The sequence below is a fragment of the Rousettus aegyptiacus genome, unplaced genomic scaffold, assembly GCF_014176215.1.
Source record: "Rousettus aegyptiacus isolate mRouAeg1 unplaced genomic scaffold, mRouAeg1.p scaffold_m13_p_5, whole genome shotgun sequence".
NCBI lineage: Eukaryota > Metazoa > Chordata > Mammalia > Chiroptera > Pteropodidae > Rousettus > Rousettus aegyptiacus.
Window position 1 is genome coordinate 12,485,012 of NW_023416308.1, and position 111,617 is coordinate 12,596,628.

Sequence of the window (111,617 nt, forward strand, 5' to 3'; positions counted from 1 at the left end):
AAGGCGGGGCCGGAGGAGGAGGCTTGGAACGAGGGCCATGGAAAGGCCCAAGGCTGTGAGCATGACCAGGCTGGCTGGGCCAGGGGCCTGTCCAGGGCAGACTAGCAGAGGGTGGAATGAGAAAGAACAGAAGGGTACAGGAAGGAGGCCAGAGGCAGGAACCAGTTTGGTAGACTAGAAGAGGAAGTTGTACCCTTGTGATCGTGAATGCAAATACTTCTTGGGGATAAGTAAACAGGCCAACCACTTCTGGGAAGTTCCACCCTGGCATGGCCCTAACTTCAGCAGTGCCTTCCCAGTGCCAGGGCCCCTCTCATGAAGGTCCCCCCTTGGCTACCAGCAAGAGAAGCCAGCAGTCTGCCCAGCAGTTGTGGCAGCCCATCTCCCAGCTTTAAAGGCACAGACCCTAGGGCTGGAGACACACACCCCAGCTGGGCTGAGTTCATGAACAGGCACATCAAACTCTTTTATCACCTTCCCCCTTCCTCATAACTGCTCCTTGCCCCCAAATTCCCACCTGTGAAGAGCAACACCTGGACAACACCCCCACTCCTGGATGTCACAGATCTCTACCCATCCTCATCTATATACCACTCGGAGTAGTCTTTCTAATCTCACATCTAGCTATCTCCTACTGTCTTCAGGACAAGGACTGTCCCTGGCCTCATCTCACTCAGACCCAGTCCCCTGCATGTGTGCCATCACAGCCACCTCATAGTCGATGGCAAGATCTAGTGTTGAAGGCAGGGCCCATATCTGTCCCAGCCACCACCACACTGCTATCAGGAGACTGAGCAGTATGAGTGCAGTGAATGATCACTGATATGCCTGGTGAATACCAAGAAGAGGAAGCTGTGGGTTCCCCAGGCACCCACAGAGGACTGACCACCAAACAGGCAAATTCTGGGAGCCTAGAGCTCAAGCTGACCAATTCTGGCCATGATGGCTTCCTGGAGGTCAAAGTGTAAGGATTTTGTAGGAAGAAAGGGATGAGCGACAAGCCAAGTGAAAGCATGAATGCAGGGCCTGCAAGCCTGCCAAGTTGGTGAGCCTGGACTGCTGAAGCCCAGAGGCAGGTGGTGGGAGGCACAGCCACAAGGCTGAAATGGCAGGGCCAGGCTACTTCCTACCTCCCAGGATCGCTTCACAGCTCTCAGCTTTTTCAACCCCACCCAATGCCCTGGGAGTATTACAGACCCTTCCCTCCCGCACCCTGCAGACCAGAGGTCTTTCCATAAAGCTGTGGCTGTGTCTTGGTGGCTCTGGATGGGGAAGATAGTACCAGCAAGCTTGGGACACATTGAAGATTGGTGTGTGTGTGTGTGACATTTCTGGTACTCTCCTTCCCAGAAACCTCTAAAGTCTACAGGAACTAGTACCCTGGCCTACACGGTGGTAGGAGAGACAGGAAGTGCTAGGTCCCTACTCTGAGCCCATGTTCTCACACCTCATCCTCAGGAAAAGGGAAGATGACACTGGAGAATGTGGCCATCCTGTCCCATTGGAAGTGACTCACTAGGGTCAACACTGGGAATGCCACCCTGAAGTGCAAGTGCACAACGTCACACTGGGGTTACGGAGTGCAGGCATGTTTCCTCAGGAGTACCCAGGCCCCATGAGATGGCGAGAAAGGGCCCATCCCCTACCCCTTTATCTCATGAAGTAGCACACACTGCCCCTGTGCTCCCTTCCCATTCATGACAGGGTGCCGGCTGCAGCAGGCTCTAGGCAAAGCACTAGGAGACAGAGAGAAGATCCAGCTGTCTCCATGTTCTGCCCAGCCAACGGGGAGAGGGCAGTCTTAGGAAGTCACAGACTGTCTGCAGGTAGAAGCTCAGCTGTGCAGAGAAGTTGGTGACCCCTATCCAGAACTCACCTGGAGAAACCTGTAGGGCATGCACCCCCCCTACTCCCACCACATACTCAGATCCAGGAGGTGGAGAGGAACCTACTGTGACTGCACCTACCTCCCCAGGCTATGGGGCTCTTTTCCTGAACTTCAGGCTGGGCTTTACTTGGAGCAGAGCGATTGCTAAGTGTCAGAGAAGAGCTCCTCACCAGAAAAGGTGCTTGAGCAGGTCAGGTGCCCACTGGGGTGGGTTTCCAGGTGACACCCTTCTAGCCTGGGGGGTTTACTATGCTCTTCCCTGCAAGGTGAGCTCTTGGCCTCCCATTGCCACTCAGCAGCTCTGACCCTGGTTCCCACACCAGAGCTGTGCCCACAGCAGCTCTCACCCTGGAATGGAACCCAGCACTTCCCAGAGCTACAGCCTTGGACAGGATGTGAAAGGAAGTGAGGCTATGGCCACAGGAAAAATTCACACCTTTTGTAAGATGATTTATTTCATTTATCAACAACATGGGGTCAGAAAAGCCCAGCTGTAGGGGATTTTCTTATCACTAGAACCAGTCTCAGGCATCTCTGTGCATCTCTGCTACCTTTCCGGCCCTTGGGAGTTCATATTCGCTCAAGACCCTGGCTGCTTGGTAGGTAGGCAAGGGGCTCACCCCATTCCCTCCCTACCCACGGAGGGGGCTCACTGTGCCTCAGCCCCCTCACCTGGGTGCCAGTCCCAGATCCCTTTGGAGAAAGGCACCTTCTCAGCCCAGCAGGGACCAGAACCAGGGAGCAGGGAGGCCAAGACCACGGGTGACAGCACACCCTGTCTGAGCTGAGGAGCAGGCTTGGCAAACCTCTTCGGAGGACCAGAGCCCTCCCGACCACTTCCCTCTGCAGTGTGATTCACAGTCACAGATCTGGTGTTTAAGAAGGGTAGTGGGAGCCAGCCAGCAGGGAAGAGAGGGGAGGATGGGGTGAAGGGGGGGGGTGGGTATGTGACAGGAGGAAGGGCCTCAATGCCCTGGGGTAAAGTACTCTGGCCAGGGCTGCCCTCTGAGCTCCCGCCACTGTCCCCTTCCCTCTGACACCAGTCACAGATCTCTAGTCCTCGCTAGAATTGTCGAACTCCTCCCAGTCAGACACACTCATCACCTCAGAGGCAAAGTCTGGATCCGCTTGGCTGCGATCGGGGGTCCCTCGGGGCGGTTCGAGGAGCAAGGAGCGAGGCAGGGTGAGCACACAGGCAGCCAGGCCCGAGATGGAGTTGTCCAGCTGGGGCCCCTCCTCCCAGCAGTCCTTCTCCACATCGTAGATGTGCACGTAGCCAGTGCGGCTGCCACGGTTGTGTGAGCGGCCACCCAGCACATAGATCCTGTTGTCCAGCACAGCAATACCGGGTTCACCATGCCCCGCCGGGAGCGGGCAAACAGACGACCACTGCCCAGATATGCAGCTGTAGCAGGCCACCTGCAAAGTCAAGGCTGGAGTAAAGCCAGCTGGACGGGGCTGCCAGCCTGCCCTAGGCCAGCTGGGCAGGGCAGCACTCTTGGCCAGGCCCTAGATTCACACCAAGGGTAGGGATGCAGTGAGGATGTGGGCTAGCTCTGCCCCCTGGAGGAAGGGCTCAGGGCCAGGCTGATGCTCTTCCCCATTGCCGGGGCCCTTAGCCAGCTTGTGGCCTCCAGGCATGTGGGCGTCATCCAGTTAGCATGCAGTTGTTTTCCATGGGGTACTGGTTCTCTCCCCTCCACGAGACTGAAGCTGACTGAGGACGTGAACACCATATAATGTCTTTACCTCCCCCACAGCAGCCCATACCAGGGGCGGGGAGGGGAGGATGCAAATAAAATGTGATGACTAATGATGACCATCGATGTTCTCATCTTCAAAATTACGACAGAAACAACTACGTGGGAAAATGTTCAATCTACTAGTAACCCCAGAAATGCAAAATAAATGCTCAGGAACAAATTTTCGACTGTTAATCAGCAGCCACTGGGGGAAGAAAAGCAATAAAACCCAATGCTGGTGAAGGTGCAGTAAAACTATACTGATGTGCATTTGTCCAACAAGCCAGGAAAGCAGTTTGTATTAAGAGCCATACAAATCTTACCTTTCTGACTTAATATATCAGCTCTGGTTCTCCAGCTGTGGTAGGCAGAGTACTGGCCCTCCAAAGAAGGCCATGCTCTCTCTAATCTAAAACTTCTGTTTTTTTGACATGCCAAAAGGGACTTTGCAGACATGAATAAGGAAGGGTATGGACATCGAGGTGGGGAAGTTATCCTGGATTTACCCGATGGACCCATCTAATTGCACAAACCCTTGAAAACAGAAGGAAAGGTCTGACAGGAGAGATGAGAAGTGAGGACAACCTGTTGTTGTAGGCTTTGAAGATGAAGTGGCCCTGTACCAAGGAATGTGGAGGCGTCTAGAAGCTGAGAAGGGCCTTTAGCCAATAGTCAGCAAGGAAATGGGGGCCTCACTGCTACTACCACAAAGAACTGAATTCTGCCAATACCCTGAGTGAGCAAGGGCATGGATTCTACCCTAGGGCCTCTATAAAGGAGAGATGCCTTGACTATGGATGTTAGCCTGGTAAGACCCAAGCTGGACTTAGGACCTACAGAACTGTAATACACTTATGTTGTTTTAAGTTTTTAAATCTGTGGTAATTTGTCACGGCAGCAAGAGGACACTAACACACTAGAGCCTAGTGGGTCACATCACTGAGGGGCCTGTTAAAAAACAGAGTGAATTTGGTGGGTCTAGGATGGGGTCCTGAGAATCTGCATTTCTAATGAGTTCTAATGTGATTCGAATGCTGTTGGTTCAAGGACCATCTCTGAAAACCACTGCTATAGTCTAGGGAAATAATCCAAAATAACTGAAAAATTCTATAAAGCAAATATTACTTATTGTATTTGGAATAGTTAAAACTTAGACTAATCCAAATGACACACCAGTCTGACAGAATTCTTCACAGCCACCAAAGTGGGGGTTGGGCATGCCTATGGGGATCAAACATTAACTGGAAAACAACCACGATGAACTTCAGCCAGAAGTAAAATGGGATGCTCTTTAACTACAATTAAGTGGAAACCATACATAGGTAGAAAGGACTAAAAATAGGCACAGAGCTGGATTATGAGTGTTTTTCCTCACCTCTCTCCCTTACTTAAAGGTTCTGCAATGTGGTTATATTAACTTTATAATTAAAGTTTTTAATAATCAAAACAAGTGAAACTAGTCTGTATAATAGGACAATGGTGGAAAGATGTCATTAGACATTTGTCCAAACCCACAGGATGTACACCACCAGGAGTGAACCCTAAGGTAAATGAGGGACTCTGGGAGATTATGGTGTGTCACTGCAGGTTCATCGGTTCTAGCAAACGTTTCACTCTGGGATGTTGACAGTGGGGGAGGCTGTGCATGTGTGGAGATGGGAGCATAGGGGAAATCTCTGTACTTTTTGTTCAATTTGGCTGTGAATCTAAAACTGTTCTGAAAAATAAAATAAAATTTTTTAAAGGGTACACTTTACAATTAGTTTTTCATCTGTAAGAACTGAAAGGAACAGGAATATTATTGTATGTCAGCAGCCTGGCCCCACTCACCTGGTGCACATCCCTCCTGTAGCCAGCATCGTTGTTGCTGCCCCCAATCACATACAGCTTGTCCAGGAGGGTGGCCATGCCATGCCAGGCCCGCCGCACGGGTCCGTCAGCCAGAGTGTGCCAGGTGTTGCTGTCCGGCTCATAGCAGTGCGTCTCCTTTAGGTAGTCCTCTCCTCTGCGGCCACAGGTAACATACATCTTCCCCTCCAGCGTGGCCCCTGCGTGGGCATACACCTGCATAGGCCACCGAAAAACAGGGGCAAGAGGGCAGTGGCTTCACCAACTTCCTCCTCACATTCCGATGAGAACGGTCCCTCGATGTTTATGGGAACTACTGTCCTGTCATCCACCTGAGCTCTTCCTAATGGGGGATGATTCTACAGACCCAGAGATAACTCTGAGCTCCTACAGGGAAGAATGAAATGTCTTTTCCTTGCCCCTAACTAAAGGAGACATCTGCATGGGGAAACTCAAAAGTAAAGCATCATTTTCAGAGTCACAGGAGAAGGGACAGCACTTTTGGGAACCACTGACCTACCCTCAGTCACCACCACCTCTCCCTCACTCCCAATGGTCGGCCAATCCTCCAGGCCCGCTGAACCCACTTTTACAATATTTGTTTGGAAATATCTGATATGGTGAAGAAGAAAGTGAGATACAAAATCAAACACTGAGAACGATCTTTAGTTATGGATTCATGGAGAAGAAAATACGCCATCCTGCTTTTGATCTCGGTCCTCAACCTTACACATGCTTTCCACTGCACCTCAGTAGGAGATCACCTTGATGCCCAGCCAGCCCCACCACAGGTACCCCTAACACTGGTCCCTGCTGCCTCAAGAACCTCTTATCTCATATGCGCTCACTCACACCCGCCCTGTACAAGGCCCTCCTGCTGTGCCCATGGACTCCGAGGCAGGACGTGGTGTGTTTTTCAGGAGAGGACCCCATGAGTAGTATTAGTGTTGTCGCTATTTTTTATTTTAGCTATTTTGAGAAGCGGTTTTCTCACTGTGGCCTTAATTTGCATTTCTCTCATGGCTAATGATGTTGAATATCTCATGTGCTTGTTTGCTACCTGTATCCTTCTCAATTAAACGTCTCATGTCTTTTGCCTTATTTCTAATGGGTCTATTTGTGTGTGTTTTACTGATGAGTTTTTAACTCTTTTTTTTTATAAAACTTTTTTTTAGAAAAGTGTTTTTATTGAAACGATAGAAAATAACATGAAAAATCAGCTTAAGCATGAAATAAGAGAAACAAAATTGCCAAAAGGAAACAATTAGTCAAGGTGAACCTTAATAATCCCATAACTTAATGGAACTCTAGTTCTATGCATTTAATAGTGTAGGGGTAGCATGGACATTTTGATGATTTTGCAAAGAGAACATCTAATTTTAGAATATGCTTATTTCAGTAGTGTCTCTACTTCATGGTTTGTTATTAGGAACTTGATATAATTTCTTAGATATTTAGGTTATAAAGTTTTATACTCATTTTATTTCCAGGAATTTTTGATTCTTTTGTTAAATATATCTAAACCAGAATTCTCAACCAGGAGTGAATTCGATCCCACGGACATTTGGAGATATCGAGAGACATTTTTGGTTGTCACAGATAGGGGAATTACCTGCCATTGGCATTTAGTGAAAACGGAATAAGGATGCTGCTAAACATTCAACAATACACAGAGAAGCCCCACAAAACAAAAATTATCTTGTCCTGAATATCAATTGTGTCTTTTTGAGGAATACTGATCTAAACCATAACAGTTAAACTCTGTAATTGGTTAATTTTTCAAGTTTTTTATAAAGAAAAATGCTCTAAATATTTCATAGTTCATAAATTATCTATCACTGTGTAACAACAGCCCAAAATAGTAGCTTAAAAAACGGCATCATTAATTTGGTTCATGAATTCAGCACTTGAGAGGGCTCAGCTGGTCAGTTCTCGCCTGACTTGGGTCTCCCATGCAGTAGCAGTCTGGCAGCAGGAATGAGGTTCTCTTGAAGACTTTATCACTTGCATAGCTGGTACTTGTTTTGGAAAGACTGAACCAGCTAGTGTCAGAACAGATGGTGGCTGCCTGGAAAATTCTTCTCCTATATGTGGTTTATATGGTTTCTCCACCTGATAGCCTCCTGGTAGCTTTTTTTTTTTTTTTTTTTTTTCCATGGTGGCTAATGGTCCTCCAGAGATATTCCAAAAAGGACTGACAGAAATCACACAAAATTTATCTGAGGTTACACAATGTGCTTTGTGCTACCTTCTATTTTACAAGGTAGTCACAATGTTCTGTCCAGGTTCAAGGAGTATGAACACTAATCCCACTTCTTAAACTGATGAGTGTCAAAGAACTTGCAAACAGTTCACCTTCTTGACACAAAGTATTTACACTTTTTTTCACATGAAAAAACACTCAGTCCCTCCTAAGATCCCAAAATGTTTCATATATTGGAGCATCAGGCTCAGGTCCAAGTTTCAGAAATCTTGATGTCTAAATAAGGTCCATGTACACCTGCAGCTATTTGTGTGTAGTTCTCCCAGTACAGCTCCTTTATTAGTTTCTCTGTCTGAGGCTCATTCAAGCATGTAACAGCAGCTCAGAACCTGGGACACTGGTGGTGGGTCAGAGGCTCGCGCAGGATTCATAATGAGAAAGTCTGCATTACCTGGCTCCAGAACAAGGGCTCTGATGGGTTTTGAGAATTCTCTACATGTTAGATACCAGTCCTTTGTCAGATATATGGTTTGCAAATATTTCTCCCTCTTTTCGGCTTATCTTTTCATCTTAACAGGGTCTTTCATAGAGCAAAAGTTTGCAATTTTGATTAAGTCTAATTTATCCGTTTTTCTTTTTATGGCTCATTCTTTGAGGATCAAGTCAAATTACTCATTGCCTTACCCTAGATTCTAAAGATTTTCTCTACTTTTCCCCTAAAAGTTCTATAGTTTTACATTTAAGTCTGTGAACCATTATCAGTAAATTTTTGTGTAAGGTGTGAGACTTGGGTTAATGTTCATTTTTTTGTCCATCAATGTTCAATTGTTCCAGTATCATTTCTTGAAAGATAACCTTTTCTCAATTGCTTTTGTGCCTTTGTCAAAAATCAGTTGGATGCATGTAAGGTTAAAAAAAATCACTTGGGCATATTTGTGTAGGTCTACTTCTGGATTTTCCATTGTCTCATTGATCTAGTGTCTCTCCCTCCACCACAGTGGTGATTACTGTAGCTCTGTAGTAAGTCTTAAAATCATGGCAGACTGATTTTTCCCACTTTACTCTTTTTCAGGTATATACTCTGGTCTGCATGCAAGATGGGGGCATATTTATAGAAGGGAAAGGAAGTTAAGGGAAGAGTAAGTTAGAACCATGGAGCTTTATTATAAAGCTTTTCCTGTAGGGTTCACATGATTATGTAGAGAGAACTTCTTTAAGTCCTATCTCCTCCCAGAGAGCATCCCAAATGAATACGTATGCTTAAAGCTCCAGTGGATTTTTGTGTTTATCTCGTGTCCTGGAATCTTGCTGAACTCCTGTATTTGTACTAGGATTTTTTGGTAGGATTAGATTCCTTTAGGTTTTGGGCAATTTATTATCTTAGGGTCAGTTTTGTTTCTTCTTTTTCAATTTACATGCATTTATTTTCTTTTCTTGCCTTATTTCATTGGCTAGAACTTCCAGGACTATGTTAAGAGTGGTGAGAACAGACATCTTTGCCCTGTTCCCTTTCTTAGGAGATAGCATTCAAATCAGTCTTTCACTATTCGGTCTAATGTTAGTAGTAGGAATTTTACAGATGCTCTTCATTGAGATGAGGATATTTATCTTATTTTTTATTCTTATTTTTTGAGAATTTTATCATGAATGATATTACCAAATTTTTTTTTTTTGCATTGACTGATATAAGATTTCAATATGGTGAATTACACTGATTGAATTTCAAATATGGAACCAGTCTCCCATCTCTGTAATCAACCCCCTTTGGTAATGATGTGGTGGTTTGTTTTGTTTTTTAATCTTATTTGCTAATATTTTATTAAGGATATTCCTGTGTGTGTTTATAAAAGATCTGTCCCTTTTTTGAAACTATCTTTGTCTGGGTTTGGTATCAAGGTAATATTAACTTCATAAGATGAACTGGGAAGTATTCTCTCCTCGATTTTCTGGGGGAAAATCACATAGAATTGGTGTTAACTTTTCTTTAAATGTTTGATAGAATTCTCCAGTGAAATCATCTGGGCCTGGACATTCCTTAAAAGGTATAGAGCTATTCAAATTATCTAGTTTGTATTGAATGAGTTGTGGAGGTTGCATTCTTTGAGGAATTGGTCCATTTCATCTAAGTTGTCAAATTTCCACATATAGAGTTGTTCGTAGTATTCCCTTACTATCCTTTTGATGTCTGCAGGGTTGCAGGAATGCCCAATTTCATTCCCGCTATTTTAAATTGTGTCTCCTCCTTTTTCTTGGTCAGTCTTGCTAGGAGTTTGTTAATTTTAATGATCTTGTGAAAAAACCAGTTCTTTGATGATTTTCTCTATTGTTTATCTGCTTTTAATTACACTGATTTCTGCTCTTTATTATTTCTTTTCTTCTGCTTGATTTGGGTATATTTTGTTCTTTTTCTAGGTTCTTGAGGTAGGAGCTCAGATTACTGACTTGAGATTTTTTTCCCCCTAATGTATGCTACAGAATTTCCTGGCAGCACCACCTTAGCTAGAGGCAACAAATTTTGACCTGGAGATTCAGAAGTGTGTTGCTTATTAGTTTTCAACAAGATAGTCAGTTTACCTACAAACTATGCCTTGAATCCATCCGTCTCCTCCCTTCTCCAACAACCCTCTACGCTAGCATGAGCCATTGTGCCTCTGCCTGGACCACACAATGGTCCAGGAACCATTGTCCTTGCTTCTGCTCCTCTAAACCTTGTTCTTTTCCTAAACACTCTTCATTCCTCCCCTTTCTCAGAATAAACTGTGGTGTCCCCTCCTGGCCCAGAAGGTCCTTTCTCTCGAAATAGCTGCATGCATGTCTTCTCTTAGGCCTTGGTCTGATGTCTCCTCAGATGGGCTTTCCCCAGTGTATCTAAATTCATCCTGCCACAGCCCCCTCCCTGGGCACTGTGTTTAGCTCAACTCCCTCTTAATTTCTTTCATTGCATTTATCACAATTGGCCATTACTTTATTGATTTGTTTAGTGGTTTAATGGTCTCTCCTACTAGGCTGTAAATACCATGGGAGAACATTTCTTGTCACCACTGTACTCCCAGATCTTGGTACAGGGTAGGTACTTTAATAGTTGCTGAATAAATGAATCTATGAAAAAAGGAAAATTGGCAGTTAGGGAGAAATTGGCTGAAAGCTAAGGCTGCCCCTCCGTGGCCACACTCGGGAACTGCAGTTCCCTAGACAAAGAACCCTCCCCTACATACCTGCCAGAAGACCCTCTCACTCCCACTCACACCTCACACTCTAACAGAACAGGAATTCAGTTCATCCTCACCCACTAGGTCTCAAGGGCCCCTAATCTTTCCCGTGCAAAACCCGCTCCTTACTCCAGGATGTGGGGTAGGGAGTATCCCTCCGAAGGGGCCTTCTTTCCCCACAGAAGATGAGGAGCATGGAGCTGGCCAGCCTTCTCTACCTGGGAGGAACTACGGTGGGAGACCCTAGCCCTGGAGAGTAACACAACCTATCAAGGAGGCCCAGGCCCTTGAAGTCAAAGTCTAAGGCCCTGGGGGACTGGGAAAGGGTGAGAGATAAAGAGGCTAGGTGTGGAAAGAGGTTCAGAAAGGCAGGAGTTCCTGCCAAGGTCCTAGAGCTAACAGAGCAGAGCCCCACACATGTTCCCTGTGCCACACTGTCTCTGGAGTGCTCAGGGATCCCCAAAGGTGTAGAATGGGTGCTCTGAAAATGACGATGCCAGTACTAGCAGGGTGCAAACACTCCTCTCAGAGGCTGGGACCTGTAATGTGGGGGAGATCAGCTAGGCCTCTTCCTTGCCCTGGGATCTCATGTCTGATTTGGCCAGGGTCCAACTACCCCAAAACTGGAGGGTCCAACTACCCCAAAACAAAAAGGAAGCACCTCTCTAAAGCATCGCATTTGCACAATGAACATAATTTTAAACATCTTCAAATTGAAACAAACCAAAGTACTGTGCAGGAGGCATTTTTTAAAAAAACATGAAAAACACATATTCCAAAGTGTTTTGAAGGCCCTGCCCTCCTGGCAGGAGAGAAGTCTGAGGCTTCTGGAACCTCATCTCTCCTGTTTAACATCTTTGGACACATCCTAGCTCAGCTCAGTTGTGCTAAGGGACTGATGAGAAGGTTTCTGTCTACATTTAAATTTCAGGGTTAAAGCAGCTTCCCAGGGCCAAGCTGAAAAGACCAATAGGGCGTTAAAATTCTGGGAATGGGGTCTGGATGCTTAATAAGCCCCTCCCCCAGGAAGATGGCAGAACCTCAGGGATCTCCAGAGGGACACAGACTCTGCTCACTGGGCCTGATTCCCTGGCCTGGCCCTCTGCTTAATCTGCACACCCCAGGGAAGGAAAGCAGGTGGGAGAAGGCCCTTCTTGGAAGGGCTTCCTTACCTCCCTCTTGAGTGGGGCCACGTAGGCCCAAGAGTTGGTGGCGGGGTCGTAGCGCTCCACAGCATTCAGGTCATTGTGGTAGTCACGGCCCGCCACCGCGTAGATGTACCCGCCCACGACACACACACACAGGTCGGCGTGCTCCTGCTGCAGGGACTGGATCTGAAACCAGCGGTTGTGCCGCGGGTCATACCTTTTGAGGGGACATGAGGACAGCACATCACTGACAGGAGAGAGCACCTCCTGCTCTGCCCATGTGCCCTAAACCCTCTCGCAGCTGCCTCCACACACCCACACATGCCTACTCACAGCCATGGCAGCAGGCTGCTGCTTACCTAAGCACAGGTATGTCCCCAGCATACAGCCTAGGAGGTGTGGCCAGAAGCCTCCTGGGTTTCTCCCCATGATACAGGTCCCTTCCAGGAGTAATCTCTCAGGTAGTTTCTAGCCCACACTACTGTCCACCCCAGGCTGCCCAAGGGCAGCTCCTACAGCCATCTCCATCTCACCTATCCCCACGGTCCCTCATAGTCCCCATAGCCCTGCCCCCATTCAGAATGGCCACAAATTATGGACAGGCACAACAGCCAACTCCAACACACACATGATTTGCTCAAGCCTACCATGAGTACAGTGGCCACATGTGCTTGTCACAGCTCACCCCTTCGTCCCTTTGTGCACCTCATGCTTTCCCAACCTCCTCTCCACACCTCAAGGTCTCCCTCTGTGAGGGAGTGGGAGTGCTATCTACTTCACTGGACTGTGGGCACCATGAGGGCAGGTTCTTCTGGGATTCCAGGTATTCCCATGGGACTGCTGGGGTCTTCCCAGGCTGGAGGAGCACAGGACAGTAGGCGCAGGGAGGAGAGGAAAGTCATTCTCTGCTGAGCTGCTGCTAAGCCCCAGTGCCACGAGCTCAGTAACTTGTTACCACGGCTTGCTCTCCTGACGTTGGGACTACCTTCACGACCCTTTCACAGCAGATGCAGCTGTGCCCAAGTCACAGCCCTACCCTTGCCTTCCTTCTCTATCAACCTTTATAAACAAAGTCTAGTCCCCAGGCAGCAGCTTTATCCTGTAGAGCCCAGCCCCTCCAATCCCCCACCACTCACCCCTGCTGCCTTCAAAGGGCTTCACATTCTCAGTCTAAGTGATCTCGGCCACTCCAGGAAGACCAAATATATAATCCCTCTTTTCTCTTGCACTTTGGACCCACACTGCGAACACCTCCTAGCCATCTCCAGCTGGCTGCTCACTTCTCTTAAATGGAATCCTGTGCTCCCTCTGTCCGTTGAGCCAATTTCACCAGCTAAGCGCCTATCCATACTCCAAAATCCTAACACTGTAGCCCAGCACCCCAGGCCCTTTGCAGCCCAAGTCCACATCCACCTTTTCACATTCACAGCCTGACCCAGGATTGCCGCACTTGGTGGGGGTCTTCCACTGCCTCTATCCCTTCTCCCCATGCCCTAGGCTTGGTGCTCTGCAGGGTCCATGTGGGGCAGAGAGGTAGGTGTACTATTTGGGTGAACAGAGGAGATCACAGAGCCTCAAGGGACCAGTGCCCCATAAGCCTGAGGCCCAAAGCCCATTATTTCCCAGACCTGCATCTTGCCTTTTCCCCTGGGCATCCATCCACCTAAACACCTGCATTTGAGCTCCTTATTCAACAGCCTTGCTCAAAAGCCAACACACATGTATAGCTTCTTTCATATAAGTGTTTTTATTTCTCCACAGGAAGACCAACTCCAAAGAGGACAAGTCAAATTTCAAGTGGTTCAGGAGAGAGTGAATAAAGTTTTCTTTGGCCTGTGCCATACACTGGTTGATGAAGAGATCAGATGCATCCTTTGCTCCAAAGCACAAGTTAGACACATTCTGTAGCGACTTCCTACCCATGCCATTTGGACATATCCTGCCAGCTAGGAATTCCAGTAACCAGGCTGCTCCAGGAGTTGGGGCCAAAAGAAGAGAAAACACGCACCTGGGTCACACACAGATGCAGGCCTGAATCCTGGCTCTGCCCATGTGGCTGGGTGTATTGGGCATCAGTTTTACTCTTGGCATTCACCCAGTTTCCGCACCTGTCCAATGGGCTGATGTCACCTGCCTAGAAAAGCTATCATGAAGGATCATGAAGAACAACACACATAAGAAGGATCCTTGCTAATCTGAGGGAAGTTTGTAAAAGACTGAGGTTTATGTTTGTATTCCTAGACTTCAGTGTAGCACCTGGCTCAGGGTAGACCATGCGCTGTCTACTGAATGAATTAACAAAGGAGTAAGATCACCTGTGGTGAAACCATTCCTTCACTCTACAAATATTCACTGGCCACCCAACATGGATCAGACATGGTGCTCAGTGCTAGAGATCCAGAGGGAAACTCAAGACAAGGGCCTCCCTGCTTTCTACTGTAGAACAGGAAACAGGCTCAAGAGAACAAAGTAAACAAGTGCTAAGTATAATGCAGGTACCATGAAGGAAAATAAGTAAGGTAAGGAAAGAGTGATCCACCTGGCAGTGGGGCCTGGGGTGAGCAAAACTCTCTTACAGAGACCAAGAAGGGCCACTTGATAGTATTTGAGACATGAATGACCGAAGGCACAGCCAGGTGAAGGTCAGACAGCTGTAGACAAGTGGCCCAGCCAGTCCAGGAGGCAGCACTGAGAGGCCCTGTCAGCTGGCTGGGATGGCGCTTCCTATCGCCTTTCCTGTGCACGAAACTCATTCATGTACATGTCTCTTCTCCCTATTTTGAGTCAAGCACAAATCAGAATCTTCTACCAGGGTGAGATGAGACCCTCCAGACGATTCCACTTACTTTCTGCAGGTCTCATGACCTCACAGCTTCCTAGGCAGTGGCCACTTGGGTTTGTGGTTTCAGATTCAAAGACACACACACACACACAGACACATACACCATACATTAATAAGTTAGGGATAACCAGTTTTGGTGATTTCTTATCTCCCCACTGGGTCCTGTATCCCACATTTCCTCTTTATAAGATTAATTTTCCACTTTGTCAGAATAAATCCCCAATATTCTTTTTCTAATAAAAATAAGCTTTATTATTGCATATAAGGATATAAACAATTTTAGTTACGTTAGTGCAAATTTTGGATCATCCTACTAAAAACTCAGAAGTGAAATCTCGAGTTGGTACAAATATGTTCTGGGGTTCTTGTTAAATTTAGTAGACTTTTTCTTCTGTATTTCCATGACTTAAGCATTCCCATGACCATTAATAAAGTCTATTACGATTAAAACATTTTTTGAAATAATATTAATAGTCACGGAAATGCCTAACGAGAAAAACAAATTATTTTGAGTCAGGGCACATGGCAACATGGAACCAGCTACTACCAGCTAAGTCGTACAGTCAGTATTCAGTAGCCCACAGAGCTGTAGTTTTGGAAAAGGTGCAAAAGCAATGTGGATAACACAGATGCAGTCAAAGAAAGAAAAGAGAAACAGTGGTTACCTTGGAGGCAAATACAATTTGCTCCAAGAGGGGCACCTTTATTACAGTTTTTTGTACCAGTGCTTTAAGATATAACCTGGTTATATAACCAGGTAAGTCCGTAGCTCCTTAAAATGCAAACCCTAATTTACTACAAAATCTAGTTTTCTTATATTCTGAGAGACTATGGATTCTGAGGCTGGTGAACTATGGAGGGAGAAAGAGAAGAGAATCAAATTCTTAGATCACTGAAATTAAGACCCATCTGGCAGATTTAAGAGTTCACTGAGAGATTAAGGAAACTTTCACTCTGTAGAGATGACAGACCCCAGGGCCCTCTTTGCCACCTCACCAGAGGCTCTGAACTCAAGTCCCTTAGTAGTGCCTGGCTCTGCCAGGCAGGTCTCACAATCCGACCTGCCACAGTGATCCAACCTCTTGATAGGAGTTTGAGGCTTGGTTCTCAATCACAGGAGCTGATATTAGCATTTTCCAGGGTCCAGCTTGGATCTCATAGCACATGTTCAAGAAAGAGAAATTTAGACCAGTCTTGAGTGAAACTTCATGTAACAGGACAGACTTTGTGCTGACAGCATCCCCAACTGTCACAGTGTGGCCTCCCTGAAGCACACAGCTGCCTCACCATGTGTTGAGGATTAGGGACCACAATAGCTGGAGATGTCTGCTTTGCAGGTATGTGGATACTCAACAGGGAAGTGTGACCTTGGTCTTCCAACTGCGAGACTGGGTTACCGAAAAAAAAGCTTCAAGGCCTGAACTTGGTGCTATCGCACCCACCATGGACAACATTTGGTATTAATGAAAGTATTGTTTCTACCTTTCAGAACTCACCTGTGTTCCTATTGGACTACAACATGCTGCTAAGCTTTGGGTCTCACTGATTTAACAAAGGTTATCACTTCTTGGGGCCAGATCAGAGGTGGCTGAGGAACGGCTGTATCCTCCTCGGTCCTGGTCACCCTGCTTGCTTCCAAGAAGCATGGCCAAGCCAGACTCCGTCCCAGAAGATGAAAACATAGGTATAAACCTGCTCAGCACCTAGCTCACAGATGCCAAAAGTAGTTGGCAACCTCTGTCTCTCTCTGCAGTGTCAAATTCAGCTTGTCAAGGGTGAAAACTTCCCAAGGGCACCAAATCTCAAGAAATCAAAGTATAGTGGAGGGGGCCCTGGAAATCTAATAGTAGCTGAGGACATGGGAATTTGCCCTACTTCCCTTGCTCTATGTACGGAAATGGATTTGTGAGATCCCAACCTCATAGACTAACAGAGCTGAGGCCTCTATAGACTATGGCAGCCCATAAAACCCCTCTCAGAAAACTGCCTCCTCCAGGGACCTCGTGCCCAGCACATGGCTGATGACAGAGCAGGCTGGCGGGAGGCAGGTATGTGGCAATGAGGCACAGAGATGCCTGTTGGCCTTTGCTGCTCCCCTGGACTGAGGATTGCACTCAACAGAACAGTAGCAACAGGAAATGGTCTTCTACCATAGGCTTGTGGTCAGAAGAACAAAAGCAGACAAGCAAAGGGAAGCTGAGATAAGACATGTCAAAGCCCAAGAGGGCACGATGAAAGGGGCAGCTGCCCTGTGCTCCCAGCTCCTAGGTCCCCTCCTTCTGAGGCCCAACTGCCCTTTCTGCCACCAGCTCCCCTCTCCTGTGCTCAGCCAAAAGTACTGTCACAACCCAGCTCCTCGCCAATAAGAAAGATAACAGGGGTGATCCAGGGTGAGCGGGTTTCTGAGAAGGGGAAGTAGACAAGAATGAAACAAAGCATTCAGAGTTCCCTTTTCCTTATCTCACTGCCCTCTGCATTCTCTGAATTAAGCTGGACTTTATTTCACAAACAGAGCTACACCTGACAAGCCACAAGTTTAATTTAAAAAGCCGATTGCCTTGGCCCGTGATGGTGTGCCCGTGCAGAACACACTCCCTGACCAGCCCTCTGAGCCCACGACTCCTACACGACAGCATCACCAGCAGACTGAGGCAAGGCCAGCGACCCTTTCTTACCTCCAGCATCGGGACTCAGCGCGGAACCCCTGGACATTGTTGTCCCCTCCGATCAGGTACACAAAGTTGTTGAGCACCGCAATGCCCTGGTTGGACATGCGGGGGGCCAGGGAAGCAGTGAAGTGCTTCCACTCTCCCAGCAGGGGATTCAGGTACTTGGCCTGGTCGCTGAGGACAGTGGATGGCGTGGAATGAATGCCCCCGAAGCCCACGACACACTGGAAGTCCGACCGCAGCTCCGTCTGTGGGCTCTGCAGGCTGGGCTGCAGACTCTCGTTTCTGTGGTACATGAGAGCACTGGCTACTGTGTCCCTCAGTGGGCTGGGGTCCAGCTTGTCATGCAGCCGCTGGAGGACCTCAGCTTCCATTAGGGGAAATCGCACCGTCTCAAGGAGCTTGGGGGGCTCATTCAGTGAGATCTGGTCGGCCTGCACCTGCTCCAGGGTATAATGGTAGAGCAGGGCACCCTCGTACACCTCATTCTCGCAGGAGACCTCCAGGCGGTTGCTGCTGAGGAGGGAGTAGACCTTCTCCAGGGGAAGCTGCCGGTACTTGTCAGTCCTCGAGAAGGCCACAAAGTTTTTGAGGATGTAGGTATCTAGCTGCTCTGTTAGACGGCTCAAGTCAAACAGCTCTGCCAGTCGGTAGACATCAAGGATGTTCTCCTCGTCCACCCAGGACATGAGGAAATCACAACAGAAATGGATGATTTCTGGGATCTACGAAGAGAACAAGACCCATTCAAGAGAACAAGACTCATTAGCTTTGGAAACGGCGTAGAAGACAGTGTCGGCTGATATGTGGCTTATGTGTCTATCCTCTGTAGCGGGTTCACCCCAACCAACCCCAACCTTTCCAGGTGTGGAGGCTGGTGTGGCTGCTTCCTCGACACTGGAGATAATTGTGGCTCACTGCAAACGGACTGGGTTTAAATCCCAGCTCAGAAGCAATCTGAGGAATGCTCTTAACCTCTCTGAGCCTCAGTTTCCTTATCTATAAAGTAGAGAAGCATAATTACAAAAGATGTCATGCATAGAAACTTCCCAGCTGAGTGGGCCCTTGATACGTGTCAGTCGTCTTTTAGATAAAAAGTACTGGATCTCCAGAGAAGCTAGAAGCAGCACAATGGCCACCATATCATGTCCCTGGTTGGGAATGTACCAAGGACCTCAGGACCTTCCTCCACCTCCCGCTCAATTCCTTATTCCTGTCACAACCCCCACAACTGAAGGGCCAGCCAAAGCTTTGGGGCCAGGGAGCCCACCTTGTCCCATAAAGACCCCAACCCACCCATGTACTAAGAACCACCAAAAGAGCAAACCACTTGCCCAGCACCATCCTGGGAACCTGACTCAGAGCTCTTGAAAAACTGGAACCTATCCTACCTGGGCAGAGGACAACACAGTGAGGGGGCTCCCAGGTAGCCTGCACCTCCCCCTTCCCAACCGTGCAGAAGAACAGGGCGGGTAGAAGGAGAGTAAGAGAGAGGACCGCACTTAGGTGGGAGCTCAGAACTGGGCCACAGGTTTAAAGGGCACTTTATGATTAGATAACCAAAGCATGACAGATAAAGGAGACAGAGATTAAAGGCTCTAGGGAAAGCTGCCTAGGTACTGCTAAATTCTCCAGAAAAAACAGGATTTTGGAATTTCTCTAAAAACAGGAATACCTAACTTATCCAATGTCATCAATAGATTGACTAGTGCACATACTATAATTCTGCTGGCATCTAAAGTTTATTAATAAACATTTGAAATATTTTTATTTTTATTTTGTCTAACTTAAGACATTTAGTGCTTGCCAAGTGATATGTTAAGGGCCGAATGGAAACCTGAAAAGTGCCAGGCATGTGTTTCCCCACATGGAATGTTCCCAGAGTGTTTTGATAGGTTCAAAAGTCTTCACTTGACCATCTGTTTTCTCTCTTAGCCCTCGCTTCTGCTATGTTTTTTTCTTCCTGAAACACCACTACCAATTTGTCATGGGCAGGACATCTAGGACCAGGTTCTGGGTAGAAGGTGAGAGCAAAGAGCCCAGAGTGGGTATGAAAAGCAGTTCCTGAAGAACCCAAGCCTCCTGCACAAGGACCATGTTGCCTTCTCCTTCCCATCCTCGTTGTCAGAGCAGCAAGCCCTCTGCTGGGTACATTCTCACAGAGGAATCTCCCGGGCCCACCATGCAGGAGCACCCTACGAGGCTCAGGAGAGGGAACTCATTTGCTGGGGGTGACTTGGGGAGAATCTCACTGGAATTCAAACCCAGGTCCATGAGGCGTCTGATCCTAAGCTGGTGCAGAGCACAGCACATGGGGGCAAGCCCCCCACAGCCAGTGGTTACACTAACAAACATGGTCAGGTGGGCCTATGGACTCGGAACTGTTATGCCAAGTAAAACTTGCTTTAAAGGCATCACTGCACAGAAGCCCACTATATTAAAAACAAAACAAATCTAGGCTGCTTGAGGTAAAGTGGGAGCTCCCTCTCCCATGCAGCACCCCCTAAAAGGCCTTGGAGACACAAGATGCTAAGGAGCACTGGCCAAACCTCTGCCATGAGTGACCCAGGGAGATGGCAGGTCTCTGAGCTGATGAGTGGGAGAGGGAAAGCAGTGTTTGGAAAGATGGTTTGGTGTCGGTGTGCATAATGGAGTCAGAGAAGAAAGACAAAAGGGACCAGCTGGGAAGTATAAATAGAGAGGTGGTGGCCAAGATAAAGGTGAGGACATGGAAACAGAGCACAGAAATAGCTACAGGTAACTTTTACAAGGATGACTTATCCAAACCTGGACACATGGAATGAAGATGAAACAGCTCAAGGAAACACGGAGGCTCTGGCAAAATGGTTGTGAGACATGGACCAGGGGAGTGGGGATAGGAGCATTCAGTAAGGAGGACGAGACGCCACTGATGGTGAGCCCCTGGGTGAAGAACTGGAGGCAACTGAATATGGAAGTTAAGAGTTGTAAGAACTGGATGAGGGTTCCCCATGTAACAATGACCAGAATGTGGGGATAGAAGAGATCTCTGAATAAAAGGCAGAGGGAACGTCTTCTGTCATAAAGGCTGCCCTGGCTCAACTCCATCTACCCATCATGTACAGCTAGACGAACCCCAATGGAGCCAACCCAACAAGCAGGGGAGGAGCGCCTCCCACGCATCCCTCTGTGGTTCATGGCACAGGGAGCTGCCATGGCCAGGCCACGCAAGGTGGGGCCTTCAGATATCCCTGAACAGGTTGGTTCTCCTATGACTTGAATTTTTTCTGATTGCCCCAAATGTGCTCTAACCTGAAAAAAGGTCAGGATAATGAACTCAGTATAGCATTTAGTTTCACTCTTAAGAAATGTGAGAAGCCCCTTCTGCTGGTGAAGGCCAGGCCTGAGGGGCGCCTAGAGTGGGAGTTCTGAAACCTGGCTACCAGATATGGAATCCGGGGGCTTGAGAGGTGAAATGATGAGTTATCCAAGGCACAGAGCTAATTAAGTAGCAGAGCTAGGATTAGAATTTAGGTTTCCTGCCTCTCAAATTTCTGATCAGGACTATTAAAATAAGTCTGCGGAAGCAAACTCCCAGTGACTTCTTAAAGCAAATCATTGCACTCCCAGTTGTGGTAAATTTAAATTCTGGAGTGAATTATCAAGGGGTCCTGGCTTGCCTGGATGGCTACAGGAATACAGCCTTGGAGAAAACGGAATATGTAAATAGAAAACTAAAGAAGAACGAGGATGCATTTATTCGAAGAAACAGTGTGCTGTACATATGCGCCCAGAAGAGAAGGACGTGCAGACAAGAGTACAGTATTTTTCATACTTAGCGATTTTTCACTGCCATGGAAGATAAATGTATAAAATTGTGGATTTAATTGCATTCTTTCATATTTAAGTTTCAATCATTTTCCTTTACTTCTTTGTGAGTGTGCAAAATACAAAAAGAATAAAAAATAAAAATGTGGGAACAGATGTCTCTCAAGCCCAATCAGGCTGTCCGACAGATCATGTGCAGGCCCAGCCTGAGTAACTGCCCCAACACCACCAAGAGTCACTACAGTCTTCTAAAATATAAGTCACACTGTCAAAGCCTCAAAAATTTTTTGAATTCTATAGAAAAACAAGTATTTAAAGTTCAATCACAAAGGTGAGAGCAGTTTCAGAGCTTGATGAGACCAAGTAGAGAGGATGGGCAGAAAGTACCTGGGCAGTAACAGGTGGGGGAGCTCAGCTTCACCAGGCACCAGCACACACAGAACATCATACATGTGGCTTCACTGCTTGCTCACATGTGGGCTCTTTTCAATACCAGTGAGACCCAGGCAGAGGGGAAGGAACTGGGAGAGGAGCAGATGGCAAAGGCAGAGGAGGAACCTGGGCCTGAAGGCCTTCGGAGCAGGCCTTGAGCACCCAGAGCTGGCTCAGCCACGCACCATCAGAGAGTGTGCACCTGGCTTGTCTCCCTTAACTGCCTGGTGTCCTTACCTGCCTCACCCACCCTCACACCACTGCCCAGTGGGCACCCAAGGAAACCCTGCCTGGGTACAGGTCTGCCTTGCTCCAACAAAGCAAGACTCACCTGAAGCTGGCAGGCAGCGACCAGTGTCTCCTGGACATTGCTCAGGCTGAGTTCCAGCTCGGAGGTGTATATGAAATGCAGGATTTGGCACATGGCATTGTAGGACACACCGTGGATGAGGACCTCTTCCTGCTCCATCTCCTTCAAGCCCCCAGCAAACATTCCTCTGAAAAGTGAAGATACAGACAGAGGAGTTATACTAATCAAGACAGCAGCCCAGGTTGCAAGGAGCAGGCTGACCCCGCACCAGTGTGCAACAGGATATTGGCTTGTTCTGAGCACTGAGTCATCCCACAAAAGGTACCCACAAGCTCCTGGCCAAGTTTGGGTAGCCACCCTAGGAATTATCCTGTCTCCTATTTTATGTGCAACGGGGAGTCACATGTGAGCCTCCTGAGGGCATGGAACATGTCTGACTTGCTTTCTGCTGCATTCACTAGTATGCTTCTTACATCACAGCAGCAGCCCAGAGTGTTATGAAAGAATAATGAATGGGAAACAGTAAGTCATTCTGTCCAACATATATTTACTGAACACCTACTAAATTCCAGGTACCATTCAAAGAGCGAAAGTAACAGTTAAGTGGCAAGATTCCTTTATACACAGAGGACAACAAACAGCAAAGAAACAAGGTATTTCAGACTGTGGAAGTGTGAGGAAGGAACTCAACAGGGCATCTGATTGAGGAGAGAGTGGATGGGAGAGCAGAGTGGGTGGAGTATGAGGGCAGGGATGGCCCATTCAGAGGAACTAAGATGAGACTAGGCAGCACCTTACCAGCCATTCCAGGTGGGACAGCATTCCAGGTGGTCAGTATCCAAGGCCCAGGCAAGGATAAGCTTGGTATGCAAGGCAACCAGGGCAAGGAGGAACTGAGCTGGAAGTGAGATAAGGCTGGGTCCTGCTACCCCGAGGACAGGGTAGTCTGAAGTGAAATCTAAGCATGGTGAGAAGCTGTCTGGGAATATTATGCAGGAGGGTGGCATGAGCTGACTGACTCAGGTGCTTGTTGGCCAGAATGGAGGAGCTAGAAAGAGGCAGAAAGGTTCCTCCAGGCCTGGAGAGGGCCACATGGCTGGAGAGCTGTAGTTGAGAGAACATGCTCACCAAGTGATTCTTGCAAAGCCTGGGAGGAATCGGGGCCCTTGGAAGGAAAGGGTCATGGTGCAGCAGCTGGGCAGTCAGGGACTTGAGAGGAACGGGGTCAAAGAGGGCAGTGAGAGTCCCATCAAGGTGTCATCAGTATGAGACACCCGAGGCATCCCAATGGAGAGTTAATTAGATGTTCAGAGGGAAAAGGCTGGTGGTCAGGAGAGCTATCAGGGCTAAAATATGACAGTGTTATACGGAGATGAATAGCTATTTTTATAGTTTATTTTTCAACTAGGTTAATATACATATTCAGTACGAAACTTAAAATATGCGCAAGGGTGAAAGCCTCTTCCTCCTCTACTGCCAGCCATCTGTTCTCCTCTTCAGGGCAGCACTATCACCAGAGGCGGTCCGCATATCTGCACTGTGTTGACTTAAAACACCCTGCGAATGAATGCTCCATTATCAGTATACTTAGTGCTGCCCCTCTCCCTGTAAAGGCTGTTGTAATTGATTTAACCTGCTCCTGTTGGGGTTATTCTAATCTCCCATTATTTCACCCAATGGATGGCCCTAACCCCATGACTTTTTGCTTACATTCCTACCAGGATTAATTCCTACCAAAGCAACTGCTGGGACAAAGGCTTTATATACAGTTATACTTTGACAGTACTGTCCACATGTTATTAACCTTATAAGGGAGAAAATTTATAACCACAAGGACAGATAATCTTATCAAATGTTTAAGAGCCATTTCCATATTATTTTCTGTATAGTCCAGATTCCTTGCCCATTTTCTATTAGACTCTGTCTTGTCAATTTGTAGCAACATTTTTTGGATGAGTTGAATTTCTTTTTCTCTACCTCAAATCTTTTCATTATATGATGCTTTCTGCCATGAAGAAGTTTGAGTGTTTGAATGCAAGTTTATAATTTCTTTGCCTGTGAGGTTTGTATCAAACTTAGAAAGGCTTTCTACTTCTGGAATTATATTTAAAAAACATTTCCCCATGTTTTCCTTTAGTTTTTTTCATTCAATCTTTCACATTTAAAATGGCTGATCCACCTGAAATTTATTTTGGTACAAGGTGTGAAGCAAGGGTTCAACTTTATTTTTCCAGATGGTATCCCCATTGTCACCCCCCCACCTGGGATGTCATCTTTATCACACACGAAGTTCCGGATGGGTTTGTGTGTTTCCAAACTCCCTATCCTTTTCCAATACTCTGTCTGTTTCCATGTACCAGAAGCACAGTTTCAATCATTATAGCTTTGTAATATGTATCAACATAGAGTAGGACCAGTCTTTCATTATACCTTGTTCCACAATTTCCTGGCCACTACCTGCTTTTTTAAATTTGAACTTTAAATAAGTTTGTATAATCCTTCCCAATAAACCTTCTTGGTATTTTTATTGGGAACATGCCAAATATCTAGACTGATGTGGAGAAAGCCAGCATCCCTGTAATGGATACAGTAGGCTTGTCTCTGTCAAGCCAGCCTCTGGGTCTCTAGAGGTCTTGCAAGTCATCCCCCACACACCTGTCACATGTATGTTACATTTATTCCTAGATATTTTACTTCACACACAGCCCCTTGGGGTGCTCTCCTGTGTGCCAAGGTATTCTGACTCACTCTTTAGGGCAATCTGACAAGCTCTGAACTTTCCAGGACTGTGTTACTGTGTACCCTGGCACCTCTAGGACCACACTCACAGCAGACAGGACAGCAAAGCTAGGGCACTGACTCCCCCATTCCAGCAAGGTGTGAGTACTTAGATTAATTCAGGTATATTTTATCACTTTAAGGATCCATGCAATGAGTGAACCTTGACTGGATCCTGAATGGAGGGGGGAGGGAAGAGATATAAGGCATTTGGGGGACAATTAAGAAATTTTTAATATGGACTCAATATCAGATTAAATTATGGAATGATTATAGATTTTCTTAGATATATAATGGTATTATAGATATGTCAGAGAAAGTCATTATTCTTAAGAAGCACACTGAAATATTTCAAGAAAAACTGTCATATCTGTGACTTACTCTGAAGTAAATATGGAAAATGTTAACAACTCATCAATCTAGGTGAAGGGTACAGCTGTTCATGTACCTATCTTTCAACTTCTCGGTAGGAGTGACATCTTTCAAAATGAGTTAGGGAGGAAAAAAGAGGCTGAAAGAAAAATAAAATACATATCCGTTCCTTTTTAGTTGTTTTTATCTAATTATGGATGTTTAATCCTTTATCACAGTCTTACCACTTTTCTGTTAACTCTTAAATTAAATAAAAATAAAAACTTAAAAGAGAAAGAAAAATTTAAAAGACGTTCACACCTCATACCCAGTAGGACAATCACTATCAAAAATAAATAAGTAAGTGTTGGTAAGGATGTGGCAAAATTTGGAACCCTTGTGCACTGTTGGTGGAAACGTAAAATAGCACAGCTACTGTGGAAAACAGTATGGCAGTTCCTCAAAAAACTAAATACAGAATTACCACACTATCCAGCAATTTCACTTCTGGGTATATATCTAAAAGAACTGAAAGCAGCTTTCAAAGAGATACTTGCACACTCATGTTCCTAAGAGCATTATTCACAACAGCTAACAGGTAGAAACAATCCACGTGTCCACTGACAGGTGAATGGTTACATAAAACACGGCTTATATACACAATGGAATATTACTCAGCCTTATAAAGGAAGGAAATTCCAACACATGCTTCAATGTGAATCTTGAAAACATTATGCTAACAGCCAGTTACAAAAGGGCAAATATGATTCCACTTATAAGAGCTTCCTTGAGTCATCGAATTAATAGAAACAGCAAGAATGGTGATTACCTGGGACTGGGAGGAGAAGGGAATGGGGAGTTATTGTTTAATGGAGACAGAGTTTTAGTTTTGCAAGATGAAAAAGTTCTGAAGATTGGATACACAACAGTGTGAATATATTTTCCTTATTTTTTTTATTTTATTTTTTACACCTACAGCACCTGGTTTTCCTAGGTGGTCTCCCATCTAAGTACTAATCAGGCCCGACCCTGCTTAGCTTCTAAGATTAGACAGGATCAGGCTTGTTCAGGGTAGCATGGTCGTAGACTGTGAATATATTTTAACATTACTGAGCTGTACACTTAAAAATAGTTAGGACGGTAACTTTCATGTTTTCTAAATCACGATTCCAAAAAAAAAAAAAAAAAAGAATGTTCACCAAGTACCCAATATCAGGGGACCGAACAAATAAGTGGAAGACACAAACACAGAACAAACACTCTGTAACACAAAGAGAATGAGGGCCACCTCGACAGCCAAGATGTCACAAGATGCCAGTGAGCTGCCTCTGATGTATGGTGGGAGGTACATTTCCTGTGCCGGCTTGTTTAGGCCCCCATTCCTCTTTCAAACCCTTGAGGCCAGGTGTGTTTCAGAATTCAGGTTTCAGCTGGAGAAACACTGTACCTGTGCCATACAGAAAGTCACGCTGCTGTAGGGTCTAGGTCAGTACCTCATATCCAAACATCTTAATATTTCCAAAGAAAAATATATAATGACTCACACCAAGGAGGATAAAAAAATTATTATCCTCTTATCAATTCAGGGAGTTTTGAGTTTAATTAATTTGTGCCAAAGTTTTATATATAAACACACACACACACGCACACACACACACACACGCACACATGTAAAGCCTCAAAAAAAATGGTGATGTAGACCACAGCTTTCACGTTTTCCCACAAAAATCAACAACTAGACAGCCTATCCACAAACAAAAACAGCTCTGGGAGACCTATAGAATACACTTATGAAGTTCAGCAACAAACAACAAAAACATCCAATTTCAGAGTTTTTGAGGTTTCAGAATTATGGACTTGTATTTGCAAAACAGTATATGAATGAATAGCAACGTTTAAAAATAGTTGCCATGGTGGCAGGGTGGGCAGGGGTAATGTGTCACTTCACTATTTTCCCACCTATTCAAAAGCATTTCAGCTGTGGGAATGGACGCTGAATATTATCATGTGCCCACTCACTGTGTCTGCAGATGGCTGTTATATGCTAGGTCACCTCTGATTAATGCCTTGCATCGTAAGAAAGATTCTCTAACATGAAACTGGCTTTCATTTCAGAACAAAGCCGTCCTGGGCCAGGTTCTGCTGCTCTGCAGTGACATCAGGCTCAGTGGAACTCTGAGTGCCCAGGTCTCACTGAAGATTTCACACTGTCATTCATAGACCAGCTGTACTTTTCTTTCTGTGTCTTCTGTCTAATTTTGATACCAATGTTATATAACTTTCATTAAAAAAAAAATGGAATCTTCCTTTTTCTCTGCTCTAAAAAAAATCTAAATAGCATATGAGTCCGTTCCTAAAAGGTACGACCGAGAAACATCTGGGCTTCCTGCTTTTGTGGAAATATAATTTCCTCTTCTGGGAGTAAAGTTATGTCAATTTGTATTTTCTATAAAATTTTATCCAAATTTTCAAAATCACAGGCACTAAGTTGAGCAAAGTAGTCTATAAATTCACAGATAATATGAAAACTCAGGGAGGGATGAGAAGGCCCAGGGAGGCTGTACATAGGACAGAGTCCTTGGGTCCCTCTGATGTATAGGGGTGGGGAGAAGTGTAGGAACCAACCCAGGAAAAGTAAACAGTAAGGTGAGCACAGGGTCACGGAGCCAAAAGAAACACATAATGGACAGTTATTAACACAAGCCAAAAAAGGAAGACCTAAGATGTGGTCTGACCATTCAATTCCTAAACTATGCAAGGGAGCACCTCACAGGACCAGGGCGATCCAACTCTCTGCTCCCAAGGGGTTAGCCTTCTGCAGGGAGGAGCTGGCTGTGAGAGCCAGGGGCTGGGAAAAGGTAAGGGACAACTAGAGAAGGCTCCCCAGAGAGAAGGCCCCTCCACAGGGCCTGAAAGGAAAATAATGATCTACAGGGAAGGAAAGGCAGAAAAGGGTGGTGTTGCTGAGAGTAACAGCAAAAGCACAGAGGCAAGAGAGCCTGGAGCATGACCAGACAACAGAAGACCTGGCTGTAGGTCTCCCCTAAAGAGGACAGGTAGGCAAACGGTGGAAGAGAAGACTGTTACGGGAAGATACACAGCTTCGGGACAGTGATTCTCAACCCTGTATCACCACACAAGGCGCATGAAACTTTACATCTCAAAAATGATTCAGCTCTGGGGAGACATAGAAGTATGTCCCACATGAAAAGTGATTCAGTTCTTCATAGAATGACTTAATGCAGTAAAAACTGTCCATTACACATTTCTTTTGGCTCCATGACCCTGTGCTCACCTTACTGTCTACTTTTCAGCCTTTGGTTCCCTTTTCCCTTGCTCAGTACTCAGAGGTCAGCATGTGTCCTTCCAGATCTGAAATGTGAGCTTATCTAACACATTCTCCCGTACTTTCCCACTCCCTAATGGACAGCACCCACCCTCCCTCTCAGCAGGCACTGGCCCAGCTGTTTACTAACAGCTATACTAGACACCCACGTAAAATAGGACCACTGTCAGGCCCCTTGCACCATATCGCTCAGCACCTGGCAGGACAGCCCACAGGACAGACACCTAGACGTCTACTAAGGGCCCAAGCTACAGGCCAACCCACCCTCCAAAGCCCTTTTCTCTACCCTTGCCCACATCTGACATTGCAAACCTTTCACATTTTCACTAGTTTTACTGGGGGAAAAAGTAGTCCTTTATCCTTTTAACCTGAATCAACTGAAACAAATAATAATAAACATGCCAAAGCTTGGGAATAATCTATTTCATGTGTAAACATATGTATGCACACACACACACATCTATGATGAGTCTAGATTCACCCAAAGTTGCTGTCATTTCCCCCATTCCCAATGAAATGGAGTGCTGGCATGCAGAGTGACCATGACTGAGAAGGGAACACCTGTCAGAGGCCCACCTGACAGTGGCTGTGGAAAGGGCTAGGAATCACTCCTGAGGATGTGGAAAGCCATAACAGGCTTTTTATCCAACAGTGGAAAGTAGTGTCTGTAACTGTCCTTTAAAAAGAATGGTGTGACAGTGAGTCAGGAAAGCCTGCATGGGGAAAGGAACTCCAGCCTGAAGGGCTTCGAGGGTGTACCAAGGAGGTCCTGCTGGCTCTAGAGCCCCTGTGGGCCTCTTCCACCCAGCCCCTAAGCTGGCTGTCCTTCTGCTGAGAGGGTGACAGTGTTGGGCCTTCTGAGCTGGCGGCTTTCAGCAACCCACCCCAACCACAGTCCTGTATGTTATCTCAAAACTCATGAAGGCCTCAGCTGAACCCGCCTGACATGAACTGAAGAGACACTGCTGTCCCTGCACATGTCTGTCCCAAGGCTCCACTGGGTCACACTCTCCATAAACTCCTCTGGAGACCAGGAGGCACTTAAATCATAAATAAATATTCTGATAGTTCCTAAAATCAAAAAGCGAGAACTACAATCAGGATTTAAAGACAAAACAATTAAACAGAATTGAAACTAAACGAAAGGACTTGGGTGGCCATGGGTGGGGCTCACTTCCTCTGAGCCTCATCTCGCCTGTGCAAAATGGAGGCAGTGGCACCAAATCTGCCCCGTGTGCCAAGTGCTGGGATGGGGTCATGCAGGAGGCCACGAACAACCCCAGAGGGTCACAGACTGAGACTTGAGGGGTGAGGGGATGTGAGGCAGGAGGTGGATGGCGAGACAAGGGCACAGAAGGGATGACTCTGCATACCATGTAGCTGTGTGGATCATGTACGTACAGGACTATTGGACCAGCCTTGGCTTCAGCATCCATAGGAACATAGGTCCTGAGAAGTGACCAGGGCTCATGTGAACTTTCAGTTGTTTTTACAAGAACATTGGGGCGGGGTGGGGGGCACAGAAAGATTGAGGCATAAAGTGTCATATGTCTTTAAAAAAGGTGTGTGTTTGAGTGAAGAGAAAGTAAATATTAAATTAAAAAATGTTAACAATCGGTATTCAGGTGTTCATAATACTACTCTTTCAACTTTTCCAGATTTGAAATTTTTTCAAAATGAAATGTTGGGAAGCCAGAGTAAAGTTACCAAGATACTATACTTATAGCAGAAAATTCATCTTATAAGGTACAATATTATAAGTGAAGCCAAGCATATCATCTTTAAAAGAAAAAAGAGAACATGCCTTAGAAAAGGGACAGTTAAAAGAAAAACAAACCCTAAGACCCCTTCTATTTCTCTTGCCAAACAAGTAGTGGGAACAACTTAGCGTAAGGGAGGCACATGGCGGCTTTTGGCTGGCCCCTCCAGCCCAATCACCATCAGTGCTAACACATCTATCCAGGGGAGCAGGATTACCTGTTATTTTACTTATGAGAACAAGTGTATGAAACTCACCTGAAATAATCACAGGACGCGGCCAGCAGGATCCGATGAGCCTCGATGTGTCTCCCTTCTACTACCAGGACAACGTCGAAGAGGATGCCGCTGTCCCGGAGAGCCAGCAGCCCCCTGAGCAGGGCCTGCGAGTGCTGCGCACTCCGGTAGGTATTGTTGACGCAGTGTGAGTGTGAAGGCTGAACGGGCAACTTGCACAGCTGGGTGAACTCCTGCTCCTCTGCCATCCTGACCACCACACCAGACTGCACCACCTCGGCCGTCAGCTGGCAAGACAAAGGGGACAGGGAAGGAGCCAGGGAGACAACGTCACACCCTGCACGACCAGCTCTGCTCCCTGTGGCACCTGCTTTACACCGAGCTTCTGTTCCTCCCTTCAGCTTAGATGTGCTTTCCCTGTAGTCTCAAAAGCCCTAATTTCCTATCCCTTCCCACTGCTTGTCCAAGCTTGGGACTTTCTTTCTGATGACCTGTGTCCCTTCATTGCCAAGAGTCTTCATCCCACTGTATCTCCTTTGGCATCGCTGTGAAATGAAGGGTTCTGGAGACAGACTAACCTGAACTGCAGCGCCTGCCCTACCATGGACTCACCTCATGACCAACCTGAGTCTCAGGTTCCTCAACTGAAAAAAGGGAAATAGTAAAGATGAATATGAAGCATGAGCACACACCAGGTTCTCAAGAGCTCTTCCTCTCTACCATTGAGCAAGAACAGAAGTGGGTTTCACCATGCAGGAATGAATGCATAAAATAACAATAGGTGGGTAGCTCCACAGTGTAGTGGTTAGCACACCTACTTTGCATGCAGAAGGTCCTGGGTCCGTGCCCCAGGTGGAGCCATAGAACACACCCCAGGTGTGCCAGGCCCCGGGTGCGCCAGGCCCCAGGTGTGCCAGGCCCCGGGTGCGCACCACAAGCGCGCAGGAGGTGACGCCCCACCTTCAGAGATCCAGTTCTTAAGAGGAAACAGCAACATCCATAGGTCAGGGGTAGAAGTGGGGGGCGGAATTAGAGGGGAAAAAAAAAAAGAGAAAAAAATTACAATAGGCATGTGGTTCTCCACATTTGTCCCAGGATCATTAAAGTCGCTAATATCATCTTTAATGAAATTAAAGAAGTGGGATCTTTGCCAAGAACAGCTAATGTGACCAACTACTGTCTTCTCTCATAATCCTGGGACATAAAGGTAGTTACTGTCACATCATTCTCTCTCCTGATCTGGGGAACAACTTTTTTGGTAAAGAAATTACACCCCGTGCTCCAAGGAAGAGCATTACTTCTTTTCCCTCCTTCTGCCTCAGGTCCATCTCTGTAAAGGTCCTTAAAGCAAATGCAGAGTTACTCTCTGTGGATGAATGTGTTAATAGATGAGTAACAAGGACTGGGGTTTGTTATCTAAAGGCATATTTTGCTTTCCTGGAACCTCATTAAAAGCAAGTTTTGCGTAACTTAGGGGTATAGGAGAGGGGGGTTGTCCATGGCCTGTAGGAACTTGGCCACACAGCAGGTGAGTGGTGGAGTGAGTGAAACTTATCTGTACTGGCAGCCGCTCCCCAGCGCTAGCACTGCCTCAGCTCCACCTCAGATCATCAGGCATTAAATTCTCATAGGAGCACTGGTCCCTGGTGCCAAAAAGGTTGGGGACAGTTTGGGGACAGCTGACTTAGATGGTCTATATGTAGGGCAATAAGAATTTGTGTTTGGAGGCAGACTGATCTAGACTCATATCTGTGCCCTCTCCCAAATACACACGCTGCTCACTAAGTGTGTTGTCTCAGATAAGTGACTTTTCCTCTTTGAGCCAACTTACTTACCTAGAAAATGGCGATAATCACAGCAGCTACTTTATTGGGATGTTATGTGAAGATGGATTATATAAAAGACATGTACAAGGCTTAGCGAAGTGCCTGGCACATAGTAAGTGATCAATAAAACGTAGTGGGTTTCATTGTTGTTGTTGTTTTTAAACTACAATAGACCTGAGTGGTGGTCGGGAAACCCAGGGGAGGGTCCAGGACCTGCCTTTTTTACTGAGATTCTGAAAGTCAAGCACAGTAGCTTCGACTGGACTTGGTGCAAATTAGAGATCATCTGCATCACATTTCAAATTCAAGGTTACTTTCTAATACTGGAGACAATATGTTAAAAAAAAAAAACAAAACTGATTTGAACAGGAGGCTCAAAAACAAACCAATAAAACAAACCTACTTCAAACACACTTCTACCATCCACTCTTAACCAACCAAAAGCAACCATGGACAGCTGGGTGCTCCAGGTCAGGGGGCAGCTAGTCCCATACCACACGGTGTAGCCAAGCTTCACATTCTCCAGGACACAGCACAGTCAACCAGCCAGCCAGTCAGCCAGACAGCTGGCCAGCAGCGGGCAGAGGCCTAGGAGCCACTTGCCACAGGGCCATGAACATCTCTATCTTCCCCACTTTCTGCTACTCCCCTATCAACTCCCACAGATTTGTTTCTTCTCTAATACCCTACTGTATCTTTACAAGGGAAAATGAAAAATAGATTCTACTCAAAACTTACCAAAAAGAAGCAGCCTCCCTCCTCATAACTGGGGCTCAGGAGCACGTCCCCATTGCCTCCTCCTCTCCCTTGGGACCTGTTTCCTATGAACCCTCCACTGCTTCCCATCCAACAAGGCTCAATTCTCCTCTGTGCTGGCCCCTCAGTCTGGCTCTTCCCACTCACTCCTTCTTCCCTACCCTCGAGTGAAGCCTTTCTAACCAACTTTTCTTGCCTGAGGTATTTTGCCCTTTTGTGACCTCTTTCCATCAGTCAACACACCTGCCCAGCCCACTCTTCTTTCCCAAGAGCCTTCCCACTGCATTCTCCATCGTACCTGCAACTTGCCGCCTAATACAACCAGCAGCTCTCCAAGTTAGTCTAGTTTTGTTACTGGTACAACTACCATTTCCATGTCAGAAACCTTATGGTATCAATTATCTCTTTTTCTTACATCCACCCCTTACATTCTAGCAGATGCTCTAGTGCCATTCTGACATCTCAGACAGCCATCCGTTATTCCTCCATAGCCACCAATTTGGGTCAGATCATAGCAATGATGCTCCAACCAGTTTTTCACTTCCTGCCACATCCTCCCCAGCTCCCCAAAATGCACTGAGTGTACCACCTGACTTCTGCTATAGCTCTCTGCCTCCTAATTGGGGCTCCCCATGATCTGGCTCAAAGCACTCTTTCCCCTGTACTTTGTCACTAGCCCTTCGACCAAAAGGGACACCTGTTATCCTCTGAACACCTTCAGACTCCCTCCTACGCCTTTCTGTCTCTTTTAACCCCAAATTGATCAGGTCTAGTTCAATCACTTCTCCCTCTATGCATCGAGAACACTAAAGGACTGCTCCGCCACTAAAGTTATTCTATCTACCCACACAAGGAGATTCTGTCTCCTTGAAGGGAAGGCTAGGGCTGTGTCTCTCACATCTCAAAGCCCCATGGCTGGTTGCTCCACTTGCCAACCATGCATCTCCGGGAACTTAGCTCTTTATCGTCAAGCATCAGCTTCCTTCTCAGCACAACCACCAAGGACCCAAGAGCATCTCCTCTGGGGGTGGCTATGAGGAATGTCCCAACAGCCATCAAGCCCCAACCCGTACACCCCGCAGGTTCCCATCCACTGTAAGCACAGCAGCCCCTCTGCCCTCTTGGAAAGGGATGGCCTTACTGCAAGTACAAAGAGTACTGTACAACAGGAAAATTGCCATCTTGGGCAGGCAAAGCACATTTATCAAGCACAATTTAAAGAATTAAGCTAGGTGCTGAGGGAGGTGTGAAGAAAAATGTACCAATTCCTGGCTCTGAAGGAGCACAGCTTGGAGAACAACAAATTCAAGTCTGCCTATCACGGCCTTGTTCATAAAGCAAGCACTGGCCATGACCAAAATGTCCATCCTCGGGGGAATGGGTGTTGTGGCACCATGATTCCTCAGAATACCAGACAACAGTTAAAATGAGCCAACTATAACTCAAGCTAGTCACCTACGAGGAGAAATCTCAAAGCCACGTGGAGAAAGAACAGCACTCTGCAGAATACAGGGAGGACAATTTCCTTTACAGTTTGAAAACACACAAAACACTGTCCAGTATTGCTTGCAGTGGGTGCTAGGGTATAGACACAATATAGGAATTCAGGGTCATGATTATCTCCAGGAAAAAAAAAAAGGAATGTTTCATGTCTTTAAAAAATCGATTAAGATGAAACATTAGGATGTAATAGAGATGGTATGTGATTGTACTTTTCTGTTAGTGTGAAATATTTAATAATTGAATTCTCGAACTTATTTTTGAATATGTAATATTCATGTGATTCAACTTCAGAAAGTACAAAAAAGGTACAGTGTATTTTGAAACTTAAATTTCCCTCCTATCTATGCCCCGACCAAATCCTCTCCCAGAGGAAACTATTACTCTACTTTGCCACACGCCCTTCCAGGTGGCATTTAGAGTCGCAAGTCACAGGACAATCTGTCAATCTACATTTCCTCCCCTTTTATTAGCTTTTACATATAACTTCATATATCTCTCACAGTTCATTGTATGGATAATCTATTTTACTTAATATCTGGGTTTCCTCCAATTGTTTGCTGTTGCAAACAATTTTGCACTGAAAATTATTAGATGAGCCAAATATGCAGCACTTATCATAGGAAAATTTCCTATATATAGAACTGCTGGATTGTTTTAATTTTAATGTGTTTTAATGGATATTATTAAAATTCCCTCAATAAGATTGTGCCAATTTATTTTCCCACCAGCAAAGTAGAAGAACCTGAATCCAACTACTGTCTAGCTCACCAATAGTGTTTCTTTTTAATCTTTGTTGACTTAACAGTTGAAAAACAGCATTTCACAGTGTAACTAATTTTGATAGTTGACAAAATCTTAAAAAATTAAGTGGAATGCAGCACATCTTTTGATTCCTTTCCCACACCTGTTTTTCTGAAATAAAGAATGTTCTTAGGAGCTCACTTGGTGACACCTTCATTCTCCTATTTTAAGAGGGTTACTCTATGATGAAGCCCTTCCCTAGATTAAGTACCTCTAGCCCAATAACATTCTAGTCATCACAAGGAAGCCCTCCTCCCAAATTCTGCACTGTTCAGAGCTTAAGGGCTTAAGAGGGGAGCAAGAAGGAAGCTTTATGTCCCAAGTAGGTAAAACTTGAAGGACATCAATCGAATTTTTATGACCTCATGGATGACAGTCAAAAGCATTTTTGAGGATTTTCAATTCAACACCATCCACTGAGTAGGCACCTTCAGTCTTCTGTAGGCCCCCAGTGACTGCCCTTAATAAACCCCAATATTTGGCAGCACGAAGCAAGGTCTGCAACAAAGAGACAGCTCGGGAAGAGAGATGGGGTGGGTCCTAATTTCCAGACGGAGGAGCTTTCATAGGGGTGCCGACTTGGATGCGCTCTGGAATGAGTCTCCCAGAAAGCAGAGTCAGAGCATCTTGGCGCGCCAAACCTGCGGCCCTGGCCCTGCTTCACTAAGGCCCGGTGCGAAGGAGGCCCTAAAGAGGAGCCGGGGCAGGAGGTGGTGGCGGCCCCGCGGTTCTGGCCCGCCTAGGAATGGAAACAGAAAATAAAAGCGGCCGCCGCTTCAAGACCTGGAGATTTTACACTGACAGCGCGACATCGAGATTCTCTCAGGAAACCGCGCGAGCTGGCGACGCTGGGCTCCCTCGGCTGCAGCTCCTGGAGAACCGACCCTCGGCCCGGACGCGCGCCTGAGGAAACTGAGGCCCGCGGGCCGAGGTCCAAGGTCACCCCAGGTGGCAGCAGTCTAGACCTGACCCGCCCGCCTGTTGCAGGACCTGCCTGCACAGCGTCGAGGGTCACGGCCGCGAAGGACCTGCCACCGGCAACAACGCCAGCCGGGAGCCAGGAGGCAGGAAAATCCCTCAGCCGCGCGGAGGCCCAGGCTTCCCGCCTCGCTGCCTCCAGGGGTCCCGGCCGCCGCGCCCCCGCCACGTCAGGCCGCAAGCTCTCCTCGGGCCGCCATCCCCGCGCCTCCGGCCTGTGCCTGTCCCCGCGTCCCCGCGACCCCGCTACGCTCGCCCAGGTCCCGCACCCCCACCCGCCGCCTGCTGCCCGCGCTCCCAGCCGCCGGGGGCGCCGGGTCCGCGCCTCGCAGCTCACCTGGAGCCGCCGCACGCCGAGGCCGCACTTGCGGGAGGCGGGAGGCGGGAGGCGGGCGGCGAGAGGCGGGGGCGGGGTGGGCGAGGGGCCACGGGGCGGGGCCTCAAGCGATCACGTGGTCACGACGCGCAGGCGCTAGGCAGGCGCCGACTGAGGCCGTGGGAGGTGCCAGGTCGGGCCGGAGGCGGTGGGCTGTGTACACAGGCAGATGCGGTCTGCAGCGTCCTTGCGCGGGTTCGGCTTGGGTCCTGGCTCAGCGGAGAAGGGCCTCCGCCGCCTGGGTGACCTTGCGTCTCCGCACCTGGCACATCTCCTAGCACTTAGAGGGACTGCACGAATGAATGAGTGAATAACTGAAATAATGCCTTTAACGAAAGTCGCACCTCGTAAATCTATTTACTCCTTCAAGGGTCGCCTTCTCATGCCCTCCTTCACTTCCCTCCTGGTTCCCCCTCTCCCTCTTTTCCTACTCATTACCCCCTCATTCATTACCTCACTCCCTCCATCACTCCCTCTCTCTTACTCACACAGTTATTTCCTCTCTGCTTCCCTCTCTCCCTCACTTAATCCTTCCTTGCCTTCCTCTTCATCCCTTTTCACTCATTCACTTCCTCCCGAGTCCCATTAAGTCGAATGTGACTCTGCTGATTGCCTGCCCTCTGCTGGATGTTCAGGAGAGGAGATAAACAGCCAGCATGAACAGGTATTTTCCTATTTACTAAGATTCTGGAGTAACTCCAATTCCCAGCCCAAAGGCCTGGTCTGGTCCCAGCAGTCTGCCAGGAGGCTCTCGGCATTTATTTTTCTCTACCGTACTTCCAGGAGGATCCCATCCTCCAAGGCTCATCTGTAATGAATGCATCTAGAAGTTAGAGCCAGCAGAGTCTTATGATATAGGGTCAGGGTGTCCTCTGCCACGGATGGTCTGCAGTTAAAAAGAAAAGTGGAGAAAGAAGAATATAGAAGAGAAAGAAAATAAATGAAAGAGAAACACTGTCCGGCTGGGCCTAAAGAGCTGCCTGGGGGTCCAGACAAGGGCCAGAAGATCAGCCTCCAGGAGCAGAGGTTCTCGATGGAAGTGGGCATCCAGGAAGGCTTTCCGGAGGAAGTGACCACTTCATATGTGTAACAGAGGACTTTTGGGAAGTGGAAAAAGCATTCCGTGAAAAGGACTGTCAGCAAAGGCTTGGAAGAGATTTCAGTGAAGTAAGTGATCAGGTTTCCAAGAGTTTATAAGACTAAAGAGAAAGTTTAGGTCAGACTGTGTCCTGGAATGGATGTGGCCCTGAGGGCAGCCTTCAGCCAGGGCAGGCAGATACCAACATGGGTTACAGAGCCTGGACTGAGAGTAGGAAGAAGCTGAACAAAAAGGAAGTAGGGGAGTTGTGGCCTCAGGCAGGCAGGGAGTGAGGACTAGGGCAGTGCTGGCTGGAAATCTGGAAAAGAGACAGGTTCCCCACTACACTTGAGTGATGGGTGAGGAGGGGTGAGCTCAAGAGATAGTAGGAGACAGTAGGACTACCCCAGTCACAAACAGGCTGCAGGAAGAGTAGGTTTTGAGGAAGACAAGGCCCACCTTGGCTCTAGGCAGGCTAAGGAGTCTGCAGATGTCCAACTAACGGCCTTTCTAAGGGAGTCAGGCTAGAGGCAAGGTCACGGGCATATCATGCACTTTAGCTGGAAGTGATCCATCAAACCAGAACAAGTATGAGGAAGAGGAGAGTGGGCTGAGGGTAGAGCAGGAGGCACACTGGTGTTCTAGAGGGCACCCAAAGAGCAAGAACCCACAGAGGGAACAGAGGAGGCATAATCTCAAAGGCCCAATGGGGCCCGGTGTGAGGGTGGCCCCAGAGGGAAGAGGATCAGCAACAGGGAGGCTTTTGATGTGTTCACAGGAGCCCTTTTCTCAGAGTGGCAGAAGCTGGTCTGCAGTGACAGGTGTGAAAGGAGGTAAGGACAGGAAGACTGAAGGGATGGGCCTGGTGTGTGAGATGAGGACAGATGGGACCACAGCTTGACGGGGGAGACTGAAGGAGAGCACGTTTGGGGTAGAAGGGGAGGAGCTGGTAGGTAGAGGAAGTGAAGATAAGCGATGGGGAGGAGACCAGGAGGAGTGATGTGTTGGTCAGGACTGAGGGGAAAGGTCATTCCCCAGTCTTCTCTGAACTAGAGAGAACATCATCTCAAAATACACCCTGAGCAAGTCAGTGGTTCCCCAACTGGAAAGTTCTAGAGGAGGGGAGTAACAAGATAGGTCAAGGTCTCAGAAGCTGCCCTCCCCTGGATGTGTTTGCTTCCTAGGACATCCTCTGTTTCCTGAAGGTACAACCTTTATCTGCTGCTTCATAGCAGGGCGGGCACTCAATAAGGTACTAAATAAATATAAATCAAGGGAATTTGAATAGAGATAAATAATAGACAAAGAGACTGCTTAAAGGACTGGTATAGATAATGGTAGACTTTTGAAGCCTCAAACCAATGGGAGATATCTCAAAGGAAAAGACAAACACACTTGTCAATGAAACAATTTGATCACAGTCATCTCAAACAAAAAACAATTGAGGAAACTTTTGTAACAAAATTGACAGCAAGTGGTAAGTAGTCTTAATATATAAATAATTCATTCAAAATAAGAAAAGATTAAGGTTTCAATAGTAAAAATAGAAATTAACATAAACAGATAACACTCAAAAGAGGGCAGATAACTGAATACCTGAGAGAATCATCAATATCAGTGAAATTAAAATAAATGCAAATGACAAAATTAGTGAATATATTTGCAACATATACAACAGACAAAAGATTATTATCCAGAACATCTAAGGAACTTGAAAAATCAATTAGTCAATCAGCCAAAAAAAATGGTAAAGGATATTTACTAAAAATTTACAGAAGAAGTCTATGGCCATGCCACCCTGAACATGCCCAATCCTGTCTGATATCAGAAGCTAAACAGGGTCGGGCCTGGTTAGTACTTGGATGGGAGACCACTTAGGAATGCCAGGTGCTGTAGGCGTTAAAAAAAAAAAAAAAAAATCACAGAAGAGGAAGTCCCAGTGCATGTAAACAAAGGAAGTACAGTTCAATCTCATTAATAATACACGTTTTTACACATAGAAAAAAAAATTCTGACATTTGTTAAAACAGGATGACTATTCAGTAAGACTATTGCAAGAGGTATATGTCAATAAGAGAGATTGAGCTCAACTCTGAATACAGCAAAGACAGCTGAGGATTTATAACCAGGAAGCAGATTTGAGGGGGTCAGTGGATGTAAAATTACTAAAATGAGACATCAAGAGTAGGGGTATTATTGCTAAACTGGCCTAACAGGATTATTAAAGTTGGGGGTGGAAGAGCTTGATCAGATATCAAGGGTAGGGGGATTCTCCCTAAACTGATCTACTAGAATTCTTTGCTAAGACTGGCCTAGACAACTCAGAGAGTTGAGGCCTAGTCAAGAAGAGGGCTCAAGAAGCCTGACTCAAGTTTGGTCAAGAAGAGAGTCTTTGTCAACATTAATGTGACAAAGTATAAAATAGGTTGAGATTAAGCATTGGTTAATAAGGGCAGGAGTGTACATACATTGCTAATGGGAATATAAATTGGAACAGCCAACTTGGAGCATATAGTGGTTTTAAACTATGTCTGCAAATTCTTTGACTTGCTTACCTTCAGAAGATAAAGCCCAATCTTCCTCCCTTAAATGTGGCCTGGACTTAGTGATTGGCTTCTAAGAAATAGAATGAGGCAGAAGTAAAAGCATGTGATTTTCAAGGCCACAACATAAAAGGCATTACGGCTTCTGTCTTGCTCAGTTTGCAGGGAGTGAGCCACCGTTTGATGAAGACACTCAAGCAGTGCCAAGCAGAGGTCTCCATGGAACTGAGACCTCTGTCAAAACCAACACCAACTGTCAACCAGGAGCAGGCTGCGTTGGCAGATCCTCCAGCCCCAGTTAGGGCTTTCAGAGGACTATAGTCCTCTGAAGTCCAACATCTGCCTTGAACCTCAGGAGAGGCTGAGTCAGAACCTGGCAAAACAGCTCCTAAATTCTTGCCCCACAGAAACTGTGAAAGATAATATATGTTTATTACTGTCTTTTTCAGCTGGTCAGCTCTGGCAGTTTCATTTTCTGTGGTTTCAGTTACCCATGGTCAATCATAGTCCAAACATAATAAATGAAAAATTCTAGAAATAAACAACTTATAAGTTTTAAATCGTGCACCATTCTGAGTATCAGCATAAAATCTCACACCTTCCAGCTCCTTCCCACCCAGTAAGTGAATCCCTTTGTTCAGCATCTCCACACTGTAGGTGCTACCTGCTCATTAGTCACTCAATAGCTGTATTGGTGATCAGGTCAACTATGGTGGTATCGCAGTGCTTGTTTTTAAGTAACCCTTATTTTATTTAATGATGGCCTCAAAGCCATTTGCAAAACTTTTATTACAGCATATTGTTATGGCAATTCTATTTTATTATTAGTTATTTTGTTATCTCTTACTGTGCCTAATTTATAAATTAAACTTTATTATAGGTATGTGTGTATAGGGAAAAAAAACATACTAGCCAACTATAATTTTAAAAAGCCCGTAGTGTCACTGAACCAAAAGCTGTGTGCCTAACGCTTCAAAAGGCTAAACTCAAAATTTCAGAGTTTGGGTTAAGGTCAGATTTATTGATCAAGATGGCACCAACCAAGAAGATGGGAGACCTAGTGGTGTCACAGATCCATCTTAAGAAAGTACAGAGTTCAGGCTTCTTATAGTCAAGGAAAGAGGAAATGGGAGGGGCAAGAGGTGATTGACAACCCCATTTAGGTGTCAGCAGGGGTCTAAGGAACATTGTGCTTAGTCTGTTGACCCTAATAAGATGTGAGTCTGGTCAAGAGGTTCCTGCAAATCTTTGATAAACAATCATTACCTATTTGGGAGAGGCACTTTCTGGTAAGGGGCTTGTTCTGTAAAACTCAAGCCTCAAGCAGAATTCCTCTAATGATTAGCAGGTCTGTATGCAAGACTAAGCAGAAACTATTAGCCTGAAGGTCATGAGAACAAAGCAGGCTTGAACAAGATAGAGTCAGAGAGGCATAGAATTTCAGTGTGTTACAATAGTATACATAGGGTTCAGTACAATCCTTGGTTTGGTTTCAGGAAGCCACAGATAAGGGGGACTACTGCAATTTGTTATGAACAGGATTAAATAACCAATACTTAGAAAAATTGGCAATAGCTATTAACATTTAGATAAAATATAAAGTGGCTCTCTGCAAACCAACAATTCCACTCTGGATATCTATATTGAAGAAATACTCCTGAGACGGAATCAAGACAGCACAGCAGAGGATATTTATTACAGCATATTTTCAATTGTGAAAAAGTGGAACCAAAGTGAATATCCATGAATAAACTACAGTGTCTTGGTGCTGTGGAATGACCTGCAGCGAGTGATCTAGGAGCTATGATGTAGCAATAATTCATTAATTGACAAGGACAAGTTGTGGAAAGATACACATTATATCATTTACGCAAGACACAACCAGCGCTTTGAGGACTGAAGCCAGCCACAGCCTTCAGCTCACTGTCTCCATCAAGATGACTACTTATAATGCCACACTGTCCAAACAGGACTTTATTTGGGAAGATAAAGTTGCAAATAACTGTGCTGTCTCCTTCAGGAATTTCCTGAGAATCCATTTATCTGAACAATAGGCTACTCAACTATTCACCATCACAGGGAATAGTCCCATCTCACAACAACAGAGAGCTCAATTGAGCATCTTCAAGGCGGGTTTACTCTTCATGGCTGCTTCCAACCCATCAGCCAGCAGTGCCCATCACTCCAGAACTATTCTATCACGAGCTCTGCCCAATATACTCAAGGTCCAACACTGAAAGACCTGCCCCCCAAAGCCTTAGAAACATTCTGCTTTGACCTCCACCTCCTGCACAATTCCATTCTCACACACACAAAATCAAAAATAATTTCTTAATATCAAATAGTCAAGTGATCACATTTCCAAATTACCTCTACATGTTCTTCTTTGTTGCTTTTTGAAATTCATTTGAATCAAGATCCAAATGAGGATCTTGCATTGCAGGCAGTTGAGATGCCTCTAAAATCTCTTTTAATCTTTGGGTTTCTCCTCCATCTTGTATTTTTCTTCTTGTTGAAAAAATTGGGTCCTTTGTTGTAGCTTCCCCCAGGCTAAATTTCACAACATGACATGTATAGGAAGAACATGGCTGTTGGGCCAAACAGGTAAGCCCTGGTCTAAAAATTAATAAATGTAATTTAGATTCCTCACATCCCCCTACAAAACACAGCCAAAACAACAATGAAAGTCTACCTGTTCACTATTTTTATGCAGCGTTGAAAGGTAGTTGCAGGAAAGCGAGGCCCAAATGATGTGGGCACAATACCGGGCACACAGTAGGTACTCATAAATATTTGATAAATAAACAATCTCTTCATAGCATCCGCTTAGATAGCTGGCAGTTTGGTGTGGCATTCCCAGGGGTGAGGATCTCCTGCACTTGGTGAGGCCAGCACACAGTAGGGTCGCAGGAAATGCAAGCAGCCAGACGCAGGCCAGCTGTAGGCAGCACCGGTTGTGCTACATGGCCAAGACTGCTCCGCACCCTTAACTCAGGGTATCTGGTGTCACCGCCTCGAGCGACAGCTGTGCCGGAGAAATGCAAGAGACTTGGGGGACCCTGAAGGTTCCAAAGATGCCCCGCGCACTCAGAGGAACTCCATTTCCCACAGGCCCGCGCGCGCGACTCCATTTCCCACAATTCTTGCTCCGCTTCCGGCGCGGCCGACGCGCCGTGGACAGTTTCCGGGTTTGGGCCTGGCGCTGAGGTTGAGGCGGCGGCGGCGGCGGCGGCGGCGGAGTGGGACGCAGGAGGTGGAAGCTGGAGGACCGGCATGGACGTCTCGGGGCAGGAGACCGACTGGCGGAGCGCTGCCTTCAGGCAGAAGTTGGTCAGTCAAATGTGAGTAGAGGCCGGGGCGGCGGGCGGGATCGCCGGCCTCCCCCCGCCCCCCTGCGCTCATCCCCCCTCGCGCGGCGGGCGAGGCCCGCGGGGGGACCCATGGGAGACCTGGAGACCTAGGGCTCCGGGACTCGCGAGGGCTCGAAGGCGCCGGGAGACCGAAGCCGTCGGGGACCTGCGCGGTCCTCCCCCGGCTGACCCCTTAATTCTCGGCCAATATGGACTGCTTGTTAGCTTTTCTGGGGCCGAACCCTGCAAACCACTGAGCCTTGGCTTATGTATGAGTCATCGTCTTGAGCTTTCTCATTCGTCATTTGTGTGCTTTGATTGCAGACTTTTCCCTGCTTTGAATCACACTGAATACGAAAAAAGGAAAGGGGTAGCCGGTAGTGACTTTAGCAGGTCAGGGTGCTTTGTGATTCCTTTTCCAGAAAAGCGCATCAGAGTGAGAGAAAGATTGGAAGAGGGTGGATAGAAGATGAGGTTCGGAGGCTAAGTACTAGGGCTGTGGGCGGTGGAGACCGAGGATTTATGGGTGTTGAGCCCCCTCCCCGCCCCCAGTGTGGATTTTGCCTGAGGGTGGCAGGAAGAGGCTGTCAGGAAGCCAGCGCTTATTGGGAGGAGGGCGTGAAGAGCTGGGATTAGTGCCTCCTCTCCACAGTCGCAGTTGTTGAACCCCTCATTGCAGGAGCTGCTTGCTAGTGCATCCTAGGCTTCACCTAGCGGAACTCCAGCTCCTCATCGAGTGCTTGTTTCATTTAGTAGTTTTTTACTGAGCTTACCCGCATGTCGTGCTAGTTAGATTTGCCTGAGACAGCCCCTGCCTTCAAGTAACACACTAATGTAAAGGAACAGTTCCAGGGCAGTCTCTCCTAGAGGAAGAATTGACAGTTTGCTTGAGCAGGCTTGTGGAGTGGGTGAATAAACTGAGTCCTAAGAAGGCAAGTAGTGTGAAGGGACATCATTTCAAGCTAAGGAGTGGAGAGGTATGTGCTATCGCTGCATGGAGGATATTGCTGTAGGCTGAGAGTTCTGGGGTATGAAGAATTAGGAGGTTCAGGAAATGATAATGGAATGAGGGTGAGCAGGTGCTGACATGTTAGTGCTGTGCTAAGGAGTTAATCCTGTATTTGGCATGTGGCCTGCTTTGAGGTTGGTGAAATGCCAGAGTTGGAAAGATCCCTTCAGTCCCTGGAGATAGATTGAGAACAGAAGAGAGAGACCAGTTAAGCCATTATGAGAGTTTTGAGCTCTTGGGGTCTGGGGACTTGGTATTTTTCATCCCTGTATTCCCACTGTTAGATTATTATCTGTCACCTTGCTCCATAAAATGGTTGTGGAATGACTTAGTCAGGCAAGAGATTTTAAAGGCCCGCATTATTAGACAGTGGTAGAAACTGAAAGAGGAAGACAATTCCAGAGAAAGGAGAGAGTGAGCATAGACAATGGTCCTTGATGACTAACTGGTTGGAGGGGGTGGGGTACAGCAGGGTGGAAGGAAGGAAGTTGGGTGGAATGCTGGGAAACCTCTTAGTACAGTGGAAAGAATGGGGACTATAGAGTTAGTGGTGCTGGGCACTGCTGTGGAATAGTCTGGGGACGAATCTGCAGAAATTGAGGAATCAGTGAATGTTGTTTTTTTTGGACACACCGGATTTGTCTGTAGATAAAATCTTGAGGGATGGCTTACTTCAAGGCTCCAGCAAGAACCCCCCCCCCCGCCCCAGGGGAAGGATTCCTCTTTGGGAAGCCCAGAATTTAAGAACAGGAAGAATGAGTTGCAATAAAAGAAAATGGAGTGGGTGGGGGAGTGTCTGAGGGCTGGGAGGATGATTGGAGAGTCTTTTCATGCCGGGACTGACTGAATGCCTCATATAATTCAGCTTCCTTCCAATTCTAGGGAAACTAGGTTCTTTCTGTCTTTTTTTTTCTTTTTCTCTTTTTTGTCAAATTGCTGCTTGTATATTGGTTTTCTTTTGCCGTCATAACAAATACTACAAACATAGCGTCTTAAAACAACATAAATTTATTATCTGACAGTCTCTGTAGATCAGAGGTCTAAGTAGGCTCAACTGTCTTCTGCTTAGGATCTTATATGGCTGAAATGAAGATGTTGGCAAAGGGTACATTTTTTTTACTGGAGGCTCTGGAGCAGAATTGCTTTCAAGCTCATTCAAATTGTTGGCTAAATTCAGTTTATGCAGTTGTAGGACTGAGGTGTCCTCATTCCTTAACTGACTGTTTTGTTAGCCAGGGTCAGTCTTTGTTCCTAGAGGCTGCCCACATTCCTTTGCATACTTTCTTTGTAGCCCCCTCCAGCAAGGGAGGGTGGGGTTCTGCCGCATCTCTCTGGTTTCAGCCAGAAAAACTTCTCTACTGAAGTAGAGAATTCTCAAGATTGGGCCCACCCTGATAACCCAGGAAGATGTCCCTATTTTGAAGTCTGTAACCCTAATTACATCTGGAAAAGTCCCTTCTGCCATATAACCTAGCTTATTCACAGGTTCCCAGGATTAGGGCATGGACATCTTTGGGGATTCCTGCCTACCACTGTTGGCGTGAGCAGTTTCAGAGGCTGTCTTCCTAACATGATGTGGGTGTTCTCCTTCTCAGATTTGTCTGTTTTCTCTCCAAGGTTCACTTTGAAAGTTGTGATTCTTGGTGCTTTGATTTATTTTGTTCACATGGTTAAAAAAGAGAATTTGGGTTAGGATACCTGACATACTGTTAATTCTAATTTTCTTCGGTGTTATTCTTTTCTTGAAAAGACTATCTTGAGAAATGTTTTGAACCCAAGTAATTTGTAGTTGAGTAATGGAATAAAGAAAGCATAACAAAGAACTGGAAAGTTCCAATGGAAGAGAAAGCATCTGAGCTGGTTCACTGTCTCTGCCTAGTTCAGTGTTTCAGAACACGGGCTCAATAAACTAGTCTCCCAGTTCCCACTGAGAAAAGCAGTTTTGAGTTGGGACTGGTTAGGATAGACCCCCGCGGCGACTCTCTAGTGCATCCTCTTCGTGGTCCTCCTCCACTGCTTCTACCTCATCTGGGCTCATCTGGGCCCATCCAGAACTGCTGCCTCCCTCGCACTGCACTGCTGTGCCGAAAACCTAGCATTGGCTTTCCATAGTATTAGAACAAAACTCCAGGTGTCCCACTCTCCCAGCCCTTCACCATAGCCTGTCCTAGCCACCTCTTCTCATACCCCCCACTCTGTAACAGCCTCTCTGGTCTCAGCTTTTTAACAATTCATGTTCTTTGTTCTCTTTTTAAACAATGTATTATAAAGTATTTAAGGTATTTGACAATGGGCAGACTCCCTCCACTATGTTCATGACCAGTTCCTTCTTTTAGTTTAGGTGTCTGCTTCCGTATCAAATTCTCAGGACCCTTTTTGGCCCACCTTGCCTAGAGTGGGTCGCCCCTTTGATATGTTGTATCTCAGTCCCTTTTAATTTCCTACAGGACTCCAGTCCTATGAAGCATGGCATCTGGCATATAAAACACTTGTCGAGGAGTACAAGGGTATTTTCCTGGGGCTGTGTGCACTCCACTGTCATATAATAGTGACCTTCTTTATCTGCCAAATGCATCGTGAAGCTCTGGAACCCCACTTTCTCCACTTGTTAGCCGAGTGACCTTGACAGGATACTTAACCTTTCTGGAGTATCTCCTTCACCTATGAAATGTCAGGAGTACAGTATGTCTCAGGAAAGATGGGAAGGAAGATGAAGAAACCTCCACTCGAGCCCTAGCAGAGGGCTCAGGGCTCAGTGGTGAGCTTCTTGACACCTCCTCCCTGGGCCCCTGCAGGACTAGAAGCCTTGGATGGTGAAAATGAACCCCCTGAGCCTGGTTAGGGAAAATGATGACACTTAAAGGACCGTGTCGGAAGGGAGGGTAGTTGTGAAACTATTGTTTGGGTTTGCCTTGGCTCTTTGTCGAACTCCCACTCTCCCTGCAGGGTCGCAGGAGCAACCCCCCTTAGGTCCCCTAACCTGGTTTCTGTGGGCCTTGGGCCTTCCTTATGGCATTTTTGGGTTGAGCATGGGTCCGATCGATCTATAGGCTGCCAGAGAACAAGCGTGTGCAAGTAGTTACCAGCACACACCTGGCAGAGTAGGTAAGCAGTGAATAAATGAAAAGACTTCATCAATCATGAGACTTTTATGCCTCCCATCCCTCAGTATAACAGATTACACATATAAGCATAGAATAAATAAATGTCTGTTGAGCTGAACAGATTTTAGAGGGGAGATGACCCTGAGGGGGAGGCAGCTCCATATCAAGGTTCTAGTCAAGGGCCAAGAGGGGTTCAGGGAGCATGAAATGGAGTTGGGGCAGACAGGTCAGCCACCTCTTCTGGTGAAGCTCCCAAGGGAGACGTGAGCTCCAGGTCAGGGATATAGGAGTTGCAAAGATTTCAGCCTAAACAGTAAGGATGAGGTCAGATGTTTATAGTTAGACACAGAACAAAGCAATAAAACAGAAGAAACACAGAACAAACCAAACAGCAACTTCCAAATATCTGGAGAGGCCTTCAGAAGGATGGGCAGTGCCCCCTGAGACTTGCCCATCTAGATCTTGCCTGTAAATTGTGGTCCTTGTCACGAAGCTAGTGAGTCTTGACTAAACCTTTTCTGTAGCTTATTCCTCTCAGACCTCCTAACCATTCTGTGCCCTCCCGGTGTGTTTATGGCCCTCCTCGTTTTCCTGTATGGAAGCTGCTGAGCATCGCTGCTTTCTGCATAGTCTGGTTGTTGTCTAAAGGACTGGGCTGGTTTCTGTGTATAACCCACAACTAGAATGTCTGCTCCGTAAGGCCAGGGGCCCTGTGTAATCATCTTCAAAGCCCCACTGCCCCTAATGACTACCAGGAAGTGATTGTTGAGACACGGACTTTATAGAGTCCTGACCCTTGGCTCTATTGCCTCGAGACCAGGAGTGACACAGGAGCGACAGTGACCGGAGGGAACACAAGTCTTCAGTCATCTAGCTACTTAGGATTCTGGGGCTTTCTCAAACAGCAGTAACATCAGCTGACTTGTAGTGGGCGTGCTATGCCAAGCCCTGTTACAGGAGTTGACATTTTAGCTCATCGATTCTTCATGCTTGCCCTGCCCATAGATGCACTTGATGCTCCCATTTTTAAGACGAAGAAACTGAGGCAGAGAAGAGAGGCCACTGCTGCTTGTAGTTATACTCGGGACGTTACAAATGAATCCTTGCTGAACCGCAGCAGGACCAGAGAGGCAAACCACCTTTTAATCTTTGAAAGAGGGGTTACACCTTTTTGGGTGCAGAGAGGGGTTGGAGAGAGGGCAACTGGAAGTCGTTAACCCAAGCCAAGTGCACCGGAAGAGTCTGTTAGAGGAGCCTGTTGCTGGTGGGCATCCCGTTTGCAGTTTTAGCAACTCCACATGGGTGACTGGACCCCAAATAAGGGCTGGCCTTTCCGCCACTGTTTGGCACAGCTCTATTGTTGGCCCAGCACAGCAACCCCCTGCTGACCTTTGGCCTCCAGCACAGGCTGCAGCCAGTACCTGAGGCCCATCAGTTCCCTTTTGTAGGTGACACCACCCACCTACCATAGCTGCAGCCCTTGCGTCCATTCCTGACCAGAGTCTTCTTTTAACTACCATTCCTGATTGGGTGGCTGTGGCTAGTTCAGGTCCTGTGTTGGGCCTTCTGTGGTGGGAAGGACCACAACCACGTGATAATCTGCCCCCTTTAAAGCATTTCTCGGGGGCAGTGTTGGGTACATATCCAGAGGGAATATATTTTTAAAGGAATTCTGATGACGTTTTAAAAATTCAAACTGGAATGTTTAATAAAACCAAGTAGTATAAAGACCCCATGCCCATGTACCCACCATTCAGCTTCAAGTTATCAATTCCTGCTTCATGAACTTCACTTCCCCAAATTATTTTTATACTTTGAATGTTTGAATGGCTTGCCCAGTGCCTGTAGATTCAACTCTGAGCCTGTTCACCCAGACCACCATTCCGCGCTTCCCAGGGATCTTCACAAGACCTCAGCTCTTTCTCACCCCAGCTGCTCTGCATCCTGTTTGTTCCCCTGCCTGAGAGACCTTTCTTCCTGTGGCTGAGGGCTGCACTTCGATCCTATTCACCATCTGAGGACACTGGGCCTCCCACTGCCCCCTGCTCTTCATAGCACTCTTTTAGTAGTTTGCATTTGAATTGTTTGAGCTCCATTTCCGTAGCCTGAATCCCTCAGGGCATGAGCATTTGTGAATCAAGAGTTGATCCCTGCCTCACCAGGGTGCTTTGGCTTTGTTCAGGCTCTGTGGTGATAGTGGGCTAACCTGAAGGGCATTCACCTCAGAGGTGGAGAAAGTCCTAACACCACACAAGTGAAGATGCAGACATCCTCACAAAACTGCTGGGGCACATAATTTAGGTCATTTTTGTGGAAGGCTATTTGGCAATCTGTTTATCTCAGTAATTTAAAATGATTCTTTAGGCATTTCCTCCAAGGCTATAAGTAGGAGAGTGTTCAAAGCCTGGCGACGATGAGGCTGCTCCTCTCCACATCATGTCAGGAGTGGGATGAGGGGACAAGCCAGCAGTGGGAACTGGTTTAGATTTGTTGTGGTAGCTGCAGATGGCGGGCTTGGTGTTGCTGTTAAAAATGATGTGGGAGATGCTTCATCACACGTTGTTGTCGAGAAGAGCAGGTTAGCAAGCAAGACACCATGGTACAGGCTGTGTTTTGTTAAATAGACGTCTTTGGTTGTCTAAGTGATTTTAATTTTCTTTGTTAGTTTTTAGTACATATATGTGTTTTTGTTAACAATAAACATACATCTTTTTGTAATCAGAAATCTTTTGAAGAAGAGGTAGACCCTGTCTGCCAGTGAGGAGGGGGTGGCTGTGGTCACAGACAGCTACTATGCGGCGGAAAGTCACCATGTGCTCTCTGCCTTGGGGGCGGTGTCCTGTTTCACCTGGGCCCTGAGTGGCAGTACAACCTTCTTAAGACGATTCCATCCTTTCCACCCCTGCTAAGAAGCAGTACCCTTTCAGTGTGAAACTGTCTTTCCAGCTGACACTCCCTCTGTGCTGGTGTGAGAGCCTCAGCCGGACGCTTCCTGCTCCATGCCCAGCCTTCTGGTCACCATCACGGCTGGCTCTCCCTCTGTCAGTCTTTCTTTTCCCTGTGGAAGGTTTGGCCATGGCCTCATTCCCTCTTTTTGAGCCCTGATGGCTTAGCTCAATGTAGTTCCTACTTCCTTTGCGTTAGTACAGCCCTCATTGGGAGCATCTCGGCATGAACTGAACAGATGAACTCTTTTTTGCTATTTTTACACTCATTTTTATTTATTTATTTATTTATTTATTTATTTATTTATTTAGCCAACAGTATTATAAATTCCTTGAACATAGGAGCTGGTCATATGCCTCCTCATCTCATTTAGCTCCTAGTATGGTGCCTTGGCTTAGACAAAAGGTGCGTACAGAAATTGCAGGTGGGGGTGTGGAAAGCAGTGCTGGGTTCTCTTTATAGCCTGCCAGGGCTTTCTCTATCAGTGCTACTTAAACACTGAACCACTTTTCATTCTGGAACCCCCTCTTCCCCATTATTTTTAATTGAGACATTTATTTAAAGGCAAAAGGGAGTCCAGGCTGTTACTAGGTGATTCTATTTAACATATGCAAGTGAGTACTCAGTCCTGGAGAACAAAGGGGAATGCGCGAGGATCCCGGGCTGGAAACCACCCACCGTGAGGGAGAGAAGGAGACGTGAGGGAGATGCTCCCCTCTACTTTAATAATGAATCTCTTCCTAATCTAGGCGGGAACATGTTCACTGAAATCTGAAATGGAATGAGTCACGTGTCTCGAGGTAGATTTAGAACATTGAGTCTTTAGAGAAGACGTTTGACCTCTTTAAGTCCTGGTTATCCTTTGAGCTTTTTATTTTGCGAATGTTTCACGTAACAGTTGCAAGGATAGTAGAGAGCGCTTGGGCACACCTTTCCCTCAGATTCACCATTTCTCTCACTTCCAGGCATCTTCTTGGTGCTCATGCTTAATGATTGGCAGCTGAGTGCTGTCTTGCTCCCTCCTTCTATATACTTTGGCCCCACAGGCTGTCTTTGTGGGAATCTTCTGGTGGGGGGAGGGAGTAGGTGGGAACAGGTGAGGTGTGACCTGGCTGCAGGTCAGCCTTTCAGCTTAGCCACTTGTGTCCAGTCCAGGAGAGTGACAGCAAGAAGGGTGAGTGGCGTCCATGCCGAAGGCCCCGGATCAGAAAGGCCCCCTGCCTCTGGGGCTCCTACTGTTCCTAACCTGTGTACCCCTACCCCTTCCTGTGCAGGCTCCGGTGGATGTGGGAAGGCAGTGCAGTGCTTGTTGGTTAAGAAATGATTTATCCCCATCCCTGCTGTCCTTCTCTTCTGCTCTCTCCTCTCTAACTTCCCTTCAGTCCTCATCAAAGGTGACATTTGAAGAAGTGATCTGGCTGCTTTGTGTGGGATGGAGCTCCTGTTAAAAAATAGAAAGTCATACCCTAAGAAGCCCTGATGGATCACCCTGGGCCCTTCAGTCACCATTGGTCTGCTTTGATTCATGCTAGGGAGGATTCATGACTGTGCAAGTGCTGCGGCATTCCTGCTGGGCTCAGTAGTAGGAATTTGGGCACGAGGCCATTCAAATCCAAACCCAGGGATGGGGCAGAGGCAGAGTCCTGGAGCCAGGGCTCAGGAGCTCTTGCTAGTCTCATGAAATGTTTCTTTTATTTATGAATTGTTTCTTTATATTGAATATAACCCACTACGGTCTACAACACAAGGACACAAATCTTGAGCACGATGCTGCTAGATGAGTGTTTACACATATATTTGTCCCATAGCCACCACTCAGACCTGTATGTTGGACAGGACCAACACCCAGCAGGCTCCTCCCTGCTCTTCAGCCAGTGCAGACCCTGCCCCACTCCTCTGACTTTCTTGGCCATGGACACATTTGCTCTTAAACTTCCTGTCATTGGAATCACACTCTGTGCATTCTTGTGTCTGTCTTTTATTCAGCATCTTGCCTGGATTTTGTCTTTGTAGGTAGCAGTCGTTATTATTTATGCGCTGTTTTATTCCATTGCATGACTTTTCTGTCATACGCCGGTGGATATTGGGGTTAGTTCCAGTTGTTGGCTCTGTGAATACAACCCCTGAGGTGTTTTGGATCATATTTTCTGATGGGCACATGTGCTTACTCTCTGGGCTGTGCACCCAAGGCTGGGTCCAGGAGTGTGGCCTTTAACTGTAGCACTGTCTGCCAGTTTTCCCAGGTGGTATCAATTTACATTCCCATCAGGGAATTCTGCTTCGGACATCCTTGCCAACATCTGGCATTGTCAGGGAACCTGCATTTATAACAAGCATCCTTGTTGATCTTGAATGCACACTCAAATTTGATACCCACTGGGCACAACGACAAAAGGAATGAAATGGGTGGTTTAGGAGGGAAAGAATTTGATGACTCTGTGTGTGCGTTTTGTATTTACATACAGGCAGAAGGAAGGGAGGAGAAAGACACCCCACAGGGAGATGAGCCCTGATTCTGTGCTAATTCTGAGTGGTGCAAGGTGATGATATGCAGTGTGTGGGGGATGTCAACTCTTCCAAGGAGAAAAGCCCAAAAGCCAGTGGGAGGTGCATGGAGCAAACCTGAAAGATCAATCAGCTGCAAAAGCAATGTGGGTGGGCTGTCCTCATCCTCTGTTCGGAGTGCAGAGGAAGCTTGAGCAGAGGGCCCTAGCAGAGGACTGTGGTGGGCAGAGCAGATGTGGAAAAAGACTAGGGTGAGAGGATGTGGGCACAAGGAAGCCAGTCCCAGCAGCTCAGACCTGTCTCCACCTCCTGTTTTCATGAGTGTGTGCAGGCCTTGTGGGCGCAGCACTTCATTCCCTTCCAGATACCATTGTAGAGGAGTCCAAAACAGAAAGGTGCTTTTCATACTCTCCTTGCCCAGAGATGGCTGTTACTGACCTTTTGATCTGTTTCTTCCAGCTGTTTCTGGTTGCATATAACTTTATTTGTATGTATTTCGAATATGTAAATACATGTAGATATATCTGTAATTTCAAATGGAATCAGGCTCCTACTTCAGTTTGAGTTGTGACTTTCTCAAGGCTTAGGTTGTATTCTTCTCTTGGGTGGACTCTGAGTTGGAACTTGTGCCCGCATCCCAGGTTCAAACGAGGCACGGACCACGCACACACAGCATGTCTGACAGATGGGATTCTTCCACATAGGCAGGCTCTGCCTGGGTAGCTGGACCAACCTCTGGTTGTAGGAGCAGATTTTTTTAAGACTTATTAGTTACCATCCTCCAAAGGCTCAAGCTCCTCCAGGCTGAGAGGGACTCTGCAGCTGGGACAACTCGGAGTGTATTGTCACTCCCCGAATGATGGCCTGGAAGGCGTCACTGGGGAGCACACTAGGAGGTAAACCTCCTCCGGTCATCTCTGCACAGTCATCCTGAATGTTTGACATGAGCATTTTAGTCACTACCTTGTTAAAAGCTCCACTATGGACTTTTCCAAACACTAAAAAGTAGGAGTAATAGAAAAACATCTTAGTTACTCTGAGAACAACATATGGCCAGTGTTTCGCCCATCCCTCCCCACCCCTTCCTGGACTGTTTTAAATCATCCCAGGCACTGTATGATTTCAGCAGCCAGTACTCGAGTGCACATCTCTAAAACAGGTTTTCCTTCCTACTCCCAAATACCATATTATCTAGTGAGATAAGCATTTTAGTAAATTCTTGGGTTGGCATTGAGTGTCCTTCCCACATGGTTGCCTGGTGGTGAGTGGGACATGCTTGAGGCTAGAACTAGGGAAGCCAAAATGGTCCCAGGCCTGGGAGCCCAGAGGGGCCAGTGCCTGACAGGGATCAAGAGGCCTCTCTAACTCTCCTGGTCCTGTTGAGGCCAAACCTCAGAGAAGCTTGTGTAGTCTTCTGAATTAGCTCAAATAACAACATGCCATTTTAAGGGCACTGATGTTTTCTTTAAGTGTAGTTCTTTCATTGATCTAGTTCATTGGGACTTGAGAAATCCTAAGAGCAGAAATTGGAGCACTTAAACAAACCGAGAGGAATGTGAAGAGAGAGCGTTTGAAGTTTCTTGTGTTTGTATGATTAAAGTTTCTTTCTGCAAGACTAAAATAACCCTTTCCTACAATGTAGGTAGATGGTTAACTTTCGAAAATACATATTTTTATCTTGTTAAAAAATACTTTTATATTTCTTTAAAAAGTTAGAGAACCAGAATGCAGAGGTGTTCTAACAAAGAAAAGGAAGAAGTTGCAGTCTGGGATATAGTTTGGCAAACGTGCTTCCAGCTACCTGTGAGGTCTAGGAGGCTCCCTCCCTGTCAGGGCTAGGTGTTTGCTTTGGTTACTGTTGGGGACTGCACAATTTGTGTCTCATCATTTCCTGCCTCCAGATGAGACCATCTGGGGCACTGTGTGCAAGAAACTGCTACCTGCCACGGAACAGGAGAAGACCAAGGGAGGCACTAGAGGCGCTCTGTAGCTATCTGGGGACCTGGTGCAGGTTGGCTGACTAGCTGAACAGTCAGTCCTGCACTGGTGGAGGACAGGCAAGGGGCTTTTCTGGCTCTGGGTATGGTGAGGCCTTCTCAGGTGTGTTGATGGAGGGGAGACTGGTTTGACCAGTGCCTCTCTGACTGCACTCAGACTGAGCGGCTCTCTGAGAGAACTGGGAAGTGTATGGTAGGCTTTTCAGTACACTCCTGGGGGTCAAAATTGCTGATAAAGTAGAAGCTTCCTGTCTCCATGCTGACATTCAGGAAGGTTTAGATAAGTGAGGGAGACCTTTCTTAATAATAGCTGGCGTTACATTGAGTATTTCTCTATGGCAGAATCTGTGCTACTCTCTTTAGATGTGTTTTGTCATTTAACTTTTAATTCTTTTTTATTTTATCGAAGTGATGTACGCACATTTTAAAAGTCAAGGAATGACAAAAGACTTATAAGAAAGAGTGGTGGTTCCTTGTTTACTGAGTCCTCCCCTGTGACTCTGCTCTCTCGAGTCATCCTGTTTATGAGTTTTATGAGTTATCTGTTGACTTTCTGTATAGCTCCCATTGTACAGCTGTTATTTCTGCTTCTGCTGTGTTCCGCCAGTGTTTTACAACTTCTGGGTAAATGAATAAATGCTTATGTTTTATGTTTCCACAAATGATATTCACAGCTAAGCAGTGGCATACTGTGATCATTTGTTTTTTCCCCTAGAAAAAAATCGCCTTCTTAGAAATATGCCTAGTTTTCTGTGTACCTGTGGCTAATTCTCATCTTCCAGTTGCTTCTTGATACAATTATCCCCATGCTCAGTGCTGCCAGACTGTGTCTGTCAGTTCCAGCTTTCCCCCTGGACCTGCTTTCTGGAGCGCTCATGGGCGGTGGCCAGAGGTGTGGTGAGGACAGCCCTCAGCGTGCTTGTCTCTTGAGTTGCACAGCTTCATGGCTCCAGTGTTGGGTCTTGTTTCCTATCTCCTGTGTCTTGTTCTTTTGGTTCATTCCCTTGTTCCACTAGATTGTGGAGAAAAGGCTCATGGGAGTTCAGTTTCTGGAGGCCATATCAATCCGGATGCCTATGGACTTCCAGGATAGAAGTACTTCCTCAAAGATTGAGAAGCATGTTCCCACTGCTTTCTTGTTTCTGGTACTACTGTTGTGATGGCCTAGTGCTTCTTTCAGCAAGCCTCCTGGTGACTTGCCTCGGTCTCAAAACTCACATCCTGCACTTCAGGGAAGGTTCCTTTGAATCATTTCATGGGAATCTCTAATTCCCTCCACTCCCTATGCTCACTCTCCCCAGCGAATGTTTTATTTTATTATATTTCTTTTTCTTTTATAGTTTTTGTTTTGCCAGGTGTTTGAATGTTAGCCCTTTATCTTTTATCTCCTGTTATCCATCTCATTGTGTTTTAGCTCTGCTCTCTGGGTGATTTACTCGATTTTATCCCTATCTTTTCACCCTAACATGCTTTTATTTATAAGAACGCTTTTTTTTTTTTTTTGTAATCTGACTTTTCGTTTTCTAGCATCCTGTTAAATAGCTACTTTGTCTTATCTCTATGGATAGTATAGTTTTCTTGACATTTTCTTCTTATTGCAGAGTTTCTGATAGCTCCAAATGACATTTTTCATGGGGTCTTTATCTGCCACATTAGAGTCTCTGGGAGCCCTTAGTTGGCTGCTCACTCCAAAAGGGGGTACTGTAAAGGTGAGTAGATGCTCTGTGTACCTGGACTTGTCTACAGGGAGGTTCACTAAAGCCTCATGTGGCTTAAGGTTCTCTGAGTCTTTCCTCTAGAGCATGATCTTCCAAATGCAGAGCTGTAGGAAGAATGCCCGGGTGCCAGCATGCTGGGCACTGCACTGGAGGAGGCTGCAGGCCAGCAGGCGGATGGGTCTCAGCAGTTAGTGTGGCTCTAGTCATTCTGACAGCCGTACAGTCCACGTCTTTCGTTTCCCCCCCTGTGCCTTATCAACAGAGTGGGTTGACCCTAGTCCAATGACTCTCCATTTTGTACTTTTCCAGAGAATACCTCTGTAGTGGTCTGCTGGTTTGGGGGCGGTTACCCAGTAGTGTAAACTGGGGAAGGGGATATGGTGGTGGCTTTTTACCCAGGAATCCTTCCATTTGTCTTCAGTCCCGAGCACCAGGCACACCCCGTCCTGAAGCTTGTGAAGATTCGGATTAGCTTTGAGCCCTGCTTTCTTAGCTGGCTTGCTGTGTCCATCACCACGTGGTCATCAGCTTCCCACTCTCTAAAAATACTGTTGTTGGCACCAACACTTTTGTTCTTCCCCTGTCTTTGTGAGTTTGTATTAGAGAAAAACAAAATCTTTTTTTTTTCTCTGTGGTTTTAGTGGTGTTTAGGGATGGAACAAAATCAGATGTGCAGATTCAGTCCCTCATTCCAACCCAAAGGTTACATATCATTTGATTTTATTTTAAAAATGAAATTGTTGCGGGAATGTATTTATTTGGATTGTGACTTAAGCTATCTTATTTTTAAGTTAAGCATATGCCCCTCATATAGCTTTGTTCTTTTTCCTCTTTTCAAAGGGCTAAAACATTACATTTTGAACTGTGTGTTTTTCTTTCTGGATGATTCCTTATCCTCTCCAAATAAATTTCTGATCTTTAAAAATTTTGGTGCCTAAGAGAGTGTATGTAATATTTTGGGGGGAACAAACCAGAATTACAGTGAAAAATAAGATCTTTCTGAATTGAAAGCGTGAAAGCCAGAGATGTGATGAGAATCAGTGAAGTTTGTGTGTCCCTCTCAGTGCCGATGTGGTTTGCTTTCCATCTGGTCTTCCTTCACTTCCCGGCCCTTCTCCTGGAGGCAGGATTCCTTGGTGCATGGGATTCCTTGGTGCTAGAGCTGGGCAGACACTTGGCTCTGTCCTCATCCACACGTGTGATGTGTCTTCATCCACACGTGTGATGTGTGGTTCCAGCTGACATTTGCTGCGGGGTGGAGTTTGGCGGGGGGCGGGCAGTCCTCTTGCGCTGGCCTGAGCTGTGCCTTACCAAACATAGAGCACCCCTGGGCTGCACCACAAATGCTGGGAGCTTGTCTCCAAACATACTAGGACCATTGCATAGGCCTGGGTTGAGGGTCAGATGGGCAGGGCTGCCAGAGCCTTGCCCTTCGAACGTCAGGGCTGAGCTTAAGCTGCTGAGGACCTGGATTATCAGGGCACTTTTTCTTGTCTCTGGTAGATGGCTAGTAAAAGTATGGCAGCAATCTTTTTTAATCCGGCAGAATCTTTTTCCCTTTATGGTGTCTGCTTTTGATGATGTGCTTAGGAAAGCCTGCCTCATCCCACTGTTGTGTAACTATGCTCCTGCCATCATCTGCTACTTTTATGATAGGAGTTTTTAAACACATGCAAGGTGAAGGGTCACATGTGAGCTGCAAGCTCCTGTCCCATGTGCAGGTGGCAGTTCACCAGGAGGCTTCTTTTAGGGAACTGGTAAGGATGGCATAAACTGCCCCATTAGAGGTCAGTGGGGTGTTGTGGTTCTCAAATCAGGAGAAATTTCCTCTAGGCTATCACACAGATGGATGGGCAGAAGGCATCCTGTGTACCTGAGGTCAGGAGGGTGAGTGTGTGACCCAGGGAGGAAAGAACCATCCTGCTCTAGACACCAGCAGGGGACCAGGGGTGCTCACCCTCCTGGGAATTCAAGCATTATTCAGCAATAGGAAGAGAAGCAGTGAAGAGGATGGTCTCAGGAGAGGTGAGAGGGCTCTCAGGTGTGGACCAGGGCCCTTTGGAATGGAGCGTGAACGGGAGGACCAAGCAGCAGGAAGGTGGGAGAGGCGGCTTAGAGCTTCTCCCCCTCAGTATGCCTGTGCGAAGGCCCTTCCTGAGAACTGTGTGGCCCACAGGGCCTGCAGAAATGGGCACCCTTCAGGGAACACTTCTAGGTGGTTCAGAGTTTCAGTGGGAGAGCATCTCTGCCTGAGGGAGCCGTAAGTAATTGACTGCTGTCATCTTCTAGGATGGGAGTGACACAAACATCACTGCTCGTTGGAGGGATTTGGGATGCAGTCTTACTATGCAATAAGGTGGACCATTTTCTGATTTCTGTAGCACACGTTAGTGCTTTTTGTGTGCCGAGCTCCTGATGATGTTAACTTTTGTAATCCTGTGAAGAATGAACAGCCCTGTGAAATGGGTGCTGTCATTGTCCTCCCTCTACAGAAGAGGACATGTAGGCGCTGCAAGGTGGTGCCTTATCCAAGGTCAGTGGCTGGTGGGTGGAGCGGTGAGAGGCATACCAAGGCATTAGCACACTTCGAGCTTGTGTCCAAGCGTACTTTCCCAAGGACAAACAGTGTGCTGGGTTTTTGGCTTTATCCTGAGCCGATTTGGATTACAAGGACTAGGACTGGACTCCAATTGACAGATTGAGTTTCCCAATTTGGAGACAGGGTAGAGGTGAGGGAGAGCAGGCCATGACGAGGCCGGGCCTGTCCTCACACCCTGACCCCTTCTGTGCACCTCCCTTCATCCTGGCTACAGCCCTTCCAGAGCGCTCCTTTATGAGGAGGATGTGATTGGGGCGTGGCATGCCTCTCTGAAGACCCAGAGCTGGCGAGTGGCCAGGTCGGAATTCAAGCCCTGGTCTGTGTGATTCCGGAGCTCAGGCCCTTCATTCTCTTTGTACTTCCTGACAGGGCCAGCGGCCCAGCACTTCCATCTGCCACAGCACATGTCTTTCCCTGGTCACCTTGGCTTTTGCAGTTTGGAGGTGTTTGTTTGAGGCTTGGTTTCCCCTGTGCCTGTCACTCTGATTCTCAGGTTCTGCATGTCATATTCCATCAAAATACATGGCATTACCACTCCTTGTATTACAAGTAGCCAGGTTTTTGTCTGATGCTGATTATTGCCTGCTGAGTACAGAGGTGAATGCCATAATCTCTGCTCTCAAGGTTGCTCATAGGACAGCAGGGCTGACAGACAGGAAGTCAGCGATTTCCACAGGAGGAGCCATGGGTGTGGTCAGAATGACCACAGGGTTTCTGTGAAGCAGAGAAGGGGGCGCCTGAGCGAGAAGGTCACAGGGCCTAGCGGACAGGGCCGGTAGCGTAGTTGAGCAGCTTGCTCGGAAGCAGGGCCTAGGACAGTGTGCAGAGTGGGCGAGGGAGGCACGGCCATAGCCTGGGTTGCTCCCCACACTCACCACCAGCTGTTTGGCTTGAGGAGCTGGCGGAGGTGGCAGGTGGGAATGAGACCTGGAGAGAGGCCCATCCAGAGGGGTCATCACAGGTGCAGTGAGAGAGTGAGGATTTGAACTTTAGAGAATGGAGATTAGAATTGGGAACTGAAGAGGGAGTTACCAGGTTTCCAGTCTGAACAATTGGTGGGCACGGAGCTAAGGTTGCAGGGTATTTTCTTGGCGTGGCACTGCCTTCTGCTCAGGCGAAGTCTGTTACAGTAAGGGCCTCATCCAGTCCCTGGTGAGGGAACTCACAGGGCTTGTGTAATGGGTGAGGTCCTGCCTCAGGAGGATCTGGTCTAATCCAGATACCAGCGGAACCCTGACTGGGCAGACACGTGTAACTGTGGTGACCAGGAAGAAGCTAGACTTAGGGAGCTCGTGGAGTCCAGGTCGCAGCAAAAGGCCATGTGTTCTGAGCTGGTATCAGGCCTCCACTCATCTTCTCAGAGGGCTGGTCGTGTCCAGGCAGTGGCCACCACACAGAGCCTTTCTGTTATGTTGCTAACATATATCTCCCTGGCAGCTTTAGATTTGGTGGTGGCTGCTTTGGTGTTGGAACTGTGGCAGGACGGCCATTTAGGGTCTGCTCTGGTGAGCCCTGACACTGGTTTTGCTCCCTGACCTCCCGCAGCTGAGACCTCAGGGCTTGCTTGTGTGGGGGCAGAGCTTCACCTTGAAGTATCGGTTCTTTTCAGTTGTGTCTCTGAGGCTGTAACCTCCGTATTTGGGTTTGTCTCCTTGTGTGGTAGTTTGCCTTTGTTTAGGGACAGTTGCTGGAAAGGATTTGTTGTTTTCTGGAGGTGGAGGCTGAGAAGTGGTCATTCAGGTTCGGCTGTTATGGCAGGCATTCTGCTGACCGAAACAAAGCCCAACTCAGGAAGAGTGGAGGGGGCTTTGGTGATCAGCCGGTCCTTCCCCTGTGCCGTGCTGCTCCCAGCATGAGTCCTGGTGACAGCCTCATACAGTGGACATGTTAGGTCCTGCGTGCAAAGAAGGGACACCACACCTAAGCACGGTATGAAATGCTATGCGACATGCAGTTAGAACCCTGATAATGGACAGGTGCCTTTGGCAAAATGATAAGATGGTTGAAAAGGAAAGGACAGGCCCCCCTCCTTGGAGCAAAATGTAGGATAGTAACAGCAGAACTGCCTGGTTTCTTTTTTGCCTCATCTTCTGTTTTACGGGGCATGATCTGCAGACTAGAAACGAGCAAAAACATTTTTAAAAATATGGTTTGCATAACTGAAAACAGTGCTCAAGTGCCCGTTTATTCTTCAGCCAACAAATACGCAGAGCCTGAGCGCAGGCCCTGAGCACAGCAGTGGAGGGGACCAGTGCGTGACATTGGCACTGTGCTGCCTCACAGGGCCCTGGTGCGTGGCCAAGGAGCCACCTTTTTCCTTGGCTCCGTACCTGTGCAGCCCCTTTCATAGCTCACAGGCAGAACTGGACGTTTATCTCAATTCTGTTTCCTGTTATTAAGGTGTGTGTTCTAGCTTGTGAAGAAATGCCTGTTTTTGGCCTCTAGTGTTGTCAGTGTTCCTCAGGCTCTGAGTCACTGGCAGCGGTGCCCATGCAGTCCCTGTGCTCATCTGTGATGTTGCCCTGACCAGGGCTCCTCCAGCAGATGCCCTTGCACCTGGTACCTTCGGGCCTGCTGAGGTCCCCCCACCTCAGAGCTATTACAGTAAGTCCGTGTCTGTGTCTTGTCTCTGTGGATGTGCCAGGTGTCTTTGCTGGGGTCAGGATGCAGTGTCTGTGTGGGGCCTGTGAGTCTGCTGACCTGATCAAAAATGGCCAGCCAGCAGCTTGGAGGACTGCTTTTATCTAGCCAGGAGCCTAGCTAAGCCCTTGGGGATCACTGCTCTTAGGCACAGAGCCCATCTGTGTAATTGAGTCTCACCTGCAAAACCCTCAGCAGTCCGCTCTGCCTCTCTGTGCCTCACATGTTGGCTCCTGGCTCTACCTTCTACCCGTGACCTCTTCACTGTCCACCTAGTCAGCCTCCAGGCTGTCCTGCTGGCTGGCAAGGCCCCTCTTGCCGTGTCTCCTGCTCTGCTCTGGGTCTCTGCATTGGTCCCTGGCTCTGTGGCAGGGTGTGCCTCACACTGCTATTGGAAGGTGGGAAAGGGAACAAGTACTGTCCTGAGGGTCACAGGTGAGTTACCCTTCTGAAGATGGGTCTGCTCAGTCACTTCTCTTGTCGGAAATGCTCAGTGACTTAGAGCCCACCAGGTGACATCTCTCAGTCTCCGCATGTGGAGTGCCTGCCCCATGCCAGCCTCAGCACCTCAGTGCCTTGTCCTCCTGGCCTGCCAGCCTCGCTCGCCCATGCGTTGGATCTCAGATCGTCCTCATCATTTCTCTCACCTTACTTGTGGCCGTGGTCGCATATTTCCTTGTGTGTGCATCTGCTCTATCCTGGGTGCTTTGCCAGCAGGAACCTGTTGCTGCCTCCTCACCACAGGCTTGAGGAAGTAGATGGGGTAGGGACCCCCAACCCACATATGTTGAATGAGTTGTCTAACAGTGTTGTGAGTCAGTGCCATTTTATTTTTCTTTATACAGTAATGCAGACTTTTTCATCTCTTAACATTTAGCTTCCTTTCTGTGATTTGTATAAGGATCATAGACCTGATCCTGCAGCCCCATGTGCATACTCTTTTAGTAGCCTGGGGTTTTTTCGTTTGTTTGGAGTGGTCAGAAAGCTTTTTAGCACTAGCTAATCTGGGCTTGTTTTATTCTGTCAGGTGAGTCAACAGAGCCCCTACACGCTTGTTCATTTGTTTATCAGTAGGCCCAGCATAGGAGAGACAAGTAAGAAGGCAGGCTGTGAGCAGACAGGCCAGGCCTCAGCATGCGAGCCTAACATGCCTCTTCTTTTCTAACAAATGCACATATGTTCTTGTCTTTGTGTGGGTCTGTGTTGGGGCGGGGGCGGGGGGTGGCTTATGTGTGCTGCTGTTTAGAGGGAGCTTATGTTTAGTCAATGTGCATGGCTCTATCCCGACAGAGCATCAGATGTGTGATAAGATTCACTCTCTTACTATACGTGTGTTAGCAAATGTGTTTTTAAGATGTTTTCCATATGTGTGTGGTCTGTCTCCTCTTGCCCCCAGCTAAAAGTTATTAAAGTTGAGACTTATCCTCTGAGTCCCATCTGGAGAACTTGCATGTCCCACATAGGGACTGAGAGACGACTTCTCATGGCCTCTTTATTTTACAGAGGAGGAGACCAGAGCTGAGGTTCCACTGCTCTTAATGCCAGAATTGGGTGAGGACCCAGGCTACTCAGAGGGCAGGAAATAGAGACTGACTAGCTACTCAGCCTTCTAATACGCATTTGATTTTGTGCTGGTAGTGAGTGGTCCCTAGGGCCTGGCCCCTCTGTCCCCTCATGCTGAGGGTGGCTGCTTTGCTTTGTCATGACCGGCTTTCCTGTTCTTTCTTGTGGCCCTGCCCTATTATTTCCTTGTTGAGCTGTCTTTGATCACTCTGCCGAGTGCCCTCCCTAGACCTCAGCAAGGCTGGCGTACGAGGGACAGGCCCCTTCCACCCAGGGGTAGCTGTTGTGCAGGGCCTTCTGGCCACGACCCTGCAGAAGTGGACTTATAGGTATATGTTAACATCTCTTCTCCTTTTGTCTTTCAGTGAAGATGCCATGAGAAAAGCTGGTGTGGCCCACAGTAAATCCAGCAAGGATATGGAGAGCCATGTGTTCCTGAAAGCGAAGACCCGGGTAAGGCCCTGGTGGGTGGCTCAGGAAGAGGAGGATGTGATGCAGATCTGGAAGCCTCTCTGCCTGGGGAGTGGGGATGGGGTGGCTTTTCACCAATTGATCCCGGAAACTATTGGCTTTGTCTGCAGCACTCTGGATCTTGTGTCCAGTGTATAGATACAAGGAGGGTACTGGGGGACTCTCAGGCCCAGCCTCCGACCCCAGACCTCACTGCCAGCACCCTTCATTCGTGGTTAGCTCCCATGAATTTTGTAGGGCAGTCACTCAGGCCCCAGCTGCTCCTTCAGAAGGGACAAGCACTCTGAGTAAGAACTGGCTGTGGCCTTAGCCCTCCAAGGGGGTCCTCACCTTAGCCCCACAGGACCCTGACATGTGCGCCCAGAAGAGTTCCCGTCCCCTTTAGTTAAGTGATGAAGGTGATGCTGGTGGAGATTGAGGCCTTGATCTAGGAACCAGGTAGGAATATCACAGGTGGAGGAGTTAGGGAGGTTTTCCACTGTGTGAGCTCTTGTTCTGGGCCAGGCAATCCGGGCTTCCTGGGACTACCTCCTTCCATGCATGTGCTCCTCCTGGGGTGGAGTTGTTTTAGTAGAAACGAAACAGAACAGGCACAAAGAAGCCAAGCTGCTTGTCTAAGGTTACCTAGCTTCTGCAAAGTGAGGCTGATGCCCGGGGCTTTTGTTCTATACCACACCTGCCCTCTCCCCAATGCAGATCCTGACCTCTGACCCTCCTCTGCATTGGGTGCGCTCTGGGCATCTTGTGCCCAAGTGCAGTGTTGGAGTTCTAGGACATGTTTGTGAGTCACAAATTAAAAGCAGTTGTTATTTATGGCCCTTGATTGCATATTGGCTTGGATAAACCAACTGTCAAGACATGTAGAGGTCAATTGGGGAAATTTGAATATGGTCTAAACATTTAAATAAGGTGAGCATTTTATGAAATGGAAAGAGAGAGACCACTGGCTGACGAAAGCAAGATTCCAAAACAGAAACCATCTATACAGTCTGATCTTAGAGGTCAGAGTACATGGTGTATATTTGTGAGCTCCGTGCCCTGGATGTATATAAGTATTTCCTTTTATAGCAACTTTATTGAGATCTACTTCATATACTATACAATTTACCCATTTAATGTGTGCGATTCAGCAGTCTTTAAGATATTCAGTGTTGTCTAACCATCACCACAATCTAAATTTTATAACATTGTCTAAAAGAAACTTCGTATCCATTTGCTGTCAGGCTCCATTTTCCCTCAACTCAGCCTTAGGCAACCACTTATCTGCTTCCTGTTGCTACAGATTCGCCTTTTCTGAACTCATGAAAATGCAATCATACAATATATATTTTTGCAATTGGTTTCTTTCATTTAGCAAACTATTTTCAAGGTTCATCCATGAACCATGTTGTAGCATGTACTTCATTCCTTTTTTTTGCTGAATAATATTCCTTATATGGATATGCCACATTTTATTTATCCATTCATCAGTTGATAGATATTTGAATCATTTCTGCTCTTTGGATATTGTGAATACTGCTGCTATAAACATTTGTATACAGACTTTTCTGTAGACATTTTTTTTTCACACGATTTTGTTTTTCCTGGGTATACACCTAGGAGTGGAATTGCTGGGTCATATGGTAACTCTGTTTAATCTTTTGAGAAACTGCCAGATTGTTTCCCAAAGCAGCTGCATCATTTTATATTCCCACCAACTAGTATGCTGTACTACTTTATTCACTCCTCATACACACTCGTTATTGTCTTTTTTATTATAACTATCATAAGTATAAAGTAGTAGCTCATTGTGGTTTTGATTTGCATTTCCCTGAATGACTAATGATACTGAGCATCTTTTTTATGTGCTATTGGCCATTTGTATATTTTCTTTGGAGAAATGTTTATTCATATCCTTTGCCCATTTTTGAATTGGGTTCTTGGTCTTTTTCTTTAGATTGCTAGCGTTTTTTATTTTGGATACATCTCTTATGATTTGCACATTTGAGGGGATGAGATGTTTTTATTGTTTCTGTTAGTTTGCATTTCCTTATATTTAAAAGAGATTTGATGAGGCCTTATTGAACTTATTGCAGCTTTTGAAATGCAGAACTTATTGGTTCAATATTGTTATCTGTTGTTTCATAAAGAACTGCCCCAAAACTTAGTGGCCTAAAGCAATGAGTTATTTCTCCTGATTCCGTGGGTCAGGACTTGGGGCAATCAGAATTGCCTGTTTAGCATTCTGCTGGTCTGTGACTTCTCATGCAGCTGCATTCAGCTTGTAACTCCGCTTGGACCACATAATGTATGATCGATCACCTTTGTATAAAATATCTAGAACGGATAAATCTCTAGAGACAAGTTTAGTATTGTATTAGTTTCCTATTGCTGCTTTAACAAATTACCACAGACTAGCCACGGCTTTCGCCTCTTGATCCAAGGTTCTGTCCTTGTCGTCTTTTCTTTTTTTGAAGAGTAGCACATGTTTGCAGCTGTGTAGTTTTATCAGCCCGTTTCCCACTAGTAGAATTTTAGGAATCTGACACTCTTTGATTTCATCCAGTTTCTGCCCCTTTCAGTCCAAATTGGTAGTGTTCCTGAAATATAACACTCAAAAATCTTGTGGGTTTCCTGTGTATGTGACAGAATTCATGTCTTTAGACAAGAGATGTCTTCTTAGATCTTTCCTAGATAATTTAATTTCTATTCCTGGTTTCTGTGAGATGATTGAGGGGATTCATAAATTACATGCCTAATCTCTTTGGCACTAGGAAAATTTGCCTGTCCACACCCTAACAGTGAATCTCCTGATATTAACTTTTTTTTCCCCCCAATTTGAGTAACCTGAGAATTTCCCAAAACAAGTCTAAGTTCCTTTTTGCTTAATGGTTCTTCCCTCAATTATCTCTTTCTTTTTGCATTTTACTATAAGCCAGAAGAAACCAGGCCAGGCTTTAACGCTTTGCTTGGAAGTCTACTTAGCCAAATATCCAAGTTTGTTGCTTATAACTTCTGCTTTCCCCAAAACTAGGATACAATTCAGCAAAACTTTCTGTCACTATATGACAAGGATTCTCTTTGTTCTAGTTTGCAGGAACATGTTCCTCATTTCCTCTGAGCCCTCACCAGAAACACCTTTAACGCTGATCTTTCTGCCAGCGTTCTGTTTTTAATGATACATGTATTCTCTAAGGTGATAGGAGCTTTCTCTACCAGGTTCCTCACTTCTTTCTGAGTCCTAAGTGGCAGAATCTTTAACATCAGTTTTCTACCAACAGCATTGCCTCACTTGGTTCTTCCTGCCCCTAGTGAAATGGGTGTTAGATTGAAAGAGCTAAAGGTGTGGTGATCTTGTTAGCAAGACTGTGTCTAAGATGATGCTTTATATTTGTATTTCTGAGTGTTTCAGTTTTCCTATGGGCCACAGTTGGTCAGGAGTTCAGAGAGTGAGGGCTTGACTTTTCATATAGAGTTCCGTTTTCATTTATCACCCAATGGTTCCATCATTTAACTGGGCATTGTAAAGTGGTAATTGTCCTTAATTACAGCTTTTCTTCTACATTTATTAATAGAATTTTTATGCAAAGAAGCATTTTCTTTCTTTTATCACCAGGGCTACTTGGTTCCTTGAAACACAGCCCGTTCAGTATCACCAGGAATGCTTTCCTATCCATCGTTTCTTTCCAGGGCAAAGAAAGATACCCCCTTTGGTATCTTTGGTACCCCCAGGGTGACCAGTGGGGCTTAGGGATGAGGATAAGGATGGGTTACCTGTCAGTAACATTATGAGCTTGAGGCACTGGATCTAGTGGGTTTCATTCCATTGTAGTTGTTCATTTTGTTGCTTAGACGATCCCATCCTCATCCAGTGGTAACTCCAAAGCACTGTCCTGTCCCTCTTGGTGCCCCTTAGCACCAGTTCTTTCGTCTTTCATTGCTTGCCTGTCATCTTGGCCTGGAATTGGCCCTTCTTCTAAGGACCTGTGATTCCTTTTTGAGAGTGAAATGATATTTAGAGCTTGCATTCTGGTCACTGACTGCTCATGGCATCTAAGTGGTTTTTTTTTTTTTTTTTGTGAGCAGAGCTAGGAAGTAACGTTTTTGAAAAACAGCCACCTCAAAAACCCCATAATTTTACACTGATGTTTCAATTCAGATTTAACCTATGGAGTTTTACTTTCATTTTAAACATGTACCTTTTCTCTTACTATGAATATCTTGGCTTCTCATATCATTAGCATATTTACTTACAATACTTTGATACTTTCAGAATAAACAGACTAATGTTACCACCGAATTAGTTACAAATAATAACAACAAAATGTGGGATGAAGTTTATGATTTCTTTTTTCTTTCTTTTTTAAGTTTAAGACTTCTTTACATCTCTGTTTGTCCTTAAAATGTATCCCTTCCACTAAGGATGTGGAATGTTTTGTTTTGTTTGCTTTTTTGTTTTTTAAAATGATCACTAAAAGGACTTCTTTTCCCTATGTGATTCTGACGCCAACTTGATATCTAGCTCATGTTTTGGTTTATTTTGAAGTTTTAGGAATTATACTTATTTCTTTCTATTTGGTTTTATTTCGATTCAGTAAAAGATTTATATACTTCCAGTTTGAAAACCTTATAACAAGGTGGGAAATCTCATTTCCAGCCAGTTCCTGGTACCTCTGAGGGTAACTTTGATCTTCAATTTTGGTTTATCCTTCTGGCGTTTCTTTTTGCAGTTATAAGTAAATTTGTGTATTCAGATTCCCTGTGTCTTAATCCAGAGGTGTAGTGTGTGGCGTGTGGTAATTTATATGGAGCGTATATGTGTCCCTGCTGCTGCTCACTCCACATCAGTGTGGGGAGACTTTTTCACCCTATTGCTGGGCCCTTGTGCAAGACTTGTATAGGTCAAGCAAGTATTTATGTAAAGTTTTTTCCCCCACATTTCTGTCTTATCTGCAAACCAGGCGTGTTAGTAGTACCTGCTAGTAGGGTGGTTGGAAGAACTAAAAGCATTAATACATGCAAAGTGTTTAGGGCTGCACCTGGCACATATCAGTGCCAGTGTTAGCTGCTATTATCTGTGGCCGGGTAATACCCAGCCTAGAGTGCAGCCTGTGAAGGGTTTTGGGGACATGGTCCTGAGCCCCATTTATTATATCTTGTGTCTGAGTGAAAGTATTTGGTTGCTGCTTCTCGTTTTACCTTTTATGAAAGTAGAGAAAACAACAAATTCTTTTAAGGTGTCGCCCACCTAAAAGATGGCCCAAGGCCTTAGCCAGACACCAGACGTTGACCTGGCAAGCTCCCAGTCTTGTCTGCTCATACTTGGCCACCTCATTTCCTGAGCTCACTACCACCAACTTCCTTGCTTCCCATACTGTCGTCCTTCATAGAACAGCCGTGGCAGGTGGTCCACATGCAGGAGCCCTATTCCGGGGCCCCTTCATTCCCAGTACATTCTCTTTTCTACCAGCAATTGGGGTTAGTCAGAAGTCGAGGATGTTGACAGCACCTCCTGAGTGCCCAGCAAAACCTCACTGTCCTTTTCTGTACCCACTTCCTTTGACGTGCTTATCATCCCAGCCTTACCATTCCCCCTGGGCCTTTTACCCTCCTAGTTTCTTCTGTTGATTCCCCTGGCTGGAAAAAAAAAAAAAAAAAGTGGTGAGGTGAAGTTTGGAATAGACGAGGGATAATAAAGATTTAGAAAGTGTGCATATAGTTTTACGTTCATCTGAGACCGCTCATTTTATTTCCCTTTCCCCGAGGTATTCCTACGACAGAGGTTCACTGACTGTCCCCAGGCTCACAGGCATGTATCTTGGGACGGTACCATCACAGGTGCTGAAGCTGCGTCCTGGGTCTCATCAGTCTGCTGTTAAGTGGACTCTCACCGTCAGTGACTTTTAGGAGGAGGGTCATGTGAGGAGGGCAGAGAGTGAAGGCTTTGCCTTTTCAAGGCTGCCTTGCTGGGAGGATGGGCATTTTGAGGAGGAGAAGGATTGTATAGCTTCTGTGAAATTAGATTTTAACTCAGACAGATTTTAACTTTGTTGACAACAGGACAAACTCACAGTAATGATTTCCCCGGAACACCCGGGAGTGAGTGTGTCCTTGGTTGCAAAGAGGACAATTGGTGGAAGGCAGGCCCTGCTGGGCAGTTCCAGAAACACAGCAGCTAGGCAGCTGGGACAAAGACTGCCCTAGGCAGTGGCCTTCACCTGCCACCCTTGAGTGGCCTCGTGTCCTCTTCCTTGCCTATGTAGTCAGTTCAGATTAACGCAGATCTCCAAAAGCAGAGCCAGGGACCCACTTCTAGATTTGCATGCAAATGTGACGTCAGCAGTGAAAAAGCAACAGGCTGGCTAGTAAAAGCAGAAGTACTTGAATACAGATAGTGCAAAGACAAAAGCAGCCAGCCCATGACTACTTCTGATATGCCTTGGAACCTTAGGACATTTCCTCATTCCCTCTAGACCTACTGTCCCCTCTGAAAAGAATGGTGCCTGAGCTGGCTTTTGGGCCTCCTGGTTTAATGTTTACAGCAGGGCGGAAGGAGCAGCAGTTTGAAGTCTCTGGGTACCCTTCTTGTTTTTCTGTTTCTCTGTGCCATTTGTTGGCCTGCTGTAGCTCAGCACGGACAGCTTTTCTTTGAGATCTGGATTCTGAAGGAGACCGAACCAGGCAGAGCATTGCCATCAGGGCAAGTGGGCCTCAGCACAGTGACACAGGAGTTTAAGGGAGTGGCAAAGGGAAATTACACGGCTTTACTTCATCTGGCATTAAACTACTTCCTGTGTTTACTTTTAGGACGAATACCTTTCTCTCGTGGCCAGGCTCATTATCCATTTTCGAGACATTCGTAAGTAAAATTTTATATTTCTGGATGGTTGTGAGAAACTGCCCCTGTCGTGTAGTAGTGGAGACTTTCTTGGGCACAGTGCTTCAGTTAGAATGTCTGTGTAAAAGCTCCTGCTTTCTGGGATGTTCTTTATTACTTTGCATTTGCTTCCATCTCTCCCATCCTCCCAGAGCCTCAGCCTTAAAAATACTGATTTTACCATAATGGAAATGTTAGCCTCAAAGTGGTTTCAACTGGACTACTGTTTCTGCTTGTCCATTTAACCTCCTTTTTTAAAAAAGAACCATTACATTTATCTCTAGGCAGTTCTTAAATAAGCAGTTTACCCTGGAACAGAAACTTCCTTCTCTAATAGTTGGTTTTATTGACCCAGGGAGGCCTGACCTAAATGTGTTTCTGTCAGACTGGAAGCTTCTAAGGCCAACTTCCTAAGTCCTGCCTCTAGCTCCCTGCCATGAGAAGGGTCCCCCAACCCCTGCCACATTCTGGCTCCTCTGATACCCAGGGTCCTGCTCTGGTCCTATCAGCCAGGCCAAGCAGCAGCTTTGGCTCTTCAGAGGGTTAGGGTCCTGGTGGGTCTTTAATGTGTTATGTATGAGCACGTAGACACTGAGCGTTCCTGGATGGCTGCAGTCTCTAGAAGAAACTGGCTGGCAGGGCACTTTGTGTTTTCAGCCAGTAGCGCCTCCTGCCTGCCTATAGTTGTGCGGCATTGGGAGATGGCCTTCTTCTCACACAGCCTGTCCTTGGAGCAAATCCAGTTGCTGTTCCCCTGTGACCGTAGAGGCAGCTACGTCTTCAGTGTCCGTAATTCCAGGCTAAAGAAGAACCCCAGAGCCCCTGTGTGGCCAGTAGATTTTGCTTCTTTCCACACTAGCTTTTTACCAGAATGTCCAGCAAGGTGACTTTTACTGGATTTCCCCTCTCCACACCCCTCTCCCCCCCCCCCCCCCCCCCCGTGTTTGGGAAGATCCTATGGAGTATAGAACAAGAGGAAATGGGACTAGGAGCCTGGGGAATGAGCAGCCTGGATGAACTGCCCTGGTTTGTCCTGGCAAGGGGCTCTGCTCATCAAGGCTGGGCTGGTCTGTTCGGAGGTGTCCCTGGCATGTTGGCACACACAGTGCTGTGGGCTACCATATCCACAGCCATCTCACCAGCTCTTCAGGGGAGTGTAGAAGTGTTATTCGCTACCTGGTGCTAGCTGGATCTGGCTTCGAGCCAGCCTTGGCCAGCCTCATCTAGAAAATGGAGATGCTCCCTCACCAGAGCAGGCTGAAAATGGAGGTGTCGTGGAATTCTAAGCACCATTCTGGGTCCATCATGGATCCCTGTGGCTTTCTTGTTTGCTGCTCAGGGCCCATGGTGAGATTCTGGACCTGGGAAAGAAGGAGAGCTAGAATAGGCCCAGAGTAAGTGAGCTCTACCTGGGGGCAGTTCTTAGGGGCCCTAGGTTGACCTTGAGATGTTTTGACACCCTCCTTCCGCAGGCCCCCTTGTGCGTCAGCACTGTCAGGAATGGGATGGACCAAATAAATATTCCCCCCCTCCCCCCCCCCCCTCTCTCTCTCTCTCTCTCTCTCCGTCTCCATCTCTGTCTCCCTCTTTCATACATTTACTCAGTCTCTGAAGCTCTGAGGTGTTTTATCTAGTTTCTAGGCAGGGACAACTCAGTTTTAGCAAATGATCTCTGGGCAAATTCCTATAAAACTGACTTACTATGGAAATATGTGGTTATGTAAAACTATTTACCTTTTTTTTTTTGTAGATAACAAGAAATCTCAAGCTTCTGTCAGTGGTGAGAATTTTTCCTTTTTGAATTAAAATTGATCCCAACCTTGGATCTGGGACAGCAGGAATGAGATTGTGGCTCCTACGTGTGCCTAGGGTTAAGCTGTTACTAGAGGAGAAAGTTCACAGAGAGAAAAGCAATGGCTGACCCTGAGAACTGTGGAGCTGCACCCCTCCCTCCCCGTCCTTCCTCTTCCTGGCAGCCTGTGCCGTCATATGATACTGCCCCATCGTGTTTCACTGCAATACTGTTTTTGACCAACAAAAAGATTATAAAAACTCACATAATTATTGAGACCTTTTCTAAAATTTTGAGCTCTCTGGGAGACAACTATTATGGCATATTCAGTATAATAACATGTAGTAGTAGTAGTTCTTAGGGAATAGCTGTGAATTCACTTTCTTAAGTTTCTAGTTTCTTTGTAAGTTAAAAACTATTATTTATTTTTTAATTTCAAGGCTTTATCACTTAAGAGGAACGCTGTCTGATGATTCATCCCTAGATTCACTGACTGAGCTGCCAGTGAAGGAGTTTAGGTCCAAGATGGCCAACTAAACCCTGACCTGTTGGGAAGGGAGTCAGCCTGCTATGCTGTTTGTCTTAACATAGGCAGCAGAGCTATATATGCCAGATGCCCATGATTGCCTTGGCCAAGCTAGCTGTATCTGCCTGTGTGGATCCTGTCTCCCCTCAGGGTGTCTCTGCATATGCAGCGATTCTTAGCCAGCTGGGGCCAGGTGGGATCAGAGTACATGGCTGGGAGAATTCTGGGCTCTTGGCATTGAAGCATGGGGTCCTTTGGCGCCCAGTTCTGTGGCAAGGTGCCCAGGCCAGGCCATATCTGTCTGTAGGTAGTCTTTTGCTGTGAGCCTACACTCACAAGAGTGTATGACAAGAACCCAGGTTCCTTGTCTTGAGTCACAGAATTGCTCACTAAACTGAGTTCGCAGTGGATTTGGTGGTGTCATAGTGCCCCTTGGCACTGTGTGGACCCCTCTTTCATGCCTTAGCTTTTGCTGGTGTGGTGGCCTTGGGTGTAGGAGTCTATCTTAAGAACTGCTCCTCTGTGGAGGTCGTGCACAGATTTGCAGAGATGGGCTTCTGGTGTGTAGGGGGACATGTAACCTCCCTGCAGAACATCTGCCTGTCCCCCTGGGTTCTCTGGCCCCCGTGTTCTTATTACTTGAAGAAAGGCTTTGTGTGCTCACACAGCAGGAATGGTTGTACAGCCAGGAGGGGTAGGGTCCACTGCCTGCCCTGAAGGGCAGGTTAGTCCCTCAACATTAGGACCCTGGCACAGGCTAGACCACGACTATGGCACATGTTCCCTGCCCAGTAAGGCTCATGGTCCAGAAGCAGTAACAAATATGCCTGACATCTTTTCCCCTGGGGTGTGATGGGCAGTTGAGCTTGGGTTTGGGAGGCTTCCAGGACTCTGTTCTCTCACCATTTGTGGCTTTGAGGGGATTGAGCCTAGAAACAGCATGGGGCAGGTGCTCCATGAGGCCTCATAGCCTTTGGAGCCTCGCCCGATTCAGTGGGCGCTTCCTTGAGACACTGTGCTCTGTGTTCCTACAGACCCTATGAACGCACTACAGAGCCTGACTGGAGGACCTGCCGCAGGAGCAGCTGGAATCGGCATGCCTTCTCGGGGCCCAGGACAGCCCCTGGGAGGGATGGGAGGCCTTGGCGCCATGGGGCAGCCGATGTCTCTCTCTGGGCAGCCACCTCCCGGCACCTCAGGGATGGCGCCCCACGGCATGGCTGTTGTGTCTACGGCAGCTCCACAGAGTGAGTACCAGGCTTCTCAGAGAACCTGCCATGCTCTCTGATGGCAACCCGGATTTTATTCCTTTGCTTAAGATGGTGTCAAGAAAAGCCTGGAGAAGCTCCAAGGAGTTCTGTTTTTTTAATCTCAGTTGGTGTGGGGAGTAGAGACTCCAAACCTTCTTTGGGCTACCAGAAGGGTTAAGTGACACTGAGCCCCTCCTTTTACCCCTGGGTGGGAGTGGAGGACTCTTAAGGAAGTTGAGGTGGCATGGGGCCACATCCAAGGGCTTGTGTTTTGTAGCCGAAAAAGACAGTTACATCTCAGGGTGTTCTTGGGGCCACAGAGAAGTACTGTCAATGCCAGAATGCCCCGATCTCAGGAGCTGTCCCTTCTAGTGCTGCCCCTGCCTTCGCTGCGCTTCTCTGCAGGACACAGCCCTGTGTTCTCCGCCTAACCGCAGCTGCCAGGAGCTGGGTAGCAGCACAGGCCTCCCTTTTTCCAAGACCCGTTTTGATGAACCTTTGTTTTTCACATTTATTCAGTACTTGTAATGTACTTCAGTACCGCAGAGTGCATCGGTACTTTTTCCCTTTATACATTTTTTTTTTAAATACTTTGCGTCATAGGAAGTTGCAGAATAGCAGAGTTCCCGTGTGCCCTTTGCCCAGCTTCCCCAATGATAATATTTTACTACATCATGACAACTGAGAAATGAACATTGGGACAATACTGTCAACTTAGACTATACTGCCACCAGTTTTTACATACATTCTTGTACGTGCACTTACATGTGTGTAGTTCTGTGAGATTTTATCACGTGGAGTTGAGTAACCACCATCACAGTCAGCATGTAGAACTGTTCCATCACCACCAATAAGCTGTTGTATGCCTCTTAATCACACACGCTCCGCCAACCCTAAGCCCTGGCGATCACTGATGCTGTTGCTATAATTGTGTCACTTTGTGAATGTTCTCTCAGTGGAATCATACAGTATCTGACTTTTTGAGATTGAGTTTTTTTCATTTAGCATAATGGCCTTGAGATCTTTTAAGTTGAACCACTAATTTGTTCCCGTTCATTGCTTAGTAGTAGTCCATGGACTAAGGGTACAAAATTTACATATTCATTTACCCTCGAAGGGACATTTGGGTTGTTTCCAGTTTGGAGCTATTATAGATAAAGTTGCCGTGAACACTTGTGTGTAGGTTATGGTGTTTCAGTGTATTTTTGTCACATAGCCCTTGCAGTAACCCTACGAGGAGGGCAGTGTCACTGACCTGAGCACTCTGTTCTTTGTTGAGTTTACTTTACAAGCATCCCCTTGCTTGTCTCAGAGACCACATGTGTCCTCAATCCCACCCATTCCTGCACTGGAACCTTCTGTCCCCAGCCATCAAATCTTTATTCTCTTCTCCTTACCAATACCTTTCCATCTGACTCTTAGCTCTTTGCTCGGTTCTTCTTCTTGAGCTCCTTTGTCCCCTTTTGTCTTATCCGCACACCTGACACAACAGGGAAGCTTATGGAAAAACACACAGGAGAAGCGCTGGCCCTGGCTCCTCTTTACATTATACTCTGGTGTTCTGGTTGAATTTCTTTTGTCACAAACATATTGTATAATAAAACAAAGTTTTAAAATTTAAGAGTTTAGTATGTTCCCATGATTTGTCTTGCAGTCTCACTCCTAACAGAAGTTCAGTGGCAAAGCTTTGGTATCCTGCACATACCCTCCCCAGTCTGACCTTGACCCACATCCTGTTTTCAGCTTCTGAGGGACCTGTGACCTGTACAGCACTAGGGAAAGGTTGAAGTAGGTTCTCTACTTTCATGTCCTGCTGCAGCCTCTGTCAGAGACCCTCCCTTCCTGACTTTGATTTGACCTCTTACCTGCCTCGTCTACCTGAAATAGGTGTTGTGGCCTGATGAGCATTTGCTATCCCTTTTTAGGACACTTTCTCCAAATGCCACTCTGTGATTAAGGCCACATCAGGCCTTAATCCAGTGCCCCCAGAGGCCAGGATCAGAGATTTTGCCGGGACTCTCAAAGGGCAGTCCATGGCATGCTGTGATAGTCGCCAGGTGACCCGGGTTATTCATAGGAAACACAAACGCTAACTGTGAATGAGGCTGTGACCTGGGGTACAGGGTTAGAGTGAGACTGAACTTTTCACTCTGTATGCTTTCGTTCCTCATTGAATTTTATATCGTATACATGTAAAACTGACTTTAAAAATAAGTACTATTTCTGGCTCTTTGACAGACTGGGTGCTGAGGAACCCTCCTTCTGAATAACTTCATTTGGGTAGGCTGCATTTTGGGTTACTGGGCTGGCAAAAGGTACGGGAAGCTCTTTGCCCTGTTGTACCTTGGCCTATTGCAAGATGGGAGAAAGCAAGCCTGGGATCCCTCCATCCAGCAGGACTTGTGCTGGGGCTTCTGGCATCTCTAGCAAGGACAGTTTGGCAGAGAATGCTTCCAAGTTTCAGACTATGGGAACTGCAGGTTAAGGTCCCGCAGTGAGCACACAGTCCGAGATAGCAGGCATGAAGGGAAGCAAAGACACCACAAGGAGGAATAGAAATAGTAAACAGATGTGGAAATGCCCAGGGACTGTGCACATAGCAATTGTTAGGTATGGGCTTGGTGTACTTAAAGAAATAAAGGATAGAATTCCAAATAAACAAGCACCATGATACCATTAGGAGTGACCAAGTGGAACTTATAGAAACAAGAAATAAAATTATTGAAAAGAAGGACATGGCTTAATAAATAGCAGATTAACTAGAGCTAAAGAAAGAATTTGGGAACTAGAAGCTACATTTGAATAGATTACCTAGAATTTAGCCCAGAGAAGATAACATGGAAAACGAGAGAGTAAGAAATATAGAGGATAGAATCAGAAGGTCTGACTAACGTCTAATAAAAGGAACAAGCAGAGAGAATGGAAGCACAGCAGTATGTGAGGAAATGATGGCTGAGAAAAGCTCAGCGCACCTACACAGGTTAAATAAGTAGACTCAGCAGATTCGGTGATGGAGTCAAGAAGATAGTAGGTGATTAGAGCACTGAGAATAGAGCTGCCAACCACAGTTGTGTGCCAGCAAAACTCTTCAAGGACTAGGAGGAAGCAAAGATGTTTTTAGATAAATAAAGCCTAAGAGACCTTCACTAAAAGAGGTTTTAAGGACTTAACTCTTATTGCTAACCGTTTCCTCTTACCTCTCAGACTGTCCTTCCCAAGATACCAGGTGTAAGATGGGAAAAGAAATTTTTTTCATCCAAAGTAGTAAACATGTTAATCTAAACAATGATTCTGAGCAGTTTTGCACATGGGGACATTATGCAGTATCTGAAGCCCTTTTGAATGTCACAACTGTGGGGGTGTTACTGGCATCCAGTGGGTAAAGGCCAGAGATGCTGCTGAATGTCTTGCATGCATAGGACAGCATGCCACAACATAGGATTGTCTAGCCCAAAATTCAGTAGGGACAAGGTTCAGAATCCTTGGTGTAAACAAAAATTACCTATGTAAAATGTTGCTCAGAGCCAACTTGCCACATTCCAAGCACTATTTTGAGTGTTTTACCTATAATAGATTATATCTTAGTTCATTGTATGGGGTAGGCGCGATTGTTGTCGTTTTTCTACAGCTGAGGAAACTGAGACACAGAGCAGTGACAGAGCTGGGATTTGAACGAGGGTGGTCTAGGTCAGAGGCTGCACCCCTAGCTGTTATTCTATCCTGCCTCTTAATGTAAGTCTGCTGTGTAGCCATAAGAAAATAAACAGGGATCAAACTAAGTGGAAGTCAGAGAGGGGAATATAATCAAGGATATCAGGTCTACCATGTGCACAGAAAACGTACTTTAAAATATCAGGTCCTTGCATTTGGGAAGGGGTTAAACTAGAGTTATAGTTTATTTACTTAAATATGCATGATAAAATTGGAAAATTATTGCTAAAACAATAGATGTCGATTGTAAATTTCAAACCAATAAGAAAAAAATGGAATAAGGAAAGAACAACAAACAAAATTCAAACAATACAATATTTAACCCAACCACCCAACAAAAATACAATTCGTAAAAGAAAATATGTGTTAGTCATACCTCAGTAAAACTAAAAAGCAGAAAGAAAAAAAAGGAAAAGATTAGGAAAGGAAAGACAAATACAATTAAGCTGAAAAATATAAGTAATCCTACTTATTATGAATTAACTAAACAGGAAATATGATGTTGGATAAAAATGAAAGAAAACAATTCAACTATATAATTGTTAAACATACCTAAAATATAAGCTGGAAAAAGACTTAAAAATGAAAGATGTATTGAGCAGTTACTTTCTTGGTTATTGATAATTAGGCAGACAAAATGATAAATTTAGAAAATTTGAACAACATAATGAACAATTTCATCTAAGCATATGGATAGAACAAATACACTTATAAAAATAACCAAGCAAACCTCAACAATTCCAAAGTATTACTGGCATATGCATAATATTTTGTATTAAACAGAAGTCTGTAACAAAAAGATAAATTTAAAAGTTCTTCCACCTGTCAGAATGGCTGAAATAAATAGTGACAACTCCAAACGCTGACAAGAGTGGAGAAATGTAATCGCTCATACATTGCTGGTAGGAATGTAAAACGGTTCAGTTTCTTTAAAAACTAAAAATACAACTCGGGAATCTCACTGTTAAGCATCTATCATAGAGAAATGGAAGCTTTTGTTCACACAAAACCTTGTGTACACAAATGTTTGTGGCAGCTTTATGTGATAGCCCAAAGCTGCCATCACCGCAGGTGTCCTTTGTGCCCTATAAATGATTAAATTGTGAGATAGCTGTACCATGGAATACTACTTGGCAATAAAAGGGAGAGAGCTGTTGATATATATTACAGACCAGATGATCTTCAGAGAATTATGCTCAATGAAAAAGCTAATTGTCCCACTTATATAACATTTTGGAAAAGACAATATTTCAGAAATGGAAGACACCTTGGTGGTTGCCAGGGGTGGAGGGGTAGGGTTGCTAAAGGGGATGGCTCCGCTAGGGATCCCTGCGGTGTCAGAACTATTCAATGTCTTAACTGTAATGGTGGCTGAACCTGCCCAGGTGAGAAAATTGTATAGAACTTAATAATCACATCCACACAAATGAGTGCATATTCCGTTCTTGATATTATAATTTTACAAAAGAACCATCAGTGGAAACTGGGCAAAGTGCAGAAAGTTGACAGCTTTATTGAGATATAATTCACATACCATACAGTTCATCCAGTTAATTTGCAACATTCAGTGGTGTTTAGTATATTCAGGGTTGTGCAGCCATTACCATAATCAATTTTAGAACATTTTCGTTACTCCCAAAGAAACTATACCACCAAAAATCTTGTAAATGATTGTTTATATCGGCATTATTCATAATAGTAAAACAGTGGAAACAACCCAAATGTCCATAGTTGATGAATTAATATACAAAATGTGGGAAATCCATAGAATAGAATACTGTTCGGCAATAAAAAGAAATGAATTACTGATTATGCTACACTATGGGGGAAACTTGTAAATACAATGCTAAGCGAAAGACCACGTATTGCGATATTCCATTGATTTGAAATGTCTAAAAAAGCAAATCCATAAATAGAAAGTAGATTAGTGGTCACCAGAGGCTGGGCCTCTTGGCCATTCAATAGACTTAGCCTTTTTCTTTTTATTATTACAACGTAATTCATAATAGTAAGTTCCGGAATTAACAGAAATGGTGCTCCCATCACATCTGTTAAGTTCTATCGGCCGGCCAGCGGGGTAGCAGGCAGTCTTACCACCCTCCCTGTCGGCACAGCACTGGAGTGGCGGGCCTTGGCTTGTTGCTTTCCTTGCTGTGCGACCAGGCCTAACCCCTGCCTGGGTCTCATCTCCAGCCCAGCTGCAGCTCCAGCAGGTGGCACTGCAGCAGCAGCAGCAGCAGCAGCAGCAATTCCAGCAGCAGCAGGTGGCGCTGCAGCAGCAACAGCAGCAGCAGTTCCAGGCTCAACAGAATGCCATGCAACAGCAGTTCCAGGCAGTAGTGCAGCAGCAACAGCAGCAGCAGCTACAGCAGCAGCAACAGCAGCAGCAGCACCTGATTAAATTTCATCATCAAAACCAGCAGCAGGTACCAGGTGCCTTTGTTCCTGCACTCAGCCTCTGTTCCTTGGCCCTTGAGCCCTGGATACATGGCAGCCACCGTGCTGCATGCAGGGGCCCAAAGCCAGCAGCAGATCCTCATATACGATGCCTCAGCTTCCTCCTCCATGAGCTTCCCGCGGAGCCTGGTACGTGGAGGAGAAATAGGCACTAACTTGTTAGGAAGGTGCTATAATCACATGAGGAAGACCTTTCCTCCAGGCTCGGGTGTCTGGCTGCAGGCCTCCTGTGTGCTGGGGGTTGGCTCAGTGGAGGCTTCTGGGTACAAACAGTTCATGGAAGGGTTAGCTGAAGCAGGAAGCGAGAAGAACATGCCAAGATGCAGGAATGCTTGAGCCATCCTGTGGGCGTGTTTCTTTGGAGGACATGCATGCCTCCTATTTTGTCCCTGAATGTTTGATTTCTGGACACAGCACTAATCATCTGGTGTCTTGTAAGGGAATGACAATGTCGCAGTAGAATTATTGCTTCTAAGAAAATAATTTCTTCCTCCCATGATTTGCAGTCAGCATCCACATGTGTTAAGCATCTATCGTTAGATTCGCTCCTGGTTGAGAGAGGAGATCCCTGAGGGGGCCTCTCTACTTTCCTACCTCCTCCAGGCGTTGGCCCTCTGCCTCCTTTCCCAGTGGCCACCCTCCTGGATCTTAGAGGCCTCTCTCTCAGAACCAACAGTGGTTTACTATTACATACTGTAGAGACCAAGCAAGCGTCACTGCAAAGGCTTCAGAGACCTAACTCATCTGAGTGTTTATCCCAGCTTCTGCAGGACTACACTCATATGACTGTTTCCCCTTACTCGACCCTCTTGATAGTTCCTTTGATTCTTTTTCATTCTCTCGGGCCTAGGGGTGGGCCAGGCGACAGATGCACTCTTGGTGAGTCCTCAGTTTCCTTCTGTTTGAAGTGCTCCCTCCTTCCCGTGTGAGAACAGCCCGGGCAGGCTTCTTGGAGGCAAGGCTGGCCCAGGGCCCAGAGCCCAATGGGGCGACTGAGTGCTGTTTGTTCTGCCCCTAGATACAGCAGCAACAACAGCTCCAGCGGATGGTGCAGCTGCAGCAGCAGCAGCAGCAGCAGCAGGCTTTACAGGCCCAGCCGCCAATGCAGCAGCCACCAATGCAGCAGCCACAGCCTCCCCCCTCCCAGAACCTGCCCCAGCAGCTGCAGCAGATGCATCACCCACAGCACCACCAGCCCCAGCCACAGCCCCAGCAGCCACCAGTTGCTCAGAACCAACCATCGCAGCTTCCGCCACAGTCACAGACCCAGCCTTTGGTGTCTCAGGCTCCGGCCCTCTCTGGACAGATGTTGTATGCCCAAACACAGCTGAAACTTGTGAGTACCCATGACTGGTGGTAGGCCTCAGTTCTTCCCTGGTGTCACATGCAGCTGGTGTCTGTCAACAGTTTCGAGGGCTCCTCGTGTATAGATGGCGTGTCCTCGCTTCAAGCCCTGGGACTCAGGTGGTGCTTCCCCACACTGGCTCAGCGAGGGAGTATGCATTCCATGAGCACTTCCGTGCAGCATGGACATTTTAAGATTGTGGGTGATTAGATGGATGGCAGCACATATATTATCACTGTGGGGCAGGACGTGGTGGCTCCATTGAACGTCCATGGTGGTTTGCTAGTTGCTCAGAGGTTCATTCTGAACAAAGACCCCTGTCGTTACCATATAAAATGTTGCTTTTGGTCTCATGCATCTCTGTACTAAGCAAATTCAGCCAGTAGCATTTACACAGGACAGAATATTGTCACCAATTTGGATAGCTGCATCATGGGGGCATTTAAATTTGGTTCACTTCCTTGGATTTTGTGAACTTTCCTATTGGTGACTCATTGCTGGGAGTGGGAACAGGCCAGGCCTGTACCTAGTGGCAAGTGAATAAAAGGCCCACAGGGGCAGGCTGGAAGGCTGAGAACGGTCATGAGAAGCAGATACAGGCATGCCTGTCACCAGGGATCCAGCCTACTGCTGGCTGGCCAGCCACCTGCCCACTGTCAGCATTCTTGGCTCAGATATTGGGCAGGCTGGGCTGAGTGCTCGGCCTTTGGAGTTGTAGCTTTGCTGGTGGTGATGGCTATTTGATAATATTCCAGTGCGGAGGCCACACTTCTCACCAGGGTTGGGGGAGGCAGGGCTCGGCTCTGCCAACTCGGAGCCAGGGAAACACTTCTGGTGAGCTGTGGAATAAGGGATGGCCACTAAGATGACATCATAGCTAGTGAAGTCATGATGGTACCGTCCCCCTTCTCGTGAAAAGCTTTGATATTCAAAGCTCTCACAGAAGTAGCGGGTATGCTGACCTCTGCCCTGGGTGGCTCCAAATTGCCTTCTCCCTTCCTCCCTCAGGTCCGAGCTCCGATGGTGGTGCAACAGCCGCAGGTGCAGCCCCAGGTGCAGCCCCAGGTGCAGCAGCAGACAGCGGTGCCGACAGCTCAGGCCCCCCAGATAGTGGGTTCAGGAGTCCAGGTGAGGGCCATCAGAGCTGAGAGCTTCTGTAGTCGCCAGCAGGTGCATGCCCACCTGTGCATGGAGCTGGATTTCCGGTGCTCTATGGCAAGGGCCTTGGTTGAATCAGGAACCGGGTTGGTAAAGCTCAAGGCTCCTCTCCCCCTGGCACTCTGAGAGATGAGGGCTCCCCTAGAACCAGTCCTCTGGGGTCCTGGGGTGGCCAACTCTGCTTGGTCATATCTGGGTCCCCTCAGCTGCATAGTGCACATGTCATTCCTACAATTTACATGTCTTTCATCTTCCCTCTTCTGAGACCGTACATTGAAGAGGGGAGTGTCACGGGCTCATCCTCGCTTCAGCTCTGAGTACAGGGCTGGCAGCAGGTGGACAGTAGCTCTCTAGAAACTGGGAAGGGCATGAGAACGGTGGCGTCTGGCTATAGGGGACAGCGCAGGCTTGTGCTTTAGCCTCCTGCTGGGCTGAATTCTGGGGCTTGCTCCTGTGCTGGAAAGTGTGGCTGAGGCCAGCCACACCCACTCTCTGCATAATGGATGTCAGTGGGATGGAGGAGGCCTTGCTCCGCCTTTCCTAGTAGAGGCCTGATGCTTGTTTGTATCTGGGGTCCAGAGATCCAGCCCCTGTGACTTCTCCACAGGGCCCCCTGCCCTTGTGTGGGTGCGGGGTGGGGAGACTTCCAGTCTGGGGTCTCAGTTCTTCCTGTCTTTACCCAGTGTTGGGAACACTGACAGTCCTGGCTCAGAAGAGTGTTGGCATTAGACAGAGCAGACTTGCTAGTTGACGTGTGAGACTGTAGCCACCCAGTGCTGCACCGCGCTCCTGCCCTGCTCCTTATCCCCGCTCATTACCTGCGCGTGCGCAAGCTCCCTGTCTTGTACACAGGGCTGCATGTCAAGCATTTCTGGGATGCAGTGTGTTCCTTTAGTATCGGTGACATTTCACTGTTGGGGAGGCTCAGAAATCGTGCTTCCTAGTCCCAGCCACATTGCATGAGTCTATGGGAAGCCACCTGAGAAGTGTGCCTGTGGAGGGGCCTGAGGTGTTCGGATGTAGTTAAGCCAGCCTAGCAGCCTCCATGCTCACTGTACCAAGTGGCCTGGGTCTAGAGTTTCCCACATCACCAGCTTTCCCAGACGTGGTCTTGTGGGAAACATACATGGACTTCCTATCCGTAGCAGAGGAGGGGCTGGCTGCCCTGTGGCAAGGTTGGAGTCCATCTCTGCCACCAGCACTGTTTGTCCTGGGCTTGTTCTCAGGCTTCCTAGGGCTCCCTCCCCTTGGTGTCTGATACAGAGAAAGGTGGTACATGGTCACAGCCACCACCTGCCCAGCCCACTGCCCTTGCCACTTTGTGACATTCCCTGCCCTGTTCCAGGACCACTCTTACTGGAAACTTCTGCATCTCAGGTCCAGTCTAGTAGGACAGTGAGAGGCTTGGCATTCTTTATCCTGCAGTGGGTCGTCCTGAAAGTCTTCCCTTTCCATCCCATTTCTTGGAGTTGGAGTTGGGGAAGTGAGTAGTCCTAGAACAGTTGATGTCCTCCAGTGGTCCCATCGTGCTGGTTTATTCCTAGGTTTCTAGCTCAAGGAATTGTACTCCTGGAGCTTCCCTGGTGCCTCATGACTGTCCAGAGGCGGCCACGGCTGTGTGTGCTCAGTACTCCTCACGGAGCCTGTGCACGGTGCCTCTCCTCCCAGTCGTTACTCCACCCTTCGCTTCTGCTGGAGGTCACAGTCCAGCCAGCATGGGAGCTTGGCTGGGGGCTTAGCCATAGTCAGTCACTTCCAGAGTAACCTTGATTTGTAACCTTCTTTCCCTCCTAGTGGAACGCTTCAGGAATAGCTAAGGGTGGCTTGGGCCACCTCTTTTTGGTCGGGGACTTTGGTATCTAGGGGGAATGAAGGGGCCCGCCACTTGAGTACTTCTAGGTGGGTTTGGTTTTATGAGTGCACCTTTAGGGTTTTTAGGAGCAACATCCACCTCCCTTCTGTGTGTCAGAGACCAGCATTGAGCAGAGCTGGTGAGAGGCCTCGCCCTAGGCTTTGTAGCCTGCGGTGGGATACCTAGGTGCTGGTGACACAGGAGGCATTCTTGAAGCCCAAGTGTGCGGAGTGTACGTTTGATGCAGTGCCTTGCGGTCCTCTGCTTCTGGTCTGCTGATTTGTCTCTGGGCTCACAGCAGGTAATACTGTTTCCTGGAGGCCGGTTTGCTGGCCTCACTGCATTGTTCTAGCAGCAGTGGGGGTCCCTAGGGTATGACAAGCCCTCCTGGGAGATCTCTGGATTCACATCGTTTGCAGCCTCTGCTGGCACAGTGGACTAGACAAGGCTAGAAGTTTTCAGACCCAAAAACTTAACAAAATATGTGGTGACTATAGAAGATGGAAAGTTGAGAGAAGTATAAATAAGGGAAATATTTCAGAGTGGGAAAGACGGTTTGGTATCTTTTCTTTCCTGTTCTCACATAGTCAAGGTCATAAGATATACGTAGAATTTTGTCAATAGCTTCTTTCCTGGTTGCATTGCAATAGAAGTAAAATGTTCTCTTATAATTAAAAGTTCTCGGTCAACATTATATGTAGTTTCTCTTATGACTGTATCCTCCTGTCTTTAACTGTCATGTTATTGGAGCCTGAGGTTATTTCGTTTTTTGATGTTACCAAGGGTGCATGTCCTGATGAATGGCTGGGTTTTGGACTTTTTCCTGATGCTTCCCAAAAGTGAGTCACTGGGTCACTATGAGGCTCTCGAATTGTATCAGCCAGTCATCTACCAGGAGTTCAAAGTTGCAGACTAGGACTTCTGTTTGGTGCTCATGCATTTGACATCAGGACACAGCGACCATCTGTTGCGGCTTTACGTATGTGAGCTGCAGGTAGGCGCTGATTCCATGAAAGAAGTGTTGGGATTGGCAGGCCTGAGCTGGCAGCCCTCTGTGCTAGGGGTCTCCACCGGGCCACGGACCGTAACCAGGCCGCACAGCAGGAGGCGAGAGGCAGGTAGTGAGTACAGCTTCATCTATATTTGTAGTCGCTCCCCGGCACTAGCATCACTAACTCAGCTCCACTTTAGATTATCAGGCATTAGATTCTCATAGAATCACTAGTCCCTGGTACCAAAAAGGTTGGGGACCACTGCTCTATGCCTTGTCTCTCAAGGCTTCCCACCTCAGAGCAGAAAAGAAATACCTTATCAAATGCTTGGCAGTGCTGTGGCCCGATGGGTGGCCGGGACTCTTACCCAGGGGCTGAGTTTTGTGGTTTTGGTGTTCCAGGAAAATCGGTGTGCCCTGTTCTGCATACGCCTGGCTCTTGTATCTGATGTTACTCGTGTAGATGAGAAAGCTGATGTTGCTGTCACTGCATTGGGATTTACTAGGGCACAGCTGGATAACTGCACTAACTTTTCTTTCTCCCCTAAATTTGATCTGTGACTGCAGATGAAACCAGAACAAAATGTGTCTCCATTTCCAAACAGTCCTTATGCTTTTGTCTTTTAACATTCTATTTTCCTAGTGCATAGAAAATAACTACAATTCTCAAGTTACAAAGAATTCTCATCAAAGACACTTCCCTAATGTACCACCTGTGTGGACTCCTCTTTCTTCTTTCTGGGCCCGCCTGCCCAGTGGCCTCATAGGAGCCAGTATCACAGCCTTCGGGATGGAGCTAGAATTCCTTTCTGGGTGGATGTTTGTTGGGCGGTAGAGAAATGTCCCTTGAGAGAATGAGAGAATGATTTGCTGGGTGGTTGCTGCCTGGCTCATCTGATCCAGTACTGCTGTGTTTTTATTAGAATGTGTTTAAAAGAAAATGAGCTTTCCCTCTCAGGAGCTCTCAGTTAGAAAGAAACCGGTCAGCAGCAAGTTAGATTTAAGCTTTTCGTTTTCTATCACTTTATCTTCTTACAAAAAATTTGCATCTCTCTTGCCACCTGACTTACTTCCAGGCCTTTCTCCCCCTGGAAGGAGCACCTTTGAGTGGCCATCGGGCTCAGATGGGCTCCGCCGACAGCAGTGCAGTGCTGATCGTAAACAGACACTGTTCACTGTTCCCCTCACCTGACCAGGGGCTGAGAGCCAAACCCAGGAGAGAGCTGCTTTCAGCCTCACCCAGGATGCACGGAGTGGGCCTTCCGGGAGGGAGGTGTGTTTTCCTTAGATTTCTGTCCTCACACGCCCACAAACATCCCACTTTGTATCGGATGGGGTAGTGAGTGGTGGGCTCTTCAGGACTGTGCTCGAATTTGGCAGACACCACAATGGCTTCCTTGCTGCCCACCCCTAGGTATTTCTTTTGTTGGTGTGGCTATGGGAACATCTGCTACCTCCCACCCCCAAGCCCGGCCTAAGAGCTGCCCCATTTTTGTGCCGTTGCAAGGTTCGGGTTGGAACCTGCTACTGCTTGTGTCACCCCTGACTTGCAGTGCCTGCTGCATGCAGCCTGTGGGTGTGAGTGTGGGACATGCTTGTGATGCCAGAGGTCTCAGTGCAAGCCAGGCCTTAATCCATGACACTGCTGCCTTGATGCTTCCAGAAGTATAAGTCGATGATGAGAGTGGTCCCAGCATATGCTGGAATTCTGGAGTCTAGACTCATGTGTTTAGGAACAGACCTGACCTTTGGGGGAAGTGCACCTTCTTACTAGTTCAAGGCTTTGGGCGGAGTCCCAGGCTTCCCTTGTTCACCTGCCCTTGACTTTGGTGATAAACCAGTTCTCTGGTAGAGACTCAGGCACGAAGATAGAAGGACAGTTTGAATTCAGGCCCTCAGAAGCATTTTTGTCAGCAGCATACCACTTAGGGAAGGATAGGTGCTATGAGCCGGCTTACCTGGGCTCTTCTCTGTTTTAATGATGGCTGACTTCTCATAAATACCATAAATAGCCAGCTTTGGTGGAGTATACTTTCTCAGAGTCTGTTCCAGGAGCCTGATCTGTCAGAAACACCAGCCCCAGCCCTTGAGGTCTGGCCTTGAAGGCTCTGTGGGCGCATCAGCAGATCAGAGGTTTGTCGAAGGAGTGCAGCCAACAGAATAGAGAGGTCTGGAGGAGCATTTGCGGCAGCTCCTGTGGATTCCTGATGACTAGATGGGCCTCAATGCTGGATGCTTGAACATGTAGGCCCGCCTCCCCCTCCCAGGCCTTCCCTAGCCCCTTGGGCACTCCTTGTCATGGAGGCTGCACACCCCTCTCCACTTGCCCGTGCACTGCGTTTCTTTGTTGCGATCACCTTGTCTGTTGTCCCTCTCCTCAAGATGATTGCCGCAGCCTTGGCCCAAGGCGGGATGCAAGTAAGAGCCCGGTTCCCGCCCACCACTGCCGTGTCTGCTGTCCCGTCAAGCTCCATCCCTTTGGGCGGACAGCCCTCAGCACAGGTATTTACGGGGCGGCACCCAGGGCCCCCGGGAAGCTTGGGGCCCTCTGAGCACCTTTGTGAGGCACACTGTAATCTCGGTGACTTCCTTCACAGTGTGGCGCTCAGAGTGCCTAACCAAGCTTACCTGAGGCCATACCCGGCTCGTGTTTCTTGAGGGGATGTGAGTAAATATCTGGGCTTATTTTCACTTTAATATTTTGAATAGTTCCAATGTTTTCATTTTCTGGAGAAGGTGGGAGCCAAATATCTTTTTGAAATTTTAATGTTTTAGATAGTTATGCTACTGTCATTTTCATGGTAAAAATAAAACAGAAGCTAAGCAAATAGTTTGACTTTCTAGGGCTGTGCTTCACATACTATAGCCATTAGCCATGCCTGGCTATTTACATTTAAATTAGTTAAAATTAAAAATCCAGTTTCTCAAGTTATGTTCAGTTGAAATTCAATTACATTTCAAGTACCAGTAGCCCCTCAGGGAAGCTAGTGACTTTCATACTGGACAGCACAGATTGTCAAGTCCATAGGTACGCAAAGTTCTGTCAGACTGTGGTGTTCCAGAATTTACTACACACACACCCCTTTCCAGATAGATAAAGACCTCTGTATACATTACAGTATTTCAGGGATATGGATTTTTGGTTCTTTTATGTTATGAAATTTGGAATTTTTCTGTGATATATTAATTTGTTGAACAAATAATCATGTGCATTCTGTGGGCACCAGTCTAGGATTCAGGGGCTAAAAATGGAGATGAATGAGGTTCCCCTATCGTATGGGCTTTCCATTTTAGTGGGTTTTCCATGAAAGCTTCAGATTTGCCAAAACTTTAAAATTCTTTTTCTCTTGTAAGGGAAATGCATCTATAATCTTAGCAGATAGTAGCCCCTGCCTTTCCCTGGCATCTTCAGGATTTAAACCCACTCCTCCTCCCCTATACAGGGCCAGACACACCGGACGTTCAGCTCGCCATAGAGCTGGTTCCAGAATTGGCATGCAGCTGTTTTGTGTCCTTGTCCCTTCTGAGAAGAGATAGCATATTCCGGAAATGCATTGTTAAAACATAGCTAGGGGCCACGCTTGCAATCCCAATAGGGATCCCACCCGAGTTCTCAGCAGCTGTCACCTCTGGACCTTGGTGTGTCTGTATGGCATGTCATGTGGCTGCTAGTCACCCCCAGCCACCTGCATGTAGCCCCCAGCGGGATGTGCTTCAGCATCGATGATGCCTCTCTGGTTTGTTCTTTCTTTCGGTGAAAAATTGTATTCAAGAAAACAGGCTCTTCTTGAGATGGGGCTCCCTCGTCTCTGCCTCTTCTCCAGCGCTTTCCTAGGATATGTCCCATAGTTACATCTTTCTGCTGTGGTGGGGACTCTTCACAGATAAGTCAGGATTCTGTGCCGGGCACATGCAAGACACAGTGCCCAGCATGGGAGTCCAGGAGTGACATGGGTTCCTGTCCCAAGCAGGTGGCACTATAGTGGGACCCACATTCCACTTTGCTCTGGTGAATGACTCCTGGGGACATATCATGTGCAGGGGTCCAGGAGCTCAGGGCAGTTCCAGAGATGTTTGGCAGGTGCAGGTGGTCCCAAGGGTGCTGGAGTACATGGTACTGCCAGCCTCCCCTGAGGTTTCTTCACAGCACGAGGCTTCCCAGACCGGCCTTGCTGTCCTCTGGCCCCACCACCCATCTCTGTTGCTTCCCCTCCACCCACTCTCTCCATCTACCCTGCCTCCAGCCTTGTCTTGGGAGGCCCCCTTCTCACTTGTCTTTGCTCCCTCACTGAGGTGCCTGGATTCCCCCCACTAGCCATGTGACCTTGAGCAAGTCACTTCCCTCTGAGCTCCTGCTTCCTGTCTGTGATCACGTAGGTGACAAGGTGTGGGGTACATGAGAGGCACTCAAGCTCCCTCCCTGTGAGGTGTAACGTTTATGTTTTTGGGTTTTGTTAGTGGTTGTGACAGATACACCCATGCATGTGACAGACACACCCATGCCTGTGGCAGAATGTGCCAGAGAAGTGAAAGATGCAGAGCGGGAGCACAGTTCTCCCCAACAGGCTTGTCACAGACTGAGGGAGCATAGCCATATTGCTCTCCTCGGTCCCAGAGGCCCGCTGGACCCGACAACAAACCTGAGGATCAGGGGTCGCTGTCTTGTTAGCAGCCTGGCTAGGGCAGTTCTTTCTTGACATGGGCCTTTGGGTGACTGTTTCCCACCCTAAGTGTATCTTTGGTTACTCTGGATTTGGGATGCCTGGGAGCCTTGGGCTGCCCGGTGCTGATGCCCAGAGAGGCCTTCTGAAGGCCTGTGAGGGCCAGTGTTTGCTGCCAACGGGAATTGTGCATTTTTCCAGAGGAGCTGTCAGAGGCAAAGAGATCTGGATTGGATGTTGGAGGCCAAGTGGATTTCTTTAGCAGCTTTGCAGGTGGTGACCACAGTGGCCAGAGGGGCAGAGCCCAGGGCTAGACATGGGAGGAGGGTTTGGGGAAAAAGCAGAAGCACTGAGCTCGTACCTTCAGCCTGGGCAGGCTGCTGTTCACTGTGTTTTAGACCTTCTGTCTCATGCCTGGGGGAGCTGTGTGCGTTCAGTGGCTCCGTGGAACCCAAAAAGCAGAGGGTGTGGGCAAATGCACCCTATTTTCCTATGGTCTAAATGCTGAGAGTGCCTCTTAAAATACAGCCTTAGACATTGAGGTGGGATGTGAACTTGAAGTAACCTTCCCGCTGTAGTACCCAACAAGTGCCTCATTCCCTTTCTGAGAAGCACCAGGCAAGAGCTGAACCCCTCTAGAAGGGACAGCTGCTTGAGCAGAGTTTGAGGATGAGATACCACTCTGGGCAGGTTGGGGGCAGGTGGGGCCCAAATGATCAGGAAAAGACCAGGTGAGGAGGTTTGACCTACATATAGGCAGGAAGAGCGAGAGGCAAGAGGCAGCTTCAGGGATTACAGGACAGAGAATGGCAGCATGTTGGATTCAGGAAAAGGGGAAGTGATGGGTGGGGCTCGGTGGGCAGGTGAGGAGCAAGGCTTTACAGGGAGGGCACCTGTGCCTGACAGGCCAGGCCCAGAGTGGGGCCCCAGGGCCTTTGCTTCTTTTCCTTAGCACCATAGTTGGTTCTCTGCATGGACTTTTCTGAGGCAACCTGTTTACCTTCGTAGTCCTAGGAGTTGAGTAAATTCTGAAACATACTTTCTAGCACAGAGGCTATGAGGCCCTGGGACTCAGTGTACCCAGGTACCGTGAAGGGGAGCCCTGCACGGGGACAGCTGCTGTGCTTGGTTCACCTCAGCAAACTAAGCCACTCTAGGCCCATTTGTGCCCTTGCCGGTGTCAGCATAAAACACCTGGAACCATTTTTCTCACCTCAAGCTCACTCACTCCAGCTTCTCTGCTCCAGGCTAGGGGCCTGGTCAACAGGGGTGGGGACAGTCTATTCCATCTTGGGTTCAGTGCCTCTCTGACCCAGCCATGTTAGAAGTGTCATGACGTGGTCTCCGTGTGCCCTGCAGCTCCATCCTGCACACTCGGTGGGAGGGGTAGGAAGCTGAAGAGCAGGCGGGGAAGGATGTTTCTCTCCTGGAGCTTGGTCCAAGCAGTACGGGAGAAAGGGCAGAGCCTCATGCCCACCCCGGCCTGGCCAGTGGGATATGTGGGTGAGGAGGGCGGCGTTCTCTGTTCCTGGTAGGATCTGGGCTCCTCCAAACACTCCTTCCTGCTCCCTGACACAGTACTGGAAAGCAGCAACCCACTCCAAGGGATCCTAACCCAGCGCCACGGTGGAGTAGTGTGTGGGAGAGAGGCGTGACGCCGCACCAGACGGTGGTGTCCGGAGTTCACTGTGAGAGGCCAGAGTTGGTCTGTCAAATCGGACAGTTCCAGAGGTGGGCTGTGCACTGGGCTTCAGGAGGCAGACTCTGAGGTGATGCTCAGTGTGCAAGGAACTGCCTAGGCCGTGGGAGAGGCCACTGCCAACCTTCGGGAATGCTGAGTTGGCAGGGCCTTTGGGGTGATCCCAGTTTGACAAAGGGTCGTGCCAGTATCGCCAGGCACTGGGCAAAGCAGCTCTCTGTGAGGCTCATTCCAGGGGAGGCTGGGCACCCAGGGCTGGCAGGCAGCTGACTCCCCACAGCTCTCCTCACCATCTGGAACTGCCATCTTGAACTTTTTCTATGGAAAGTGGTTATTTCACACATCCTTTTTCCTGATGCCTGGGTGATGTGGTTTCATCCTGTGGAGTTCACAGACGAATAGGGCACTGCCCTTGTTGATGACAGTGGTGCAGTTGACTCTGTTGTGTCCTCCCCAACGAGGACTGCAGGTAGTAGGGGGAACCCCAGTTCTACAGGCAAGGAAACAGCTTCTGAGAATGATGCTGGGCCGCTCACCTTTCTCAGTGGAGCCCATGGGTCCAGACTGAGAAGCCCTGGGGCAGGCATGCTGGTGAGGGCTGACAACAGGACTACTTTTTTCCATTAAGTGCAAGATGCAGTCTCTCCCTGTGGCTGGGGGGCGGGGGGGGCGGGCTGAGGAAGTACATGGAAGCATGTGGCAAGATGGTCCCATCTGTCACAGAGTGGGGCCCACAGAGAGCTCACAGACCAGGGGAGGCTGGTCAGTGCCATCCAAGGCCATTAGCCTTCCCCAGCCTCCCGCTCCACAGGCTTCCACGCCCATGAGGTAAGGACATGGGGATGTCTTGTTCCAGCACAGAAGGCCCAGTTCTTCAGGAGTCTCCCTGCCGTGGAGCAAGGGCTACACGGGCAGCCTGGCCTTTCTGCCAGCATTTTGGTCACCATGTGCTTGTGTGTGTGTCCACAGGGTGAGGTGTGTGCCTGTTAGTCTTTGAGAAGCAGGGCATCAAAGGAAGACAAGAGTGTGCGGTGAGGCTGTGTGAGAGAGCGGGGCTGTGTGTGTAGGTGGAGTCCTCGGGCCCAGGCAGGTGGGAGCAAGGGGACAGCGGGAGTGAGAGAGTGTGCGAGGCGAGCAGGCTGAGCCCCCTCCACTTCCAGGTCAGCCAGAACAGCCTCACCATGCTGTCCTCGCCGTCGCCGGGCCAGCAGGTGCAGACCCCGCAGTCGATGCCCCCTCCCCCCCAGCCGTCCCCGCAGCCCGGCCAGCCCAGCTCGCAGCCCAACTCCAACGTCAGGTAGGCCTGGCCGGGGTGCCCCTCCCTGCCTGGCTCACAGGGAGGGCCCTGCCCGGTGCCCACGGCTCACAGACGTGCTCCCTTTCGATTTACTGCAGCTCCGGCCCTGCCCCATCCCCCAGTAGCTTTCTGCCCAGCCCCTCACCACAGCCCTCCCAGAGTCCAGTGACGGCGCGCACCCCGCAGAACTTCAGCGTCCCCTCCCCGGGACCTTTAAACACCCCTGGTAAGTTGGGCCTAGGGTGGGCACAGCCTAAGACCCAGAGCCCCTCGTGTCACCCACACACAGCCCTGCGAGTTGAGGTGCTGAGAGTCACTCCCTCACCCTCATGAGGCCTCAGCTTATAAGGGGGTGAACAAATTCGATCCCCTTGGAGTGCAAGCACCCCACCTCTTAAGGGCTTGCAGGGAGCTGGGCCTTCATGGGCTGGGCGGCACTTACTGAGCTATGTCCTGCAGTGAACCCCAGCTCAGTCATGAGCCCAGCAGGCTCCAGCCAGGCTGAGGAGCAGCAGTACCTGGATAAGCTGAAGCAGCTGTCCAAGTACATTGAGCCCCTGCGCCGCATGATCAACAAGATTGATAAGAATGAAGGTAGGGGTGGAGCCGAGGTGAGAACAGGGGCGGGGTTGGGGCTCGCAGACCCCTAGGCTGTGTGTCTTAGTGTCCCTTCTTTTGTTCCAGACAGGAAAAAGGACCTGAGTAAGATGAAGAGCCTTCTGGACATCCTGACAGACCCCTCCAAACGGTGAGCTTTGTCCTCAGGCCCCTGGGGGTGAGTGCCGTGCCATGGCTCACGGAGGCTCCCTGGGTGTTCAGTTGGCCCAGCCTAGGTAACAGTGCGGGTGTTTGGTAACAATGCGGAGTTTAGAGAAGGGGCTCCAGGGCTCTACTTAATTGTGCCTCCTGAGGCTTCACCCCTTGCCCCTACCTTCGCCAGCACATAAACTCTGCCCTGTTACAGGCCATTGCCAGGGTCCTCACCCTTCTACCTTGTGGCTGTCACGGCCGTGTCTCATCAGGCCATTGGCCAAGTCTGGGCTTGTAGTGCCCTTCATTAATCCAGCTGGCTGAGAGAGACCTGTCTTCATCGCTGCTCCTGATTTAACCTAGCAGTGGCCTTGGGCAAACACCTGTGTCTCAGTTACCCCATCTGACAGCAGTGACTCACACACATTAGCTATGAAAATGAAACAAGACAGTGCCTTAAGAAGCATTCTAAAGGCAGTGGAGCGCCAGGTTCTCAACACGGCACACATGCCCCTCCCCGAGCCATGAGACTGCTCTCGGCGCCAGTGCCACAGAACTAGTCTGGCCTTTGAGATACTTCCTTTGGCTCAAGCTATACTCCCCTTCTAGAAGGTCTTCCCTGTTTTGTTTGTCTGGACAGAATGCTGGACACTGCAGAACAGGCCTATAGGAGCTGGACAGCCCACCAGGCCTTCATTGGGGTTATCTGGCCAGAGTGGGCAGGAGCTTGGCCTCTGTGCCTCCCCTTGGCTCGTCACATGTATGCCTTGTTCTGCTGACCAGGGCCAGGCCGCTCCTGGGGTGGGACCACCTACCTTAGACTCTGGGTATGGGAACGGCTGGTCAGCTGGCTCCATCCAGGGGATACCAGATGGGTAGTGGTTGGGATCAGCATGTGAGAGCTGCCAGCTCATTCGTCCTCTAGCCTGGAGGGTCATGCACTTGGCCTCTCCCCATAGTTGCCCCCTGAAAACTCTGCAAAAGTGTGAGATCGCCCTGGAGAAACTCAAGAATGACATGGCGGTGGTGAGTGGGGCGCTGTGGCCTGACGGTGTTCCGAGGGCCGCAGGCATCTCTGGGAAGGTCAGGGCACACCTGCTTAGTGACTCAGAACCACAGGCTGGGAGGAATCTTCACAGTCCAGGGTGGGCAGAAAGGGCTCACCACTCCACTTGGGGACCCTGCCCAAAGACTTCTTCCAGGTCTGACTGCTGTGGGTGGTCGGGAAATGGAAGAGATCTCCCTTCACCCCTGGGCTGTGGGCTTTCCCTCAAGCTGCCTCCACTTGCCCAGCCCTGGGTGGGGGACTTGGGGAGAATGTGTCCAGGATTAGCTATTAGTCTTCAGGGGTTGGAGGTGGTGGGGAAACCTTGGGAAGTCTGGCTATAAGGATGAAGGTCTTGGGGTCTGGAGAGCCTCCCTAAGAGTGGGCTGCTGACCCCACCTGTCCTATCCCAGCCCACGCCCCCACCACCCCCAGTACCACCAACCAAACAGCAGTACCTGTGCCAGCCGCTTCTGGATGCCGTCCTGGCCAACATCCGCTCACCTGTCTTCAACCATTCCCTGTACCGAACATTTGTGCCAGCCATGACAGCCATCCATGGCCCACCCATCACGTACGTACAGCCCAAGGCTTAGCCTTGCAGTGGGTACTGGGTGGCAGGCCACGGGCCACAGCCTAGCCCAGTGTGTGGTCACCACGGCCGCCTCCTCCAGGGCGCCAGTGCTGTGTGCCCGGAAGCGTAAGTTTGAAGAAGACGAGCGGCAGAGCATCCCCAACGTGCTCCAGGGGGAGGTGGCCAGATTAGACCCCAAGTTCCTGGTGAGCTTGGACCCTTCTCACTGCAGTAACAACGGCACTGTCCACCTGATATGCAAGCTAGGTGAGTACCCGGGGAGGGCAGAGCTGGCGAGGACTGAGCCCAGCGCAGCAGCCCCAAGGCTTCCAGGCTGTGCCTCAGAACAGGCCCAGCCCACACACTTTCACCTGTCCCCTGTGTGCCAGGGAAGCCCCTCCCTCCTGTCCAGTGTGGCTCTGCTTGCCCGAGGCCCTGCGAGTCAGAGTGATCTCCAGGCTTTGCAGCCTCACCAGAACCTTTTGGGGTGTTCAGAGCAGGACTGTGAGAAAGGCGGGCGGGGTCACAGGCTCAGCCTCTTGTGTTGCAGATGACAAGGACCTCCCTAGTGTACCACCACTGGAGCTCAGTGTGCCTGCTGACTACCCTGCCCAGAGCCCACTATGGATTGACCGGCAGTGGCAGTACGGTGGGTGAACCGAAAAGGCAGCTGCCGGCGGGGGTGTGGGGGGAACCCAGGGCAGGCGGGGGTCAGCTCTGGGCAAACAGAGTTTTCTCCACAAGCTAAGGCCTCCCTCTTCTTCTCTGGCTCCCTCTTTGTGGACAAGATTGGGTTGCCCAGTAATCACTGGAGAAAGAAAGGCCTCAGTCCCCATTGTGTCCATTTGCCTGGCCTGCAACTCCAGGGCATCCACGTCCAATGGGTGAGGAATGAGGAGACCCAGTGTTTCAGTGGCCCTTGTGGGCCTCTTCAAGGCTGACGGGGGCACAGATAGGAGCTTGGACTCATGGGGACCCATCTGGGTGACGTGGCCCTAAGCTACAGGCCCAGAGAGCTTCATTGATGAGGACAGTCACCCTGAAGCTCAGACCTGGCACATGGAGGACCAAGATGGGGACCCTGAGGCTGTCACTAAGGGAAAGCCTTGAGCTCTGTGTCCATTCACATTCCAGTTCCCAGTGACACATGGGCCCAGGAGAGCCTGCAGGCCACTAGCGGTACATGGCACATGCCATCCCAGGTCACCGTGGCTGGGTGATGTGCCCCATGTCAGCTCTTTGCCTGTGAAGGCACCCCCCCACCCCCAGCCACCCTTTCCCAGAGAGTTGCTTATGTGGGCCGGGATCCAGGCGTGTTGCCAGCTGTTCTGGCAGAGGGTGCAGCGCTCAAGGCCCACTGCTCTGTTGCAGACGCCAACCCCTTCCTCCAGTCGGTGCACCGATGCATGACCTCGAGGCTGCTGCAGCTCCCCGACAAGCATTCGGTTACAGCCCTGCTCAACACCTGGGCGCAGAGCATCCACCAGGCCTGCCTCTCGGCTGCCTAGCTACTACCACTGCAGGGTCTCGGGCTGCCAGCCCACCGGGGACCATGGGGTCAGCCGGCAGCCTTGTTGGGGCCACAGAGGACACGCCTCATGTTGGACCTTTCTAGGTGTTGGCTCCCTTAGAGAGCCTGGGCTTAGGTTAGCTTTCCTGCTTTTATCTTTTGCCTTGGGGACCTACCAAACATTTTCCCACTTACACAGGACTGGGACAAGCGGCTACGGAGTTGGCTGCATCGATGGTGGGGGTAGGAGTTCCTCCAGGGAGGGGAATGTGCCCCGTTCATCGGGCTGCTGTCCCCGTGGCCTGTGCAGGGCCCATGTCCTTAGCAGCATGGGGGAGAAGTCAGGCCCTGTCAGAGCCCCTTGTGTGTCTGTGCTCCAGAAAACACTCTGCCCGTTTCTGTGGGGGAACATGGAGAACATAGGAAACCCTTAAAACACACAGAATCCTCTGATCACAGTGTTCGGTTCAGACCATGCCACTGTTGGCGTATGGGCCATGTCACAGGGAGGCTCCCAGATCTCGGGGTGCCAGCTGCGTCTCGGAGGGAAGTCTGCCCTGCAGGTGGCTGTAAGTTCCCACCACTGGCTGGGCCTCATACCTCATGGTGTTCTCCCTTCGGGCCTTGGGGGTCTGCTCAGTACTGTAGGCATGCTAAGGAGCAGAGGCTTCTGGGAGGATCCTGTCTCTGGCACTGTGTGTACCAGCTGGGCCCACTCACGGGTTGGGGTGCCATCCTCGGGACCTGGCATCCTCAGAGCCACTCCAGAGATTGAGGCTCCTTGACGGGGCTTCAGCTGGCCCTCTGATGACGAGAGGTTCCCCTTTTGTATGTGCACTACCATGTCACCTGTGGTTCTTATAATAAATTTATTATTCCTGTGTTTGTCATGAATTCGTCACTGTGCCCCACCCATCATGAGTCCAGGACCCAGTGTCCAGTGAGGGATATTGTCTGAGTGGAGCCAGGTCCCCCAACTTGGACATGACCATGGGTGCCCAGACCTTAGTTCACCTCATCTAACTGCTGGTGCCTCATCCTGGTTCACCCCCAGGTTTCTGACAAAGTTCCTGCTCCCTGAAGCTGGAAGAGGCAGAGATTAGCACGGAAACGGCCAGTGGGGCCAGAAGGACTGTCCTGTCGGGTGAGGTTCAGCACTAAATTGGCCACACACACCCATGAGATGTGCCACGAAGCTGCTGTTCTGGTGATTGTGGGGGGTGATATGAGGCCCTCAAAGGATGGGGACATCACAGACTGGGGCCCCAGTGCCCTGGAGAGGACCGTTCTCATGTGGCTCTCCACAGAGGAAGGTGACCTCAGCATGGCAGCTCATTGGCTATTTGCTGGTGTAGACACAGGATGTTGCTGAGGCAGGTGGATGGCATCTCGCCCCCTGGAGTATCTGGTTAGGCAGGAAACCTTGAGTGCCCATGTGCGTGGAAGGTAGCCCCCGGCCCAAGAAGGGAGCACATGCTGTGCCCGAGTTAGTTTTTAGCAGTCCCCCAATTATACGTAGCAGAGCTAGGAGCCCTCCTGGGGCAAGGACACCTGACAGCCAGAGACAGACTAAGACCTGGGAGAAATGAGCTTTATTTTGTCTTCAACAGATGGGGTAAAACTTATAATGTGTTTTTGTGTAATTGCAGAATAGCTAAATACTGAGCAAGAAAATAAACAGTTTCTCTGTTCCGAGAACAAGGACTTTATCTACCATGAGTTTGGTTTATGTGGAATTAGAATTCTTTTGGGATGCTGCCTAGAGAGGGTTAGTATCTCCAGCTGTGACTTGGGCTGCCAGGAACACTCAGAGCACCGAGCGGTGCAGCCGCCGACTCTGTACCACCTGCAGCCTTTTCTGCCTCTCGGCAAAGTTACTCTTCAGGGTCTGCTTCAGTGCAGGCAAGATGGCACGCTCCGCTGCGGGCACTGGGCTCAGGATCAGGCTGGCAGGGGCGTGACAGGGAACAGCTGCTGGGTGAGCCGCAGAGCCAGGGCCTGCTCTCTGTTGTGCCTGGCCCTCCCTTCGTTGTGGGCACCCCACCCTCCCTGTGCCCCTTGGACTCACCATTTCTTAGAGACACCCTTGGGGACCTTGGGGAGTTGCATGACCTCCTGGTCCCTGATGAAGGAAGAGTCAACGGTGAGCCTCACACAACCAGGCCCTGTCATAGTGGGGCGAGGACTGCGCCAGGCACTTACTTGGGAGAATTCAGATCAGCCTCCTCAGGGGCAGCCTTAGGCCTCTGGATTCCTTCCAGGAGGGACTTGAGATGCTGCAGCTGTAAAGCAAGGAGAAGAGGTATGGCAGCTGCAGCTGCAGATGCGCCAGGGCCACCCCGGCCACCTAAGACTCACCTCTTGGGCCTGCAAGAGATTGGCGTTCCACAGCTGGCGGATGACCACCTCACACTGCTGAATCGAGGTGTGCTTACGCAAGTGGGGGGGCAGGCTCATCAAGGGGGGTGCCCCCATCACCTGCTTGCCCTTGTGCTGGCTGCCTGCCACTGAGGTAGCCTCTGGATTCAAAGTCTCCACTTCTTCATCTCTGAAATGGTCATTGCAGCAGCCCAGAGGTAGCCTGCCAGGTTGGTCTAACTATCTACCACCTCTCAGGGCAGTACCCTCACCAGCATGAGGCCAGTGTGGGAAAGAGGGTTGTTGACAGCCTCCTTGGGATCCGGCTGCCTTCTGATGACCAGTGTGCTCCAGGCATCAGTTGGAGGTCTCTGGCACCAGCTGTGAGCTAGGCCCATCCCTTCCTCCCCTCTCGGTGTACTGAGGGTCAGATGTGGTTTGAGGCATCCTGACCACAAATCCGGTGGGGCTGGTCAAGAGAGAATCTAAGGACCATGCAGAGAAGCAGGAGCTGGTCCTGCTGACTGCACTACCTGAAGGACAGTGGGATCCCCTTGTCAAGTGCAAAGCCTAGACTCACTGCTGATTTCTAGGGAAGTCCCAGAAACAGGGGTATCACCAGAACCTAGTCCAAATCTGTCCTGACTGCCTTCCAAAAACCAAGCAAATTTCCCAGGTGGAGCCTGGGAAACTGACACTTCTCAGTGAAAAGCAAGCTCATTTGGAGGCCAGATTCTTTGAGAAAGCGGTGTAGGGGCTGCTGCTGGCCCCTCTTGTGGGCTCAGGTAAGCACGGGGACCCTGCAGGACTCCCAGTTTGGTTCATTCTAGAGGCTGGCCCATTTAGAAAGCAAAGTTGATTCCGGGATGTGAACCTACTAAATGCCTTACTTGGCTGGCCCCTGTGCCCCAGGGGCTCTGTCCAGCTTGCTGTGAAGCAAGGCGGCGACAGGGGGCTCCTCTTCTAGGTCCACCTTCTGGGGAATGTCAGCTTTCGAGTCTTGCTTCTTGAAGGAGCCGGGCTGGGGCCTGGCCTTGCCTTGAGAGCTGGCTACAGGTCAGACCCAGACAGGGCCAGTCACTGTGGGTGTCAAGAGCCAGTGCCCAAGTCCTCCAGGATCAGCTGTGTGCACCCAAGGAGCCCTGCCCCCTGCCTCAGTTTTCTCCTGGTAAAGGGGAGATGACAACAGACCCTCCTGCTGGGAAACACTAATGAGGGTCTGAGGATGAAGCCATTGCGTGGTGCCTGCTGAATGCTCTGACACACTTGGAATGGGCCAGTCTCCTCCCAGGGCTTGGAGAATGCTGGGGCTGGGGGTGGCCTCATAAGCTGTTCTCTGAATGACTGAAGAGGCACCCATTTTGGGGCACAATGAAACAATGAGACGTCTAGTCTTGGCCTGCACAGGTTTACTTTCCAAAGACAAAGCTCATGGCCCGCCTGGGTCCTTGGAAAGGACAGGGGCCACTTCTGGTCAGGATGCCTGGCTTCTCAGGGAGGCGGAGTGGGGAGAAGAGGCTCTTGGCTCTCCTTACACTGTGAAGGACAGACACCACAAGCCCAGGGCTCTGTAGGCAGGGACATGTCACCTGAGTCCTGCCTGCTTTGTGGGGATACTACATTCTACCAGGGCAGCCAGTCAACCACTCCCTCCCTGGAAGACCACTCAGGGAGGCTTGGGGGACACCCAGGGCTCCTCCGGCGGTGAGTCTGCTCACAGCCCCACCCCAGGGTGGGCCTAATGGGGACCCTATGCCCCACGTTGACACTGTGCTCTTTGCAAGCAGGCCCGCCCCGCTTTTGCAGCCTGCCTCTGGCCGTCCCACAGTCCCATCCCGCTCTGCCTCAGCCCCCTTCTGGTGGTTTCAGCTCACTGCACCTTTCTTGGCCCCTTAACCCCTAAGTCCATGGGTCCTGGCAAAGAAGCTCCTCCAATGGCTGCCCAACAGAGAACCACTAGGGGCTTTTAGGCCTTAGGGCCAGAGTGGGGCACTTGCCCCTCCCCCAACCCTGGGCACATGAAGAGTGCTGGCACGCTTACCTGAAACCGTCGAATTTGAGACAGACTTGATGGACTGAAAGCTGGAATTGGAGATGCTGCCTGTAGGAGAACGCACAGAGGTCAACCCAAGATGGCAGCAGCAATTTGTCCCAGCTTCCTCAGAGGCTTCTGCACATCCATCATGGGCCAGGGGCTGGGCCCACTTGTGTCTGCCTCCTGGCCTTGCAGGCCCTGGCCCAAGTATTCCTTCAGAGCCCTCCCCAACACTGGTAAGGCAGCCCCACACCTGGCCAGTGCCAGAGGAAACCACCTGTAGGAAAAGTGGTTTCCAGATGGCCATCCAGAAAGCAGGAGGTCCTGAAGGGGCAGAACCTCTCCCAATGTCCCATCAGTGACCCCCCCTCCCATACTGCAGGACTGGAGTGCTAAATGGACCACACTACAAGCCCAGGATAGCTCGCTGGTGCTACTCTGCACCCCCTGAACAAGGGCTCCCACCATCCCATTTTCTGTGTGCCTCCCAGAAAGGAGGACCCCTGGGCACCCCACAACTGGGCCTTTCCAGGCTGGCACCACTCACCACTCAGACCACCTCCCAGTGTCAGATTTGGCCCCAAAGGTTAGTGGGAAGAGCAAGCCCAAGACAACCTGGGCATCCCTGGGCTGAGCTGGGGAACAAGGCAAGGTGATTGGCCCACAGATGAGGAAGGGCCTTGGACAAGTGGCTGCAGGCCTCTGCATCTGCACTTCCTTCCCCCAAACCCCACAGTCACTGCAGAGATGGCAGGAAGGATCCCTGGATGGAGTGTGCCCAGAGTAATGGGGCTGGGGCTGTGCTATGCCCCCCAGCATTTCGGAGGGAACCTGGAGCCAGCCAGAACGGCAAGCCAAGCGAAAGAGCCCACCAGGTAGCGAGGCTGGTAAGGGCAGGGGGAGGGTCTGGGCAGCCCCCACCCCCAGCTGCTCTGCCCACTAACCCTACTGCACAGACCTCAGGCCTTGGGCTCCCTGAGAGTGGCACCTGCTGTGCCTGTCACCCAGACCTTGCCTAGGAACAGTGGCATCTGTCCAGGTCTTGTAGGACTCCTCCCCACTGGGACAATTATGGGCCAGTGCAGCTAGGTGGGTACAGGCGGTCTAGAGGGGCTGCACTTGACAGCGGTAACCGAGGACTTCAGTCTTACCTTTCTTCTGTGGCTTCTGATTCATTATTAGCTTATAATGGAGATCTGAAAGCAAGCACATGCTGTACTCATTTTCGAAGCCATAGCCCTTTTGAGAGAAACTTGGCTTGCCCTGCCCATTCCCTCCCTGCTGAGTTCCCCAAGAGACTTCATTCATATCCTTGGCTGCAGGGACCCTTCCCCGTGGACCAAGCCTGGCCTTGAGCATCCTCAGGCAGGGAATGCCTCTGGCTATTCCCTGAGCCAAAGACCCTGATGAGAGCCTTGCCCCAAATCCAACCCTTCTCCATGATATCTATGGGGTAACCTCTACCAGGTGGGGTCCTGGTTCCAGAGGTACAGGGATGAGTCAGGATGTTCGAGCTCTCCAGAAGCCCCTGGCCATGGGCGAGCAGATGTAGTCAATGGAACAACCGAGTGATGACACCCAAGACATGGGCTGGCAACATCCAGCCTGAGCACCATGGTGGGACTGGGGTGAGACTCTGGAAGGCATAGGGAGGGCAGAGTCCTGATATAATGGATATCCAACGATGGAGTACTTTGCACTCCAGGTAAAGGCAGCAGGAGAAAGGAGAGTGAGAAACTCAGGTGGAAAGCTCTAACTAAAGGCCAGAGGAGCAAGGTCCCATCATGGAGCCTCAAGTTCTGCTTCAGGACTGGCCTCTGGAGGTGAGGAGGCAAATGGGGTGTAAAGTTAGGAAGGGAGGTCTTCCTTGAGGAGCTGCATGGGCACAGGGGCCAAAGCGTTATGTGGAGAGGCTGGATGGGGCCCAGGAATTCTTCTGGGGCCAGCATGTCTGCCCTTGATCTGGGTGTGTTTAGTGTGTGAAAATTCATTGAGTTGTATACTCCTACTTTGGGGGGCATGTTTTACTTCTATAAAATTTTTAAAAACGGGGTGGACCTGGCTCTGACCACAGAGGAGGCTGCTGGCCAGGTGACTGTGGGAAATGATGCAGCCAGACCTGCCCCGGTCAGATGGGCAGATGGCCAGATGGCCAGGAGGGTACCTCCCACGATGATGGCCTGGGGTTTTTGGCCTGGGGCAGGGATCCCAAGCTGGAGATCCATGTGGCGGACCCCGGTTGGGGCTTGCTCCACTGTGTCCTCCCTAAACCCTGCGTGTTCAAGAATCCAAGGGCTGTTTCGGTGCTGAAGACCCTGGGAGAGTACGGGGGAGGCAGGTTTGCATGTCTCCGGGCCCCACCGCGGGGGGGCGGGGGGGGGTGCCCCGCCCCGGCCCCGCCGCCCATATTCACCCTTATTCTCCCGCTTCAGATGTTCAATCTCCTCGTGGAGCTTGACCAGAGTCTCCGAGTGCTGCTGCTGCAGGAACTGCAGGCTCTTCTCCAGGTCCAGGACCCGCTTCTGTGCCTCGCTGATCCCGAGTTGAGTGGCGTGCTGCCCCGGGTGCTGGAGGACTGCTGGCTGGCGCTGGCGCAGGCGCGATGCGCCCCGGGAGCCCTGGGTTCCCGAGCTAGGGGGCCGCTGCCCGGCTGCCACCCCTGCCGCGCTCATGTCACCGACGCCGCCGCCTCCGCTGCCGCCGCTGCACGTCCACTTGCTGGCCTGGCTGCCCCGGCCTGTCGCCGGGTAGCCATGGAAACGGGCGCGACCGAGGGGGCGGGGCGTGAATGGGGCCGGTCCCGAGGGGCGTGGTGGGCGGGTGGGGGCGGGGCCTAGGGGCACGTTCTGCCAAGGTGTCTTCTGACTTAAAAAAGGCATCCTCTGGCTTAAAAATCGGAGAATCATCTGCCTTTACAGTGGGCCTTAATGTTCAATTTTGTTCGCTTGTTGTGTTTTAATAGTTCAATTTTTGAATAGATGTTTGATTACAGGTTCAAAAGTCAAAAGGTAAAATTTCCACTTCCAGTAACTGCAGAACCCCAATGCAAAATGAAATGTGGACAAAATGTATGAAACAGCTGTCTGAAGACACTGTAGAAGGACAAAAAGCAGCCTGGAGCTGAGGGCTCAGTTTACTTTACTCAACCAAACCTCAAACAGGAAGCCACCGGCTTGTTGGCTCTTGAAGGAAGAGGATGGAGTTTGGGATGGCCACTGCAGCTGAAAATTGATGGGGTAATGCTGGGTAATTTGGAGCCTCAAGCTATAATTCCCTTCCAATGAGGGGATGGCCCGAACAGCACGTGTATGGGTTAAGATTCCAGGATCCCAGGGAAAGAGAGGGCTGGAAGGCCATAGAGCTAAGAGATTCATTCACCACCAACTCCAAGGACGACTTGGTAAATGCCTCAGTTTTCCATTTAAAACCCAAAAGGCCTCACCTTGAATAAGGAGTATGTTCTAGAAATAAGAGATTTGCATTAAAACTATGGGCAAAATCAAAATATATCTATCCAAATAAGATTGAAAGCCCAGCTTCCACAAGGTCATGGTGATCTTCCAGTAATTCAATTGCCTAGAGAACAAAATGTAACACACTTCAGATAAGAATAACAGAACCCAAAATCTCTATGACACATCATCCACGGTCTGATATACAATAAAAATACCAGACAGGCAAAGAAACAGACAAATGTGATTGAGTCAAGAGAAAAAAATTCAAATTCAATCAACAGAAAGAGATCCACAAATAATTTTAGATAATACAATTAACAGAAAAGTGCTTTATAAAAAATGTTTAAAAATCTACAGAAAAAGATGGCTACAGTGATTGAAACCACAGAGAATTTTAAACATGAGTGGGAATATATATTTTTGAGACTTTTATATAAATATATATTATATATAAATATTTTTTAAAAGAAATCTTAGAACTAAAAACATATATCTGGACTTCTGGTTTCCTGGTCTGGCACATAAGGAACTTGGATGCCGCCGCTCCCATTGACACAAAAAGAAAAAAGCTGAACAAACTGAAGATCGATAGATAACTCTTAGGTCCATTAGAGAATCGAGGTCACAAGGCAAACTGCTCCCCAAAATTGGAGACAGACAGGAAGACAAAGAAAAATCACAACTTACTGGAACAGAGATCTCTGCAGGAACCAGTACCATGGTGAGAAAGTCCAAACTATAATTGATGAATTGCTGTTCATCATGTGACATAGTGTGGACAAGTTTTGAGAGTTAAAATTCCAGGGGTGGGGATCTAAGAGGAGGGTCCAATCTTAAGCAGCTCTTATACATTTGTGAGTTTAACCTCCAGGAGCCCTAGCAGGTTCTCACAGGGAAGAATGGAGAAAAATCTCCTTGTGCTCCCAGCAGAAGGAAGGGAAAAGTCCCTATTTTTAAATGTGCTTAGAGCACTCTGTTCTTCCTTACTAGGCCTGCCCTCAAAACAAACTAAGAGCGAAACTGGCTAAGATTTTACCAGAGCCTAACTGCCTTGAAGAAAGAGAAATACCCAATTCTAGCCTCATCCTGCCTTCCCTCTCTCCACACGCTACCACCATATCGGTAGGGTTTCTGAATAAAAACAGGGAAACACAAGTGAAAGAACTGCTCATCTCAGCCCTGATTTAAGTCTCTAGGAAAACCCAAAGACGACAAAGAAAAAAACAAGGGCGGCTCCTGACACCTACGACTACAGCAAGCAATAAACACAGACTAATCCCTAACCAAATACAGAACTTCACACTGAAAATCTATTTACCTCAGTTCCTTCTACCCAGTACAGCATGTCCAACTTTCAGCAAAAAAATTACAGGGCATATTTAAAGGCCAATAAAGAGAGTTTGAAGAGGCATAAAGTCAGTATGTAATATTTAAAATAATCGAAGAAGAAATAGAAATTGAAGAATATTACTTAAAAATATGGAGAGGAATATCAGAAGAAACAGCTAAAAGAATAAAAAGGAGTCCCTCCAGGAAGCTGGAATATTCCTTCATTATCCTTTTAATGTGCATGGGCTCAGTAGTGATGGCCCCTCTTTCATTTCTGATGTTGAGAGAGGAAGAATAAGGCAAGAGACTGCTAGTTTTTCCCTACAATTCTGAGAGTACTCTTCGACTTTTTAAATTAGATATATTTGTTGCTCTGATAAAAATAAATAAAAATTAAACCAGAAAAAAGTATAAGAAAAATTAACACCCTAATAGAAAAAAATAAACAAAGACATTAATAGACAATTCACAAAATACACAGGATGAACTGACATGAAAAAATGTTTAATTGTAAACTTTCATGTAATGCGATGTGTACCACTCTCTATAATTGATCTTCATAATGGTGATCCACAACATTTTAGACTTTTTTCTACATCATTAAGGGAAATTTAAGTTATTTTTATTATAGCATCTGCCTCCCCTACCAATCAAAATTTCTTGGAATGGCTGAAGAAAAAAAAAAAGGTATACTTTACTAAGCTATCAATACAATGGAAAAGGAGAAATTGCCACCAGTGGTCTAGAAACTGTGAGAAATTCCTGAAAGAGGGAAAATAGGGTCTCATTTATAAAGAAATGAGTCTAGAGGGAACCTTATTCAAAATAGGAGCAAGAGAGAACTTCTGTAACACGGGAGGACGGATAAGGGGATAAAAGTTGCCCGGAAGAGGCTCCGGGGACCATCACTGGGTGACTTGCAAGGGCAATGCCCTTAGCGCTGCTTGGCCAGTTTCTGATTGGGATGAGCAACAAATAACAGTGACAGTGGCTCTCAGGATTTAACAGACACTGCAGGCTCTGAGGGCTGGAAGTGCCCCAGCAGCAAATGAGCCCCTTATCTGTAAACTACCAGCAACCTTTTCTAGCATCAGAATATTTCATTGCCTTTTCCCTGTAGTCACTGTCAGCAAGCTGAATCCATAAACAAGGATCCACAAAGAGGCAGAACAGAGAATCACTAAATATTTGAAAACCGCCACGAAAGGAGAAATGCAATAACAAGAATACCTGAAGAAACAGTTAATAGAGCAATCAGAAGAAGACTGGGGAAAAAATACACTAATCTCCTCAAAAGTATTCAAAACGCTGTTCGTGTTCATGGGAAAGTAATAAAACTGGAAATTAGAAGCAGTTCCCCTTCCTCCATCATGACTACCTCCTCCTGCTGCTGCCCCTGGTGCTGCTTAGCTCACAGTTGAAAGAAATTCCAAACCTAAAGACATATTTAGTTTATTTGAACCAAAGTTTAGTGACCAGTCACAGAAGCAAAATCTCCAAGGATTGAGAAAATGCTCCAAGGAACAGCAGTTTTGCAGTTTATTTTATACATTAGAATCAAAGGAGGAGATGTAAAAAAAGGTTGGTGACAGATTAAGGGGTGGAGAGAAAGTAAAGTGGGAAAATTTCTAGGATTAAATAAAAAGTGAAATAGAGAAATACATCTTTTACATTGGTGGGTGCAGGATAGTTAATATTTCACATAGTTTACATAAGTATGCAGTTAAAAGACAATGAGGAATGTTGGGGTTGTCTTACCCTGATTCTAGGGGTGTTTATCTCTGGAGGTCTGGAGAAGAGGTTCATTCCGACATTTCAAATATGTTATTCTATGCACAAAAACAAATGAATAGGGCTTGCTCAAGTAAAGATTACTCTATCATGCAGGCCTTCTGACGCGATTTCCCATTATAACCCACTCAGGAATATTTTTTATGATCCAAACATCCCATGTGGTTACTTTTAGTTATTTAGTTTGTCAACCTTGCCAAGGTAGGCCCCTTTTGTTCACAGGTACATGTTCACAGGTACAAGTAGAGTCTACTTGTAACATTTGTGTGTAACTTTTTGAGCGTACCTGTGTTTTCAGTTCTCTTGGGTACATACCTCCAAACAGAATAGCTGAGTCATATTTAACTTTTTGAGGAATTGCCAAAAACTGTTGTATCATTTTACATTCCCACTGGCAATGTGTGAGGTTCCAATTTCTCCAGGTTACCAACTCTCATTTTTGTGTCTTCCAGCCATCCCAGTGACTGCGAAGTACCTTATTGTAGTTTTGATTTGCATTTCCCTCATAACTAGTGATGCTGAGCATCTTTTAATGTTCTTATTGGCCCCTTGTGTAACTTCTTTGGAGAAATGTCTATTCAAGTCCTTCATTTTAAATTTAGGTTATTCACCTTTTTGTTGAATTGTAAGAATTCTTTACATATTCTAGATATACTTATCAGATATACGATTTTCAAATATTTTCTCCCATTCTATAGGTTGTCTTCTCACCTTCCTGATAGTATCATTTGCGATACAAAAATTTTTAATTGTGGTGAAATCCACTTTATTTTTTTGTCACTTGTACTTTCGGTACACCTAAAAAAACCACTAATACAAGGTTAAAGATTTATATGTATTCTCCTAACAGTTTTATACTTTTAGCTTTTATACCTGGGTCTATGATCTGAGTGGTTAGATAACTTCCAATGTAGGAAAACCATGCTTCCCCCAATATTGTCATTCAACATTAGACTGCCCCAATATTTTTCTATCCATGTACCAATTCATTTATACGAGTTCATGTTTTGACTCCCAAGATGTTAGGAGCTAGATAAATATATGACAGGTGTAAGTATTTGTCAAATATGTTTGTTGGGCAGCTACTATACGCTTGAATAGCGCTGGAGCTAAATAAGTAAAATATACTACTTGTCCTTAAGACAAGTAGTTAGTTGGAGATTCAGTCACAAGTATTTATTCAGCATCTACTCGCATTTGTGGAATGGTGGGGTAAGTACAGAGAGCACTTACTCCAGCCCTGAAGAAGGGAAATTAGGTTGGCGGGAGGTGAAGAGGGGGTGAGGCTCCCTAGAGGAAGTGATGACTGAATGTGTGGATGGGTGGACCTCTGCTGGCTGAGGAGGGAAGCCAGCAGGCCGATGACCTTCAGAGACCTGTCCTGAGAACATTTCAATGTCCTGACTGCACATTTCAAGAGAGCGAGTAGGGCAGAGGATATAAGTTCTGGGCTGTTGGGGACCAACTGAAACACAAATCTTGCTTCATCCACCTTACTTAGTTGCCTAAAACATAGATCTTAATAGAGAAAATTTCAGATGCACAAATGCAGAGCTTTCCAGATGGTGTTCTGTAGAACACAAGATGCTTAGGATGTTACTAAATACCATGAGGTAAATGGGTCACAAAAGACAGTGGGTCTAGCGTGGGATCTGAGGAACACTATACTCGATAGGCTGAGTCTCAGGGGCACCAAAGGCAGAGCAAAGCCTCAGAACCAAGGAGCTATGGTCCTACACTCAGTGCTGCCAGAAGGCCTGGCCCACGTGGTCTGGATTTGGCCCTTTGGTAGTGGTTGGGTGATGGCCAGATGGAGTAAATGGGGGTTGAGGAGGTGGAGACAGTTCGCACAAACCACTCCAGGAGAGGGGCAGAGAATGACGTAGCTAAAACTCCTATCTCCAGCCTGACCTCCCCTGAGCCTGGACCAGCAGCCATGTGCAAAGATGGCCATTTCCTCCTTGATGTGCTGCAGACACAACTGCCCCCTGGCCTGCTCCTCTCCACAGCCACCTGAGCCGGCCTGTGCTTCTTCCATCTGAGCACACCCCCAACTGTGCTTAGACCTTGGCTCCCATCCCCAGTCCTTTCCCAGCTCTGAGTGAAAGCTCTTAACAAACTTTCGCCCAGATTGCTGAGGTCAGATCCCCATTGCCCTCATCTAGAGGCAGCTGGCACCCCAGACACCTACTTTGCTCTTGGCTCCTCAGGAACAAGCCAGCGCTGCAGGCCGTTCTTCCTGCATGCCATCTGCCCTCCGTTATCACCTCCCAGGCCCCCGACCACCAGAACCCTGTACCCTCCCTGACCTTACTGTTTTTGGTTCTTTATGACTTCTGGGCTCTGCTCTACAATGTCACAGAGGACTCGGTGGCCCTGCCTGTTCTGTTCCCAGCACAGCTGAGGGTGCACACAGTAGGTGGCTGTTTCATGGTTAATGGATGTGTAGGTAAAGCAGAGCGTTTTTGCCTTTTAGTGTATTGGGAGTTTTCCAGGTTAAAAAAAAAAAGGCATGAGAAATGTAGACAGGAAGGTTATACATGGGGGATAAGTGAAGCCATGGAAGTCAAGGGGAGGACACCCTACCCCTCTGGGCGGGGATGGGCTTCCAACAGAGGAAGTTATAGAGGGGGAGTCTTGGGGAAATGGTGCCATTAATATCTGATCCCAGGCCAGATGGTTCATCTCTTCTCTGACCTAATGAGCCTGGTAAAAGCCAGTTATCTGTCAATGCTGAACCTGCAGAAACTGTTAAGGTTATCATATTTCCTATTGCCATCGAACTTGACCCAAAGCGACTGCCCTGCCCAGGGAAAGGGGGTAATTTAACATTCAGGCCAGGTC

The 111,617-nt window shown here is 48.0% G+C and overlaps 4 protein-coding genes and 2 pseudogenes across 13 annotated transcripts; 3 read left to right on the forward strand and 3 right to left on the reverse strand.

Annotated features, from left to right (window-relative positions):
* Positions 1-2,306: 2,306 nt before the first annotated feature.
* KLHL22 (kelch like family member 22) lies at positions 2,307-36,834 on the reverse strand. 2 transcript variants are annotated; one of them, XM_016120193.2, is made up of 7 exons: positions 36,770-36,834; positions 30,590-30,855; positions 22,120-22,285; positions 17,556-18,274; positions 12,063-12,255; positions 5,461-5,694; positions 2,307-3,307 (listed from the first exon to the last, which is right to left on the reverse strand). In XM_016120193.2, exons 2-7 carry the CDS (start codon positions 30,814-30,816, stop codon positions 2,942-2,944), a joined length of 1,905 nt encoding a protein of 634 aa, XP_015975679.2. In that variant the 5' UTR covers positions 30,817-30,855; positions 36,770-36,834; the 3' UTR covers positions 2,307-2,941. The 2 variants fall into 2 exon arrangements, with proteins under 2 accessions (XP_015975679.2, XP_036077438.1); XM_036221545.1 differs by lacking the exon at positions 36,770-36,834 and adding an exon at positions 30,921-35,731 and having other exon boundaries at positions 30,590-30,888.
* LOC107497824 (U6 snRNA-associated Sm-like protein LSm6) lies at positions 19,903-21,372 on the forward strand. The gene is made up of 2 exons (XM_036220896.1): positions 19,903-19,910; positions 21,091-21,372. Exons 1-2 carry the CDS (start codon positions 19,903-19,905, stop codon positions 21,365-21,367), a joined length of 285 nt encoding a protein of 94 aa, XP_036076789.1. The 3' UTR covers positions 21,368-21,372.
* LOC118603587 lies at positions 26,197-26,315 on the reverse strand (annotated as a pseudogene).
* Positions 36,835-39,666: 2,832 nt separating the features above from the next.
* LOC118603518 lies at positions 39,667-39,785 on the forward strand (annotated as a pseudogene).
* Positions 39,786-43,613: 3,828 nt separating this feature from the next.
* On the forward strand, positions 43,614-99,507 carry MED15 (mediator complex subunit 15). 8 transcript variants are annotated; one of them, XM_016120139.2, is made up of 18 exons: positions 43,614-43,770; positions 64,226-64,313; positions 71,118-71,169; positions 72,938-72,967; positions 74,540-74,752; positions 80,660-80,892; positions 81,942-82,259; positions 83,277-83,396; positions 88,652-88,771; positions 93,790-93,926; positions 94,025-94,152; positions 94,386-94,520; positions 94,611-94,674; positions 95,636-95,702; positions 96,135-96,295; positions 96,396-96,562; positions 96,846-96,944; positions 98,860-99,507. In XM_016120139.2, the coding sequence occupies exons 1-18, from the start codon at positions 43,703-43,705 to the stop codon at positions 98,865-98,867; spliced, it is 2,208 nt and encodes a 735-aa protein (XP_015975625.2). In that variant the 5' UTR covers positions 43,614-43,702; the 3' UTR covers positions 98,868-99,507. The 8 variants fall into 8 exon arrangements, with proteins under 8 accessions (XP_015975625.2, XP_015975623.2, XP_036077435.1 ...); XM_016120137.2 differs by lacking the exon at positions 98,860-99,507 and adding an exon at positions 97,667-98,690 and having other exon boundaries at positions 43,615-43,770; XM_016120138.2 differs by lacking the exons at positions 43,614-43,770; positions 98,860-99,507 and adding exons at positions 43,890-62,261; positions 97,667-97,803.
* On the reverse strand, positions 99,380-104,954 carry LOC107497841 (coiled-coil domain-containing protein 74B). Of its 2 annotated transcripts, XM_016120143.2 has the most exons (8): positions 104,612-104,954; positions 103,350-103,394; positions 102,205-102,264; positions 101,054-101,213; positions 100,164-100,353; positions 100,008-100,087; positions 99,874-99,927; positions 99,380-99,751 (listed from the first exon to the last, which is right to left on the reverse strand). In XM_016120143.2, exons 1-8 carry the CDS (start codon positions 104,868-104,870, stop codon positions 99,613-99,615), a joined length of 987 nt encoding a protein of 328 aa, XP_015975629.1. In that variant the 5' UTR covers positions 104,871-104,954; the 3' UTR covers positions 99,380-99,612. The 2 variants fall into 2 exon arrangements, with proteins under 2 accessions (XP_015975629.1, XP_015975630.1); XM_016120144.2 differs by lacking the exon at positions 103,350-103,394.
* Between the last annotated feature and the right edge of the window lie 6,663 nt (positions 104,955-111,617).

Coding starts and splice junctions, on each gene's coding strand:
- KLHL22 (XM_016120193.2), bottom strand. CDS start 30,816: ATGGCAGAGGAGCAGGAGTTCACCCAGCTGTGCAAGTTGCCCGTTCAG. Junction 18,275..22,119: donor TCGCTGCCTGCCAGCTTCAG/GTGAGTCTTGCT, acceptor TTCTCTTCGTAG/ATCCCAGAAATCATCCATTT. Junction 12,256..17,555: donor GCTGAGTCCCGATGCTGGAG/GTAAGAAAGGGT, acceptor TCCCCTCAAAAG/GTATGACCCGCGGCACAACC.
- MED15 (XM_016120137.2), top strand. CDS start 43,703: ATGGACGTCTCGGGGCAGGAGACCGACTGGCGGAGCGCTGCCTTCAGG. Junction 64,314..71,117: donor TCCTGAAAGCGAAGACCCGG/GTAAGGCCCTGG, acceptor GTTTACTTTTAG/GACGAATACCTTTCTCTCGT. Junction 82,260..83,276: donor CCCAAACACAGCTGAAACTT/GTGAGTACCCAT, acceptor TTCCTCCCTCAG/GTCCGAGCTCCGATGGTGGT.
- LOC107497841 (XM_016120143.2), bottom strand. CDS start 104,870: ATGAGCGCGGCAGGGGTGGCAGCCGGGCAGCGGCCCCCTAGCTCGGGA. Junction 101,214..102,204: donor CTCAAATTCGACGGTTTCAG/GTAAGCGTGCCA, acceptor TCTGACCTGTAG/CCAGCTCTCAAGGCAAGGCC. Junction 99,928..100,007: donor GCTGATCTGAATTCTCCCAA/GTAAGTGCCTGG, acceptor TTCCTTCATCAG/GGACCAGGAGGTCATGCAAC.